The sequence below is a fragment of the Spea bombifrons genome, chromosome 1 (genome assembly GCF_027358695.1).
Source record: "Spea bombifrons isolate aSpeBom1 chromosome 1, aSpeBom1.2.pri, whole genome shotgun sequence".
Lineage (NCBI taxonomy): Eukaryota > Metazoa > Chordata > Amphibia > Anura > Pelobatidae > Spea > Spea bombifrons.
This window is the reverse complement of record NC_071087.1, coordinates 111,987,759-112,099,860: the sequence shown is the minus strand read 5'-3', so window position 1 is coordinate 112,099,860 and position 112,102 is coordinate 111,987,759. Positions and strand designations below refer to the sequence as shown.

Below are 112,102 nucleotides of genomic sequence, written 5' to 3'. Positions count from 1 at the left end.
TCCATCCTGAACTTGCTGCTATAGCATGCAGGCACTGGCAGGCAGTAACCAGTTCCATCCTGAATTTGCTTCTATAGCATGCAGGCACTGGCAGGTAGTAACAGGTTCCATCCTGAATTTGCTTCGATAGCATGCAGGCACTGGCAGGTAGTAAGAGGTTCTATCCTGAACTTGCTTCTATAGCATGCAGGTAGTTAAAGGTTATATCCTGAACTTGCTGCTATATCATGCAGGCACTGGCAGGTAGTAACAGGTTATATCCTGAACTTGCTGCTATAGCATGCAGGCACTAGCAGGTAGTAACAGGTTCCATCCTGAACCTGGTGCTAAGGATGTATGCCCTGATTCATACATAGCAGACCCGATGCTGCTTTCTGCCTGGAGATGGTTAGCAGCTGCTAGGAAGTGGCATTGCTATGTGAAATAATTGTTTACCTTAAAAGACCTAAGTGAAGGAAATATTATTTGTTTTACTTACACCCACTACCATTTTAAATAAGAAATTAACAAAAGTGGATGGCAGCTTTAGGGCTGGATTCAATTATGGCCTTATCTTGTACGAAGCTGTTCCCTTTAATGTTGTTTCTCTTAAACAGAGGTACAGCGACATGCAATGCATCTTTCATGTTAATAACTGGACCAATCTCAGGGTGAATTGATAGACCCCTGGGTAGCATTTTATTTCGAACCAGTTCCTTTGTTTTCTATTGACATTTAAATATAAGTCTCTGTCCATATTTTTCCGTTTTAATGCTAAATTAGCTTCTTGAACACAGGTGACTTATTTCAGGATATGTTTATCTTTTGACAAGTACTGGTTCCAGGAGGACCTACAATAACCATTTGGTTACCGCCATTAGAGAGTCTATATTTGTGATGGACTATAAAAAAAGCTAATATTTGAAGCATGTCAGGACTGGCATATGTATATAGTTACAAGGTATGTTGATATGGCATTGTCAGTTGCTTGGCAGTTGCTTTACTGCCAAACTAATGTCAGCAAGGACTGGGGACACAAATTCTTGGAAACAAATGAATAAAAGGATATAGGTAATTACTACAAATTGAAGTCGTTTTTACAAAAAGGGTAAGCAACAACCATTATAGGGTCCAAACATGTTTTTTTCATAAAGTACGGTATATATGGACGAAGGTAAACATGAGCTTTCTGATAAAAGGAGAATGGACCGATTAGGTGTGCTGCCTTATTCTTATTAGCTGACCAGACAGTTGGAGCTTTATGACAAAACCATACCAGGTACAACCAGGCAAGGTCTATGAGCTTTGAAGTAACTGATACTGCTTTCCAGGTATCTAGATGTCATATGTTGCTTACCACAGTCATATGCCTCATCGAAAGAATAGTGAGTGCCACTTTCATAACTGTTTAGGGATATTTTGACATATTAGACAAAGATATGCTGCTTGCTGATTTTCATATGGATTTATTCACAAACGCAAGAACATGCTGAGCAAGGATTTGGGGACAAGGGTGTAGGTTGCTCCATACATTCCATGGGTACCCTGTGATGACAACGTCATCTGCGTTGTAGTCCTAATTTGCAGATAAGGGATTAGCTTTTCCCATTAAAAGACAAAAAAATAACCAATCTCTGTTCTTTTGCAATCTGTGTGACCTCCTATTGCTCATTCATACAAGGTGCCCTACACTGCCGCTCTGAACCACCATGGACATGCATTTCCTTAAGAACCAGACAAGGCATAATTCTCCCTCGCTTCATTGATACCGGTAGAAAAAAATCTGATTTTGCAGCAAGGTCTATAGGACCTCTGTTTTCCAGTTGACCAGCAGCACATTTTTATCTGTTTGTTTGACAAGTTAATAGTTGGTATATATAGAATGTTGTGGGGGCTGTGGAACTTTTTCCAGAAATACACGTAAAGTATAATTATAACTACGATAAAAATCATAATTTGGTTGTAATGTCTATAGTATGTGCTGGTAGCAGCTGGGCATGTATACTGTTTCGGGGAGATCATAAGTCAAACTCAATGAGTCAATACAGTACATAGGACCGGTTGCTGTTAGGGTACTTGTACTCAGAATAGGAAGCCATAAGAGGTGCTGCTATAACTCAGTGGGACAGAGTGGGCATATAATTCCTTTGAAAAGAAGAGCTGTCTTGGGGTATAACGGGGTGCACAAAGTGTTAATGTGTTTAAAATCATGTGTGCACCATGTGTCTAAAAAGTGAGTGAAAGCCTGTGATGTATTTTACACTCCATCCTGTGTGCTGTGTCTGTCTGTGAGCTGTGTGTGTGTCTCGACACCAAGAGTTCATGGATGACTGCCTGTCCCTGAATGATTCTATCTGTTGTGAGCAATGTTGGTGTGTGTGGGTGTCCGTGGGTGAAGTGAATTCATGTGTGCATGTTGCCTGACTGTGAGTGCTTTAGGTTGTGTTCATGTCTATCCATGGGTTATGCATGTTTGAGAGCTATGAGTTGTGCCTGTCTCTGTTGAGTGCATGTCTGTGAGCTGTGAGTCTTAGAGTGATGCAATTTCTATACTTTTGTGAGAGTGTCTCTCTGTGAATTGTCTGTGCTGTTTGTCTCTGAGTAGTGTGTCTCTGTGATTGTGTTCTTGTGCAAGTGCCTGTAATCTGAATGTTGTGTTATTGTCTGAGTGCTATGGCTAGTGTGTCTGTGAGTTGTGTAAGGGCTGTGTGTTTTGTGAGTTCCTGTCAGCCTGAAAATGCTGTGTACTTATACATCATATAAATAAACATGGCTTTGGATGGATGGATTTATTTTACAGTGTACCAATTGCAATTACAAAAGTGTTGTATTCAATAGCTGTCCAGAAGGAAGGGGTTTGACTTCTCTGATATATAATGCTTCAGCACAGGCATAATATTTGACCAGGTATCGCTTGAGGGTCCGGGAATTCCCCAGAATGACTTCTCTGCACTAATAGTTAAGGGGATTTCTGGTAAATGTAACATTGTATGATGTCTATTGCCCAAGTCTTGGGTGGTACTCTAATGTATCAGTATTATTAAGAATCTCAGGGTCATGTCTTTTTCAGACTTCCCACGTAGAGGTGCAAGGCGAGTTTGGTTGAAAACATACTATTGTGTAACACTAGTGGTGGATAATTCTGAGCACAGAATACAGAATAGGGGTGAAAATATGTTTTTTGGGGGTGGTGGAAACATTTCATCCACACCAGTGAACATCTAACACTGGAGAGTTTCTCCTATAACAAGAACTTTGTTAGCCCTGCATAATGCATAGTTCAATCAGTCTGAGTTCTACGTTTTTGTTAAAAGTATGCATGCAGCAGAAGCACATCAGGGAATGGTCTTCATAATACTTAGATTATGTGGTGAGATGTTTCATCTTGCCTCAACTCATCTGTAAATTGAAGTTTACCTCAAAATGAGGTTCTGGTGCAAAGTTTCTATAGTAACCTTTGGAACAGTCCAGTTGTTTGCTATGCTGATAGAATGGATCATGGATGGTGTATGTCAGCCATTAGTTCATGTACAAGTAGAGTAGGATTCTGTTATAAAAGTAGCACATGCATTGTCTTCCATTGTTACAAGCCCAAGCCTTCTACACAGGACTGAGATAAACCTAAAGTTTTGGTTTACAATGATTAAGAAAACAATTGTATTAGGAGGGAGTTTTATAAGGTACAGAAGGAGGTTTGGTGAGGGTATTGTAATGATGTAAGGTATGTTATAGTAGTTAGGGGAGAAGATATCTGAGTAGATAGGGACCAGTAAGGGTGGAGTTGCAGAACAAGCTATAGAAGCGTTAAGGAGTGGCACTTATTATTATCCATTTAGTGTTTAAGTGATATGTTGAACAGCCACAGTGAGCGTTGTAGGAAAGCTAAAGCAAGACCTTATAAGTAGTAAAAGCATATAACATTTTTTATACAAAATTTCCAATGTGATCTTCCTTAGGTTTTTCATTTTCCTGCTTTGTTGCTCAGAACCCCCCCCCCCATGCATTCGCTGCAATGTGTGAAGGGTGGCTCACATAGCTAGAGCAGCAGTGCAGAGGATACACCTATATCGCCGACACTATTCTCAGAACACACAGATTCCATCACACACTTGGTCATGTAGAGGACATGGTGGAGTCGGATGACCTGTGTCCATGCTTTGAAATGGGTGGGAGAGAGAGGGAGCAGGGACTGGTGCAGTTTACTGGTGTAATGGGAACCAGCAGTGAGACTGCATTATGTCTCCTACCAGAAGTCAACATTCTGTTATCGAGTATGTCACAGCTTTCCCAAAATAAAGGTTATTTTCAGTTACATCCGTTACCTTATAAAATTTTGTTACAGTTCGCCTTCACGAACATGAATTGGGTAAATGCCACTAGTTGCATTCCATCTGTTTTGGGTGGCATAACGCTTTACAAATTTTCTGCAGTACACCCTGCCCCGTATCTTCCAACCTTTAGAGTAAAGCGTTCATGCTTCTTTGGGCCTCTTACACTGTCCTTCAACTACTTCTCTACTGTAACTTCAATCACATGTGTGCCCTTTAATTAACAGGCAATGCGACAGGCCCATCCTGTGTTTGAAAAAGTAAACCTCTATAAAAGCAGCCGGTAGCAAAAAGCCTTCACGGGGTGTAATGTTTCTTGTCTTTCCAGCATTGGAATAGTCTTTGATCAATAGGGCAGTGCCCGCTCTTCACTTACTCCCTGCAGGGTTAGCTCAGCGAGCACATTGTCTAGATAGTTGTGATCTGGGTAACCATGGCCAGTAAGGTTAGATCCAAATTCAGTCTTGTGGTGGATTTCATTCCACACCACTGTATTGGACTCTCCTGTTGTACTAGATGTGCCAATGGCAAATATCAAACGTCTGTCCCATGCTGCCACAAGTAATCGCAGGACCTGCAAGAAAGAAAAAAAAAAAAAACACTTGAGAAGACTCAGACCGAAAGATGTACAAAGAAAAGACGTATACATGTATTTTTCCAGTAGTGTTTCTATTTCAGAAGTATATTCTATAGTTCATCTACTTAGAACAGAAGAGTAATGAACAATATTTTCAAACCGGTAACCACGGTGACAGGGAACTTTGGTATAAAATGTTGCCAATTTTTCCAGTCATCGATTCCTACAAAACACTGTACTCAAGAGGCTCTGCGAACGCTATATATGAGGTCATCAGTTATGTCACAGCACAACATTCTGCCGTTCCATGTAGTGTACAACCAGATTCTAGGTGTTATACACCGGTGCATTTAACATTCTGACCACCTCCCTTTTGTCCACAGTGATAAAAATGTAGTTGGCCAAAATTATCATCAATGTCTATCTTAATTCAAGAATCTGTACAATACAGATTTATTATTTGTTGATCTGTAAAATAATCACAGAATAGCAATTTTCTTAAATATGATTTACGTGAGGTGTTGGTTTTCTGTTGCAGCTGCTGTCTCATTCTAAGATGCTCTATGTGGTTGAAATCTTCTCAGTTTGTGAACACTATATTAAATATATGAATGGTTTTCTCTTACCTTCCTCCCTTTTTCGTTATCTGGTAAGTAGCAGTGCCGTGGGAATCCTCTAGCTGTAAACTTCCTCCCAGGGTTGGGATGCTCGGGCCCCTGGTAAGAAAAATATATTTATTAACACACCAAAGTGAACTTGCCTGACATGCTACTCACAGAAATAAGACACATACACAGTGGTTCATACCTGCATGCCGCTGGGAATATCATATACAATGCGGATGGTCTTACACTCAGGATACCCAGGCAGGGAATGAGGGATCACATGGAATTCCATTTTCCCAGGGGGCTGTGTGCCTGTTTTTTCTCCATAAATTGCTTTACATGTAGGACACTGTAAGCTGCCATCCTGTCAAAGGAGAACATATGTACCGAACAGTTCTAGTGGTGTGAAACTAATCAAACAACGACGTGCTTATACTGTGAGATAACAGCCTTTAGCAATTTTATTGAATGAAAATTACCTAGAACATCTGCTTTTATGTCAATACGTGTGATGGTCTTTATATCTGCTTTATAAATAAGGGGCTATTTTACTTCAGCAAAGCTGAAGAAGAAAACCCTTGAGGTGGCTGGCAAATAGTGGCAACCCCTCTAAAGGGTTTTCTTCTTCTCATGCCACCCATCTACTGCTACTAAAAACCATAAACATACACAGTAGGAAATAACATAATTGATTAGCATAATCATGCAAAGCCAAGGATCACTGGCCCAGTGCTATATGTTTAAGGTGGTCTTGCTGACACTAATATAACGGTGTATTCGTTTTCTGAACTTTTGAACCTGGAAAAGGGGCAGATTTCATTAAGGGTCACGCTTTAAGGTAAAACCTTAATCATATTCACTTTTTGTGAATAATCATAGCGCATATTCTACAAGACTAATCGTGAGTTCATTTTTAGTTCAACCCATCCCTTTGTAAACAGTCCCCTTTGTGTGGCTGTGATCATTAAGACTGGAGTTTGAGTCGGTATAAACAATCCAAATAGTATTCAGTATACCATCCCAAGCTGCTAGACAACAGTGTGATAGTTATTGTACAACAATCAGACCTGAGCCATTGAGGATATGTTGTGTACGCAATACATTTAGTACATGGTTTTGTTCTTTCACGGTCAAATTTGAATATCTTCCACATATTGGGTTTATACAGACATATGGTGTCACCAAGTGGACCACCTCTCTTAAAAGATACTTTTAAGGTACAAGTATATACATTATATACTTTTCTTCCATGCAAATATTTATATCTTTAACTGCTTACCTTATTTCCATTATTGTACATGGCCACCAAACACAATACGTGGTACATATGGGTACACTTTCCCAGTTTCCCCACTAGGTCGGCACGGACTCCTCTGTGGCTTAGAACCCCTTCATAGCCCGATGCAGTGACCAGACGCTCCATGCAGATGGTACAGTCCTAACGACAGCAGATAATGACACATTTTAATGGCTACCAAGACATAAATCCTTTCTATCCCCTAAAGTCATACAATTTGGGTGCCAGAGCTAAAAAGTAACACGTAATGAATGTATGAATGGTTCCAGGTTTGGCTTAGAAGTGGAAATGTGGATGTATTTCTGACCTGTCTTTACCCAGATCTCTTTCCCATATGATGCTTGATATGAAAAGAGCTGTTAATGCCATGACCATTTGCTGTTTTTGGTCTGTTAAATGTGGTATGCAATTTTCATTAAAAACCTGAATGAACAGTGATTTTACAAAATAATGTATACATGATGTTCTATGTGAAGAGCTATGTGACTCCTGTGAAGCTACTGTGTGGAAAATATAGGAGTGTTGGCTGCGCAGCCATTGCTATATGTGATTTGTTGACAGGTCATGTACATGTAACAATGGCCTCCACCTTCATTCCCAACTGGTCCATTCCCAAGTTCATCGATTGACTCACCTCATCTGGAGGTGATTTAATTTTTTGTATGTACCGCCGTACAACCTCTTCTGGGTTCTTATCTGCGAAATAAAAAGGGACATAGTACTTCATTTGAGCGCTGGCAGACTCTTAACACGGATTCACAACTCTTTTAAATAGATCTCCATTTAATTGTCCCTGCATTGCACCACACTGATAATCCTTAGCATTATACTAGACAATGAGGAGTAGCACATGCAATTAGTTCTAACCCCCTCTATGTTTATCTAGATAAAGCTGCAGTGTATTCCACCTGTATTGCTCATCTCAACATTAACGTATTGACAAGTGTTCTTGTAACCCCACACAACAGCCAAGGGATAGCTCTACATACTCTTCTTCAAGTGCTTCTTCTTGGTCTTCCGACAGATACCACTAATGCCGCTGACAGGTTTGATGTCCTCTTTACTCACAGGAGGTGGGTGCAGGATGGGTTTGGGTGCTCTGGTAAGGCAGACAGGCAGCCCAGCAGCACACATCAAAATACCTGTCATTCCTGAGGAGAAAAAAAGGATGGGATCCACTATGTTTCCATAAGTCAATGGGATCACTGTACTCATTCAACTCATATTTAATAGTTTCGCTGCACCAACCCATTTCAGGGGCAATTGACCTTATTACAAACCCTGGCTAGCCATACTTCACTGAACTGCTGTCACGAACCTCTGAACAAATTTATAAGGGATAATTAGCATCCACATTGCTCATAATTCATCTATGTTTATTTTACAGTACATAGTAACATATATATATATATATATATATATATTATACCTTATGGAAGAAATGCAAAAATGCTTAGTTTACTATATCTACTGATGCTTCTTTAAAGGATGCTTATACATATTAATGCATATACATAAAAGCATATGTTTTAGCAGATGGGATTTGTTTGAAAAAAATGTTGCCAATTCTATTATTCCTAAAGTTTGCAAAAACCACACCTTTTGATTTAAAACTGCCTTTTTAGAGTACAATCCTATTTTTAGTGTGGAAAGACAGACTGTTAATATGGGCGGCAGATCCCTGCCAGGACACTTTACAGATCATTACTCATAACAAATGATTTTTGTTATAAGTGCTTGCGTACAAAATAATGTAAAATAAAGGCATATGTTGAAGAAGATGATGAACACATTGCAATTGAGTGGGACCAGCCTTAAGGTTTCCAGTACCCTAAGTGAAGTACATTTCTGGAGCCATACCTTCTTCATGCTTAGAATCTAGGACACCTTATCCCTTTATTTCTGTTAACATGGGGTGTACTTGAGTGGCGAGCTGTCCAGCTGTCCATGGACCTACCTCTAGAAAGGTCTCCTCTACCACAGAGAGGAGCAAGCCTGTGCTGGCAGACTCCAATAGTAAAAAATCTATCATTTAAAATGCCTGCTTGAGGAAGGTTTACATTGGAACTAGAACATGTTGCATTTAGTTGTTATTTATTTTGAGTGTTCTATGGTGTTCCCGGCTGGGACCATAATACCTTCTTAATTGTAAGTCAGTTTGTTTGCTTATTCCTTTTTTATGTCTATGCAATTTATTGCTATATGATTGTGCAGTTTCCCGCCATTAATTTCCCGCCTATATATTTGTTGTTTTTACTTTTTTTGGTATAATAAAAGATTCTTGCAGTAATCCCAAATTATGTCTTGTAATTTCTTATTTTTTTTTTTAAATCAGAGTGCTGTCCACTTTTTCATAGACTTCAATAGTTTAAATATCTCCAGTAGAAGGGAGATACCTGATCTCTCCGGCCAGTCAATTAAGCAGCGGTCCACCCCAACAGGGCAATCTGCCCCACTAATGTAGCATAGAACCTGCTGTACTTTGGCCTGGCCAGAATATGCCGATGTTTATAACCATGTAAGGTTTTTGTATTCAGAGCTGACTACTGACTTAATTTACTCTACTCTGCAGAAATAATACTACTGCATTTTTAAAGTGCTGCTACAAGGGAAAAAGAAGGGTGATATATTCCGATATTAATATCCTCCACACTAACAAGCTTACCAGTTTTCTTCTTAACATCTTATGTTAATAGTGAATTGTAGCTTGATTTTATTTGCACAAAACCTGGGAGGTTTGCAGAACCCCGACTAAAACTAAACCAATAGTTGTTAATAAGCAGTTATAAAACAATCTTTAATACAAAGGTGGCCTGTGATATAACAAAGAAATGGGTGCCGCTGACCTGCCAAGGCTGGATGTACTGGGCCTGTCCCATTGAGGTTCTTCACAGGAAGTGCTGGGACCCTGAAGGAAAAATATAGTGAGTAAACATCACATAATATCCATGCAGACATGAACTCATATAATTTAAAATAATGAGAAAACAAAAGTAGTCTATATTGTTTTTTTCCATAATTAGGCCATAAAGAAAGGGGTCTATGTCATAAACTATATGGACAAAAGTATTGGGACACCTGACTATTACACCAAGAGGGACTTTGATGACATTGCATTCTAAATACAAAGACATTAATATGTATTAGTTCCCCCCTGTTAAAGCTTCCATTCTTCTGGGAAAACAATACGATTTTGGAGTGTTTCTGTGGTGTTTGATGGGGATGAGGTCAGGCCTCTGTGCGGGTCAGTCAAGTTCTTCCACATCAAACTCACCCAACCATGTGTTTATGGACCTTGCTTTGAGGCACAGTCATGCTGGAATAGAAAAGGTCCTTCCCCAAACTGCTCCCACAAAGTTGGACGCATTGCATTGTCCAAAATGTCTTGGTATACTGAAGGGGACATACCAAGACATTTTGAACAATGCTATGCTTTCAACTTTGTGAGAACAGTTTGGGGTAGGCCCTTTTCCATTCCACCATGATTGTGCCTCACTGCACAAAGCAAGGTCCCTAACATCATCAGTGCCCAATCTCACGAATGCTCTACTAGATGAATGGGCAAAAATTCCTACAGAAACAATCTTATGAAAAGCCTTCGAAGGGTGGAAGCTGTTGTAGCTACAAAAGAAGGACCAACTTGATATTATTGTCTATGTATTTAAGATGCAATGTCATAAAAGTCACATTGGTATTTTTGTCCATATACTGTAACTTCAATTAACTTGTCTCAGTACATAATGTGGCCAGTGCTATAATGTAAGCTGTATCCAGAGCTGTCTTTAACATGGGGCAAAAGAACACTTGGTCTGGGCCCAGAGTTACCTAAGAGGCACATTGGCAGCTGTCCTCTGGGCCCCCAAACTGCAGCCATAGTCCTGATATGGAGGTCTATGCTGCTACCTAATGCTTCCTCCCTTGAGTGCTGCATACCACCTGCAGTTGGATATGATGTCATATTCCAGCACCAGTAGCAGGCAGACCAGTTACTGAAGATATCCCATCATGTACATGTGTCATAACTTCTGTACAACATGAGCAATATTATGATACCACAATTGTGTGCACTTAATATCAATCATTTCATTCAATTAATCAAAATCAAACTATTGTAATAAATAAAGGATCCTTGTCCAGACAACCAGTTCACCAGTAAAAACATCCTGTCTGTCAGATTAGCTCTTACCTCCCAGGCATAGTTATTGTCATCCTCCCTGATCTGCACGTATATATCTGTATACGGGTTATGTGTGTATGGCAGCAACCAGGTAGAGCTGCTTCTTAGGGATTTGCAAGTGATGAATTTATACCTATTTGTGAACCCCTCGCCCCCTCGTTGTGACATCACACACTGCGTAAAGGGAGCTTCCGAACAAAAACACCACCTGCTCGACCCATTGATAAACATGGATTATGGAAGATTAAAGGCTGAAGGCTGAATCCAAGACACGTAAGGAAACAAACAGCTATTTATATACTATTACATAAAGACAAATAAGGAAGCTGGCACTGCAGGTCAGAAGTCACTTGACCCCACAGTGTGTTCAGCACTGTTTAATGGTATCAATTAATTTATCTATCCATCATCAACTTTTTCCACACCACCTTTTAACCCACTGTGACTCTCCTGTGATTTCAGAAGAAATCCAAATTGCAACAAAAATGTATTAAATGTCGATACTAGTTAATTCTAACTTTTTAAAGGGGCCATTACACTCACACTTAAATTGAATATTATATGTTATATATATTATAGAGAAGTCCCTTTAATTTCTGTTGTGTCCCTTTTGCAAATACATGTGGGGATTCTCACAGAGTACTTTAACCTGTATTCTCTTTCAGTGGGTCTATCAGGGACAAGAATCATAAAAAAATTTCATTATACTTTTTTAACCAATAGTTTAGTATATCTTTATTTCATCACAATATATGGCCACAATATTGCAACATTAAAATGTATTTTACTTAAGCAAACTGTTGTAAGGGATTTTTTTACTGAAATAGTGGGGCTATGAAAGCAGATCTAAGTGGCAATAAATCGAAATGTAGTATTTTACTTTCACTAAAAATGCACACCCGCTGAGCTACATGCTCTGTATCGTCCCTGAGCATTACCGCGAAGGCTCTGTACATGGAGTTATCACCCCCAAGAACTTCAATAAAGCCAACAGGACGGCTAAAGTGTTAGAGGAATGATCAATGCTTCCTAATCCATAAGAAGGAAATGGATGGAAAAAAATAAATGCTTGGCAGAAATATATAAAATAAGAAACAGGAAGCACAGATCCTGTCAGTATCAATGCCAGGTCCATAGAGAGATACAGGGTCACTACTGAAGATAAAGGAGACCTAACCCAACTAGTATAGTATAATATAACACAACACCAATTTTGTGATGCTAAGGAATTGAGCATTTTAAATTTCCCACATGATTGGCTTGTATTATTTATAGTATCAGAATATCGCTAGCATAGTGTTGTTAGATTGGTCGTATTGTGCGCCATAGGGTTACAGTATGAATGTAGGGAATTGTGTGTACTACATAATCTGTGTAGAGAGTATGTGATTTATATATTGGGCTCCCAGACTGGCACACACATCCGCAAGATCTCGTCTCCCAATTCATCCCTGTGTTGTCCCCGTGGGCACACAATGTAGACATATAGCTCTGGGATCTGGCAGGCGTCTCACTTTACTGCCCTCGTTAACCATTTCAGCGCATGGCCCTGTGTGGCTAAGCCCCTGACGCTGAGTGGGTTAGATGTAATTGGACATTACAGAAACCTGTACAGATGGTGTCTTGTGTTATGTTTAGACAACAGGCTACACGGCATGTTTGTAGAACACTCTGCAACCTCCCAAGCAGATATAGTTTACGTTATACAGTTCTGTAGAATGACACTAAAGGGAGGGACCTTTGTGGCTGCGGCATGAGTGTAGGGTCTGTTGCTATGAGCAGCACCTGGGCTCTGTTACCATGGCAACAAGCAGCAACCCTTCAACACTGCAGCATCCACTTATGTACTTATTGTGCGTGTATACCTGGCAGATCACATCAACTGACTGACCACATCGCATACATTTAAATAAATACATATATAGAAATGTAACGATTGTTTGATACATAACAATAGCCATGCCGCTTCTTACACAAATGCAAAGAATATTCATTATGGCAGCCCTCCCTGCGACCGGAACGAGGAATTAAGATAAGAAGGTTTATAAACTAAGGATTGATACTCAGAATACCTTGAGTATCAATGAGCAAACTGTTATTATCAGTGGAAATGATGCAGGACTCATATGAGGCAATAAGCTGATTACATTTCAGAATCTACTCAGTGGGCATTTTTTTAGAGACAGATGGAGGTGTGAATACAGATGGCAAAAGACAATTCAATAAGAGTAATACCTAGTTGTTTATTTGCACATTGACGCTGGAGTTTTAATTAGTAAACTGCAAACTGGGTCAAATGACCTGGGTATTATTACTAAGATAATAAATGGCAGGTAATCTTACGGAGGTAACTTAAATCACAAAGATATCTGAACAGTTAAATTACATTTTAGTGCCTCATCTTCTTGAAAAATGGGATCAGTTTCAGAAATATGTTGAGAAAACCATCCAGTTTCTAGATGGAAAATGGGGCTACATGAGGGAATGCTCATGTCATGGCATGACATCATAACTCATGCAAGAGATGTGTAGGGAGAATGTGATTAGGTTTGTACCAATGGACAACTTAGCCACAGAATGCCTCTTAAATTATAGCTAAACCATAATTCAGCATTAAATCTATATTTAACACTATTTGAAATGACCATGTTAATGTTACTAAAACTATTTTAACTTTGACTTTGAAAGCCAAGGGCAGAAGCAAAACTCTCCAGCAACCCAAAGCCTCTGCAATTCAATTTTTTTAGGACTTAGACTAAAAGAAGATCCATTTTTTCTTGTATATACAAATTAGTGCATATTCCATGGAGGGTACTGGTTCTTAATAACCTTCAAAATTTTGTAAAGAATAAAGAAGAAGCCTGTCTCTGAAAATCAAGAGGAACATGTCAATTTCCTGTTGTTTTTCCACACCATCATTTCTTTATTACATATTCCCCAAGCTGTGTAGAAAATGTATCGTACTGGGCCAAATATAAGCCACTTTTTTACGTGTATTTGGAAATCAGAAAATCTCACAAAATTCTAGTTTCTCAGTCGTTTGGTGACTATAGGCATTTTGGAGGCACATATAGTACAGTGTACACTCACCCTGGTGGTATAGAGGCTCTGCTGCTGCTTCCACTAGTTCTTGGCACTCCTGGCCTGTTGAGATTATTCTGTCCTGGGTACGGAGCCGTGCCTGGAACACTCTGACTACGGGAAAATCCAGAGCCATTTCTGATACTTATGGTAGAACGCCCTCCTTCCCCAACCCTGCCCCACCCTGCTGCTCCACCACTAAATGTATTGCTCTGCCTTAACCCTGCTTGGTGTAATAGTGGAGGAGGTGGCAGGGCAGGTGGTGGACCAGGTGGAACCTTAACTTTCTGGGATGCCAAGATAGCATTTGAAGCTGCTCTAGTACTGTTGACCAGAAGGCACTGAGGGCAAGAGCATGGTAAACCTGAGCCTGATCCCACAGGCCAGGATTGGGATTTGGGTATAGAACCCATGGTAAGAGGGTATGCCAGGTCCATGCGTCTCCTCAGCCGACGTTTGCGGTGCGTTTGACGGTTGACCTGGCACATGCTTTGGAAATGCACCAGATAGCAAAAACCAAGAGTAGTAAGGTCCAGCCAAGGATGCTGTTTCTCATAAGCATTCTGGATAGCAATGCAGATCTCTGTATCATAAGGAGTCCAAGAACCTGCATCATTTTCCCACTCCCAAACAATGCCTTTCCCAGGGGCAGAGGATGGCTCGAAGAAACTGCGTCTTACTGGGCGGACAGTCCCTGACGGAGGAAGAGAAAAGTGAGAGACTACAGTCGATTAAATTTGTAATTCACTTACAGATAAGTCAATGATACACAAATATCAAGAATATATTTTGGCTATTCTGAAATGAGGAAAAATACCCATTACACCCTTGTGAATATCCAATACTATGGTGTGGTGGCAACTCTTCTGCACAGTGTGTCCTTGCATCTATGTTATCATGCAACGTGCATTCATATGAACAGATTCAGGATGCTGCAAGGAGATAACTACTCAGATACTGTTATAAGCAAATATATACTTGTAAGGAAATATGTGCTTTTATTTTGTTGCATTTATTGTATATTACTCCCTACTACTTACTACTGACCTATATCTGCCTCTTCTATAATTGCAGCATGATTTCATGGCGGTCATATATGAATACATACATATTCCTGAGGCTTTAGGATTCTCCTTCAGTATTAAAGGATCTTTAAATTGCCTTTGGCTGAATTATAAGATGAGGAGAATGGGAGAGAACGGTGCAGACTGCCGCCAGTCAAGCACCCCATTTGACGAACATGTCCTACCTCCACGGCCATCATCCTCTCTGCTGCAAACTATACCCTAGTGCTCCTGAGGAGCTGGGTAAGAATACATTTGAAGCTGTGTCGATTAGGTATAGACCTCCATGCTGTAAATGGGCCAGTTACAATGAAGTACGTACCAGGAAGCATGGTAGGCCAATAGAACATCCTGTCCCTGGTTTTGCGGAAGAGGATCCTGCTCCATTCAAACCTGACACTCTAGATGCAGGTCTAGACCAGTATACAGTGTATATACATTGCTTGTAAGCAAATACATGCTTTTATTTTGTTGCTTTCATGCTACGCCCTACTACTTGTCTGCCATTTAATGATGTGACCTATATCTGCCTCCCCTATAATAATTACAGCATGATCTTATTGGGGTCATATATGTAAGCCAAATCTGGTGCCGAGAGCTAAATATAGGAAATCAGGAACATTCCATTGGTTTACAGACCACAAAACAATTTGCAAAGAAACTGACATTCAATAAATTGATATCAAACCTGATATCTAGATTAACCTAAACAATATTGCAATATAAGTCATAATTGTGTCCCTTAGTCATTAAGAAATATTTTTTTTAAATATCATTTTGTAACTGGAAAACAATACCGTTATATGCTTTGATGTCGTTGTGTAACTGATGAAGCATTTAGAATAATTTAATTTAAAAACAGAGTGGTGTCTGTCAGTGGTGTCTAAATGAAGACATATGTTTTTTACCTCTACCTGTGAACAAACAAAGGGATTGGATAAATTATGGTTAATGGATGAAAGATAATCTGACAAGAATTTTTTTTCACTAATTTCTTCTCTATTGAGAGTAATATGTTGGATGTTTACCATGCCCAACTGACTATGTGCAACATAGTGATACTGATTAATGTTGATGTCAGTCTCTGCCAGTGCATGGAGAAGAATCTATAAAGAATCTATACAATAACAACCACTCAACCAGAAGTTTTCCTTGCCGTGGCACAGATCTTTCTTTCCCTGCTCCCTTGTGTGGCGATGAGAATTATTGAATATGTGTCCTAATTGACCACTGCAATATGTCAGAGAACACGGGAAAGAGCTGTTCCACTGGAAGTCTATATTCCTGCTGCAACCATTACGACGAGTACAGCGGGTGATTTCCATGAATTCTTCATGGAATGGTGACAGTGTTGCTTTGTCTGTTACTGTCCATTTATACATCAGAACACAAATTTAAGCTTGCACATTTCAGGACAAGGTTCGAAAACAGGGAAGCTAAGGAAGGTGCGTTATATGAGACAGGATCCGAGGGCACGATCACAAAACCAATGGAACGTAGTACGACATCGGAACTGAGTGGCCAGGCGCGGTGACAGTGCTGCTACAACTAGAGCTCCCTGTATGCAACTGTCACACCTACAACGTTTATTTTTGTCTCTGGTTAGCACGTTCAGATACTGATTTTGATGCAAACAAGTAGATATACCAACCCTAACCATTCCGAAGACTTAGCAACACAAAAACGTAACGCACATAATATTAACTTTTACCCCTAACTCAAATTTTGCTTTTTTACTGGTATAGAGTTGTATTATGTTACCCACAGAAAGAGAGAAAGCTAATTTGGTAAAGATGATACCTTTGTTGACAAATGATTATATTATTATCATACTTGGGAACTCTCCCTGTTTCGCCCCGAGACTACTAGAGAAGCGCAGCTCCAATCTTCGGGTGGATACCCAAATCCTCTGGGTCACGGGAGAGGGACCCTGACAAGCCTCACTCCCCATCCACTTTCCCCTTAAAATGGGGGTACTTCCCGCGACATCAGCAGGCCACGTCCTACAAGGGTAAGCTACAGGTAGCTGGAGCCCACAAGTTCCCAGGTATGATTATTATATTATACCATATAATATGCCTGAAGAAGATACCTAGATAGTTTTGAAAGCTTGCAATCCATTATAGTCAATAAAGGTATCAACGTTACTGAGTATTGAAAACAGAACATGGTACAAACTCAATTAAATCTCCTCAGATTTGTGTCTAAATTAATTATATGTATTACGCTCAGAATGTACCAGTGCATAGCATGACAAATTGCATTTCCAGCATTCACAAGCTCATATGATGCATCTCCATTACCTACTTTACGATTTATCAGTCGTCGAATCTACAGACATACAATCAAATGTAGCTATTAATGGACCATTATTGTACAACTGGTCGGGTGACAGCAATAAGCCCTGTTCCTCTCTTAGGCTAGGTTTCCACTTGGGTTTTTTTAGCTAAAAACGCCTATAAAAACGCCAATAGCGCCACCTGGCGTTTTTTTGTGAAAAACGCATGCAGCCAGATGTTAGCTGTAATTCAATAGGAAATCGCAAAATGCCATTTCCACTTGGCGTTTTTCTGTTTGGCGTTTTTTTAGTCCTCTTTGGCGTTTTTCTGCTTTTTTGGGCTCTGTGGCAGTTTTTCAAAACTGCAGCATGTTGACACTCTGGCGTTTTTTGCAAGAAATCTTGGCTTTTTTTCTCCAATAGAAGTCTATGGGAGAGAAAAAACGCCATGAAAAAGCCATGTGGGTTTATTGCCTTGGCGTTTTTTATGGCGTTTTTTCCACAGTTACAATGCAGAGGATGGACCCAGTATCTGTGTGTCCTACGAGAAATAGGCTGAAAACAAACAGTTTCACACAAAACAAAGTCCTGGACTGGTTCATATTGAATTTTACACCATTTGGAACAAACATGCCATTACAAACAAACATACGCGACCGGATCCTGCGTGCCAAAAGCAACAGCAAACAATTTGCACCATCATTTGGGGCCAATCTTCCCAGAGGAGCAGACATTCGAAATAAAGCATGCCTTACAAACCACAGAAAAGAGACAAAAGGGTCTACCAAGTAAATGACATCAGGAGAGGGCAGATACTTGCCATTTATCCTAATCCCTTTTAGCTGGGTGAAACTTCTAACTTGTAAAGGCTGGAAAAACTGCCTAAGGTCAAAAAAAGCAATTTCCACAGAAAGGCTAAAACGCCAGAAAAAACTGCAGAAAAAACGCCAAAACGCAGGTAAATGCAGCGGCAGTTTTCTTGGCAGTTTTCCTGGCGTTTTTCATCAAGAAAAAAACGCCGGACAAAAACCCAAGTGGAAACCTAGCCTTACCATGGTTTCTTACCATGTAATAATTGTCTAGTAAAGGCCTGATTTCTGGAGACACTTTCAGTAAATTACTCTTAATACCTTATGGAAATACCAACAAAACTCCGGAAGCTAATCGCATATAGGCATATATCCCTGCGAGAAATTATATATGTATATAGAGAAGCGCAAGGACCCTTAACCCACTATTTGCCAGAGGAACCAGTAACAAATGTCTCTATATTCTGTTATTCTCATATGCACGTTATTATGAAAGGAAGTCCTGGAAAACGCCAGCATCCATAACCCTGCCGCTCTTCCTCTCCCCACAGACTGCCTCCCTCTCCTCCGTGTCTGCAGGTCTGCGGCCACACAAACAATCACATAATTAATAATCCAGTTAGGAGCTATGTGTGCTGTGTACAAGATGGATCTATCCCCAAGGGCCAGCTGGGTTTAAACAGTCCCTGGGCAGGGAAGTCTTCATCAACAGGCTGTTGCAGCTGCATTGTATTACTGTGTACCGCTGCATCTTATATAGGCATTCCTGGGATGTCTTAATGCAGTAGATGCTGTTGCCTGCTGAATCCCTGATCATTGAGCGGTTTTATATGAAATATATATATATATATATATATATATATATATAGTGAAGAACTACATAAGCAGCATGGCTGTGCTTGCTTCTTTGATTAATGTAAAAAGCTGCAATAAAAAAAATAGTGGCATTAAGTTGTATCCCTGCTGAACGTGGATGATATGTGTGTATATATACATTTCTCAAACTGTGATTATAAGCCCCAAAACCATATTTAAATAGTCATGTAAAATGTTATTTCTCACATCTGTTCCTTTTAATTAAAAATTGAAGTCCCTGCAGCCTCAGTGTGTCCTGCCAATCTATCAGGCTAGTGTGCCAATGGCACGGAAGGATCATAGCTGGTTTCAATCGTGAACCCAGCCAGTAGGGGAGAACGCATTGGGAGGATGCGCACAGAGAGCCAACAGGGCTGCCTCCAGTTACAAAGCTGCTGCTGCTGCTAGGATAGTGAATGAGCAGCTTTACGGATCCTTGGAGACAATTTTGGGCAATGCTTCCCCTTTAAATAGAAATTTTTACAACATGTTGCTGCATTCAACTCATAGAAACAAAATGTTCTGAAGGGAAGGGGAATAAACAACAATAAACACTCTGTACTGAATATGTGGCCTAAAGTCACAGCCTCACTAAAGAAGAATAAAGATTATTAAAGTACTTTAATCTGCAGTCTTTAAACGGTTAAAATAAGTAAATAACAGCATGTACCTTAAGGAGACGCTGCAGCTCCGCTCCAGAGCTGCAGCTTACCTCCCCCTCCATGTTCTGGAGATTCTTGCCACTTCTTGGTTGCATCTACACTGAAGCTGAGTGAGGGTAACTAAACCAACTAAAGCACAACAAATAGCATGCGTAGGGAGTGGGGCATGAAAGGGACATATGCATATGAAGAGATTCTACAGAATCCCACCATGCATTTGCAATAAGGCCACCATGTAAATTTGAAGAGACCTCTCAACTATCATAGGCATTAAAGTTCACAGGAAGAGACAGAGGTACTTTGGATGCAGACACATGGGCTATGTATTAGGCTTCAAAACATAAAAAAATTCGACGACAATTTAAAACAGTCTATTCAACTAGAAAGTAAAGGACTGCAAGTAAAGGAAATCAAAAGACTGAATTAAAAGGTCAACTAAATTACCTTCCAATAAACTCACTTCACAAAGCTTACCTTCTCGCTGAGTGGACAGAGCCGGTTGCAGACAGTGTCCATAATGCGCTGAAGGATGCTCACTGGTGGAAATGAGTATCTGACACCCCATTATGTACACTGCTGGTACCTGTATTTTTTTATTAAACCTCTTTATATATATAGAAAATTTCACCATGTTTTAAGAATTACAGTGCTTGTATTTAAAAAAGTAGGCATTAGTCTATGCAATTTTCAACTGCTAAAATATATGAAGCATATACCCCCTGGTTTAAAACTGTTATATGACACTGGAGTAAGAGTTCCAAGGCAGGTGTGAGCAGAAATAGCTTCTGATGGTCACTGACAATTCTAAGTCACAAATTCATAGCTCTAAGTGTTTGGGTTCTTTGGGACCCAAATACCCCTGTCCCTCTTCCCTGAGGACACAGGCAGGCTGTTGGAGGGCAGAAATGGCACAGACAAGTTGCTTGGGGGAACAGACAGCACATACATGCTGTTTAGGGGCAAAGATGCACTGTGGGACATGTTGCTTGTGAAGTCAGGGGACCGGGAGTCTTTTCCCCAGGTACTAATTTGGGCCTTTTAACACTTTTGGTTCCAGGGATTTTGTTACCATAAAGGAGCAATGTAACATTATTTTAAAAACAATGATTTAAAGCTATTTAGATGGCAAATAGTGTGACTTAAATAGGTGCATATAAAGGGCCAAGTGATAAAATATATGGGACTGGTGTCCAAATATAAATAGGGCTGCTTTTCATTCCCATTCTGGCCCTGTTTCTATGACATGGGTGTTTATCAAGACTGATTGATGTGTGCTCAATCAAAGTACTAGCACCTTACGTTGGCATACATTCATGAGGCAGTTGATGCTTAGCATTGTTCTAGTTTATATTCCCCTTAGGCCACTTAACATGTTATGAGGCATGCCTAATGCTAAACGCTAATTTATGAAGACCAGCCAATGTCAATAAGCTGGGTGATACAGTGTTGGAAATGGGTGCGTGTCTGTGATTGTCTCAGTCCCGCTGGATCTGGTTCACTTGACTCGACTGATATATACACTTATGAATGACTGTTATTTAAAGAACTAATAGAGCAAATGCTCTAGGGACCCAAGGTGATGAACCTACATATCATAATCTCAATGAGGCTCCAAGGTGGACTGATTTTAAAGAACTGTACCAGGGCCTGGAAGTCCCTTAACAAAATCACGAGTAACATTGATTTGTGGTGCTGTAGGTAAGTACTTAGGATACGCATCTTTTATGGTTATTTAATGAAGTCTTGTGTGACACCCCTTCCTGTTCTTCTATTTTATACATAAGTTAGCTTCTTAAGTTAATGTTCTAAACTACATATAGCAGTACACATCGATTGAATTTAAGCAAGATGAATATTCCTTCCCTGGTTGCAAATATACCTGCCAGCCTGACTAACCCCATCACACAAATATACGCAAACCAAATAAAAATGGGATTTTTTTTTTTTTTACATTTCAAAATAAATTAAATTGCTGTTTTATGTAAAACCTGGAATCCCTTTCTGTAAATCGGTGACCTAAGCAAGAAAGATCTGTTCATTCTGGTTAGATTCCAGTTTGCCATGAATGGTCCTGGTAATCTGCCTGAATTCATACTAGTTGCTTCATTCTTACAACTCCTTTACATTGCTTTCTGAAACCATACAGGAAGCATTTATGAGAACTCTGTGCATACTGCATGAAATGTTAAGTGAATGTAAGTCATACATACGTACGCCCATATCCCCCCATTACCTGTGTCTTGGCGATACTGGTGCATGGTTTGCAGATCGATGACATAAGGTGTAAGCTGTGTGTCAATCTGGCCTAAAGCTACTCGTCCCCGGCCATCCTCTCTTAAGGCATTTTCAATATGATGACAGACAGTAGCTGTGTATGGTCTCCAGCGCCCATGCTCATTCAACCACTCCCAGACTACAACACGAAGTGGAGCCCCTTGACCTCCAAAATTCTGTCCGCTGACTGGTAATAGAGTGCCTGGGCGCGACATGGTAAGAGGAATGTAGTTAAGGTATTCACCCAAATCTTGAATGCTAATATCAGCCTGGCGTGGAAAACAGATGACACAAAGTTAATGGAGGGCAGTCCATGCAGAGCTTAGGGTGGGGAGTATGAATGGACAACTCCACAGAAGCATTAAATCTGATGAAAAAACGAGGAGGTCAAGGGGAAACTTCAACCTTTAATTGAAATATAGTATCAGAGCCGCTCCCGTCCTTTGAGTGATATCAAAACAGGATGCTAAATTGAGTTGTTCACAGTGGGGTATTCTCTTCTCTGGCAAGTATCAAGTCAAATTACATGCTGGTATACAAAGGGCCCAGCTAACGTCAATAGTTGGGCCCATCAGGGTGTACAAGAATGATTCATGGAGGTTGGCCTGCTTTATCTTCTGTGCAAGGAATATTAGTTGAAGCAGCACAAAGAATGAAAAGGGACAATGCTTCTGGCAATCAAAGACACTGGTCCTGAACTATCAGCTCTCAAGGCAAACCATCAGTCTTAGGACACTGGACCTGAAGATGTTCTCTCCTGTAACAGACATTAGATAAGCACATTCATTGGGATTCATCAAACCTGCTGTTCTGAAATTTGTTGCTACATTTATTTGTGTCGCTACCGTGTATTCTGTTAGTTCTTAACAAAATAAACACAATGGAAATTGTCCAGGTCTGCTAAGATTATGAAAACACAAAAAGAGCTGCAATTCTATAGTATACCATCTTCCTCTCCTTAAATCAACTAAAGGGTTAAAATCAGCTATGTGCCTACACCGAAATCTACAGAACCCCCAAATACGTAAATATAGCTTCACCCACACATGCAGAACTGGATTTAGCTTGTCGTCTACCAAAGGCCATGCATTCAGTCTTGTATACTCACAATTAGAGGATTTTGTGCAACAGTTATGGCAATGATCAGCCTATTATGACCACTACAGTTATATGGATACCATTTTATGCATGCAGATATGGGACTATATATGCAGATTACATATAAAACAGATGATACATAGATAGATAGATAGATAGATAGATAGATAGATAGATAGATAGATAGATAGATAGATAGATAGATACCGGTAGATAGATAGACAGATTAGATAGTGAATAGATAGATAGATACATAGATAATGGAGGATAGATGGATGGATAGATAGATAGATAGATAGATAGATAGATAGATAGATAGAAGATAGTGAATAGATAGGTAGATAGATAATGGATAGATAGATAGATAGATAGATAGATAGATAGTGGATAGATAGATAGATAGATAGATAGATAGATAGATAGATAGATAGATAGATAATGGATATATATATAGATAGATAGATAGATAGATAGATAGATAGATAGACAGATAGACAGATAGATAGATAGATAATGGATATATAGATAGATAGATAGATAATGGATAGATAGATAGATAGATAGATAGATAGATAGATAGATAGATAATGGATAGATAGAAAGATAGATAGATAGATAATGGATATATAGATAGATAGATAGATAGATAAATAGATAGGCAGACTCACAGTTCTTTGCCCCATGCATATTTGGCAGTTAGCAAACAATAGCACATTTCTGCATTTTGGGGTCTAATCACCCTGTGTGCTCTCCCAGTGGCTGAGCACAGCGCCTTCTGGTATTCCCCAATGGGTAATGGGGGTTTCTTGGTGTCTCCCTGTGGATGGAGGGGGTATCTTGTGTCTTCCAGTGGACGGAGGGGTATCTTGGTGTCTTCCAATGGATGGAGGGGTATCTTGGTGTCTTCTAGTGGATGGAGGGGGTATCTTGGTGTCTCACAGTGGATAATGGAGGTTTCTTGGCGTCTCCCTGTGGATGGAGGGGGTATCTTGGAGTCTCCCAGTGGATGGAGGGGTATCTTGGAGTCTTCCAGTGGATGGAGGGGGTATCTTGGAGTCTCCCAGTGGATGGAGGGGGTATCTTGGAGTCTCCCAGTGGATGGAGGGGGAATCTAGGAATCTGCCAGTAGATGGAGGGGGTATCTTGGAGTCTCCCAGTGGATGCTGGGCAAGTGTGTCCTAGTGGTCACTAGCCTGGTTTCTCCGGCAGGGTGGAAGTCCTGTACCTCCCAGCATACTGGAGGTTTGAGGCTCCTAGGGGAATGTTGCTTGCGGTTTCCAGGTGGATGGGTGATCAGTATGCTGATGGGGGAGGGGGCTTTATGTCCCCGGTGGTCGGTGCTCGGTATAATCCTGTACAAGGCTATTTCATGCAGATTTCGCTCATTCTGGGGCGCACACAGTTAATGGGGTGCAATTTTCGGATGAGCGCAGCGGCAGAGATTGCTTTGCTTAGGGGTACGAGAATCAGGAAATTACCGAGATCTCCTTGTCTCCCAGTTTTGGTGACTATAACTGTCATTTCCTCTCCGTCTCATGTCTTCCCCGGTGACAGCCTGTCTCATTCCTGCTCTCTCTCTCCCATCTCCAGCATCACGAATGCCTCTTCTCACTCTCTCTGCCCTCTCGCCAGTGGCAGTCTCTGCACTCCCGGTGCCCTGTCTCCCCCATCCAGCCCTCTGTCATTGCCCCTGCTTCTCGGTGTCTCCGAGCAGTGCAGCCTCTGCAGTCACTCCAGGGACATATTACCGGTGTGTGTGAGGGAGGGAGACTGAAATCTGCCCATATTATATATAGATATATACCGATATGTGCATTATCTATAAATATATACCCATATGTGAATTATATATAAATATATACCCATATGTTAATTATATATAAATAAATACCCATATGTGAATTATATATAAATATATACCTACATGTGCATTATATATAAATATATACCTATATATATATACCTATATGAGCATTACATATAAATATATACCCATATGTTAATTATATATAAATAAATACCCATATGTGAATTATATATATATATATTCCCATATGTGCATTACATATAAATATATACCTACATGAGCATTACATATAAATATATACCCATGTGTGCATTATATATAAATATATATCCCATATGTGCATTACATATAAATATATACCTAAATGTGCATTATATATAAATATATACCTAAATGTGCATTATATATATTTACCCATATGTGCATTATATATAAATATATGTGCATTACATATAAATATATACCTATATGTGCCTTATATATAAAAATATACCTATATGTGCAATCCATATAAATATATACCTATATGTACCTTACATATAAATATATTCCCATATGTGCACTATACAAAGCCTCTTAGTGCGGTTTCCATTTGTGTTAACCAATTGGGTTCCAGAGCAAAGCTGCCCTCTAATGCACTACTCATTCCAACAGCACTGAAAGGGTCTACACGTTCACCATGCACCACTTGAGTTCAACGAGACCCAGATCTAATAAGACAGACACAGAAATAGACTTGATAATCAGATAATACTCACATTCTTTGCGCCTTTGATATCTGCTGGTTAATAAGCTGTTCTTTGGCTCATAAGTGCAAACACACACACACGTGATATTAATGTATACCCCCACATACATTAACATGAAGACCCGCAGTGGTGTCTGCATTATCTCAATGGATGTAACGGCGATTAAAACATGGCTGCAGAGGAAAAATGCATAGAACATGACTGCGATTTGATCTCACACCTGTCTGGAACCCAAGGGGTTAAGTATGCACCTGTCCATCATACTGCTCACCCTTTTGTAAATGCATATTTTTATTTATCTTATTCCTGATACTATGTAATCCATACGTGCGTGTTCTGTTCTATGTAACAAGTGTTTTATGTTATTATATATTATATATTATTATATAGGTATAGAGCTGTGATTCAGAAATGCACTAATTGTGATGCAATCCTGCCCACAGCAAATGCTGGAAGTGATCTGCCTCTATTGTCCATGACCTGTGCTCTAGAATCAGGGGAGGGGCATGTATTTGTACTGTATATTGTACAGGAGGGAGAGGGCTAGTTGGGCTATTAGTGCTTAATAGAATGGAGAGGGGGGTGTAGAGTCCATTCGAATCGGAAAGCACAGCAACATCCCTGAACAGATGCATTTATAATGGTGCTATTTCAATATATATTTAATTATATATATATTACATATATATCATAATTTATATAGGAACAAAATTCCTTGTTTTTAGCGCTTTTGGTTTTTCATCTTATTTTTATGTGCTTTTTGACCTATTCGTATATATTGTTGTAAGGGAGTTGGGGGTTTACGGAGAGGTTTAGTTTATATATCTGATGTTTGGGTACACATGCTGCGCACTTTAAGGGATGTCGAACACCGTGAGACCCTGGTGCTTCGTAAAGCAACCTTATGAGTCTCCTGCTTTAGGGGAACAAAAAGTCTTGCCCTATTTCCCCAGAATGCCCCACTCGTCATTACATTTTGTAAATGCCCTAAAAGTGTTTATCCCATCACCACCACAGGCGTTAGGGCCTTGCTGATTCCCCTTCTTTTAGTTACCAATAGATTGTAAGCTCACGAGAGCAGGGCACTCTTCTCCTGTACCAATATGTCCTGATGTGTGTTAACATGAATATTAAATTCTCTTTGTTAAATATTTTCACTGCCCCCTATTGTAGCAGCGCTATGGAATCTGCTGGTGCTATATAGATAAAGGTAACGTACAGAACACACGTGACTGTATATGAGTGGCCAGGGCTGAGCTAGGATTTTGAATTCATAGGGAATTACAAAATGAGGCTTCCTATATCAGCAAGGTAGTCCATGTAGGAGAGGGGTCACCAGAGACAAAGGTTATGTATGGCCAGCCACACATATACATAGTATATAGGTACCCTGTACCCGGCATGGCGCCTGTTAAGACACCCTGGGAGCACTGAGTTGGTCAAGTAGAGGGGTTTAGCAGCCCTGCGGAGAGCTTCTCATAGAAGAACATTGTAGGGAACAAGGGATGTGCAGGCAGACTATAACTTTAATAAAATAATATCGTCATGTTCTTGTAGTCTGCAATATGCACTCACTGGGGTTATTCACCAATGTAGAAGGCGTGGTCTTAACTTCCCAAGTTGAATTTGGATTATAAAGGGCCAACCCTGCAAGAAGGGCTGAGCAGGCCCTTTATAATATATAGTTAAGTAAGACTTGCCACTGATTTAAACATACTTTTTACAGGGCTGTCCAAGCTATTTTTGGAGCAGAAACTCACTGGGGTTGCCCATTAATGATGTAAAGTGAAGCCAGAGTCATAAAAGCTGCAACTTTCCCCAAAGCCATTCTGAGAGAGCGGGACGGCAATCAGGACAATGTCCTAGGCACGCATTGCCATTAGATGGAGTCCCCTTTTAACCAAATTTAAGGCATAATGGGGGTTTCTATAATTGGCAAGAAAGCGCATTGGGATCTTTTCATGTTCTATATGTTGGATAATGTGATGTACATTGTGAGGCTGTGCTTAAAAATGGATTAAAAGGTTCAACGTTGAACGTTGATGGACAGAAATGGCCACCGACGCAGGTTGCATTGTCTATGCATCGAACTTGCCTGTGTTTTATTTCAGTTTTTCTGTATCTGCTTTGTATTCCTGCGTCGTTAAGTCAGTACAGGGATATTTTGAACTCAAACAGATGTGTGATTTGGACACCAAGCGCCATTGTAAATCGAGGTCATCCCATCAGTAAGTGTTATAGATGACCATCGGGTGGCAGCACTTAGTCATGGTCCTTGTTAATAGAGACACATACTGTACGTACAATATATATATATTTTATATATATATATATACATATATATATATATATATGTGTGTGTGTGTGTGTGTTTAACATTATAAGAAGCTGTTTTTAATTAGGATTAAGATTTCCGTATATTATTTATGATGCGGTATACCACACATACAGCCTTTAATTATGTTCTGCTTTCCTTCACATTTCGGTGAAGGCGTTCCTGGCTACAAAGAATGATGGATGGCTGGGTGAGTGGAGTTATGTCCCCCTGGATGCAGTTAGAAAAGACGAGTTTTAAACACTGACAGGCGAGTCTTATGTTAGCGACAAGATGTCCATGCGGCCGCTTACCAGAGATGTGCCGGTAAAATGAAGGTGTTTTATGTGTGCATTACATTATGGAGGGTATGGATTCTGCACCCCTTTTAACAGTATCTCACAAGTAGCTGGCACCCCATAAATATATATTAATGCTGTAACAAATAGTATGTTAGCTTGAAACGCCTTGGCTGTGAGAGCTGCTGTTGCATATGTAGTTGAGCCATCGTTCATGAATATGAAGACTGGACGTTTTTATTTGTCTTGTGTGGTTACTCTGTAATCGTGTACATCATATAGATCATACAGAGGCATATCCTTGTTTATAAGTCACAAAAACAATATGGCTTGCACAGCGTTCCAGAGGGGGACAATTGTCCTTGTGTACCCTCAAAATCCACCTCCCACCAATATATTGGCCATTTCCACTGGACAGATCTGCAGTCATCTTTATTCTGTGGCATGCCATAAAATTACTTCTTGTCTTATAACACCCCGCCATAAACACTTAACAATACATAACAATCTAGCCCTGTGCTGTGTGGGGTGTGTGACTGACACATGTGACATGTACCGAGTTGATTTCTGAACTGAATACCAGAGTATGTCCCCAAATGAAAAGAATGCGCCTAAAATAATTTTTGCTTTTTCTTCTGCATTTATTTGTGTCTTTCTAGTTACCAACCTTTCCTCCCTTCATTGGCTGTAGTCTCTTTCTCTTTTTCACCTTTAGTCTACAGTATCTCTGGACAGATTTTCAGCTTATCACCTCTTGTTTTCCATGCCAAGTGATATCCCACCATCAGACCTCTGACACCGAGCAGGACATGCAGCACACATACAAGCGGCATATCACTGTGGCAATAACACAACGGTCTGATCATACTCCAACAACTGCACTATGATTGGACTCCCAACATGACCACAGTGACATACGCTTTGTATGTATAGAGATGATGGCACCGCCAGACTATGAGATTTATTGAAAGGGAGCGGGAGCCTCTTCTTCCATAGTCTAAAACAGACAGATCAAGGGAGTCTGTGAGCCTCTTCTGCATGTGACAGTCAGACTAAAGCTAATCTGTGTGCATGCAACAGTCACAGTTTAATTGAAGCTATTCTGTGTGTGTGTGTGACGGTGATAGTCTTATTCTACACGAGTGTGACAATGATAGCCTTATTCCACATGTTATTCCACATGGGTGATGATAAAAAAAATGTCTAACGTTTTAATTCTGCATGCGAGTGACACTGGAGGAATAGTCGAGCCTTGTCTGCATGCGTGTTGCATTGACATGAGCAAAATCATCCCCTGTGTGTTCAGACTATGTCTGTTCTTTTGTGGCTTTTTGGGTATTTTTAACATTTTATTTTGAGACACAACTTTTGATTGAAACCACAGTCTCCTTGAAAGCAGATTTTTAGAGTTCTGTGAAAAAAAAATAATAATTACAGGTCCTGGAATTAAACATATGGAGAGGGAGGCCATGAAGAACACGAGAAAGGAGGGATAAAGAATGAGAGGTACTGAAGGAAACATTTAGTGTGGGGTGGGGGGAGACAGTCAAAAAGGGGGAAAAAAGAGACAGACCGATCCTGTGCATTTTAAAACAGCCCACAAAGGACATGAATTGTCTCACTGAGGAATAAAAAGGGACAAGGGTGGAGGGGTGAAAAAGGAAAAGAGAGAAAAGGGGAGGAGAACAGAAGAAAGCAAAGAAGAAGAAAAGAGTGAGGGAGCTAGGAAGTGAAAAGAGGAGGGGAAGGAAAGGAGGGTAGGTAAGAGAAGGAGGAGAGAGGGTAAGGAGGGGGATGTTATCCCAGAGTTTTAAAAACACTCAATTGTTTGGGGTTTCTAAGCTGATCCAAGAAGAGTAGGCAAAGTCTGTGCTGATTTCTTTCTTCGTTCTCTTTGCAGCGTGGGGGGCAGATCCTGAGAAAGGCAGGGGGTAGGGGGGTGAGACTCTTCACTTAGGAGGCTGGCTGGAGGCCGGATTTGTCCTCAGTGACTTTGAGAGACTTTATTGAAGATCATCAAGTGGTTTCCTCACGAAAGAGTTGGATGCACATCGCTTGTTACCTGTGCCTATGGAGGGGGGAAAGCTAGTGGACTTTTAACTCCTTCCCGTCCTAAGCAGCTTTAACACTGGCAGATCAGGATCACATAAGGGAAGAGTGGGATTAACCGTGTAACTGAACCATGAACGTGTGGGTGCCCGGCTCCTGGTGGCATGTCCTGCTGTGCCTCTGGGCGCTTCTGGACAAAGGGTATAGCACGTGGACATCAGGAGCTCAGTACCGATATGCACCAGCACTGCAGCTAAAGCCCAGAGAGTCACCCGCCAGCCCCAAAAGGTAACTAAAACAATGTTGGCTGTAGGCTGCTGTATGATGTGCCTGTACCTGCGCATGCGCTTTCATTGACTTGGGCAGGTATACTAAATAGTTTCTAATACCCTATTAATGCAGGGGCTGTTGCGTCGGATCCACAGGGGAAATGCCGAATCTCCGACCCCAGGACCCTGCTTTCTTAATTAGGCTCAAAGGGCTGTCTTAGTGATTGTACGGCTGGAGCAGCTATTTCTGTGATAGGAACGAGCTGTATGGTGGCTAATTGGCAACTATGTCGCTGCAGCGAACACAAGCAGTGGCTTAGAAAGCACTCTTTAGTGGGAATCAGCTGGAATCTTTTCAGCTCATAATTCAGATGTCTGCATGGCTATGAATGCAGCTGCGGTGACCCCCCCCCCCATACAGATATGATGTCTTCTGCTCCTGGAGGAACATAATAAGTTATGTCCAGGATGAGCTGACTGGCTGGATATTTGTGGCCTGAGGATGTTGAAGTGGGAACAATAACAATTTATATGGGAAGATCAACAAAGGAAGGAGAGAGATAAACAAGCTGTCCACAAAACCTGCCCTGTCACAGCAAAATTCAGGACTTAGACAGAACTTGGTCCCTCTTAGTGCGCCCTCTCCTCCAAAAACTCTGAGATCTTATTCTCTTGCTGGGGTCATCTTGTGGTGTCGCTTTTATTTGTGGTATTCGTTGCTCATTCATATAATTATGTTAAATGTCCTCACTGCATATTTTTATAGTGTCGTTTTAATTAATTTGGCAGATGTGTTGCCCCCAGGCAAGTACACAAGCTGGCCTGAGTATGGATGTGACTCTTGTGCTGTCTGCATAGCGTGTTACTGTTTACCCGCAGGTCAGCTACACCTTGCGCATGCACACTGTAAATAAAGGGGTCTCTGGCACACAGGTAGTGGGTGCAGCCTTCTGTTTACCCCTGGAGCAGTCTTAGAGTGTCTGGCACTCCCTCCACTTGTGAGAGCTATCCCGCTCCCCTAAGGCAAATTCAGCAGAAGATTCACATAGGCTTTCTCTATGGTGTAGTATTTTTGTATCACAATATATTTAAAGGCATACGTGTAATTATATGTTATCCATTGTGTCTCTTTCTGTATTGCAGGAACTGGTGCTCCGTGCCTGTCAGCCGGACGGTCTCTTGCCAGGTTCAGAATGGCACCTTCTTGCAGAGGGTCTACCAGAACTGTCATTGGGCAGCAGGCTGCTCCGGGGGGAGGTGAGCATTAAAGCACATGCCGTCTTCAGGTCTCTTCTTTGTGTCCTCTCTCTTTTCATGTCTGCTACTCTTTGAATATGATTTTATTTGCTCCTTTTGCCCACCACATTCCATTCATATCTCTATGTTACATGCTATATTTTTATCTTCCAATTCATATCTTGATGGTCTGTATACCTTTGACTCTAGCACTCGTTACATTGATGCTCAATGGCCAATCTCTTACTTTTCCACTCGCTCACTCATACTGTCTGTGTAAGAGCCTTGACTTTGCTCACTCATAGTGTCTGTGCCAGAGCCTTGACTTTGCTCACTGATAGTGTCTGTGCCAGAGCCTTGACTTTGCTCACTCATACTGTCTCTGCCAGAGCCTTGACTTCGCTCCCACTCATACTGCCTGTGCCAGAGCATTGACTTCGCTCACTCATACTGCCTGTGCCAGAGCCTTGACTTCGCTCTCACTCATACTGCCTGTGCCAGAGCCTTGACTTTGCTTGCTCACACTGCCTGTGTCTGAGCATCAGCCTCTCTATACATTACACTGCATGAATCTGAGCTCTAGCCTCTCCTTTACACATTGTTCTTCATGGCTTTCTTCAGTTACAGAACAGTTGTCAGACCAACCTACAGACTCAGTTATAAGACAGTAACATCTCTGGAATGGAGGTGCTGCCCAGGATACAGGGGTCTTAATTGTGAAGAGGGTAAGAAACTGTCATTTTTATCTGCCTTAATGCGAATATCCTTGGCATTTATATCAAGAAATGCATGACAAGAATGTTACAAATGGAGTAACATTGTCTGTAAGAATGGTGTTTATATGTGGGGAATTAATGAATCCAAAATGTCTGGGACAGACAGAGTGCTTTCCTGTGGTTGGGTAGTTGGCAGACTAGGTTGGCCAGACCAATGGGTCTCTAGAAGAAGGCTAGATTATACAAAGCCCTTCCTCCAAAACTCCTCAGCTCAGAGATGTAAACTGGCCACTGTTCCCCATTGATGTGCCTCTGTCAATGACTGGATGAGCTCTTGCTAAGCAGCTTGCACTAGGGCTCATCAATTTCTAATTACGCGCTTGCCTTCCTGATGTAATGAAAGAAATGTATAAAAGATACTGTTACTGGCACAGTCATTATGGGCAATGTTTTTGGACTGATTGCAGATAATGCCGTGGATATGCTGGTGTAACACTGTGTAGTGATCTAAATATGTTGCACTTTTGGTTTTTAAGTTCAGTTGCCCTATTTTGGTTGGAGTTGCAATCTGAGATATTATATAGCATATATATATATAATAGTCTGTTTTAGTAAGTATTGTGGAAAAACAATCCCCATATCTGGGTATTATGACACAGTACAATGATTTTGAATAGATGGAAAATGAGCCATAAAACTTGCACACATGGAGCCAAGAACCACTGATTTACATAAACTGGACCTTCACTCATGTTTTGTTACCTCAAATATCGTTTGTCTTTAACTCATCAACCATTTATTTGTGTACACGTTGCACAGTATCACAGATCACATATTTGTTTGTTTTGGAACCAGTCATATATCTGTTGGACAAAAAAAACAACTAATTATTTGGTTTGTGAGAAACCAGAATACTCCAGAGAAAGGGGCCTGTCCAGCGCATTGGGGCGTTGTACGCTTACCCAGAGCATCTGCATCTCTTCCTGTTCCTGACAGAAGGAAGATGTAAATCTGCAATGGTTATAGAACTAATATAGTCTTTGACCTGTGCCCTTTCCTTGGATCCCTTTGGTCATTTCCTAACAAACATAATACACAACAATAATATCTCCTGGAGAGGAACGAGGTGCTAGATAAATAAGTTAAGTAGTGGACCAATTTTCCATTTTTAGTGATAATATACATTTGAAGAATTATGATGAGAGGGGGGACAAAAGCTAATAAAGACTTATTGAAGGATCTTGTGAAAATGCAAATTCAGGTAACTGTATTTATACACACTATATAGACAACTAACCATTACACCAACAGAGACTTTTACGGCATCACATTCTAAATACATAGACATTAATATGCAGTTGGTCCCCCTTTCCAGCTATAACAGTTTCCACTCTTCTGGGAAGGCTTTCCACAAGATTTTGGAATGTTTCTATGGGAATTTTAGCCCGTTCATCCAGTAGAGCATTTGTGAGGTCAGGCACTGATGTTGGGCGAGAAGGCCCGGCTCACAATCTCCTTTCCAGTTAATCTCAAAAGGGGTTGAGGTCAGGGCTCTGTGGGGGCCAATCAAGTTCTTCCCCACCAAACTCATCCAACAATGTCTTTATGGACCTTGTTTTGTGCACTGGGGCACAGCCATGCTGTAATAGAAAATGGCCTTAGCATAGCATTGTCCAAAATGTCTTGATATGCTGACAAACCAAGACATTTTGGATGAAAGGGCAAAAGTTCCCACAGAAACACTCCAAAATCTTTTGGAAAGCCTTCCCAGAAGAGTGAAGTTGTTAAACCTGCAAAGGGGGAACCAACTTCATATTAATGTCTTTATGTCTAGGATGTAATATCATCAAAGTCCCCGTTGGTCTAATGGTCAGATGTCCCAATAATTTTAGTGTATGTATATTGATACAGTCATGTGAAAAAGAAAATACACCCTCTTTGAATTGTATGGTTTTACATATCAGGACATCAGGGTCTAAAAATTAGGTAAATACAACCTCAGATGAACAACACATGACATATTACTTTGTGTCATGATTTATTCAACAAAAATAGAGTCAGATGATTGTTATTATGTCCTGATATGTAAGACAATATAATTCAAAGAGGTTGTACTTTCTTTTTAACACAACCGTATGTACACTATATTGCCAGAAGTATTTGGACACCCCTCCTAAGTATTGAGCTTAGGGTGTTTCAGCCACACCTTTTGGTAACAGGTGTATAAAATCAAGCACATAGACAGCCATCTCCATCATCATACATGGGCCATTCTGAAAAGCTCAGTGACTTTATACGTGGCACTAACATAGGATGCCGCAAGTCAATTCGTCAAATTTGATCTTGATAAATGTGCCCAGGTCCACTGTGAGTGTGATTGTTGTGAGGAAGAAGCATCTTGGAGTAACAACTTCTCAGCTTCGAAGCAGTCGACTATGCTAACTCACACAGTCCTGCTGCTAAGTGCTGAGGTGCATATACCACAAAAAAAAACAAAAAAAACGTCATCTGTAGCATCACTGATTATAGGGTTCTAAACTGCCTCTAGAAGCAGCATCAGCACAAACGCTGTGGACTTGGAACGCCAAATGCAAGCGAGGCCTTCTCATCCAACTTTGACGCAACTCCATATAAATGCCCATGGTTTTGGAATGGGATGTCCAACAAGCTCATATAGGTGTGATGGTCACGTGTCCACATACTTTTGGTCATATAGTGTTTATATACATGCAAGGATTTCCATTTAAAGTCAGAGCTCTCTTGATTTTTTTAGCCTTTTCTCAAGGGACTTCAATTGGGAATCGGGGGGAACTCGTCAAAATTCAGGCAAGTCTTGGATTGAACTTTGTGGGTTTTGAGAGGGACCATAGCATATTGAAGCTGAGATCTAGGAGGCCCTGAATAGCCTTGTGTGAATACCTCAAGAAAACCCCCAGGCTTTCCGACTTATTCGCCTGTGCTAATTTAAGGGCCACAATTGCTTTGGATAAAAATCGTGGTATGATAGCAACACATCCCAAATTTTAAACTTTTTAATTCTTATTTGCAACTACATTCTTAAAGGTTTTCTACATAACTGTATTTTGATGACATTACAACTTAGAGTAAACATACTGTAAACCCCATTTTTGTCTAGTTGCAAGGGATCAAGTTGGCCCAAGAGAATGGAAATTCATCTTCGGATATTCATTGCTCCTTAAGTGATGGGTGTTTCACCCTGAGAGGCTTTCATACTGTAGCTTCCCAGAATTCCCCAAACTCTGGGAAAGTTCCCTCAAGCTGAGCACAGTGAGTTCAAATTAACAAATATACAAGTTGAAAAAACTCAAGAGTTGTTTGACAGATAGAAAGTAAGCTAATTTCCCCAATGAGCTCTTTGTTTCTCTCATTTGAAAAATAAGTTTTCAAAGTTTTCATTTCTAGAGAACAGGAGGAATGGAAAAGCTTTGAGTGTAACAAAAAGCAAACCCGCATAGAAAGATATACAGAATAAGATATATATGATAATGCACACGGAAAGACAACAAACAAGAAGCTTGGAAAGTCGTATAGAATAAGAAGCAGAAATATACAGGGACAGCTGAAAGAACTGTACAATGTACAACCAGGTATCACAGGACTGGGTTGGGAACAGCAATTTTATTACCTGAAAAAAAGCATCTTATGAAAAGCTGCAGCTTTGCTGCTGCACTTTTTGGCAGAACTTTCGAAATAAACTTGCTTTTAATTTGTTTTTCTTTTTGTACATTTATAATCATTATATACATTTGTGAAGGATTTAAGTTTGTCTTATGCCCTTCCCATATATTTGTGTTCATCTTCTACTTTAAATGATCCTTGTCTCATGCAACTAATGGGTTAATCGAAAGGCAGAAGGGGAAGCCTGCAATAAAATGTTGCTTGGGGTGCTGTTCTCTCAGATGGGTGAGGCAAGGGGTAGGTGTGGAATATGATATATGTAATATGTATTATGGGCTCCGCTAAGCTTGCTCAGGAGGCTTAGTTTCTATAGGAGAAGATTACAGAGTATTTTGAGCGATTTAATAAGATTAAAGATCTGTACCTTTCTCCCAGTAACACAGTGAGGCAGCCATTACCATATGCTGGGGTGGGGGGCTCCCTCGCAGGCTCCCTCCCATCTGATTTGACCTATAGGAAGGCTATTCCGAGCACTGGGAGACAGATACATAAACAGTGGCTCTTTTTGTACTTGGGTAGCCATGCTTGTATGGAAGTAATAAGTGTTTTATGAAAAGCGTGGGAAATAGCTGGAATAGCTTCCCACTATAAGATGAACATAGGGGATTTTAAAAGGCCAGCTATATGAATGACGGCATCCTAAAGAATAAATACACAGTTGGCAGTACCATTTAATCAGATTAAGCAGCTGATCCGTGGGGCCCCATTCCATGTTGGGTGGAGAGACATATGAATGACTGTGAAGACTAACAACATTACTCTAATGTATGGTTTTTAAACATATAGATGTGATGGTCAGGTGTCCATATACTTTTGGTCATATAGTGTATCTACGGTAGTTTGTGTTAGCAGGGCAGTGGATGAAATAGTGTATTTTGTTTATAGAGTATTACCCAAGGTGGAATGAAAGATGATCAATAAGGACTTCTCTGTCTAAAAGACAAAATAAATTCCATAAACAGGTTGATTTAGAACGATGGTACAGTTTGTGTCTAAAGGGTGTAGGTATATTTGATATGGGTTTAGCGTGACTAGTATGTGCAAAGCAGCAAAGTGACATGTAGTAGTGGAAGACAAAGAAACGCAAGATGTTCCAAAATGCTGTATATATTATGTATTGTTGTATTATTGTTGTATTGTTATGTATTGATTTATATAGCACCGTCATATTCTGCAGTGATGTACAATAGGTAAACAGGACATAAGCAGTAGTGCATAACATAACTTAACAATTCTGACGTACAGAAATAAACGTTAAGGAGGGTCTCGGTGAAATGAGTTGTGTGTCTTTCCTTTTGTTCCAGAGACTGGATCCTTGGCGGAAGTACAGGAAGCTCCCCGGGTCAGCGCCCCGCTCCGGAAATTGCCCGCTAAGGCAAGGGGCAGCTTCTCAGGTAACTTAGACAAGTTCAGGTGCCTAATTGCTTATCTAGGTCTCAATAGCAGAAAGTGCGTGTTTCATCGGGCTAGTGGACATGAAGAAGATCCTGTGCTTCCAAAGCTTTGCTTTTACAGATGAAAATAAGTAACTGCATTTTTTGGTGAACGGGGACTTATCATCACACAGAATATTTGGGTGATTACAGGTCCAGAATATATGAAGGCATGTACAGCGATACAGTTGGACTTGGCGGCTCACAATCTGTGTACTTTTTGTACTTGTGTGTTTGCACTTGTGGGTTATGGGACTGTGTCCTCCTTTCACCCTTCCATGCTTCAGTTTTTCTTAGATCAGGGGGTTAAACGCAGAGATCACAAACTGTGCCAAGCCAGCTGGGAAAAAGCGGGCAGCTGTGTGGGAATCAGCTGCTATACTGAATAACCCTTTCACTGCTGCAGGCAAATCCTAAAATAACCCTTTATGTGTCAGGCTGACCTTTTGTGTTAGTGGTAGGTTGAGCATTTATGTTAGACTCTGATTTCCATTTTTTAAGGAAACCAGCCAAAAAATAAAATAAAAGTGACTACAAAACATGCTTCACGACATCACTATATAAAATAGGTCTTGGGTTTTGGCTCTTACCCATAACGCTCTAGGGCCTGGCGTATGAAGACACCCTCCCCAGTGCTATTACTGCACAGAGTGATCCACTTGTTACCATGGCAATCACTGCAATGTGGCCTGCGAAAGAGATGAGGAAAATAGGAAAGGTTGAAAGATAATGGGAGTGAGTTATACAATAAGATATAATAATAAATGCAGCGGAGGAGAAGATAAAATACACAAAATGTGTTGTGCGATAATCAAAATAACAAGTCTAATAACTAGGGGCAGTATATTTAAAAGCATGTGGAAATATAAAATTACACTTAAAATACAGAGTTGTGTGCTAATTAAAATATAGAATAATGTAAAATGAAGAAAGGAAAGCAGATAAAAAGAATGCTGAGTGAAAAAGAGGTTAAAGGGAAGAGTCATTGCTGTGAGGGGGGAATAGAATGTGAAGAAATCCAAGTCCCGCACTCCAAGGTAAGTTGTTAAGTTATACATTTTATTATTTATATAAAGTGCCAGTGAAGCAGAAGGAAAGGTTTAATCGCTTAACGCGTTTCGCGCTTAACTAAGCGCTTACCCCTAAGAGTAGAATAAAACCAAAATAGAGGGATGGGATTAAAAACATATATGCTACTAATAAAAGAAAGCCTGGGCTGTGCACGGCTCTGTAACTGTCTGTGTACCCACAGTCAGTATTAACACCCTTGGTAGATACGGAGACATTTACACTTACTGTGCTGGTAGGATATTCACATGCTGGGACAGCTATATTAAGGTCAAATGTTAACAAGACACTGCAGAAATTAGTACTTGAGGTCAAAGGTCACCGCTCAGGGTTAACTGCTCTGAGTTTTCTTTGTAGGTGTAAAACAGAGATTCGCTGGAGTATATGATTTTAGAAACGGTGTAGTCTCACATTTGTTAAAATGCGTTGCTTTTAATGCAAATAATTGCTTGGCTGTTTGGCCATCCCTCAGTTGCATCATGAAATTTAAATACATTTTTATAAATTGCACTGCTTTGTTGAATTACTCTTTTTTGCCTATAGATAGATAGATAGATAGATAGATAGATAGATAGATAGATATGCCCATGTGATTAGAGGTGTAGTGCAGGGGTTCATTTTACTGCTCTGTTTTATATTGTGTGAGTGCTAATGTCAGGTTACATAGTGGATTACCTTATTATCTCTGATTCTCTGTTTTGATTAAGGATGTCTGAACTGCAGTCGCATCCCAGAGATGAATGTGCGCCTGAGCTCCCTGGAAGCCAAGGTGATATGTCACAGTGGAACATGTTTACCGTTCTAGAAACAGAGGTGTATGCGTTCTTTGGTCTAACTGTTCTCTTTTTTAGGTGGCAATGATCTTACAATCTGATTCGACTTTAGGGGAGAAGCTTGGGTCTTTTTCTGATACCTCACATCTATGGGGAAGCCAACAAGCCCGAGGTAGCCCTGGAGAGGTGGGAATAAAGGGTAAGGGGAGGATATGTGCTCTACCTGTCTGAATGTCTGTCTCCTACAGTTTTGCACAGCACCTTCGTCAGTCTACTGGTACTTTTTTAACTCTTCCCCCTGTACAGAATGCTATATCTGCTGTATTCATTATTTTGAATGCCCAATGCCATCTTGGTCTGCTTTTATATGCTCAGGTTTAACTTCATTGTCCACCCTCCCTTCTTCTCCTTACTGGAATCCTGCCCTGGGTCCTCTGACTTCCATTTTTGGAGGATATGTGTCACAGGACATTGCACATGTGTGAGAGAGGAAGGAACTGGGGACACGAGAGGCCTTTGCCCATCCTGTGACGCCACGCAGAAGTCATTGGACCTCACCCTTACCTCTTAACCCTTTCAGTGGCAGTGTTCTTCACCACATGGTTCTGTTTAAACTGTACTCATCTATTTGTGTATTCACTAAATAATCATTACCTCTGCATTCCATGACATAACATGTTCCTCATCTTTTCCTGTAGGGTCGTCCATGACACAGCATGCAAAGGGATCTCACCTTGCCCGAGATGGTATGTGATTTTCCTTTAGGTTGTTTGTTTTTATCTCGAGATACAGCCCTATTTATCATTATCTTAACTTTGAATCTTGTTCCAGGTATTCTTCCAAGGAATGTCCCTCATGGGCCAGTAGGGGATCCTGGAAGCCACGGATCACCAGGAATTAAAGGTCCATCTGGACCTCCAGGTGAGATAGTATTAGGTTTGCTTCTCTCTGTCTACTTTTTTCCATCATGGGTTTTTTAAAATTTTGTAGCACTTTATGTTCTGTAATTAGAGTCATAACAATTAAAAAAGGTTTCCCCCAGACCACAGATTACCATGTACAAGTTTAATCTTTAAAACTGTAACCTTTTGAATAACAGAAGAAGTTAATGGTGTATTACTCTCTAATTTCATCAAAACTCATTCCTTACACTGTATCATGTCACATGCAGAACATCATGTTGTTTATTCATCACACCCCTTCCTACTTGTTTCACATATCATTATCCAGCTATTTTTACTTAACTCTTTGAATGTCAGTGGTTAACAGGTTCTCATGGTAAATTGATGTGCATTTGCTTTTAGAGCTTTTACACTAAACAATCATGTGTGTGTTATCACTTTTATAATGTTTCAATATATCTCTAAGGTGTCACTGTTAAAGCCACAAGTTAAGGCTTATGTTTCCAGCTTTCTTATTAAAGTTTAACTGAGGCCGCTAACCCCACTCCTAACTTTTTTTTAAACAACTTTACAAATTAAATCATGTAAAGAGGAAGTATAAGGTATCCCTAAAAAATCAGATTTAGACTGGTAGATTACTGGTAAAGTCCCCAGTGTATCAAAAAATACTTTTTCCCCTACAAATTCACGCTTGCAATACCTACAAAGGCTAGGGAGACTCATATCTATCTACTATGCTTGGCACTCAGTGAGTGTGAATATACGGCAAGAAACCCATGTTTACTAGCCTCACTGAGTGTCCCACATGCAATATATGAGCTTTTCCCCTCCATATCGTTCTGTGCTATTTTCTCTCTCTTTCTCAACCTTGTGACAGCGATGGAACGATCTACTTAATGTTTCTTCACACAGGTCCACCTGGATCACCAGGTCCACCAGGACGAGATGGTGCAGTGGGACCCCCTGGTGAAAGAGGCCCTCCTGGTCCTTCAGGTCCTCCTGCTCCAGTAGTGCAGAGACTAATGGATCAAGGTGAGCTTGTCTTGTACATGTTGTTCTTATAGAAAAAGAAAAGTCTAAATCACATCAATATTTGTGTGAATACTCTTTGCCTTCAAAACAGCATCAATTCTGCTAGGTACACTTGCACACAGTTTTCCGAAGGAACTCGGTGGGGAGGTTATTCCAGACATCTGGGAACATCTTGCCTCTCTCCATGTAATACCAGTCAAACTCGATGATGTTGAGATCAAGGCTCTGTGGGGGCCAAACTATCTTTTCCAGGACTGATAAAGAATAAACTATTAACGTGTCTATTTTTTTTAAAGCATTCTTACCGTACAGCCTTTTTCCCACACCTACCTAAAACGTTTGCACAGTACTGTATATATGTTCAATATATTGGCAGGTGCTTAAAACAGCATCAGCGTATATTTTCTGGAAGTTATTCCCTTTGCACAGTGGCACCCCAGCTGATAAAATGTGACCAAAAAATACTTTCTGGGCAGGATATTGGTGAAACATGGGCAGAACACGGCCAAATATGGATTGGACATGCTTGGAAACTGGTGGAACATGGCCAACAGTGGGTGGAGCTTAAATAAAGCCACCTTCTTTTACGCCTCATAGGACATTCCTATAAAAAAGGTGCTCCAGTCGCATGCCAGGTCTACCTCCCGCAGAGCCTTGGCCTGTGCCCAGGAATTGAGAAACTATGACATTTTATTCAGTTAAAGATCAGTTATTGTAAACAACTAATTTTTCTATTTGAATAAAACAGTTAAAAGAAAAATTGTGCCAAGCAGTACAAATGCAAATAGAAAGCAAAAGCCCCAGGCAAAAATGCTTTCTTTGTTTCTTAAATGTATTTTTAAGTATCATTAATTAATAAAATACATATCATGTAAAAAAAAATTACTGCTGGAATAGAATGTGGATCTTCTTGACTGTACGCATGCGCGCTGCGCCCTCTTTTACTAACGTATCAGTTTGACTTAGTCTGCCAATTCTAGTTTTGTCATATACTCTGAATATATGTATTGCATGAAGCGCTGTGTATATTGTTGGTGCTATTTAAATAAAAGTTAATAATACTTTGACTGCTGGAAGAGATCTGTTCTGGAATGAATATCTGACAGTACTGTGTGCTTTGTGTAGTGGTGGTCTTGTGTGCAGACCACTTTTGGGGAGACACCAGTGGCAAACAGGACATCTGCAAAATAAATAGATTTTTTGTTTGCTATATAAAAATATATAATCAGTCTTGCATTCTTTTTACCCCTCTCAAGCAATAGTGTCAGAAAGTCAATTTTTGTCAATATCTGTATAATTTGCTAAATAAGATGTGTTTTTTTGTAGACATTTTTAATTCCAACCGTTTTACAGAAACTGGGAGCCCCCCAGTTCAAGGGCCAAGGGGACCTCCAGGACCTGTAGGCAAGTATTGTATGGTTTCTTTATCATTACATGATTGGTTTTTTTATGTTTTTAATTTTAATCTACCCCATTTCTATTTTATACTCTTTAGGGCCACCAGGACCCCAAGGGCTAATTGGACCCCCGGGGCAAGAGGTACTAGATTTGTAACCACATAGTCCTGTTATATAACATAGACAAATGTGATTCCAACCAGTGTTTTATAATTGTTGTTAATATTTTGTAGATTGTGTTGCTAAGTATTGTTGTGTTAGTATATGTTGATTGTTGATGTCTTTACCATTCTGTCGCCAGTAGCACCTAATGGCAAGTACAACAATTATGCAATAATGATATTGTTCAGGTTGTTGAAGACATAGAAATACTATCAAAACCTGAACCTATGAGCTACAACTATCTTATGGTAGCTCTGGGGGAGATCACCACTACTATTCGTTACTGCAGACTGACTGGCTATAATATGCTCTACATATTGTTATTTATTGCCATTCATTGTATTGCTGTTGTCATTTTATAGGGATTACCTGGCCCACCAGGTAAAGATGGACAAAGAGGAGAAAAGGGAGACATTGTAAGTGACATATCCAGTGAAAATGCTGCACTGCCTACTGTTTAATAAAATCCAAAGACACCAAGGTTGTATCTAAGACAGAGTTACTTAGTATGACCCAGTGACTGTATCTTGCACCGTATAACATTACTCAGTATAGCTCACATGCTGGATCTTGCACTGTATAACATTACTCAGTATAGCTCACATGCTGTATCTTGCACTGTATAACATTACTCAGTATAGTTCACATGCTGTATCTTGCACTGTATAACATTACTTAGTATAGTTCACATGCTGTATCTTGCACTGTATAACATTACTCAGTATAGCTCACATGCTGCATCTTGCACTGTATAACATTACTCAGTATAGTTCACATGCTGCATCTTGCACTGTATAACATTACTCAGTATAGCTCACATGCTGGATCTTGCACTGTATAACATTACTCAGTATAGTTCACATGCTGGATCTTGCACTGTATAACATTACTCAGTATAGCTCACATGCTGTATCTTGCACTGTATAATATTACTTAGTATAGTTCACATGCTGTATCTTGCACTGTATAACATTACTCAGTATAGCTCACATGCTGTATCTTGCACCGTATAACATTACTCAGTATAGCTCACATGCTGTATCTTGCACTGTATAATATTACTTAGTATAGTTCACATGCTGTATCTTGCACTGTATAACATTACTCAGTATAGTTCACATGCTGTATCTTGCACTGTGTAACATTACTCAGTATAGTTCACATGCTGGATCTTGCACTGTATAACATTACTCAATATAGCTCACATGCTGGATCTTGCACTGTATAACATTACTCAGTATAGCTCACATGCTGTATCTTGCACTGTATAACATTACTCAGTATAGCGCACATGCTGGATCTTGCACTGTGTAACATTACTCAGTATAGTTCACATGCTGGATCTTGCACTGTATAACATTACTCAATATAGCTCACATGCTGGATCTTGCACTGTATAACATTACTCAGTATAGCTCACATGCTGTATCTTGCACTGTATAACATTACTCAGTATAGCTCACATGCTGTATCTTGCACTGTATAACATAACTCAGTATAGTTCACATGCTGTATCTTGCACTGTGTAACATTACTCAGTATAGCTCACATGCTGGATCTTGCACCGTATAACATTACTCAGTATAGCTCACATGCTGTATCTTACACTGTGTAACATTACTCAGTATAGTTCACATGCTGTATCTTGCACTGTATAACATTACTCAGTATAGTTCACATGCTGTCTCTTGCACTGTATAACATTACTCAGTATAGCTCACATGCTGGATCTTGCACCGTATAACATTACTCAGTATAGCTCACATGCTGTATCTTACACTGTGTAACATTACTCAGTATAGTTCACATGCTGTATCTTGCACCGTATAACGTTACTCAGTATAGCTCACATACTGTATCTTGCACTGTATAACATTACTCAGTATAGCTCACATGCTGTATCTTGCACTGTATAACATTACTCAGTATAGCTCACATGCTGGATCTTGCACTGTGTAACATTACTCAGTATAGCTCACATGCTGTATCTTGCACCGTATAACATTACTCAGTATAGTTCACATGCTGTATCTTGCACCGTATAACGTTACTCAGTATAGCTCACATACTGTATCTTGCACTGTATAACATTACTCAGTATAGTTCACATGCTGGATCTTGCACTGTATAACATTACTCAGTATAGTTCACATGCTGTATCTTGCACTGTATAACATTACTCAGTATAGTTCACATGCTGTATCTTGCACTGTATAACATTACTCAGTATAGTTCACATGCTGGATCTTGCACTGTATAACATTACTCAGTATAGCTCACATGCTGGATCTTGCACTGTATAACATTACTCAGTATAGCTCACATGCTGGATCTTGCACTGTATAACATTACTCAGTATAGCTCACATGCTGGATCCTGCACTGTATAACATTACTCAGTATAGCTCACATGCTAGATCCTGCACTGTGTAACATTACTCAGTATAGCTCACATGCTGTATCTTGCACTGTGTAACATTACTCAGTATAGCTCACATACTGTATCTTGCACTGTATAACATTACTCAGTATAGCTCACATGCTGTATCTTGCACTGTGTAACATTACTCAGTATAGCTCACATGCTGGATCTTGCACTGTGTAACATTACTCAGTATAGCTCACATGCTGTATCTTGCACTGTGTAACATTACTCAGTATAGCTCACATGCTGGATCTTGCACTGTATAACATTACTCAGTATAGTTCACATGCTGTATCTTGCACTGTATAACATTACTCAGTATAGCTCACATGCTGTATCTTGCACTGTATAACATTACTCACTATAGCTCACATGCTGTATCTTGCACTGTATAACATTACTCAGTATAGTTCACATGCTGTATCTTGCACTGTATAACATTACTCAGTATAGCTCACATGCTGTATCTTGCACTGTATAACATTACTCACTATAGCTCACATGCTGTATCTTGCACTGTATAACATTACTTAGTATAGTTCACATGCTGTATCTTGCACTGTATAACATTACTCAGTATAGCTCACATGCTGGATCTTGCACTGTATAACATTACTCAGTATAGCTCACATGCTGGATCTTGCACTGTGTAACATTACTCAGTATAGCTCACATGCTGTATCTTGCACTGTGTAACATTACTCAGTATAGCTCACATGCTGTATCTTGCACTGTATAACATTACTCAGTATAGCTCACATGCTGGATCTTGCACTGTATAACATTACTCAGTATAGCTCACATGCTGTATCTTGCACTGTGTAACATTACTCAGTGTAGCTCACATGCTGGATGCACTGTATAACATTACTTAGTATAGCTCACATGCTGCATCTTGCACTGTATAACAATTCTATGATAAACTCACACACATTATATCATACCGTAGGGCCCAGCTGGCCAGCCAGGAGACCCTGGGACCAAAGGTGAAATGGTAGGTTAGACTTATTTATCACATATTTCTCTCTCTCTCTTTTGTCTTTCTCTCTCCATCCTCCCCCTCTCTTTCCCCTCTCTCTCTCTGCTCTTTTCCTTTCCTCATCTTATTCTAATAACTTTTTTATATATTTTTTTCTTATCTTTCCCTCCACAACTTAATTTTCTTTTGTAACTGTTCTTGTATGCCAGGGTCCTCCCGGACAGAAAGGTGAACCAGGAGAAAGAGGGGAACCTGTAAGTATGGAAACAAGCAAAACTTTATCCTCTGATATCACCACTTCCAATTCACTAACCCCTCTGGGGATCCTCAACCTATGTGAAGTATCTATAAACTCAGTTACTCCAGTGTATTTTGTCATGTCATGCAATATTATGTGAAAGTATTATATCTGTCTATACTATATTTGTCTTTTTACATGTTATATCTACCCATACCTCAAGCTACCCATCAACTCAGAACATTACTTTTTACTTCTTACTAGTGTTGTTACTTCTTAATAGTGTTTCTTTAATATCTGCTCTTCATTCTAGTTCTATGATGTCATCATTATTGCCAATGTGTCTTTAACTTCCGGTCCCTGCTTACCTATCTTATTCTTCCAACTCATATCAGTTTCCCATCTTGTTGGCAAACACTTTTTCCTATAAAGACGCCCAATAAAGTCTTAGTAAGCAACAGTACCTATTGATCTTATTGTTTATTATTTAAGGGACTCCTAGAACTCTAATTTAGGAATTAGATGTTACAATGAGTTTGGTGGGTCTTTGCAGTACAGAGTGATACAGCTGTGGGGATTCCCTCTGTCTCACCCTCTTCTTTCTCCCCACGGCCTCTTTTTTTAACACTTTCTATGTTCTTCAGAACCTGCCACGTAACCCTTCCCCTGATGCATTGTGTCTTTTTAAGCAACATAATGGTTAATCATATTAACTCATAGAAACCCAGCATGTAACAGCCAATCTTAACATTAAACGTTCTTCTGGACAATCCATTATTTGTAGGTTTTCATTCATATAAGACAGTGTAGTGCTAAATTAGATTTCAGTCCTATTCCATAAGGCCTATGTAATGGAATGGGTTAGCACAATAATGCCTTAAAGATCATATGAAACTATATTTTTAAAAGTGCAATCCTACAGCAATGTTCTGTTATAGCTTGGTCAAGGGGACTATAACCTGTAAGAAATAGACTTCCAACGTAATCTTGTTACACCTCAAAATTTCGATCACCTACTTTCAATAAGTCGATATCTGGGGAGAATTGCCACTATATGAGAAAACATGACCCTATAGTTATTTAACCGAAACCTCATCAAGTACTTTTATTATTGAAAATATGTTTAGGATAAGTGGCGGTATTCAAATGTTTTTTTTGTAATAAAACTATGAAGGCTGACATGCTAGAAGGACTAACATTTTATTTGTAATCTGAATACTGCAATAAATTGTGATTGCGCTCTTTTCCTACCAGGCTTATGCATGAGTCTTGTTAACTGTTAGTGTGCCAGCATTGTAGTTGCAGCTTAAAGATGTCTTAACCTTTGAATGGTGCAATATGGGTGGGAGGGGGTTAATCCCTCACAGCTGTGTCTGTCTCTTGCTTGCACAGGGAGAGAGAATGCTGCAGATCAGAGAAGCACTGAAGATTTTAGCAGAGAGAGTATTAATATTGGAGACAATGATTGGAATACATGGTGAGTATTTGGGTAATGTTTGAGAAGAAGCGAGAGGCAGTCATACAGTACTTCAAAATGGAGAGATCAAAGATCTGATGGTAGGAGGCAAATGTGGCAGACAACAGGAGCACGGGGTTTTGTGGAACAGGGCGAGTGGGTAGGAATTCAACAAACATTTTAGATAAAGGAGAAATAATGAAAAAAACGGGTCCTGTAGGTGTGCATTTTGTTTATTTTCCACTTTAAAAAATGGTATGTCTGCACAATGGCGTGATCTCCTGGCCACATAGTATCTGTGCAGATACATACAGGCTTCAGCTTCTAGTTAACATAGTAGGTAGTCTCTGGACAGCCAATCCCTCCAGCCTTACATTAAGGTAATAGGTGGTCTTTAATGACATATTATGTGAATGCGGATATATTGAAATAGGCAAGATGATTGATTGAGCTAGAGAAGGACATGATATTGAAAGAAATTCCATTTTGATCTGGGCTTTTAACGCTTGTAGAAGCGTCCGTATTCTCAGCCAGTTACACCAGCATACTGTTTGTTACTAAAAAAACATATCTATACATTTGGCTAACTGGTAAAGCTACAAGGTATACTTGTATTGGTTGCAGTTTATGTAACAGGATATGTTTACTGCTGCCATTATTAGAAGCAGTAGATTCCTTCGTACTTCATACTGTGATGTAAAGGTTGTATGTGAAATCACAAATTACACTCATGTTGTTAAGAGTCCCAAATTCTTTAGAGTGCCTAGATGTCTGAAAGTGAAATCTGTCACATAATTATCTCAATCATTGGATTAATGGTGTTATTTTTATGATATTTTCAAAGTGTGTTTTGAAAACTGCATACATCTGGAATAACTGAGTGCGCCTGTGATGCCCTCTGGCTGGAAGTGACATCAGACTCCAGCCACTGTTTAACTATGCTGGAATGTACGCTTCATACTTCTGAATCTGTAAAATCTCTGTGTTCCCGCATGGAGGAAGCGCAGGCTGAGCAAAGTACTACTTCCCATCTGTCAGGGTCGAACGGACAAGGGTTTTTTTCAGTTTAGTGACCACGTCTGCCATTTTTCCCATAAAACTAAACATTTTACATGTCGCTAACCAACACGTGTGTTGCCCTGACTACTGTCCTGCATTATGTGGGATGCTCCAACACGCAGAAGGGATTTCGGTCTTAAATTTTATATCCAACATACTGCACGGTAGTCATCACCCTGGGTAAAATAATTACAGCATGCAAAGGATACAAAACGTATGTGTGTGTATATATATATATACGTGAATTATCAGAGAAGGTGGTTAAACTTGGTAGCAGAAGCATTATTAAACACTCATCTACAGACACCAGACACCCTCAGAAATCTCATGGTGCTGCCACAACCACAAGGGATTCTGGGTAGCCGCATGCAAATAAGGTCAACAATGATCACCTTTTGCCTATATATCCACTTCATACATGGATCCCTTGAAAGTAATTGCCCGCTGTACAAGACAGCCTTTAGACAAAACTTGGGAAGAGGTGCAGTAGCCAGATCACCACTCATGGACAGCTGTTTTGTCCTTAATGGGACTCGTCAGCATGAGGTTGTGATACTGGCTTAATACTTGAGGCTTGGGGTAGCACGAGAAATACCATTACATGAGTTATGGTGGGTAAAGGTGATGGAAAACCCTTCCACTTAAAATTAAGGGGAGTAGAAGCATTATTAAACACTCCTCTACAGACACAGATGATGTGGTGGTTAAACTTGTCAGAGAAGTCAGCAAAATGTATGATAAGCAATGGAATCTATGTGCTCATTAGGCTCCGTTTTTCTGGAAATGCCACCAAGTTAAGAAAGACTTTGACATTTGGTCTGAGCTACAATGAAAGCTGTTGATAAATAGGATGTAGAATTTAAGGGCTTTGTAGTTGTATTGCGATACACTAAGCTCTTTTTCTTTGTTGCAGTGCCCTCTGGTGGAATAAGTGCACAATTCTGTGGGTCATAATTAAAGCAAACCGGAGATAATTATGGAGTAGAGTGCTATTTAAGATGAAACATTACATGTTTCTCTGGTGTTTTTACATATTTAGTACTTTACCTAAGAATTAATTTATCGTAATTCTTGATGATGGGGATGTTCTCCCCTTGGTCTGACATTGTAACAGAATTTTAGCTTTTTTTTAGATCACTTCTTATCCTCTTCTGTTCTTCATTGATCCAGTTGTCTATTCATGTGTTCTTTGTTTTTGTACACTTGTCACTCCAGAACTTCCCATCACACACCTTTCCTGCCATTTAAATATCATGTTCATTCCTCTTCATTTCACTGCCTTCACCCATCCTTCACACCAGTCCATGTGCTTCAGTGTCCCATTGTGCTATTTTCGGTCTGACAGGTGGTCAGCTTAGCCTCCTTTCTCCAGCTTCAAGAACAGCTGGAACTGCTGGTTAGAAGGGTCACTCTGCTTGAGTACATTATGTGGCCAGGTAACAATAGCCTTGCACTGCTTGTACCGTCAGTAAGCTTCCCACCCCTGCATTTCTCCAATGGTCCCGCAACCGCTCTCAGTACTCACAGGGCTGTGAAGGTACCATGTTCCCAACTGCTGAAAGTAACCTCATATACCAATTTTTATGTTGCTGTGCAAACTATATTTTATGAGAATTTAGTAGCTACTGGTCATCATATGAGTAATTACAATTCCTAGGATACATTTAATCTTATTTTAATATGCATTGTAAATGAAGAATGTGCTATCATTACAGCCCTTGTGATTGTCCAACTAGAAGTTAGGTCAAAGTGCGCATGTTACCTCTGCATTCCTGGTGCATGAAGCTGCAAATGTGCACGAGGCATGTTGTAGAAAGAAATGCACGTTTGTGTCTGTATCTGTGTTTAAAGAAGCTACATTGAGTGGTTCATTTGTTCCCCCTTACCTGTTACATGCTATGTGGCCTCTCCATACTTCAAATTATTATTACAAATCCAGCTAAGGCAGTCTGATGCTAGTGAACATGGGCAGCAATACCATCATGCATGTTTAGACTAGAATGTTATGATGTGATGCTTCAGTATTGAAACTTTAAGCTGTCCCCTTAAGTACGTTGGGTTAAAAGACAATTGTTCTATAGAGGCATCATGGCGATGAGACCTTTGATAAATTATGGTCTGGAAAAAGAAAAACAGACAATAGTTTCATTTTTAACACTGAGAATAGCCTTTGCCTGTTCTTTATATGGTTACATAGTATTCTAGAGGCTCTGGTGTGTACACTGTTGCTGTCTAAGTGGAAGCTTCATATAATGTCTTACAGTGGAGTTGTAGAGAGTCATGATATAGTGTTTTGCATCTGGTTAACTTCACTACGTCTCAGACTCAGACAAGTTCACTTAAAGCAGCTCAGGAACTGTGGTGGTGTTTAAAAGAATAGGAAAAAAAGAGACTTGCTGGAATGCCATAATGTCCATTGGGAGAATAATGATAGCCAGGCTTTAGGTTTTGTAGCATTATTACTAGAAATTAAATTAAAGAGGGAAGAATTGAGCCAACCATGAAATGAGATGGGAAGATATATTGGGTAGTACCGGTATGCATTATTTGTGATTATTGTCAGTAAGGAAGAGGTTCGTGTGCTTCATGTAGGATATCTGGGAGTGAAGTCAGTGTTAGCACTGTGGCTTCTTTTTTTTGCCAATGTCTGGACTTGATTAAAGCGGTCCATTTAACTTTTATCTTTTAATTTGTTGTATACAGATATTACTAGGTTCTTAAATCACTATGATTAGTACTGTGGATAGTCTGTTTAGGTGTAAAACTCTAGATTGTTGACTGAGGGTAATTTGTCATTGTGGAGGTGTTTGGGGTAGTGGTTGAGGTGCTCCAATTAAGTAGTGCAGTAACAGAGAAGTTATTTAGGGTCCGTGTCATTTCTTTTAATATTTTTACCCCCATTTTTCTTTCAGAAACAGATGCTGGCTCAGGGAGAGAACCTTCCCCAACAGGCACTACTGGCTTCTATAGGGGCAGGCGCAACGGGCCCTCGCCATACAGGATTTTATCAATTCAACATAATGAGGATGAGGAGGATGAGACTTACTGATGGTTCCAGACATACTGCTTTTATCCAAACAACCTTGGATATATCCCTAACCCACCTTCACATCTTAGTGCCTTTTTACCCTAACATCAAAGATGCAACAATTGGAAGATGGTTTCTTGGAATAGATTAATACTTATGCAGCAACATTTCCATGGAACATATTACAAGATTGCTCTTGCAGAAAAGTGGGTTATACATTTTGTTGTATTATTAATGTAGCCTGTTTCCTTTTAGCACTGAGATAAAACACAATTTGCATATTCCATTCCTACATTCATTGAAGGCAATGCTAATACGTATTATAGTACAGTGCTGCAATATTACATTCAACTCAACAAAACCATATTTATTTTTAGTGGGCATCCATACAGTACTTGTTGGCCCCATACTTTTAATGGTTCCTTTCTCTAAGAAGACACATTGGCCTTTATGTTAGCACTTAAAATGGCAGCAAGAGTTGCCAGCACAAGGGGGTGCTGCTATGTGAATGCCACAACATGATAATGATAGATCGGTTGTCATGGTTATTATAAGAAGATACGTACTTTGTTATATGTTCTTTACACGTTTTATTATTTTAATCCTCCATGGAAGGGGAGCACATTGTATAAATAAAATGATTTTTTAAATTGAAATCCAGGTTGTTTTGTTATGTTTCACAGGTGGAAACTGTGTATATCAAGCCAGCCCTGAAAGTGATTTTGGTGGATTGGAGACACTAAAGTTTATCAAATACAAAGTTTAGTAAACACCCGAAGAGGCAAAATGCTATTCCACCAACATCGTGATAGCAAAGATATCTATTGACTCTTTTGGCATATTTTCTTGGATATGAAGATATGATAGCACAGTGAGGCTATGTGAAGCGTTTGCACATATTTTCCTTGGTTATAGTACTCCTTATCTTTCACTGGTCACATTAATGTCTTCGCCAACCTGTCCCTCCACAAGCAGGGACACCGCTCTGTCCACCTTCCCAGTAGCTGCTAATGCTACCACCGCAGGTCCTGTAGGGAATCCCATCTGTTCAAGCTGCTGGAGCCTGGAATCATAAGAAAGGAAATGAGGGTAGGTGTTGTTCAATGTGATTAGAAATGAAGCTGGTACGAGTGAGAGATACAGATTTGCCTCCAACAAGATAGCTGCTGCCCTTTCCTCTTCTTGTCACACAATGCTTGCCGTCCCTTGAATGGAGGGGTATTTCTGCTGCCCTCTCCCACTGCACAGGCAGACTCAGAGTAAGTCATAGGTTGATCGTGTGCATGTACTGTGAGTGGAAGGGTGCTCCTGGGAAAAAGTACTGGCAAGGGACAGCAATGCTTCTTCCCTCTACAGTCTACCCACCTATAACCCACTCTGTATGAGAAGGTTGTGCAAGGCTGTTCAGATTTTTTTACATCTGGTTAATGTAATTTGTGGAACCTAACAACTTTATCTAGGTGTGCAAATAAAGGGGTGTACTATTATTTTGATAAATGATCTCCTATGTGGCCCTCTCCAAATACAGTTTTCTGGAGATGCCATCGAAACAGAAGATACACATAAATAGAACTTGTAACTCAGGTCTCCAACAGGGAACCCTCAAGCTACTAGTGGCTGGAGAATGGAGACGGCAACTGTATATATTCTAGCACCTCTAAATGAAAGAATAAATATCAGCATCTCAGTTATAACAGTGTTCTCTATTTCAAAGGCCAATGAAAGTTAGGAATGTAAAATGTCAGGCCGTCTTGGTGTAAAACATTTACTGAACCGTGGCTAAATAGACAGTACCACTCCATATGGCAGTTCTTCCCACGCCGACAAATGAAATGTCATGTATTTCTATCAAAGTGTAATTGCCTATACCTAGGCATTTGTTTCGTATACCTAGATGTTAAAACACAGCCCAAACAGATTATGACAAAGTACGGAAAGAAAAAGAGGATCTGAAAATAAAAAATGGATAAACAGCAGTGGATAAAACATTAGTGTCCCAAATGTTATGAAAGAGGAGAGTTCTTTCACGGATAATCCATAACTCGGAACTGTCCCGGTTTGACCCAGACTCAAAGCCCTGCTTGTCTGGGTCAATTTTTTTTCTCCCAACAGGAGAGGGGCATGCTGCCTTATTTTGCCTACCACTTGTCCAATTCAATCCCATTAAAGCAATACTTCTTAATACAACATATATTTGATATATACTGATATGACTTCACAAAAGAAGAGATGATGTAGAGCATCAATAGTACTAAACAATGTTTCAGCTCCACCACTGGAGATCTTGATAAAAGTCCCCAAGAGGTAATGAAAGATCAAGTTTCATTACAATTGTCACTATGAAGATATTTCTGGCGTGCCCACTTTATTCCTTCAAATGTTTCATTTGGCTAGGGGAAGCACCCAGGTTATGTCTATATTAATTTATTTGACCAAAATCATTTGGCACCTGACCAACACATCTATAAGATCTTGTTGGAGATCCCATTCCAAAACCATGGGCATTAATATGGAGCTTACATCACAAAAGCTCGGATTGATGAGACACAGACAGAGATTTCTACGCCTAAGAAGATGGATATTAATGCTGCAGAGAATAAGGAAAATTCACGGGATAGGGAACATCAACCTGTAACCTTATATGAAGTTATGTTAACTGGAGCAAATAACCCAGAGCTTGCTACTCAAAGAGATGCCTACAAAGTGGAAAAAAAGTAAATTAGAGGAATTAGAGCTGAAGATTATTGAAACTGAAGATAGATCAAGATGCAATAATGTGAGGATTAGATTTTTATTCCAGAGGAAATATAACAAATGAATTTGGGGGCTGGGGGTCCTCAGAGATTACCTTAAAGAACTAGGTGTTGTTACTGATTTTATAACTATTTTTTTTTTAGAAAACTCACAGGGCTACAAAATCCAAAACTCTGCCTGAAAAAGTCATTCATAAATTCTGAGATATTCTTCAAGCATTTAGAGAATCAAGTATTAAGGATGGAACCTATGCTGACAGAAAACTATTTACAGACTTGTCTTTCCGCACTAGGACGAAGAGAAAGTCCCTTTTCCGGTCACTAACTTCCTGAGGAAACATCACATACAAATGGGGACCTCATACGAGGCTCATAGTCATGAAGATAAAATAGAGCCTTTTGGTTCAATGATTGACTCAAATGACTGGCTTAATTTAATAAGGTTTAGAATAAAGGCCTAATTGAAAGGGAAAAGTCATTTTCGCATAGCGCTTTTTAGGCCTTTGTAATGACACAATGCGGATGACTGATGATTTTGATTAATGCTAGAGAATTTCGATTTAAAGCACTGTACCTTGATTATTCATTTATAGGTATTTATATAATACCGTATGTTCACATGGAAGATATTTTTTCCCTTTTTTTCCTCCTGCACATAATCTTAGGACTCTATGATAATACAAGCGAATGATCCAAATGATTTTGGTGTAAACTTAGTCAATTTGGAACAAAGTATTATATTCTGGCCTAGTAATTTATAGATATTGATTTATAGACTATGTTCACAGAAAAGACACTTTTTAAAACAAGCATGCAATTTATGTGTATTTGTATTCCTTTACGCTCTGTATTGTGTGTAACAATCTATGGGGATTGGTGTATGAAAAATAGGTACATAGAGTTCACTCGGAAGCTGTGGCATTTTTTTATTATTATTATACCCTCAGGGAAGATAATTTTTTTTCTAAAGAACCATATTTTTGTGTATCTGTAATCTTTATGGCACTCTTATGCCTATAATAATTTATGGGATTGTGTTATTATTTTTCTCTTTCTTGAAGTATAGCACTTTTTTAGGTCTTTGCAATAAAATAAGTAAATGACCCACGTGATCTTACACACACATTTCTAGTTACTGATTTATAGAACGTTTGAGGCACTGTATGGCACATTTTCTTCTAACGCATTATACCTTTGCCTATCTGTATCGTTTAAGGCACTGTTTCACAGAGCCGTAGCTGCTTCTTTTGCTCCCAAAGCAAAAACAAAATTACCCTCCCCCACTATATTTTCACAGAGTTTTTTTAGGAAACTAGTACTGTATAATGATACACTACATGGACAAACGTATTGGGACACCTGATCATTACACAATGAGGGACTTTTATTATGACATTGCACTCTAAATAGATAGACATTAATATGTAGTTGGTCCCCACTTTGCAGCTATAACAGCTTCCACTCTTCTGGGAAGGTTTTCCAGAATATTTTGGGCCATTTCTATGGGAATTTTTGTCCATTCACCCAGTAGAGCATTTTGGTATGTCTCCTCCAGCAAACTGAGACATTTTGGACAATGCTATGCTTCCAACAGCATGACTTTGCCCTAGTACACAAAGCAAGGTCCATAAACACATGGTTGGATTAGTTTGGTGTGGAAGAACTTGACTGACCCACACAGAGGCCTGACCTCAACCCCATCCAACACCTTTGAGATGAAATAGAGCGGAGATTGTGGGCAGGCTTTCACGTCCAACATCAGTGCCTGACCTCACAAATGCTCTACTGGATGAATGGGCAACAAAAACAGACACACTCCCAAAATCTTGTGGAAAGCCTTCCCAGAATAGTGGAAGCTGTGAAAAGGGGGACCAACTACATATTAATGTCTTTGTATTAAAAATGTGATGTTATAAAAGTCCCCATTGGTTTAATGGTCAGGTGTCCCAATACTTTTGTCCATATAGTGTATTAAAACTGCAGAGAATTATAAAAAAATAATAGTAAAGCAAATGTATTCACATTTTGTGGTTTTCAGGGCCTGAGCAAGTGCTTCTCATGAGCTTTATGGGACATAAGGGACAAAGGGGCAGTAAAGTAACCACTCTAGAGGTTGTGTACTATAATCCCCATTATGCACATGCAGGTGTCACAGCATAACCCTCATCATCGTATAGTTAGCCAGACATGGATATGATACAGTGCAGCTCATAGTCAGCATAAGCACATAGTGAACCTGATATATGTTACACAGGATAAATCCCATTAGTATATATTGAGCCAGACACTGATGGTTGTACTGTATAACTCCCATCATGATATATTAAGCCAGATACTGATGATGGTACAGCATAACTCCCATAATGATATACTAAGTCTGACAGTTGCACAGTATAACTCCCATCAAATATACTGACCCTGACAGTGGTGCAGCATAACTCCCATCACTATATTCCGAGTCAGACACAGATGGTGGTACAGCATAACTTCCATTACTATATACTGAGCCTCATATTGACGGTGGTACACCATAACTTCAATTACTATATACTTAGCCAGACATTGATGGAGGAACTAAAAAATGAGCCAGTCAAATAGTTGTGCAGCATAGCTTTCATTGTATACTCTTGCTGAGAACTACCTATGATGCTCAGCAGGTATCATAAAAGACATTTGGCTGGTTGGGACGCTCTCTCATATTCAGTCATATTCAGTGTCTCCCTACGTTCTCTGCTGACCGATTTCACCTCCCTGTCTTCTTTTTCCGCAGCACTAAATGCTTTCTTCTTCTGGTGAGCAGAAAGCAAGTCCTCAAATTGGCAGAGCCTCCACGCAACCCTCTTCCCTGTTTCTCCAATTGGGGAAGAGAGAGATGTGCAGAGGCTCTGCCTTGTTGAGGACTTGCTTCCTGCGCCACATCACAACTATGCCCGAGGCTCTTCCTACAGCTTTCCTGTTTTCCACGTAATAATTTATTGTGGTATAGAAAAATTCACATACGCTATGTTGTAACTTACCCTTTTTTTGTAAACACATATATATGTGGTGTAAGATTCCACAATAATACAAAGATAAGAACTACAGTACTTTTTACAATACAATCAATACAATCTTATGTTTCTTACCAATTCCAATTTAGTCACATTTTCTCTATATATTTTTTGCAATACGCCCTCCTTTATTGTTAGCACTTGTTTACCTGAGTGCTGAAACACTAGACTTGTGTAGAGTTGGTTCCTTTATTCTTTCTTGTTGCTTATATTCCCTCAGAGATGCTTGGATCCCAGCCTTTAGCATTTCATTTTCGAGTGCCTCTGGATCTCCAAATGGAATGGAAACAGGAGACTCCGTGAATCTGGCAAGGAGGGCATCTGGGATAAACACTTCTGCCAGCTGCTCATCCGTAAGGAGGACAGATTGGTGCACATCTCTAAAAGACAAGAGTCTGAGAGAAACACATATTTAACAAGCATTTTCTTTTACTATCTTCCACAGACTTTGAATAAACAGTTGTTTGCTTTAGAATTCCCCTTAACCAGCAATGTCACAAGTTTTGAAACACAAAGTTACATTAAACTGTCACAGACAGGACCTTCAGTTCAAGAGTGGTTCTGAAGCACCCAACCTACACAATAATTACTGTGCACCAGAGCCCGAGTCTAATTTGTAAGCGTCATGAAGCTTGCAGCAATGTATGAACATTTTTAAGGATGTGAATACTTTCGTGAATTATTGAATTAGATTGGAAATGCTATTTACATGATGTTCTCGAAGGTGAGTTTAATAATACGCACCTCTCTTCTGCCCTCTCTTCTTCTCTATCAGGGTTCACCGACCCTTTATTCCTTGAAGGTATGAAACGTGCAAGGGGCAATAATGCAAGACTTTGAAATATTTGGATTCTGTCCAGTGTCACTCTCCATGACTCTGACTTCTGAAGACATGAGAGCGATGCTGAGCGGACTGTAAGAAAATGTAAGGAAAACGCTGTCCGTGCAAAAAAAGAGTAATCCACTCCCCAAATACACACTGTACATTAGAGCCTTGCGCGGGACTGTTTTTTTTAAATCCTGCCTGCTCCTGCTGAATTTCTGACCATTACCACCCGCTCCCGCGTGTGTGCTTGCTGGACTAAATAATAAAATGTCACTCGGGAATATTGCAGAAAATTGTAGTTATGTATAAAAATATTAAAAGCATGATGGTTACAGTACGTAAAATTTTGCCTGTGGCCTTAATGTAGAATCACTGGCCTTTATACATAAGGACGCAATTCTGCCACTTAGGACACGGCAGTTAATTATGTCTAAAAGCAGCACTTTACCTCTTATGTAACTATATTATAACACAATTCTTACGTTTTGCAATACTTGTTATGTCTTGTTTACCCAGCACCGTAGAATATAATGGCACTACATAAATCAATTAATAAAAATAATGATTTATTTATTATATTTTGGCACACAAAACCTCAATCAATATTTATACATAGGATACACTACATTTCATAGCATGATTTTGTACTTCTTCATTCACGTTCACACTTCACTTCTTTTTGAAATAGAAGGATACACACTAGACCAGCAATGACTCCACACACATGGAGAAGCAGGGAAGATTGTGGGCACAGGATAAATATAGTAACCAAGACGCACCAGGGTAGTAACATCATCATCCTTCTGCCCAGTCGTCGTTGCAGTGTTGGGCGTTCTGCCGTCAGTATAGCCAACTGGGAGCCCACGTAGCCCGAGGCAGGGGCAATAGAAGAAGGCAAGAGCCAGGAAAATAGGAGATAGAGGGCAGCACAGCCCACAGTGTACAGGCAAGAAAGTTGTAAGTAATACAGGGTGCCCAGATGTTCCTCCAGCTCTCCACAAATAATGAGGAGGAGAAGCAGGGAGATGAGCAAGAGAATGATATCAGGTGCACACAACACATGTGTGAGCAGACGATGGCCTAATATAAAAAAAAATAAACACTTTAATAGCAGTATACAGTGTAGCATTAGAGTAAATACATTCCTAGTATGGAAAATGTTTTGTATGTAAAAATAAAACTTTTAGTAATATGCTTTGTGATGTGTTAACAAACAAAATAAATACAATTTATTATTTTCTTTCATAAGCTTAGTCTAATGACCAGTAACACGGTAGGAGATTCTGCTCTCTCTAGCAAAATGTGATCATATGGAGTAGACACATGGCATAGCTCAAACTGAATTTTAAAAAAAAAAGTTGTACACTTTGGTCATTAAAATTAAAGACATGATAATCTTCTGGGAATAGTTTATATAATAAAGGCTCTCCTTTTAATGCATATAGCTCATAGCATTTGAATTTGGCCCTTTCGAAAATGCATAGGGGGGGGTGCGGAGAAGTTAAATGCCATGCAGGAGATCAGCTGAACGTCTGACCGTGAAGGAGGTCACATGACGTGACATCAGGTGACCCTAAAGTAGTATTACGGAGTTCCTGCGTTTTGTTGGCTGGCTGCTACAGATGCAAGAAATTTCACGATTCCTGGTATTAACCATGTCACCTGTACAGTAAATTGCCCTTAAATGAATTAAAGATAAGGATGTTATGCGGCTGTATGCAACTCACCATCCCAAACCTCTCTTAGGGTTTCTAGGTGTAATCCCAGTTGTTTGCAGTTTGACAGCAGTCCTCCACATGTCATCACAGTCAACAAAAAGCAGCAGCCTAAAGGAGGCACTCGTGCCAGCAGCAATCCTTTCAGCATCTCCATAGATGGGACATGAGACCAATGTGAAGAAGACAGAATAGACCTTTATAGAGAAATGATCTTTTCGTCACTACAAAATCTGAATACAGCAGCGTCATATCCATTTAACAAGTTTGCATACATTGTGGAGGGCCAGCCTCAGTGAACATTTCCTGCAAGAAGGGCTTGCCAATCGAAGCAACGTCCAATAAATCTCTCCACATTAACTATGCGTTATTCTTGCAGAAGACACTCAGGCCGGCCGTTAATTCATAAGTAAAATCGGTACGTTGAAATGTTTAACGCACCTGGCATCTCCAGGTTTATTGGATACACCTTACAATCTTTGTTTAACAATAAAATTATAGTAACTGTAACAACATACAACAATAACAGCATATGAACCGTATACGAAACGCCTCTAGAGGGCACTTAGTGCTTATTTTTCAGGCACCGGTATAACAAACTGTTTGCTTTAAGCAATCCAATTTCTCAGGCATGAACTACATCTCTCCCAAATTGCTAATCATTTGATGTGGTTATTTCGGAAGATTTTTTTCAGGTGATTTATGTCAGTATACTCAGTTTAATTTGTGAACAGTCTGCATCTTATAAATTATCCAAACATGCTGGTCGTGGGTTGTGTACTTCTTGGAATATGTGGGTTTTAAATGAGCAAGAGGGAGAAAGTATACAAAATGGGGTAGAAAATTCCAGAGACGTGGTGCAGCATGTGTGAAAACCTGAATAAACAAGTGGAAAGCGGTAATAACGGTAGAAGAGAGGCGCAGGTCACAGGAGGATCGAAGAGGGCGAATAGTAGTATTTTAATTGGATATTAGAGATATAGGGGTTACAGAGCTTTTAAAGGCGCTTTAGTTCAGGGTAAGTTTAAATTTAATTTTGGAGAGTATGAAGAGCCAATAGAGCAACTGGCATAGAAGGGGAGCAGATAAAGAGGTGGGAAAGGAAACTTGGTCTGGCAGCAGTGCTCATATTGGCTTGGGGGGGGGCCGGTTAGTAGGGAGTTGCAATAGTCCAGATGGTATATCACTGCAGGAACATAACTGCACTGAGGAGTAACTTTATATTCTGGATTTTTCTGTTTGATTTTCACTTTGTATTGTAAGGGCATCTGGATGTTTGGTATCTGTTAGAGCCCTTCATGGCACTGAAATGTCAGGTGGATCTCAAGCTGGTCATTGCTCTATCTCCTATATCCCTTGTTTAGAAGTCTTTACACATATCTAAAGAAATTCCATGGACTGCGGGAAACAATTTAGTTAAAATACAGTATAGCAGGGACAATTTAACCATTTCAATATCAAATGGTGCTGAATCTCTACACATAAAAAGGCTTGTCACTGTGGGAATTGTTGGGGGTGCTGGGCAGGTATTAAATTGATGGTCCAGGGTGGAGGGGGTGGATTAGATGTTTGCTTTATGCCCGCCTAGCGTGATTGGCAAATGTCACAATGATCTCCCCTAAAAAAGAGAAAGAGAGTTTGGGGTGATGCAATATCGTTAGAGAGAATAAGAAAGGGTTTGTACCGAAAGTTATGGTGTGTGTACTGCAGTAAAGTTTAGGATGTAAGTGTGGTTCAGCAATCGTGTGAGATGTAATAAGAAAAAGGAAGAGAAGATGAAAAAGAAAAAGGGTTCACATAAACCTTTTTATGGCTATAATGCGTACATTTGTAGAGACTATTGTAAATGAAAGGCTTATATATAAATAATGATGGGCAATATTTAGGTAGCGCATAGGAAGGGTTAACCCCTTTGCATGTACAGGTAAGTTCATAAAAGATGAGGCAAGATTTCCCTTAGCATGTCCCTCGTCACAGGTATAACGGTGTTATAATATGAATGCCCAGACATTCCCTTCTGGTAGGCGTCATTGCTGACTACCGCCAGAACCACTCTAGACCCTGCAGGGTCCGTATTAATCCTGCTGGGATCTCAGATTGCTCCCCCTGCTGGCTCAGCGCACACATTGAGAGCAAGAAACAACATTTCTCGAACTTGCAAGAAATGGGGGGAAAAGTATATATTTTTTTATGACAAATTTACTGAGGGTTATTTGCTTAACATAAAGTACTAGAGAATACAAATAAAATTTGACGGAGACAATTAATAAACATGTGGTTCATATGCTTCCATTTGCAAATCCACACAAAGTATTATCTTAGATGTATGCGGTTTTCCCATATTGCTGACAATATTCCTTGATAAGTGAATAAACCCACCTTTAGTAAATATGTGCTTTTGGGCAGTAACAGATAACAAGGGTGTGTAGCTACAAATGGTATATGGCTAGTTTGCAAGTTGCAGTTGCATGTTTGGCCAGAATATGCTGCTTTTAATTATAACTTTCAATTTTTTCTTTCTTTTCTTCAGAAAGAAGCTATATCACAGAATCATATCCAACTAAGTAGTAGTAGCTGCACGTTGTACCTTTCAAAAGCTTAGTATTAAAATAAAAAATGAAGGGAGGTAAACACAATTATTACCTACCTGATCTTCGGTAACAAAATAAAATAGACAGTTATGCCAATAAGCTTTCAATTAGTTTATGACAGCGACTCCCTTGAAGGTGCATACGTTGAGAATATTGACTAATTGAAACAATATTTTAATGAGAGGAACATACTATTATAAAGTAAACATATATATGTGTAAGCAAGACTATTAGGAACAGGGATAGAGAGAGAATTGCATAATTAAACAAACTGGTGTTTTCATCCATCCCTTGAAGTGTTTTGCCTTGAACCCCATGTTGCAGAACCTGACAGGCACAATCCATCAGGTAAACCAGTATTGGAGGCCGCAATGCTGCAAACAGTATCTACTGCTTAGAAAAATTCATGGGAATTAAGTGGAATTTTAGTGCTATGTCTAGAGTGTGGTTATACGTAGAGGCATTAGTTGCAGAAAGAGGGAGGTGGTTATGCCATTTACAGATCTCTGCTCAGACCTCATCTAGAATAAGAGAGGAGAAACGTGATACAAACATTTAAATACTTGAAGGGGATTTAACAAAGTATGGGATGGAAGTTTATTTCAAAGGAGGAAAATGTTAGAACAAGAGATCATAGTCTAAAACTAGAGGGTCAGAGGCTTACATGTAACGTATAGAAGTTGACTTACACAACATGCCTACCACTTTGAAGATGTAAAATATTTTTATTGTGAAACAAACAAGAAATAAGAAAGAAAAAAAAAAGAAAGAAAGAAAACTCGAGCGTGCATAACTATTCACCCCCCAAAGTCAATACTTGGTAGAGCCACCTTTTGCAGCAAATTACAGCCGCAAGTCTCTTGGGGTACATCTCTATAAGCTTGGCACTTCTAGCTACTGGGATTTTTTGTCCATTCTTCAAGGCAAAACTGCTCCAGCTCCTTCAAGTTGAATGGGTTTCCACTGACTCTTCAAGTCATGCCACAGATTTTTAATTTGTTTGTTCGGGGTTTGACGAGGCCATTCCAAGATATTTAAATGTTTCCCATTAACCCACCTGAGTGTTGCTTTAGCAGTAAGCTTAGGGTCATTGTCCTACTTGAAGGTGAACCTCCATCCTAGTCTCAAATCTCTGAAAGACTGAAACAGGTTTCCCTCAAGAATCTCCCTGTATTTAGTGCCATCTATCATTTCTTCAAGCCTGACCAGTTTCCCAGTCCCTGCTGATGAAGAACATCCCCACAGCATGATGCTACCACCACCATGCTTCACTGTAGGGACGATGTTCTCAGGGTGATGAGAAATTTTATTTCTTTAAGCAATGGCTTTTTGGGCCACTCTTCCATAAAGCCCAGCTCTGTGGAGTGTATGGTTTAAAGTGGTCCTATGGACAGATCCTCCAATCTCTGCTGTGGAGCTCTGCAGCACCTTCAGAGTTATCTTTGGTCTCTTTGTTGCCTCTCTGATTAATGCCCACCTTGCCTGCTCTGTGAGCTTTGGCAGGTTTGTTGTGGCTCCGCATTAAATCCATTTCGTAATAATGGATTTAATGGTGTGGGATGTTCAAAGTTGTCATATATTTTTTTTTTTTTATAACCCAATCGCTATTTGTACTTTGTCCCTGACCTGTTTGGAGAGCTCCTTAATCTTCAGGGTGCCAGTTGGTTGGTGGTGAACCTTTGCTCAGTGATGTTGCAGACTCTGGGGCATTTCAGAACAGATATAGATATATATATACCGTATTGGCTCGGATATAGGCCGCCCCCGTATATAGGCCGCACCCTAAAAGTTTGGTGCTTTTTTAAAGAAAAAGTTTTTTTCTTTAAAAAAGCACCAAAAAACATGCTGCCACTCTGCCCCCCCCCCCGAGATATGCTGCCACTGTCCTCCCTCCCCGAGATATGCTGCCACTGTCCTCCCTCCCCGAGATACGCTACCACTGTCCTCCCCCCCGAGATACGCTACCACTGCCCTCCCTCCCCGAGATATGCTGCCACTGTCCTCCCTCCCCGAGATATGCTACGACTGTCCTTCTCTGCCCCCCCCGACTTACCGGAGCAGACTCCCGGGTGTCTTGCGGGGCCGGCGGGGGACATCTACGCAATACTACTTCCGGTGCCGGATGTGCCGGCACCGGAAGTTGTATACGCGTATATTTCCCCCGCCGGCCCCGCAAGACACCCGGGAGTCTGCTCCGGTAAGTCCGGGGGGGGGCAGAGGTAAAACGCATCGTGCGGACGGTCCGCACGATGCGCTTAGACAACCTCCCGTGCCGGCACCCCCCCGTGGGAAGTGCTGCCAGGGGAGGCTGTCTGAGCGTATCGGGGAGTAGGATGCAGGTCCCCTGCACCGCTGCGGGGGATCTGTATCCTAACCCCGCTGCCTGCCCGGCGCCCGGGACTGCATGTCCCGGGCGTCGGGCACTAGACCCCGAATATAGGCTGCACCCCCACTTTAAAGACTTAAAGTGGGGGAAAAAAGTGCGGCCTATATTTGAGCCAATACGGTATATATACTGAACTCATGTGACCCTTAGATTGCACACAGGTGGACTTTATTTATCTAATTCTGTGCCTTCTGAAGGAAATTGGTTGCACCAGATCTTATTTAGGGGTTAAGGGGGTGAATACATACACATGCATTACTTTTCTGGTTTTTTTTGTTTTGTTTTGTTAAATTCCTTCTTTTCAGTTCACCAATTTGGACTATTTTGCGTATGTCTGTTACATGAATCCAAATAAAAATCTATTTTAATTCCAGGTTGTTATGCAACAAAACGCCAAGCGGGGTGAATACTTTTGCAAGGCGCTGTAAGTAAAACAGTTTAACATAGGAAGTGGTAGAGGTTAACACAGTAAGGGAATATCAACAAGCATGGGATACGCTATATGAATAACTGTAATGTAATGATAGGTATACGACCCCGGAGACCAGGACCTGTTTAAAGTTTGAGTCTTTAAAGCAGGAACAAAAGATGAGCAGACTAGATGGGCCGAATGGTTCTTATCTGCTGTCAAATGCTATGTCCCATCACAATACTACAATATGATTCACTAACCTTTTCTAGATCAGTGATTTCATTTTTTCCAGCCAAACATCACTCATTACAACAAATATCATAGGTTCCTCAAGTACCCCAACTACATCCTACGTGAAGTACCTCTTTCCCCATGATGAATAATCTATCACAAAACAAGAAACTTTCCTTTACATGAGACATAAGCATTCACGCAAGGACACTGGGTAAGGAACTCGTCACAAACGGTCAGCTGGAACGGCCACACAACCATCTTTTAAGCTGGAGAACACATTTTCTGGGTAAAATGTTTGTAGAAGAGGAATCATAGACCCAAACAAGGCCTTAGCCAAACCCTGCCACATATTTAGTAATGCAACAGGAACCTTTTTTTCTCTCATTGAGACCAGGATCTCCAAAAACCAAATGCACAGCAACTTCTACTGTGCTGTACTAGCCTATTGTAGTTTACATTTCAATAGGACAGCGCGTTTCACATGCATAATTCTGCTTCAGCAATTCATGTGGCCTCAAAAAGGGAGTGTGGGGGGATTAGGTGTTATGTATTGTTTTATATAGCACCATCATATTCTGCAGCGCTGTACAATGGGTAAACAGAGGAGATGACAAGTAGTAAAAGACAGACTTAAAGAAACAACAGGTGAAGCGGGCCCTGCTCAAAAGAGGTGTTTTCCAAAACAAAAGTCCTTTGTAACAGGGATGTACACTAATCAGCAGCACACATTATTGTTTGGGTTATAGCATCTCTCTTGGCAGTTACAGCAAAACAATGACATCTACGGCAAAAAGTGCTTATGTAAGCATTCCTTTATTTAAAGGCCATCGCAAAAACCGGTGTGTAAAATGTAATCCAATTACACGTACGCCACTCCATGGCATAACACAAAGGGGGTCTATCCACCAAAGGAAGATCGGAGATATCTATATTTTACTTTATATTATCAAAGGACAACCTCTTCTAGGTTCCAGCCCAGGAACGGTATGGTTGATTCTGTATAATGCATAATCAAGTCTGTGAAGGTTCTTCAAATTCTGTTTACACAATGAATTATGCGTTATACAGGGCCAGCTCAGACCTTCTTGTTAAACATACGTGCTAGCGATGGCCCTTCACAGTTAAGACCACAACTCTCCCTCTAAAGAATAGGCGCCCACAGCTCCGTTGGCGATGGTTACGTTGCTGCATAACGGCGCTCCTTTCAACAACACGGTCTTAAAATAGTCCTAAAGCGATTGCTTCCCATACACAACCGAACCTTTCCCCCTAAGCGGCCATTTTAACCCAACGCCCACCTTAGCTTATATTCGGTGTCGTACCCCTAACGTTAATGGATCACACCATATTCTCACTTTCTGGGGGGAACTACAGATGGATTGAGCCCAGTATTCATTCACTTCTCTAACATTTGAAGCTACACTTAATAAACCTGAGTCTAACCATTTCAATGTCGCTTTTCTAAATCATTACGTTCCCTTTAGGCTTGGCGATGTCAGCTCTAGGAGGGTTTTTTTCTTACCCTAATCCGGCTGCGAAGTGGTATGGCCCTTTGGTGTAATGTTTGCGCATGCGCAGCGCGCTTTCCCTACATACAGGCGCTGAAGCAGTCGAGGGTGTGCAAAATGGCGTCTACCGGTGAGTAACGGATGTTGCTAATAATTATGAAAAATAATTAAATGGGCTTTCGCGGATTAGCAGCGATGCCTTTTGTCAACGTTTACCTCGATGTGGGATCGTTTGTCTCTTGTTTGTTGCCTGCCTTACCCCCAGGTTCCTTAGCTCGCACGGCTTTTTCCTGTCTGCTAGGCCCAAACGTCTCATTCAGTACCCAGGTTCAGGCCGTTTTGGTTAGTATCTAAGGCGATGGGCAATATGTTTAGGCTCTAACATTATTGTGATATCCGCTTGTTTCTATATCACGCGCGGTTTCATCTTGGTGGACGGAGTGAATGCAAAAGCAGCCTGTTGCTCGACCAGAGCGAGTGTTTGCTGGGAATGCTTCACTTCGTGCAGGCTTAGTCTAGATGTGGGAAGGAGCCTCGAACTGCGCTTAAGTATGTATAATGAGCGTGAATTTCATATGATGGTGATATGGGGTGCGTGTTTTTGCACATGCGTCTGTATACACGTGTTAATAGTGCCCTGAATCATGTTAGTATTTTGTGAGGAGTATGTCTCATACACTGCTTTAGCTCAGTAATGGTGGCCCCATTGGCAATTTTGTGTGTAGGCACAGTTTTAAGGAGTCCGGCTGTCATATGCCCTCTAAATCACACGGTAGCTGTGTGGATCCGTTACATTTTGTGGCATCCTCCTTGCAGGTATATCCCGTATGTTTGCAGTTTTGCACCTCACTCCCAAGCATTCTCTATGCAGGGGATCTATTGGGCTAAACACACGTCAATGCACGTGATGTACTTCCCATGTGTGGGAAGAGCCTCACTGATTTTAGTTGGGGTGTTTTGCTGCCAATGATCTGCTGCTGCTTCAATTTTTTTTTTATTAGCAATGCATGTTAGTCTAGTACTTTAATAACCCTTCTTCTGTAGTGCTGCTTTCAGGCAGGTAAACTGTCTCTAACTACTACTAGAGGTAAGGTAAATGTTGTCTTCTAGTGCTCACCATTGTGGAGCAGATATCTTGGGTAGAGGGTCAATGTATCCTCACACAAAATACAATTTCTCTCTGGCTTCAGTAACTTGCCAGTTCTGATGAGCAGAAATGGAAACTGGCATAACCTAGCACTGAATTGTGACTGTGACCCATCGGTCTATCCACATAGAGTTGTCCTTGGGCAAACACGAAAAGGCCCCCCTTTTATATAAGCCGGCCTTGTGTCAGAGGAAGTGTCCTGAGCAGCGAACGCATGTGAGTCTTTGTGCGTTCATTTAACCTTCCCCCTATCAGTCGCGATATTACCGCCGGCTCATTTAACGATGTGTTACGTGACTCAACTGTCCTCCCGTCTCTGCACCTGTTTGAACAATCTTGGACTGACCCGTCATGTAGAGGCTTCATTGCATTTACTGAGCGTTTTATATCAGTCTTTTAAGATTCATCAATCAAAACACTCTAATGCCCTACTGGGGTAGCTTTATTACCGGTTAGTGTACGTCCTGTTCTGCACGGGCAGCCTGTGGGGGGTATGAAAATGGGAAGAGGAAGCTCCTGCAACCTTGACTCCAATATACGTTTTAACAGCGAAACTGCCCTCTGTAATGCAGGTTTTGTGTACTGCGAAAATATTTTGCAGAAGTTGTGGCAACTGATGTGCATTTAAGAAGATAGTCATCTTATGCTTAACTATGCATTGGTCTGTGTATTCATTGGTGTATTGCTGTCCGTTAAAGTCCTGTTTGTTCTTGTTGCAGATTATAGCACCTATAGCCAGACTGGAGCCCAGCAGAGGTAAGTTCTACTAGTTGTCATGGATTTTCTAGTACTTTTGTTATATTGGCTTTTGGTTACTGATGGTGTTTTAGAGCTGAAGTAACTTTGTATTAAAGTGGAGGCTTTTTTCTTATTGCCAGTGTCAGACCCTTTGGCACCTGTGATTTGAAGTTTCACTTGTTTTTGTTCCTTTTTCCCCCCTAATGCAGTTACGGAGCTTACACTGCCCAGCCTGCTCAAGGATACACACAGACTGCCCAGGTAATATGTCAGTCCTATTACTGGTATACCTAACTTTGTTGCACTTATGCTGTATTGTCCATTGAATTTTGACCATGTTCAGATATTTTACGGGACTGGTTAGATGTTTTAACAAACACTAATCTAAATATTAGGGGGGTCTCTCTATCACTAAAAATAAGGGGAACATGTGAGTATTGTGATGGTATCCACTCTTCACTTCAGCAGGCAAGCTATGGACAGCAAAGCTACGGCTCTTATGGCCAACCAAGTGATTCCAGCTATACACAGACACAAGCAACAGCAAATGCATATGGCCAGTCCGCATATGCTGCTTCCTATGGACAACCACCAACCGGTAAGGTGCTAATGGTTAAAAGTACTTATGTATGTAAATTATGCATATAGACAGGACCACTCCTTTGCGCCAGCTGCCATACTCTCCATTTAACATTGCATGCAAATCACTTCTAAATTAGTGTTCTGCCACTGTCCTAATGATTACTATAGTACCATGTAAGAAATGGTGGGAATGTTCCAAATAACACCCCTCTGGTGAGTACAAATGTTGTGCCAGTAAGACCATACACACAAGGAAAAGTGGCTAGGACAGAATAAAAGAGAATGCTCTTCTGGTATTTTTTTTTTGTATAAGTAAAATGTTGCTCTGACTTCCCTTTCTACTTTCTGGATTGTGCTTGCAGTAGAAGGGACAAGCACAGGTTGGCTTCACGCATGAATCACTTTTAAGCCTGGGGGGAGTTGATGTTGCACATTCACATACAGTACATTGAATGCTAGCTGTTGTATCACACTTTTACAAAGCAATTTTGCAACATCAGTCTAATTTTCATTTGTAAATTTGTTTTGGTGAGCCTGGGGATCTAAAACTGTGCTCAGGCAGTTGTACACGTTGCTGGTGGGTTTCCATACATTTTGTTAACTCCTTTTGGATAGTTTGATTCAGTCCTGAATAAATGCCAGGGGCCACATAGTAGACTTCTAACATTTTGCTGAACATATACCCTTCCTTGTCAAGCAGGCTACAAAAAAGCTTAGATGTGCCTATCCTTCGGTTTCATTCTTAAAACCTCAGAAAGCAAACCATTAGGGTATGCATAAATCTTCAGCCATCACAGTGCAAGAAAATAGTGTCCCTGTTAAAGGATGACTGCCTAGTCCCATATTACAGCCAAGTGGATTAACTGCTTTGTACTTGGTTTGTACTGGGTTTTTAAAATTACATATTTACTCTTTCATGTGTTCTTTGCATCTGTGCAGTCACTTTTGCTCAGTGACAATTCAACCAGTTCAACGTGCATGTGCTTAAATGTTGGTTGTCTATAAATACATGTCCCATAAAGTAATCTACATGCTTAAAATAACATTTGAATTTGTGCCCTGTAGTATGAAAAATGAGTCATTTTGTGGAGGGAGCGGTTGTTGAAATGGATATTGATTCTAATTTCATTGGGGGGGGTGGAACAGAGTGTGGGCACTGAGGGAATATTAACATGAATGGGAATTGTATGACTACCCTATGAATGGAATACTTTGACCCAGTTCTTACCTGCTGCTTAATTCTGTTTCTATGTAGTGTAAACATGTCCTGCTTTTTATAACACAATTTTAACTTAAATAAATATTTGGGGGTTTTTGTTTATGCTTGAAGGTTACACCACCCCAGCTGCTCCTCAAGCTTACAGCCAACCGGTCCAAGCATATGGATCATCAGGTTATGACACCACCACCGCAGCCGCCACCACCACCCAGACTTCTTATGCAGCGCCATCCGCCTATGGATCTCAGCCTGCATATGCTTCCTATGGACAGCAGCCTGCCAGTGCTGCTCCAACAAGGTAATTGGGTTTATTAAAAGAATTGTTGGCATCTGAAAGCACGAATGCTTTTTTCATAAAAACAAATTGTACATTTTTCTAAATTCTACACCACAAAGGTTCTAGATATATTCTTTAATAGCTAGCTGTCTGTTTTGGGTCATGCAATATATTGCCTTCAATGCTTTATTTCAAAAGCAGTCCTTTTTATACATGCTCTTATACATGGAGATATGGGGAGCATTTAGTCTTGAATCAGTACTACCAGCCCTTGCTTTGCCTTGTTAGACCTCAAGATGGAAGCAAGCCAGCTGATACAAGCCAACCACCACCAAGCACGGCCACGTATCCTCAGGCCAGCATGGGCTACAGTCAAAGCAGCTATAATTATCCTCAAGCCCCAGCCAGCTACACAATACAGCAAGTGAGCGCTCCTCCATCCTACCCACCCACCAGGTAAGACTTCACAATGGTATGCAAAGTTGTTTGGTTGAGTGACAGAAAACGGAAGTCTTTAATCAGTGGTGTATATTGAAGGGAAGGGCTTGTTACTAGTGGGGTACCTTAGGGGTCAGTATTGACATTTTAATTTTGGTAATGGTAATCTTACCATTATGATATTATGTAGTATGTATTTTTGGCCTGCAACAGAGTAGTCCTTCCAGGTGGAACAAGTCAAATGACAAATGATTTAAGTAAACTAGAATGGTGTGGCAGATGCATTAAATGCAAAATGTAAAAATCCCAAGGCAGAAGTATAGCATGGGGGTGCTGTTCTGTCAGTGACAATGAAAGAGGGATTTAGGAGTCATTATTTCTGATCTATATACCTATGTGTATACAAAGCAGTTTAATTACACCTTTTGGGAAGCAAGTCCACAGGAAACTATATAGAGGAAGAAATCTTTCAAGATATTTCTTAGGAAATGGCTTCAGTTGTCAGTCATATTTTTATTGAATTGAGTGCTAAAAATGTTGCTTCCGAGTAAGCTAAAATGTGTATGGTGGAGCTATAGATTAGCGGTGCTATTTAAGTTCTGCACTCTTGTCGGACAAAACTATTCATCAGTGAGGATTGTTCCACACACACCATGGAGTGGAAGATTTCTTCCAAAATACACTTTCCTGTAGGGCTGAAACAACTAATCGATAAAATCGATAATAATCGATTATGAAAATCGTTGTCAACGAATTTCATCATCGATTAATCGGATCGATTTTTATCGATTATAAAAAGAGGTTTTTTTCAGAGCAAATGCTCTGAAAAAACCCTCTCCTTATATAATCCGACCTCAAACAGAGATCGGATTATAACACCGGAATCCAGATCCCCCGCAACGCTGCAGGGGACCTGGATTCCCCTCACTGTCGGCCGGTCTCTCACTTCCGTCTCTCTCCCCCCTCCCATAGACCCCTCTGACTCCTCCCCCTCCCATACGTCACTCTGCCTCTCTACCCGGCACCGTTACTGAAGGCACTTTCCCTGCAGCTTCATAGAAGCCTCAGTGTAAGTGAAGGTGAGTGACGGAGTCTGTCTGTGCGATGCAGACCCCCACCGGCTAACAGAGAATCATCCTCTCTGATGGCCGGTGAGGGTCTGCATCGCACAGACAGACTCCGTTACTGCACTTCACTTACACTGTGGCTTCTATGAAGCTGCAATGAAAGTGCCTTCAGTAACGGAGCCGGGTAGAGAGGCAGAGCGGTGTATGGGAGGGGGGAGGAGTCAGAGGGGTGTATGGGAGCCACCCTCCAATACACCACTCTGGCTCCTCCCCCTCTCATACGCCACTCTGCCTCTCTACCCGGCACCCTTACTGACAAGCACTTTCCCTGCAGCTTCATAGAAGCCTCAGTGTAAGTGAAGGTGAGTAACGGAGTCTGTCTGTGCGATGCAGACCCCCACCGGCTGACAGAGAATCATCCTCTCTGATGGCCGGTGAGGGTCTGCATCGCACAGACAGACTCCGTTACTGCCCTTCACTTACACTGTGGCTTCTATGAAGCTGCAATGAAAGTGCCTTCAGTAACGGAGCCGGGTAGAGAGGCAGAGCGGTGTATGGGAGGGGGGAGGAGTCAGAGGGGTGTATGGGAGCCACCCTCCAATACACCACTCTGGCTCCTCCCCCTCTCATACGCCACTCTGCCTCTCTACCCGGCTCCCTGGTGTCTTGTCAGAAACGGAGGTTCACAGGAGGCAGAGTGGAGTATGGGAGGGGGGAGGAGGCAAAGCGATGTATGGGAGGGGGAGGAGCCAACGTGATGTATGGGAGGAGGCAGAGTGGAGTATGGGAGGAGCCAGAGTGATGTATGGGGGGGAGGAGGCAGAGTGGTATATGGGAGGGGGAGGAGGCAAAGTGATGTATGGGAGGGGAGGAGCCAGAGTGGTGTATGGGCGGGGGAGGAGCCAGAGTGGCGTATGGGAGGGGGGGGAGCCAGAGTGGTGTATGGGAGGGGAGGAGCCAGAGTGGTGTATGGGAGGGGGAGGAGCCAGAGTGGTGTATGGGTGAGTTATAGTGGTGTATGGGGGGTATTATGAATTTTTAGGGCATATAGGGGGTATAAGGCATATGGATATTAGGCATATCAGGGGGCATAAACATATCTGGGGGTAAAAGGTATATCAGGGGGCTCAGTGGCATATAGGGGGTATAAGACATCGATATTAGGCATATCAGGGGGGCATAAAACAAATCTGGGGGTAAAAGGTATATCAGGGGGCTCAGTTGCATATCACTGGCATATAAGGAGTATACGGCATATCAGGGGGCACAGTGGAATCTGGCATATAAGAGGTATAAGGCATATATGGGGGCAGAGTGGCAAGCTGGGGGTCAGATGTGCATAACTGGGGGCAGTTTGGTAAATAAAAAAATTTAAACAAGGCTTTTTTCTCAGTTTTTATTAAATATGAAAAATAGTTAACATATGAATTAATATTTACTAATAACTTTGTATTAAAACCTAGTTTGAGAAGCACTGTGTTTGGGTTCTTGTAGCTTTTATTATTATGTCAGTAAAATAAGAAGGTGAATAGAGAGAGAGAGGCCATTGCAATAAAGAGATGAAAGTGTAAATTGTACGTTTTTTATTGCAATTTTTCTTCAATTTAAAATAATGTATTTTTTTATCCGATTAATCGATTAATCGAAAAAATAATCGGCCAACTAATCGATTATTAAAATAATCGTTAGTTGCAGCCCTACTTTCCTGTGGCTTTGCTTATCAGCCCCCCCCTCGGGGTCAGCTGTTCTGTACTGAATTGCAAGTTTAGGAGACTACCCTTCCTTAAAACTGCAGATGGTCCAATATGAAGCTGTGATAACTCTACCAAGGAGTTTCACGTACTATGTGCCCTCTTTTTGGTGAAGGTTTCTACCTCTTGGTACATCATAAGATCCTGAACATTTTACAGCATTTTTTTTAAAATAGATGGTAAATACTGTATCAGAATGAATACATGGTAGTGTTTCAATTCATAGACATGGTTAATGACTTCTGTTTTTTTATATATTTTAGTGCATGCTTTTGTGCACTATATTATGTGATTTGAGCCCTTATTCACATTTTTGGGGCCAGACCAAGGACTAATAGGGATTTGAATATCCCACCTCAGAAAAATGGACATACTATAGGCCGAATGGTTCTTATCTGCCATCAAATCCTGTTTGTAAATATTTGGTAACTAAAAATGTAGGCAAACATCTTTTAACCCCTTAAGGACTGGGGACATGTCACCTTTAAGTAGAGGATATATTACATAACTACTTTCACCAAACGCAGCAAATTCCTGCCACCATTGAATCTGGGTCTGCTGTCTTGCTAGTCTGCCCTGACTGCAGGGCAATTGGAGCCCTTGTTGAATGTGCCAGATAGAGTTGGTGTAAGGGACAAAGATGTGTATGTATTGTGGTTGGCGCTTGTGTGCGTGGATTTCAGTTATTATGGGATGGGGCTGAAACACTGGATCCAGGGGCCACTAGCTTTACCCCTGTGCTCAATCATTGGTATAGCTCAAATATACCACATGAATACCACATGAGTTTAATGGAACACACTTTACTGAGCGTGTGATTTTGTTTCACATGGACAGGGATGCCTCTGAGCATCATTTTCGATAATTACAGCTTCAAAGTGCATTTTTTTTTATTCCATAGCTATTCGAGCTCCCAACCAACTAGCTACGAGCAAAGCTCATATTCTCAGCCCAGCTCTTACTCACAACAAAGCAGCTATGGGCAACAGAGCCCATATTCCCAGCAGACTTCTTATGGGCAGCCAAGTGGCTATGGACAGCAAAGTGGATATGGACAGCAGAACAGTTACCAGCAGCAGCAACAACAACAGCAGCAGCAGCAGCAACAACCCCCTCCAACTAGCTACCCACCTCCGGCTACATCCTACAGCAGCCAGCAGTCGGGCCAGTATGGCCAACCGAGCAGCAGCTACAGTCAGCAGAGTAAGTCACTTCACGGTTTATGGTGCATAAAGCAGTAGTTGCGTTAACTTTTCAAAAAGACACATTGCAAAAAAAGTTTAACCTTTGGCTTTCTTTATCCAGGCAGTTATCGTCAGGACCATCCTGGTAGCAAAGGATCATATGGCCAGGAACCTCATCAAGGTTATGGAGGCTCTGGTGACAGCCGCATTTCAGGAGGCCTTGACTCTCGTGGCAGAAGCAGGGGCATGTTTGACAGAGGCGGCATGAGTCGTGGTGGGCGGGGAGGCCGTGGAGGCATGGGGTAAGAAAACCTTTTTATCTCTGAACTAACCGGATTTCTCCCAGTTTTTTTAGCTTATGAGGCAACAAGGTAGACATGTACTAAACCCGAAAAGACCCTTTGGAGTGTTTTACCTAAAGGAGTGCCATTTTTGTGTAGTGGAAGGGGATCTTGAAAAGTTGCTTTGGTATAAACTGTTATCTGAAGTCTTAGATGTGGATGAAGCCTAATTACTAGCTTGTCTTGCGCTACAGCAAACTAAGTGTTGACTTTATTTCCAACACCCACCCACGTTATGCATTCCTTCACTTGACATGTCAAAGTAAAAACGGACACGTATTTTCACGTTACCTTAAAGGAGAACTGTCACATGCTCTTTTTAACAAAGTAAATTTAATTAAAACTAACTTTTTTGGTGGTCAGTGTAACTCGGACTCGGTTTTAAGGTTAATATAATGGAAACAGGTCTGCTACAGTCTGTGGTAGGGTCAGCATTATCCAATCCATTTTCCTTATACACCCTTACAAAGGATGCCTGAACAAATCAATACTTTAACTAAAACATGGCGTTTCATGGAGATCATGAGAAGAGGAATTATATCAATATGTCAAAGGTCGTGTCTATTGTACAGAACTATACAATGATAGGTTTTGGGTAAAGTGACAGAGCTCCTTTAAGATTTATAGGTGGTGTCATGGTGCTTTATTATGCTTAAGACTTTTTAATTTGGTTAGCAGAACAAGCATAACCAATCTAACACCTTGCAGAGTTGAACCGCCATTATATTTACCAATATATATGTACTATTTTCTTGTTGGCACATTGTTGTCGGATATAAACTTGTATATGTTGAGTAAAAGTTCTGGAAAACCTGCTTGGTCACCTAAGTTCACATTCTTTACTGCGTCAACATATTGCAAGTGTAATACTTCCGCTGTTGCTGTACTAGATCTGGTGCAGTGTCCAAGCAATAACTTTTCCATATACCATGTACTTGAAACATGAATGGAAATGTAATTTCTTAAAATAAAAGTCAAGTAGCTAGCTGAAAATTTTGATGGCTAGTTGGTGACTCGCATCTCTTCTGACCAACCTTGAGTAATATGTTGAAGTAGTAATATTTCCCCCAGATGCTGCCTCTTCTATAACCAGAACAAAATTAAATTAAAGCTCCCATTGGCTGGTGTGGCCTGGTTCTCCAATCTATACGATTGAGGGGACCTTTATTTTTGGGCAATGTAGGCTCGTTACAGCATAGTGTTAATACGCATACCAAATTAACTGAGACCCTTTATTTTAATCTAATGCAATTGTCAAAATCTAAAGACCTCCCTTAATATTTGCGGCAAGGGATCAGTTTATATCTTCATGCACCAAGCAGGTTTTTTGATCTCCAAGGTAAGTGGTTTTTTGATTCCCGTTTTTAAGTTGAATATTTTTTGTATAGTAACAATCAACTCCATTTTTTTTGTTTTTGGAAGATTTATGCATTTTTGTAAATATCTGGTTATGTGATTCTCTTATTGGATGTACCTGAAAATCCCATATTTTAACATGCTTTGTCAAATTTATATGCCACAGGTAACAAAGTGAGAGCGTTGTATAGAACACTTCAGTTCTAAAAAGTGCCCACTCAGCCGGCAGCATAATGAAAAGTGGGACTCGGTGTCTAAATGGAGAGGAAAAAATTATATCGGGCCATAAATAAAACTAGAACAGACATTGTTAATCATTGTAACTTAAAGTAGCAAAATTATATGGTGTAAAAACAAGCGTAATATTTCATTGTGTAAACATTTTGTTCTGTAAACCTGTATATTCTTCTGGTGTTTAAGGTTGATAGCTGCTAATGACAGCTAATATGAGTTGCAAGATAAAATGTGTATTAAAGGTGCAATGCTTGCATAGCTGTCGCTGTCCTCGCCTTACAAACAGGTTTGAGGGGCCACAACCACGTTAACTTTTTCCGTGGTAGGGGACGACTTTCCGTAGCGGATATTAAGACATTCTTCAATGTGACTCTACAGCAGCTAAAGCTTTTTCAGGGGTCTCTTACACAATTCGGCTCTTGGAGCTTACTTGCTGTAAAGTTGCCATTTTTATCGGAATTCTGCAATGCAAAGACAGTCTGGTGTAACGTGTTAAAAATGGGTTATTACATATTAAGCCTTTTTTTTTTGTCCTAGTAGCATTGCACGCTTAATACTACTTTTGGGACTATACCCACTGAATCAGATAAAGGTTTCTGCAGATCTCTGTATAAATTTAGAACAATATATACATACACAAAAAACACCCTTGAAGATTAGTGCCACGCTGAGACAGATGCTTTGTATGGAGATGTTAAGCCACTGCCGGCTCTGTACCCTTGAACCCCATTCGAGGCCCAGAATGCTAAATGGCTCTTTAAAGGGAAAAAGGCCTTCATTTCTTCACCTTTATTCTCCCAGCAGCGGTGGAGAGCGAGCTGGCTTCAGTAAGCCTGGTGGTAAGTTTTTGAGTATTACAATGGGTAGTATAACAAAATGCCCCCTTTTCTCCCTCTTAATTTTGTGTAACTTTAGCCATTACCTGTATTCGCTCACCCTCATACTATGGTTTATAATTCCGTGTGCAGAATTTTAAGGGCCTGGCCGGCTTTTTGTAGGGGTATAAATGGTTGCACAGTGGAAAAAGACAAACAAACTGTTAGAAGTGTGTGTAATGCGGGGAAGAGTTGTGTTTACGATATGAAATTGGTTTCTGTATGAGCTAGAGGTTGAAAGCATGACTATGGGCACGTGATACAGTTTGTCAAATGAGAAACTGTAAAAATGTAAATATTGGCCCAGCCCTGTCCCTTAATTGGTGCAGTCCTTCATTGCTACCATGCTGCTTTAAGTGGGTTACAATGAAGGTGCCATACACCCCACCCCACCTTTAGAGGGGGGATTCACAAGCCCTGTGGCAATTAAAGGTATAAGGAAATTGCAAATCTGCCCACCAGCTGTGCCCTTGAGGCCCCTTCATTTCACTGCGGTGTTAAGTAATTTTGATGTTTGTGTACACAGGGACACATGACACTGTAAACTAACTACTCTCTTTGCTTTCATCTACCAGGACTCTTGGATGATGGCCCAGATCTTGATTTAGGTGGGTACCTTTCTTAAGGACATTGTCCGGTGTGATCTTATTGGTCTACTATTCTGAACTCCTGCTATTAACTGTGCAAAATGTTATCCACCCCTTTGCAATATAATAGTGGATAGATTTATTTAAAAGTGCCGCTTTGCTTCCTATGCATTGTAACATGTAGCACACCTGTCATTTATATCAATAGACTGACCATTTCTATTGTCAAATGTTGCCATTGATGTCATTACAAGCTGCACTTCGCGTTTGCGTTCTGTTTTCAGTATCCTAATGTAGTCAATGTTCATTTTAAAAAGGCTTATTCAATGTAGGACCCCCTATGGAGCCAGAAGAAGAACCGGAAAACAACACGATATATGTGCAAGGTTTCAATGAAAATGTCACTGTCGAAGACATAATAGAATTCTTCAAGACATGCGGCGAAGTCAAGGTTTGTGACCTATGTTACTGTCTTGATTGCATAGCTATTATGATGCAACATCACTCTGCGCTCTACAAATACCCCACGAAAAATGGACGCAAGTGTTTGTATTGCCTATAGTATGAAAACAACTGAAGCTTAAAGTAGTAAAGTACTTTTTCATATACTTCTGTTGTCGTAAAATGTAACGATTTGGAAACCTGGAAATATAGAAATAAAGAACGCTTATCAAATGTGTTGGACACCACAATAGAAAGGCGTTGGGTCAAATATTTTATATCAATGAAAATCTTAAAAAGCCTATTGATAAAAACTAAGCCCACAATTTTCCCATAAGTTTTTACTTTCCTGCACCATCCTGCCTACTGCTAGTGTTATAACCACTTACATGTAGGAGAAAGCTATCATTGCATTCAAAGCCTAAAAGGCATAAACACTGATTTCCAGATTGCTGTTAGAATGCCCAATAAGTACACAAAGCAAGCATTCAGCGCATGCCCAGCGAATACCATTCAAGAAAACACCTATTCCGTCACACTATATGGCCATATATTGCTTAGCCTTTCACTATGCCAAAGTACCCCAAGTTTGGCGAGTTTGATCTACACTAAAATCGGCAACCTGTACTCAGTCTCTTATCTCATTAAACTAAAATATAGCCAGCTCGGACCACCTTGCTGGAGACACTCAACAATATTTTCTACTCTCACCACCGTGCAAAGTCAGCTTGGACCAGTGAAGAGCAGTGATATGGAGACTTGTCCTCTTTAATTAAGATTCCCCCCAGCCTTAGGTCTTGCTTGGGATAGGTTTGCCTGAACAATACTCCCAGCTCTCCGGGACACTAGGCTGCCTTTAACAAAAAAGGCAGCAATAACTTAACGGCGACAAAATCCTCCAAGGACTACAGAAGGTAGCTGCTTCCCATGGTGTATATATACTGGTTTTAAAGTGTGGTATGAGTACAGCAATACTCTTACATGGATAGTGTGTGTGTACACATTCTCTTGGTTGGGTACTGTTTAATTGGTAGTCTTTCCAAAGCCGTAGGCTCTAATTTTTCTCTTTGTGAGCTGTAGGTCATTAATGTATAATGTTCATTATTTACACAGATGAATAAGAGGACTGGCCAGCCATTTGTCAACATCTTTACAGACAAAGAGACTGGAAAGCCAAAGGGAGATGGGACGGTTTCCTTTGAGGACCCACCTTCAGCAAAGACAGCTGTTGAGCTATGTGATGGTTAGTGTTACTTTGGGTTCAGATGCTTTGTGTGTACATTGTGTAGCTTCATTTCTTTGTAAATATGAATCAGTAGTTTTTCATTTGTGCTTTTGGCGGGTACAAATGTTGTGCTTGCTAGTTAGTAAGTTGATTACGGTTCATGACCAAAGTGCAATTTTAAGCATGTAAGATGCATACGGTTCTTGCATACATCATGGAAAATGTCACAATTTAAGATTGACAGTTGGCTACCAAATCCTTGCCCTACTAAAAGGAAGCCTGCTTTTTGATGTGATCCCCTTGAGCCTTTGGACCTTCAGTCTGAAGAGTTTAACCATTTTGCTTTGTGCATTTAAAAACAGAAACAACTTTTGATACCTTTCTCTGTCCTTGAAGTATATCTAGCCCGTATTCCAATCTAGTCCTACTAGTCTGCAAGGTCTGCCACTGGTCCCAGGCGCCTTGCAAGTGGTTTATTTTTCATGTTCCCAATACTTTCAAATTCTCCTAATCAGTGATATTTGAGGACAGTCAGGGGTCAGGAAGATATCCACCCTGCATAATGTTTGCATGCATATCTATAATGCACTGCCGCTAAGTCTCAAAAGCAAGTGCAGGCGTTTGTGGACTTGCTATTCTGCTGACCGTTCATGTGTTGGTTGCTATGAATGTATATTGGTTTGGAAAGTGTAATTTGTGCTGTTTGTAAATGTTTTACTCTTCCATTTAGGGAAAGAATTTCAGGGCACTGCCTTGAAAGTGTCATTAGCCCGCAAAAAGTCGTCTCTGCTCGGTAACAGAGGTGGCTTTGCCCCACGTGACGGCCGAGGACAGCCACCACTTTTACGTGGCGGTAAGATTTTCTATCCTGAATTTGCATAGGAAGATGATTATGTATAATGCATTTTATGAATTGGTTGTGTGGCAGCCATACTTCATGGTGGAAGCATTTGTGACTGCATTAAATAGGGTAAAGCTTTTCTGTGCAGCTGAAAATACATGGAAGCCGGAAGTGCCTCATTCCAGTTTCCGTAGAAAGCAAAAGGCGTTTCTGAGATACTGGCACCTAATGCAGTGACCACAGTAGACTTAGACTAAGTAGTCCCCCTCCCCAACTCAGGCCAAAAAGGCATGTCTTTAACTGCCCTCATAGCAGTTGTTGACAAGCACAAGGCATTTGCACCCCTACCTGGCCAGAAGGCTTTGGATCTTCCAGGTGCCCATTGCCATAGAAAAGCTAATCTTTACATGTATAGCCCTGATACTGGCACTTTCCTGTGTCCAAACAACTGGTGTAATATACACTTGGTAAAATAAATTGATCAAAAGAGTAATGACAAAATGTTCTTACAGGACCTATGGGACGAATGGGTGGCAGAGGTGGTGAGCGCGGAGGATTTGTGCCAAGAGGACCTAGAGGACCACGTGGAGCTCCAGTTGGCGCCAATGTACAGCACAGAGCCGGGGACTGGCAGTGCCCGAACCCGTAAGCATACAAAATCACTTTTTGCATGTGAACCCTGCCATAAGTGTTTCCAAGTTTTTTTGCACACTTTTTTTTTTAATTTTTAAGGAGCTGTGGAAACCAAAATTTTGCTTGGAGAACAGAGTGTAACCAGTGCAAGGCTCCTAAACCGGAGGGTTTCGTTCCTCCCCCTTTCCCGCCTCCAGGTATGTTCATTTGGCATTGCCACTCTAGGGCTGAATGTTTTATCATGCAAGGAGGAGAGTTTGGATCCTGTTTCTATGGAAAGCTCTTAGCACCCATTGTGGATAAATGAGCCATTTCCTTTTCCCTTTGTTCTTGGTTTGAGTAGATAAGACTTTAACTATAATTAAGTGGTCATGGGATGTAACCCTGATTGTGTTGAAGATAAGATAATCAGTGTTTGCACAAATGTTTGCTTTAAGCTTGCTGTCTAATGTAATTACGTAACTAAAGTATTTGCTGAGCTGCACATTTAAGGCTCCAATGCCACTCATTTGTCACATAGAGTGAAAAAAGTTTCACTTTATGGCTAGACATTTATATTTCTTTTACAGACTGTGTAGCTCTCATGGCTTTTTGTTTTAGAGAAAATGAAAGCAATAGTGGCTGGGGGTACAAAAAGTATCCTGTATCCTAGTGAAGCTTTTTAAATTGAAGTGTTTCCTACATTAGTACCATTTTGTACAACCTTCACATATGTCCTAAATTCATAAAGAACCAGATTTTTCCCCTTGAGAAACTTAAATGGTACTGTATACTTAAGTTTGACTTTTTTTTCCTTGTTCTTGAATGTATTTAACCAGGCGCTGAAAGAGGAAGAGGAGGACCTGGTATGAGAGGTGGCAGAGGTGGTTTAATGGACCGTGGTGGGCCTGGTATGTTCCGGGGTGGACGTGGAGGAGATAGAGGAGGCTTCAGAGGACGTGGAATGGACAGAGGATTTGGTGGAGGAAGGCGTGGTGGACCTCCTGGTCCCCCAGGACCTCTCATGGAGCCAATGGGAGGTGGAAGAGGTGGTGGAGCAAGGCGAGGTGGACCTGGAAAGATGGATAAGTGTGTATCTGGCCTTTTGCAATGTGTGCTTTTAGTAAAAGATGCGTGATATGCTTAATCCTAAATCCTTTTTCCTCTTCTGTAGGAGCGAGCATCGCCAGGAGCGCAGAGAAAGACCCTACTAGGCCGAGCCTTGTTTATGATCAGATTTATTTTTAAACCAGAAATGTTTTAAATTTATAATTCCATATTTATAATGTCTACAGAGTTCATTCTGTCACATTATGGTTATTCTTTGTCTGTAACTTTAGTATTCACAATTTGTGGAGATATTAAATAGTTTGACTGTAGTACCAATGTATTTTTATTTTTAACTTTTATTTTTTCTGCCCCTCCCCCTTAATTTTCTTGAAGAACCACTATAAAGTTCTAGGTATGCTCCTTGAAGGTCCACCCCATGTTTTGCAGAAGTGACTTTGTAGGAGTGTGGCGTATGTTGTGGGTTTAAAATGTGGCTAGAATGGGAGTGTTGGTGAACCGCTAGTGACTTTGTATCTTGTGTTGAGCTTTTTTGGGTCACTAGTGCCATCTCCTTTACAGCATGTATATATTTGCTTTAGAAGGAAAGACAGGAAAGTGGGGCATACCTTTTTTTTCTGGAAAAATAGGATGTCGTAGAGGGAATATATGGATTATTTTATACTCTGGCTTGTACAAACATGTTGAATCCCACAATGCCGTAATAAAATACTGTTTAAAACCTATTTAAAGGATGACTGTTTGTTTTTGCGGTTCAGTAAAATAAATTTTTATGCCTGCACCTCACATTAACACCTTGCACTGTAAGTTTATATAGAAGTAGTTACATACTGCGTTGATATTAACATGACACCAGGCTACGGGTCCATTTTGAGTTTTTAACATATGCGTTTGAGTTGGTACTTGGGCTCTGTAAACGTGTGTGGCCTTCTAATTTGCACAGGCACTGACTTGCAGTCTCCAGGATCAATAGACAGGAGCTTACCGCTTCGTATATTCTCTCGGCACCCTGCTGTAATGGAAAAGATCCCGTGTCCAAAACCCGATGTCTGCACTTAGCACACTTCCTTCCAGCCGTTGCCCTGCCCTAGTCTGGCTGCTGAGCAAAGTGACCTCACTATATTTCCGAATGCACAACCACGCTGTCACTGGGAAAATTACACTATTGCTATTTGTCTCTCATGTACACAGCTTTCAGTGGTAATCTTGGGGGACCCCTCTTGTGCTAAATAAATTCACTATACCCTGCATAATGCAGTAATAGTAGATGGTGCAGTTTACTGATCTGAGGGATCTTTAAAGTTGGAGGTTACAAGTTGCAAGTCTTAAAACTAGTGTATTGAAATTCATGTTTTTTTTTATTTTTTAAAAATGTAGATGGCTACTTGATCATATTCTAACCTGGTAGTGTTAAGGCAGTATGCATGGCCTTTTGCGCAATCTCAGATCAAATCCTAGAAATAAAAGCATGCCTGTTCTCATAACTACGGGTGAAGTATTCCTGCAGCAGTTGTGGTAATCTGGTGTGGGGGATGCTGGTCCAAAAGTAGCTGCTATATACCTAATTTCCCCGCATCTGTCTAAAAAATAAAAAAAAAAATCCTTGCAGAGCACTTTCAGCTTTGTTGGGACTAAGCAAGCAAAAGGAAAAATGATCACACATGCACACGTTTATCCCTAAATGGCAGACTACAACACTTTCCACAGTAAGTTTTTGGGCCTTGGCCCTTATATCAAAGGGTTGCCATATGGTTCTATTTACTCTTTGCTCGATCACAATATATTCCACAATTAAAAGGTTTTGGTAAAGTTGTTTCAATCGTGTTGCTAAAATCACATATTTCACCATAGGGATACATGAAACATATAGATTAAAAAAAACTAATCATTTTTGCAGTCCTACATTTTCTTCTATACTGTAAGCACCAATTTATGTTGAGCAACATGAAATTAGTCACTACATACATTTTAATGCAAATTAGAACTCCTCTGTCAACCCAAACCTTATCAAGGATCGGGTGAGATCTATAAAGCGTGCATTAAGCACAGTTGTGTTCTCTAATTTGGGAGCTTGTTGCAGAGTTGCTGTTTGTGACTTCACAGATTATGAATAGCAAAGCCAAGTGAGCTTTAAATACAGCTCTAAAAGTATGGCTGTTCCTGTAAAAAAAATGTGTAAACAAGTGAGGTTTTATGAGTGTTGTGCAGCGCCAGGGATGGCCCTTTATAATGCATACTAAATAACTGGGCTCCAAACCACAGTTCTGCACACTTTCCTACCAACATCTGTTTTAACCCCCCTTTTGCAGTCTGGAACATAGGGGCTATGTCACAAAAGATGGGTCCTAGAAGACAGGGAAAATCCCCTACATCATGGACGTTAAGTCCCTGCTGGTGAATGGGAGATCAGGCTGTCAAATATGTAGCGCCACATTAAATGTGGATTTAGATGGAAGATTGGACATTTCTTTCTGGCAGCATCATTGCTGTTGTGGCAGGCATTTACGATATCTGTAGATACCCCAATCGGGTCTCCTGCCACAGTAACTCACTGACTGATGGCGCAGTGTATGACCAGCCTGTGTGTATGCTGTAGCCTTATGACGGATCTGTCAGGTTATCCCTGTGCTGAGGAGTGGAAGAGGGTGGCCACACAAAATATTGACACTTTGGGCCCAATTTGGACATTTCCACTTAGGGGTGTACTCGCTTTTGTTGCCAAGGTTTATACATTAATGGCTGTGTGTTGAGTTATTTTGAGGGGACAGCAAATTTACACTGTTATACAGGCTGTACACTAACTACTTTACATTGTAGCAGAGTGTCATTTCTTCAGTGTTATCACATGAAAAGATATAAAATATTTACAAAAATGTGAGGGGTGTACTCACTTTTCTGAGATACTGTATGTGTGTGTGTATAAATATAAATATCACACCAATCAGCCATAACATTGACCAAAACATCCCTGACCCGCCGGGGCATGGGCTCCACTAGACCTCTGAAGGTGTGCTGTGGTATCTGCACCAACACGATAGCAGCAGTTCCTTTAAGTCCTGTAAGTTGCGAGGTGGGGCCTCCATGGATGCATCCCGGTGCCGTGTGCTCTGCAGGTACACATAACTTGCCAACGCTGCCACTCCAGCAGCACATCAGGTCCTGCACCGTTAGATGTATGTGCCAGGGCTGCTTAGTCATGGCCAGTCTGGCCTGGTACGTGCTATTCATTAACTCTTTATCTGTATTTGCACTGGGGGTTATTAATAAAGTGGAACGTCATCTAAGCAGCCATTGTGGCGATGGCACCGGTTTTATCACTTTGCACCCAAATGTATTGTGTATCTAATTGACGCGAAGCACCGTTGGATCGTTTGCCCTCATGGCACATCAAAGCTCTGTTAGTGGAAAATGTCTAACTTGCACCTTCCCTGCATGAAAACAGGTATGGCTGCGGAGTTCCGTCAGCCAGAGGTTAAAAGCAGAGTCATTGTCTCTTTTTTCCGCATTGGCTAAGACGTTAAAATATTTAAACTCGGGCCAGAAGCCAAATAGTCTGGAGTTCTGATACAAGCCAGCCTCACCCTCCCTGCCGGCAGTGAGCTCATCCTTAAAGTGACAGTACTCATTTCCAGAGGAGGCCTTGGCTGTGAGGGCACCGGCACCCAGGACTTCATCTTGTTTAAAAAGGGCGCGCAGCTCTCCTATAGCATTACTTAGGATTTGAATTTGGTTTAGAATGATAGCTAGGAAATGTCTATATGAAATTTTCACTCAATGGCCACTCATTCCTTTTGTAACGTCAATCACAGAGCCACAAGCCTTTCGTTTGAAGGCCAGCGCAACCATCTGCCCCAAAGCAAAGTCCCTGCACCGATGCACTCCCTCAATTCTAACAGATGTGACTTGATACCATAAAATAAGCTGTGCACTTCTGGCACTGAAAGTGTGTACTAATGACATCATGTTTTTTTTTTTTACTTCATCGGTGTTGTTCTGGGACAGCCAGTCTCTATATAATAAATATAACGGACCTATTCGTTAAAGTCTCTGTCTATTCGTTGTCTCTGGGTTACAACCGGACCTATTCGTTAAAGTCTCTTTACAAGAGTGAATAGAACACAATGCATAATTTCTACAGCTAGCAATGTCACAGCAGTTAGTGCATGACACATGTATGTGAGCCTCCAGGATAGTCATGTATTACACATGTAAGCGCGCAGCCGCCCACACGGGCTTCATTAGTCACCGACTCGGCTCCCTTCCTCCTTTATCCACGTTGGTCCGAATCCCCCCTTCTCCCCTCCCTTTCTTTCTTCCAAATGAATGGAGTGAAGTCCCCGGGCCGGCAGGAAGTTGTAATGAAGCGGTCTCTTCTAGATGCTGCTGTCCCTCCCAGGGAATAAGGGAAGGGCGGGGGAGACAGGCAGCTTCTCGTGCCAGGGAGTGCTGGGATGGGGCTTCCTGTCCTGTGGTCCAGGAGACAGCTGAAGTGACAGGGATGCTGAGAGTGACAGAATGACACTCAGGAGACGGCGGAAGCCGGCAGAGAGTGCTGAGTAATTACTGCTAAGCCAGTGAGGGACAGCGGAGGCCTGGAGGGTGCTGCAGCCGACAGACAGGCTGTAGTGAGGATTAGACTGCCTCATTAACCTTGTGCAGAGGGCGAGGCTCTCTGCTTCTTACACTCTCTCGCCTCCCCCTCTCTGTCTCTCTCCGTCTCTCCCCACCTCCAGCCTTGTCCTGCCCGGACTGCGGGGATCCGGAACACATTCTGCCTCCCGCCTCCAATCTCAACTTTTACCGACTGCGGCATAGAGCAAGGAAGGAGGGCGAAGGATTCCCGGGGCGATTCCTAAACCATTCCATTGAAGTCAAGCGAGAACATGATCCACGGAGACAGTCACTTTTGGGGTGTGACATATGGCGCGACCCCCCACTCCCTGCACTGTGTCTGAGGGGGGTGGGGGAGTAAATCGACCAGAGCCCCCCAAAGAGATGAAAAGGGCCAGTTTGAGGTGAGTGAAAGTACCGGGTCCGGTGTTCCGGTCTCCTTCCTGTGAGGGCTGATCAATCTCTGCTCTCAGGGGGTAGGAATGACTCTCCATGGCTCCATATAACTGCTGCTGTATATGACTGACCGAGTGAAGTATACGCTGCTCACCCTGAGCATATACTACACTCGCCCAAAGTAGCCACTTGACGACGTATTGTTTATTGTTATTTATTTTATATAGTGCCGTCATATTCCGTTGTGCTGATGTTTATAGTCTTATCACGCAGCAGTTTAGTAAATATACGCACTTCATATTTTGTACGTTAAGCCGATTGAGCTGATCATAAGAGCATTGTCGCTATAGACCTGCATACGTCACCAACAAGCTGAACAAAATAATGCAGAGCCACAAGTAAACAAAATAACTGTGGTCAAGCAGGCATTCTCTTTTTGTTTGAAAGCTACCAACTGAGAGCAACATCATATAATGAACCCCGAAAATAGCTAAACTCTCCACAAGATTCAGAGTACAGTAAAAAAGCACATCTTTGTCACCTATGTACATACTGCCATTAATTACAGTATGGATGTGTACACTACGTGGATAGTGAGGGGAATTGTAGAAGCCGGAGAGAACCCAGAGGTAATAATGACTTTTTGTGACATAAGTTAAACCTGATGCAAGTTTGAAATGATTCTGAAGGAGCTTCTGAGTCTTTATTATCATTTATTGCGCTGCATGTTGTTTTCCATCTACTGGATTTGGCATACACTTTAGATTGTAAGCTCTTGGGGACAGGTCACTCTGCACCTTCTGCCTCTGTTCTTTGAAATAATTCATTATGTGTAACTGTTTAGAATTCGATGATGTTATATAAATAAAAGATCATAATAATACTCCATTTGTCTTTGTTCTGCTATAGTAAGGACACTAGAACTCCTAAGGTTGCTCATCTCCTTCACGGGGACATTTGTTTCTATTTCACTCTCCATATGATTTACTTGCCGCTCGGTGCACTGTGATCCCATAAGCGCAGGATGATGAGAATGTCCTCTTAACCTATCTTCTATGTTATATATTGCACAGATCAAGGTGATTGACGCGTGGAATGAAGAGAGATGGCAGATCAAAGCCAAATTCAATCGTCCGCTTCCAAAAGCATCAGGCCGTTCCGCTCCAGTGAGGAGTACCTGGAGGCGATGAAAGAAGATCTGACCGACTGGCTCAATATGTTATATGACCTGGACATGGAGGCCGTCAACTTTATGGAGTCTCTTGAGACAGGCTACACGCTTTGCCAACATGCCAACAATCTGAACCGCTTAGCACGAGACTTCCGGGAGCAGTTCCCTGAAGTTTCCGCAAGCAGGAGGCTGCCCCAGAAAGACGTGATATTCCAGGTGAAGGGGGCTGTTCCAGGCTCATTCCTGGCCCGAGATAATGTGTCCAACTTTATTGGTTGGTGTCGGCAAGAACTTGGGATACCAGAGGTTTTGATGTTTGAGACCAATGACTTGGTGCTAAGAAAAGGAGAGAAGAGCTTCATTCTATGTTTACTCGAGGTGGCCCGAAGGGGTGCCAGATTGGGCATGCCTGCGCCAGTTCTTATCCAAATGGAAGAGGAGATTGAGGAAGAATTGAGCCGCGGGAGGAGAAGCACTGAGCAGACATCGTACCCACGTGTTAAATTACCTCACCGGCCCGCTCGTACCCTGTGTGATCTCAAGAACTTGGATGAGTTGGTGAGACCCTAAACACACTGTCCCTTTCCTTGTAAAACGTCTCTTCGTTACGCCACACAAGACCCAGTTCAATTCATTATTCTCCCATCCATTCACGGAAAGAGTGTATTTATTGCTACATCTTGATTACATAGTAAACCTACAGAGCATTAATGGGTTTAGACTTTTGGCCTTTATAATAATCATACGTAAACAATATATATATATATATAATATATAATATTTTTTTTTTTTAAATGGAAATTGCAATAAGTCTTACCCCTTTATGGATTCCTCCCATTTGGCAGGGAGCAGCTAATAGTCATGTGAATCACACAGTATATTAGAATGAAAGCATCCTTTGTGGCTTTCGATTCTCTTCCGCACGCTGATAAGCAGCAGTTATGTTTTCAGCCAACCAGACTAGTTTATTGTTTTTCAAATTTGTGCATAAAGGGTTGATTAACTATGACATTCACCCCTTTCATTGGGCTGCTTTTAGCTTAACAATCCTTAGAATAAAGTGACTAACTTCTTAAATGTCAGAACTGTGTAATAAACCAGAAGCTATTAATCTTTATTGAGGAGATTCATTCACATATCAGAAATAGACTATTTTTGCATTATTTCTTTCAGCGGGTGTGGGGACAGCAGCCACCATGTTTTTTATTACTGTAGCATGCAGTTCTGATTTGGTCCTCTGCAGCTTCCGGTCATTTATATCCTTTCTCATTTTGACAACCTGTATGATGAGCTCTCTCATTGCTTACTTGCCAACCCCTCATAGATAATTCTGTTTGCTAACTTAATTTAAATTATCCGTCATAATGACCAGATTTAAAAAATATCTACAAGTTAAGAAAATAGGCAGAGCCTCCCATCCCCCCACATTTTCATATAAATTGGTAGCTTTGTTCTATATATAATTATATATATTATAAAATGAAGGGATTATATGTTGTTATGGGCAGCTGTTCACACATACAGGGGACTTCCACTTGCACCGCAAAGCCTGTATGTCTATGGCATTCAGAGGGTTCAAGGAAGTGAGTATTTTCCTGTCTATTTTCTCAGAAGTACATTAAAGGTGCTGTTCCATGTAGGCTGCATCATTAAATATCCCCATCATACAAAGAGAAGTCAAAGAAACCTCCCTGCCACTTAAAACCTCATTAAAGGGTTTATTGAGATACTAGAGTTGCTTAGAAACAGAATCCTGTTATTCTTCCAAAGCCCCCTGCAACCATTTCCAGTCCCCGTTTAAAAGAGAAGCCCTCCAAGCAAACATCCCTTCGGTGATGTCAGAAATTGGCAGGCAGCCCGAGCAGAGCAGCGCAGAGGGAACACATTAGGAGGCCCCATTGAAAGTTTTTCAACAAGTAACTAAAGAAAAATGGTGCATAATTTTAAAACCGGAATTAGTTTAGTTACCGCGTATGGAAGGCCAGTACATAGTAAATTAAGTACTTAGGAAAGTTGGAGGGGGGGTCTAGGTGGAACAGCACTTTTAATCTGTGAATGGCCCACAAATGTATACGTATCAGTGGTTATACACCGACAAATATATAATCTACCCCTTTATTCAAGTTTTTACACCCCGTTTGCACCACCTTGTATAATATATTCTGTAATCATTAACTGTTTATTACAAAGGCCAAGCCCGGTGAGTTTTTACTCGTCAGCAGACCTGGAGTCATCCATTGTTGTCGGCCGTGTGACATTTTGGATGACTTTCCCTGCTCAAACACTACACGGAGCTGATTGTTTATGGCATCGCTAATGAAATCTGTTACTGTTTAGACTTTCATTAGTCAGAGTATGTGATGGTGTCATTAAGACCGAGACATTCTATCGTGTACTACAGGCAGTATAGGAATTGAGGATGTTTCTATAGGAGATTAGGATTAGGTAACAGAGCCAGAACACATACTAACAGTTGATATGCAGCAGTTGAATACATTATAGTATGCAAAAAACCATGACTGCTTTATAAAAGAATACAGCATAATATTTTTGAAAACGTTTTTTAATCAGAATCTGGCAATAAAAAAATGGCAAGCGTTCTGTTTTAAGCGCTGCTCTTGTGTGCATAACAATGGATCACTAAAATTGTACACAATTTGTAACATACCTTTATCTTGATAAAGCCGCTAGTTGCTTAATGTACAATCCTTTTTTTTTTTCCTCCCCTCAGGTTCGTGAGATACTGGGATGCTGCAGATGCCCATCTCAGTTCCCAATGATAAAAATATCCGAGGGAAAATATCAGGTCGGGGACAGTAACACGCTGATCTTTGTGCGGGTAAGAGACCATGACCTCTGACCTCAGGTGCCCAAAATACCACGTCTCATATTAAATCATTACGATAATCACTTATGTCTTAAGTCTTGTATATTGTGCATTTTCGGTGCTATGTTGTGTGGCTATTTGCACAAGAATTGTAACCAAAAACCAAAATGGTAATTATGTTGCATGCATGTAATGCGTGCGGTGGTTTAGTCGTGTGTTATGCTTGTTGATGCTACTGGGTGATAACACACTTAAAGGAATATGAACATGTACTTAATGCTACAGTCACATGCCACAACTAGCAACCAGGATAAATATTGAAATAAGGAAATTATCTTTAGAAAAGGCTCTATTCTAGAATTCTGTGAGAGGCACATTGTAATCCCATCAGCTCGAGTCATCAGAAAGCTAAGCAGAATTCTAAAAAGTACACGCTATTTTCTAACTTTTTTATGAATTCTTAGAGATATTAATAGAGCAGTTATTTAAATTTTAGCCATAACTATTCAATTAATAGAGCTCTTTCTCCTCGGATCAGCAGAGGTTATCTTGATAAGATCATGTGCTTAATAAAGGGCCAGTGCGTGCTAATCTGGGTGCAGGCAGTGCTCATTACTTATTACTCAGAGAAAACAGGTTAATGGTTTGGGGTTTTTTTTTTGTTTGTTTTTTTTTTTTGGAACTACTAAGTGAAATTTAAAAAAAATGAGCTTCTTCAAAATAAATCAAATGTCAAATATATTCTATCTATATATTTTTTTAAGATAAATGCATGCTCTGCATCCAGTTCAAATGTGAGGCTACCATGTATGAATCCAATACTGCCTGTTTCAAAAGAAGTTACCTTTCATAAAATATGCGTCCAATATTACATTGTGATGTGTTTATATATACCAGGGGGGGGCAACACTTTGTTCTTGAGGGTTTTAGCGGCACACACTAGACATGTCAGCCCCAAATGGCATACACAGGATCCTGCAGTGAAACAGTAATCTCCCTAGTGGGGTTCTTGGAGCGGAAACAGAAGCTGTGTAACACAAGACAAGGCGGTTGTACATTATTAAGCAGTAATGACAGAAGCTACCATCTCTTTATCCTGTCTTGCCTCTCGAATTTCTGTCTTTATCTCAGTAACCTGGACTTTACTGAGCTTTGCTAGTTTTTTCAGGGCAATAAGCAGTAACATAAACTTTGGATCACTTATTTTTCCAGTCAAAATTGAAGATTGTTTAGTTTCCTAGATTTCTAAGGTCTGATCAATGATAAACTGTAGTGCACACACCTGCCCGCCCTCTGCAGACGCATGTACAAGCTCTCCCAAAACATAGATTTAGGGCCAAATTTGGGTAGTTACTTCATAGAAAGGGATGTGCATCTATGCTTATCAGTCTCATCTTTGACCTAGAAGTAGCCAATATTTCCCCTGCTGACTGTGATACCTCGTCTGACATAGTTCTGTGTTTTCCTATCTTCGCTGTAATATGTCTGACTACCGTAATTTGTTTTTTTTTAACATGTAGGTACTTCGGAGCCATGTCATGGTGCGAGTTGGTGGTGGTTGGGACACTCTAGAGCATTACCTGGACAAGCATGATCCTTGCAGATGTCATTCTGTTGGTAAGTTCCCTACACAACACTTGTCTAACCTTGTCTACCCAGTGTGTCATTGCGCTGATTATCTCTGCAATACACGTGGTTCCTTTCTGTCTGCAGCTCATCGTGTTCAGACATCACGACCCTCAACATTCTCACCCCAACGGGCGCCCAGTCTTGCCCCTTCACCTGTCTCCAACTCTTCTCAAGGACGCAAATCTGAGGGATCTGCCAGAAAACTACAGCCAGACTCTAACCCTCCACGAGGAACCCCCACCCGCATGACTCCAGCACCCATTCCTCCACGGCACAGCACTCCCAGGGCCTCAGTTCCTCGCAGTGAACGTCCAGGAACGCAAACTATCAACTCATTCAGGTGTGTTAATGTGCTCCCATAAGTCGGCCTCTATGATTTATGCGCAAGCTAAGCTCTTGTTAATACCATGGTCATTTATATAGATCCTTTTCTAAGTATGTATGATTTTCTTACTTTCCTTCTTTTACACTGTCTCTTTGAGTTTGCTTTGAATTTTCTTGTTTTTACACTTTTCACAGAGCTTTCCAACTCGGAATGAGTGTGAAATTAACATATTTGCCCACAGGGTAAAGGACTGTTTGTATAGAAGCTATATAAACTTGTGGAAACTGACTTCAGGTGTTGTATCATCTGTGAACTGCAAGCTCAAGAAATGATAAAATAATGGAACTGCAGTTCTGGAGTTTTTTCCATTATTAAGTATTTTTCCTTGTAACATAATAGTAAATATGGTGTCGATTAAAAAAGGTCTAACCCTGACATCTGTGATCTGGTTTCTAGCACTTGACACAAGGTATTGTGGATGTCTGCATAAGGCTATCCTGAAGATGGGACCAAGGTCTGAGTCTGTACATCGGGAAAAATAGGCAGACTAGAATAAACTGTTCTTTTTCACCATCAAATTCTATGTTTCTGTGTTGTGAGGGCCTTTATGGTCTTCCTAAGTCATACTGCAAATATGTATTATATTATTATTGTAAAGTTGTGAGAGTTATACTGCTTTTAAGTTAAACTTAGTTTTCTTGAAATTGTATCAGACTGTTGTTCTCCGTATTGTACTAGCAAAAAACACAAAAAAAGAAACCGCGTAGCTTTATTAACATTTTATAAAATAAGTCAATCCTAATCATTGTTCATTGACATACTAAGATTCTTTAACATTTTCCTTATATATTTTAGTATCTACTGTCAAACATTCTGCTCTCACCTTCCAAATTCGGGGACTTTTTTTCCTTAATTAATTAATTGACACTATTCTCTTCTTAAACCTTTTTTACTATTCCTTTTCTTAGGCCTCCTCGTTCTCGCCGTTATTCTGGTGATAGTGATTCTTCTGCCTCCTCAGTTCAGAGTGCCCCCGCCGGCAGGAAATCTGTGGATGGGGTGAGAATGACAAATCGTGCTTCTGTAACACGCAGCCAGTCCCAGGATCGGGGACCTCTTCCCTGTCGCACTCAAGCATCACAGTCTCCCCTTGTGGATCGTGGAAGAACACAAACCACATCCCAAGTTGGCCTTCAGAATCGACGAGCCCGGAGCCAGGGTCCCCCCAGTAACAAGAAAACAGTTCTGATTATTTCAAGAGACAAAGATGGACAGCACTCTTGGGCATCCACATCCAAGCCCCCTAATCCTCGTACCCAGACGGAGCCCCTGAAGACTCCTTCACGGAGACAGTTGAAGTACACACCTGAGCCACTAAATGCAAACCAGGAGCAGCAAATTTATCATAGCTTAGAAAAGGAATTTCTGGAAAATTCACGGCTGTTGGGGACAGCGGAGTCTTTTGAGCCAGCACAGGCATGTGGGATTCTGGTGAGTCCGCCATCATGTGAACCAGCTCCAGTAGACTCTGCCTACTGTTCCTCCAGCTCTTCTTCCTCCTCACTCAACTTCTACATCACAGGGGGTGGAGGAGGCAGGGAACAAGGTACAGAAGGGAATTCAGTTATTCTACCTGCATCATCATGGAGGAGGCTTCCAGCTCTGTCCAGTTCTTCTGACGAAAGTTCTTGTCCTCCAGCTCCTGAGGACCAGCAAGAGGTTGCTGAGAATGAAGAGTCACATGATTCCCATAATCTTAGTACAGAGACAGAAGGTGTTATTCTAAGAGCCAAGAAGTCCTCCAAACGCCCAGATAGAGTTCCTTCCATTTACAAACTAAAACTTCGCCCTAAAATCCGTCCTCGGGCTGATATACAGCCAGACAAGTTGCCCTCTCGCATCCCCACCCCACTCTCCTATAGAACTGCTGGGTCACCTCCTAAGATGAATCCCAATCGTCTATCATGGACAGCCCTGCAAGCAGCTTTCTTCTCTGATTCGGGAGTCCAGACAGAGCATCCATATGGGTGAAACAGCACTTTGGCCCTTGTTTACTGGATAGATAATTGCTTTAGAACTCTGCATTCCGGCTAATTGACAGAGTTTCTAGCGTTTTTTCTGTGCTTCTGATAAGAGTAAAGGCTGTACGCTTCTTCCTACAAATACAATTCTAGAACTACACTTAGCATGAGCACTTAGGACACAGAGTTTCAGCTGCTTAAGAGCATGGATATAGAAACATGATTCCATTTCCCGTGGTCGTCATTGGTCAGCAACACATGATCATAGAGTGTGGCATGTAGTTCTTGTAACTACTATATAATGTATTATAGTAATTATCCAGGCAATAAAAGGATATTCAAGGCTTACTATATCCACCTCCTGCTGAGGCCCCATCAGAAAGTGTATACACTCATATGTATATATAGTATATATATATATATATATATATATATATATTTTTTTTTTTTTTTTTTTTTTTAAATCCAAGAAATTAAATACACAGAACTCCCAAGTAAGGAAAATAAGCAAGGAAGTCTTTATCAAAATAAAGTGTGCGTGTGTATGTATATATATATATATATATATATTTTTTTTTTTTTATTTTTTTTTTTAATTACTCATTTAAATAATAGTCATTTAGTCCTTTTTTGATGTTCCCTTTAACCTCAAAAAAGTTTCACATTAGTTTTATTGATCTCTTTCTATGGTAATAGAGAGAAAAAAACATTTTGACAAAGGAGTGGGAACAAAAAAAAAAAACCCTTATAAGACCCTTATACCAACTAATCTACCTGCTGTAAAAACAATCCAATATATATTTATACTCAGGATAGTATCGTCTAAGGCAAAGCGTGCTGTTTTATTACTGTTAGAGACACAATCACCTGTACTTGAACAAAATCCCTGGAAAAAGCAGCCATCTTAATTTGTATTGTACCAAAGAGCCTTTTTTTTTCTCTTGTGTCTGCAATAGAAAATATGTCTGTTAGCTATACCTCACTACTGGCATATAGGACTAGGATCTCTGTTGGAAGGGGCTGTGGACCAAGGATCGATCTGCTTTGGGTTTAAGTCAACCTTATTATAAGAGATTTCTTTGGCGTGTCACTCACTTGTGTAAGTATGTAACGTTTGTGCGTCTATGAGAGGCTGTTCTGGTTATATCCATGGTTTTGTTAAATCAGTCCTGTTGGAAGTCAACAATCGCTTTTCTTTAATATTGCTTTATTTTTAAGGGCAGTACAGATATCCCAAAACACACACACACACACACACACACACACACAAAAAGTTCATTAAAAATGCAGAAAATGAGGAGTTATGGAGACAAATATAAGGTTTACATTGAAGTCATTTGGAAGGCCATAGATAGTAACAGTGCTGCTTTAGTTATTTCTATGCAGAGAAACCATTTTTAGTTTGATGACATAACTATATAAATGGGAAAATCCAGGCGCTCCGTGAGGCAGTACAGTGATGCAGTTATATGCAATAATATGAGAATGTATTTGTAAAAATATGTGAATGAGTTTAAGCAATAAGACCACTTATAGGAGCAGGAAGCAGTATAGGGAGATGTTATATGGTGTAGTAGTAATGGGGAGGGTGGCTTATGTGGCAATAGAGTTAGGCTTTATAGAACTATAGATAGGATATAGGGGTATGTTATGTAGAGTAATATCTGGTCAAGAAGTATATGTTCATTTTGGACAAAACTGCATTAAATAGGCAGAGGCTCTATAGAGCCTTGGTGATACAAGGCAACCTGACGGTCTTAATACTCCCAGCAATCACATGTAACAGAGCTGAATTTGACGACACAGATGACATCGGGGTAAAGGATATCAGGTAACTGACAAGTAGGAATGTTGATTGACAATAACAGGACAAAATCCCAACCCAGATCTTGTATGAGAGTAGTTTTTTATGTGTAAGGGGAAAGTAACGTTCAAGCCTACCACTTTTGTATAAAGTACAGTGAATCTGATTTTTAATGTTTCCTTATGTTGCCGGTAGGTGTGTAAACACCGCTGATTTTTGCTTGTGAAATCCAAATCATTGTTATTTCACCCCTACAAATCAAACTGTTGTTACCCCTTGTAGCGTTTCCCTGAGGGGGCACGGCCAGGCTTTGCTGACGGGAGTTTTTCCAGCAGTCACTGTGTAGCCAACAAGGATTTGTGACTGTTTACAGAATGCTCATAGTTTCTGTGTACACTGAATGTGGTTTTTGCACAAGCACATGCTCACCTTTGTATATGTGTATACACAAGCTTGTTTGTGGGCTGGAGTTAGTGCACATGTATTTAACATAAGAATATATGCTAACAGATGACACGTATGTCTAAGATTTTGCTGCTGATTAAACTGTATGGAGAATTCCAATGCCATTTTGTGTCTTGTGTATGGAATGGCAACAGTGGTGACAGCAGAAAGCATGACTGTGGGGCAGTAACATAGACCTGGGGAAACCTTTTCATATATGTGCCACTGCTGGGCTGAGTGAGATAACCATTGTAAATACGCATTATGCAAGGCTAGCCCAACCATTCTCACTGGACTGATTTACCAGAGTTGGTCTTTCAGAATGCATAGTTATAGAATAAACCCCTCAAACCCCTCTGTCCGGCATTTACCAGAAGGCCCACTATGTACAGCTGGGTCACAGAACCGACCTAAGAGATGTCTTTTTTTTAAATATGCATGATAGCAATGGGACTGCCGGAGCTCTTCTTGCTTGGAAACTCTTTGCCTTCTTTGTATTACTCGGTTAATGGGGTCATTTAATTATGTGTGTGACGGAATGGAGAAGCCCTTTTGTTTCGTGTGGATGTATGCATGTAACATTTAGCCGTATGGCTGAATGGGGGCATTTTCAGGAACCTTCCAGCCTTACATGATGCTGCATCGCTCCCGGTGTAGCGCCCCCTGCAGGCAGATACTGCTCGTGGCACTCCTGCCTCTGGCTGACATGCTGATTAGCAGCTCCTTGAAGAGAAGGAGAATGTGCCAGTTGTTGCGAGCTGAGCACTCTAGATAGCCACATTTCCAATTCTTCTTTACCAGCACGGACAGAACATGTCGTGGGGCAAAACGCTGCTTCTGCTGATCTCTTTTGTTGCCAACGACCACTATCAACGGAGGCACACTGGAACTGGGGAGACAGAAGAGGAGCAGTCACAAAATTTACTGGTGGTGAAGTGTATTTTATCACCAGCAAAACAAGTTACGAGCTTGTTTCAGCAACGACGAGCATGACTGTGAAGTTTATTCCCTGCCGGCGGTCATTAACTGCCGATGAACGATCAAGCTGTCATCGTATATACTCTGTCCTGTTTCCTGTTTGCTCTCAAGCAACGGAGATGGATATTTACAAATACTGTACCAGAGAGACTACAAACAAGCAATTTTAAAGGGCTGTCCCTAACGATATAGGAAGTAATTCATGGCAAATGATACGGCACAGGCTAGCCTTTTAATTTCACTGAATGCTAATTGGCGCAGGCATTCTTTTCTTACTGGGGTTAGATAACATATAGAAATGGAGATTTACATTTAAGAGTTAACTGGGGACAGAATGTAGAGACGACACGTTGGCAATTGTAATTCTAGACGGAAAGAGAATGGTGAAAAGAGAACCATCTGTAAATAATGAGACAGTGTGCCCTATCTGTATAGAAAATAACAAAAGCACAAACATGGACCAAATGTTAGAACCTGCGAGAGTAAAAATATAGCAAGCCCTGATAAGGGGACGCGCCATCCATCATATGAACTTTAATGCATATGATAGCCGAGAGGTCCCTTTACACTTTTATTTGGTCCCCCTTGCAAATGAATTTAGGCTTAGCCAAGTTGCTAATTTTCAGGATGCCAGCAAAGTCAAAACACTTTTAAATTTCCTTCATGTTATTTTTTATTAGAATTTGTACGCCTCAACACTGCTGGTTAACAGAATGTTGCATGTTAAGGAGCACTTACTATGCCTCGGCTATCTGGAACACTTGAAGCCTCAAACTACAGTTTCAGAGGCTGTTGGCTCAATGCTAGAAAATGGCAGGATGGCTTTTCTCTCACTTTAAATCAAAGTAGACAAATTACATGGGACTGGTATCCAAGTCTTAAAATAACTTACATTTGTTTGTTACAGCACAGTTAGCCAACATTTTCTAACCAGTCATTACTAACAGTCAATCTTCAAAATGACTGGGTAATTCCAGTTGTTGTGCCGCTTCATAATAGCCGGCTTTCTTGGGCTCTCAGAGAAGAAAGATTAGTCACAAGTGAAGCACTGACCTCCCTCGCAGAGAACAATAGTCTTCTTGATGGCATACCTGGGAAGTAACAAGGAATGGTTCCCAAAACTAACTGGACAGTTCAGGATTTTAATATCTCCTTACGTCGGCACAGGTGGCTCAGTCAGACACTCTAGTGTCTTTCTAGTGGATCCACCTTTGTTACATATGCCAAGATCTTTAGGAAGAAGACTAAAAAGCAACGAGACTGATGTATGGTCAAGAAAGTGCCTGAAATGTAATTTCGAGAAATGTTCATCTAGGGTACGGAAATCCAACAAGTCACTTTGAATACCACATCATGTGCAACGTGTTTTAAAATGAGCGTGCGATTATAGGATATTGTGGATACGGTTGAGCTCAACTTCATACACTTTAATAATTATTGTATTTTATGCATTTTTCACTAGTTAGTGGGTAAAAAAAATCCTGCTAACCTCTCAATGATCTGCTGCTTTAGTTGTTTGACATGATGGAAGCTCTCAGGGCTGCAGATATCAAAGACCAAAATGAAGACCTTAGTGTTTCTGAGGCCTCGGTATCGCGGGTCTAACCAGTCCTGGAAGAGTAGAAAAGGATGGATCCAAGTCAACATACAACACAAGGCTTTGTTTACTGTGACCTAAAATATAGGTATTAATAGACTCTGCATTAAACAAATGTATCTGAACATTTAAGTCAACTAGCCACATTTTACCAAAAGCTACATATTATTTGGTTTATCTAATAAAACAACGGTATAAACTTTACTTATTAAAATAACTATAAAATAAATATATCCTAGTGAACCTAAACACCAGGTTGAAAAGCGCAGGGGTACATGTATCCTCCAAGCCAGTGCTTGTTCACATCAGGGTCGCCATACTGGACATTTTATCCAGGGCCTGTCTAAATACCAATGATGTAACAGGGTTATTCGCCAAAATTTCAGTATCTTGCAGCCTGGTAAATCATTTTTCACATTGAATAAAACGTATGACTGCCCTTTGAAGCATTTCCCCTTTGGTTTAAACTGGTTCAGCCATAAGAGAAGGGAATGGGAAGATGGGTGGTGAGTTGAATACAGGATCTACTTACCCCTGAAGTTTTACTCTGCATGCCTCTTCCACCCATGCTACATAAACTAATCTTTACACAAAATCACATTGACCTAAATAATAAGTCTAAGTAATTGTTATTGATAAACATCGATACCAATCATGCTAATACTAGCGATGTAGACAACCAATCACATTAAGGAAATTGTGTTGAGTTTGATAGCTACTGTTAATTTGCATTATTACAGATTCATCTATTACTATCCTGTTTTGATAGATCCAACTCAGATGTAACATCTGGAAGTATAACTGTAAGAATTAGGACTGATCTGAACATTTTGACACCATATGTCCTGTTCATCAGCAGGTGCTGGGTGGCCATGCAATGTAAAAATATACTTAGGCTCAAAGAATACTACTCAATGTTTACCCGATGTTGGTGGAGGTAAGTCTAGTGGGATCCCACAGCATAACTATGTCATTGGTCCCTGGATGTTGCAGTCCAGCCCTGATTGTGGGGTGCCTGGAGTGAAAATCTAGTGTTGATTGCTATGATTACATCTCTACCACCCCTACCCAAACACTAATTATTCTTATTATTTCTAGGGTGGTGCCATTAGTCCGCTTCCACAGTTGATTTGTGATATAGACAGGCTATGCTTTTTCTCCAAGATAAAGGCAGGTATCAATAAAATACATATAATAATCCCCACAAGCAGTATTCATCGCGATTTTTGATTCTTTCATCACCTGCATTTGCTGATACCACCCATCATTTCGTCTTGTTTTTTTCCCACTAAGCTTCTACAGTTTGATTCTGAAAATGGTAATTTCTTATATATATATATATATATATATATATATATATAGACTATTTATATAATATTTATAGAACTCCTTCCATTGCCGTACTGCCCATATAAACACAACATTGTGGCAATGGTTTTGAACACAAGTTTTATACCAGAAAAGCATACATTCAAATAAATAAACAAAAGTATATACCCAGTAAAACCAAATGGCTACCCCAAAAATGTTAGTGAACCCAGTTTTGTATTCCATGAAAAGCTTACCACCTTTCTTACCTTTTTTCAGTATTCTTCTTATACTGTTCGTGTCAATAATGCCAAATCCCACCCATTGTTGATAATAAATAAAAAATCAGCGCCTCGGCGCCCCTATGTCTCACCTGTCCTGCAGGTCCCGGGTATCTGGGCATGTTGGGAAGATCCAGAATGTGAAGCTCATACATCCTGCCGCTTAGGACAGCCGTGGCCCGGTGCAGCTCCCTTTGCTCCGTCGGTGTGTATCCCTCCTGGAATTCATGTGCCACAAACTGTCGGATGATGGAGGTTTTGCCAACTCCTGGTGCCCCCAGTACTGCCACCTGCACTGTCTGCACCATGATTACCAGAGGTCATCCAACACTGGCCTCCCAGTTACATGATTAGCAGGAACACTGATCCATTGTCTTTGAACCGCTCTTACCCCCACCAGATCAGGATCTCAAGAGGCAACCCACACTATGGCATCTAGAAGGGTAAAACACTGCCTTCAACACAAAATCATTGACAAAAATAGCAAACACAGAGCATGTATTTTACAAGCACTAACAAGTTGCAGTGCGGAGGCTTCAAGGGACTGGACAATGAGGTGTCTGCAGGGATTGTGAGCTCGCATGATAGCATTCCACAAAATCTTAAACTACTCATTTTAATGCTATTCACTATAGAACATCAGCACCGAAAAACTGACATAGGGAAAAAAAACACCACTATCAACTTTGTACCCCTTAAATGCCACCAGAATATGAATTAAACAATTTAACCCTGTCGGTGCCTTCTGGCACTGAAAGGGATACAAAAAAAGAGTGTAAGAACAGGAAGGTTAAGAGATCAGTGTTTTTCTATGTCAATGAAATACTCATTTTTAAACCCATGAAATAAAAAAAATCAGACAAAACAAAAGATGACACAATTTTTGACAAATTGACACTTAATGAAACCTCGTTCTACAGACGCCAGTTAAGAAAGGTCATTATCCAAGGTCATGTGATTTAATAATAACAAGGTCACTGGATGTTTATGAATGACATCACATCACTGTAGTGGACGCCACACAGGGACTGTGTATGGTGGTGGCACGGAACAGGGTGACACATGACCTTCTGTGTCAACATATAGAGAATCTCATGCCTGCACTACACGTTGCTTTGTTTCCGACATAAGCAGATCTGGTTTCAATAAGAGTCTTTCATTCACCTTCACCCTCAGCGCCTGCTATGGGATTTGATCTGAATACCCAATTTACAGAGAAATGTTATAGGCATGCTGTATTTACCACTTCTGCCTCCTTGTCCCCAAGCCCTCAGCACCACGGACAGCAGCAGCAGCACCCCCAGCCTCCAGCCATCTATCTCCAGCTTGTCCTCTCCATCATCTCTCCTCACACACTCCTGTTACATTAGTGCTGAGCACAGCAGGATTCCGGGCCTCACAGCTGCAGAATACAAATGAGCATCAGCCCCCATCATCCATCCCTCAATTCACTGCTCGCTGCCTCTCATGTGACTCCAAGCAGCGCTCTGTCCCAGTGGCACTTATAGGTCAGCATCCAAATCCCAGGGATTTACACGCGGGAAATGTGATCATAGCTGCGTACAGTTCTACAGAAACTTTAAACGATTTCGCTCTCTGAGTGATTTATTTTAAGCCTTTATTTTTTTAGTCATGAACCATTGTGTCTGACAATAACATGCTGAGATTAGAGTTAGCATATCCTGGTGACCAGAAAAGAGGACACCACACAGTGCCTTACAAAAGAATTCACCCCTTTGGTATTTTTATTCTCATTACAATCTGGAAATAAAATGGATTTGTATTTGGATTTGATGTCATGGACATACACAAAATAGTCCAAATTGGTGAAGTGAAATTAAGAATATAAATAAAAAAATGTGGTGCATGGATATGTATTCACCCCCTTTGGTATGAAGATTCTAAATAAGATCTGGTGCAACCAATTACCTTCAGAAGTCACATAATTAGTTAAATAAAGTCCACCTGTGTGCAATCTAAGTGTCACATCATCTGTCACATGAGCTCAGTATATATACACCTGTTCTGAAATGCCCCAGAGTCTGCAACACCACTGAGCAAGGTTCATCACTAAGCAAACAGCACCATGAAGACCAAGGAGCTCTCCAAACAGGTCAAAGTTTTGGAGAAGTATAGATCAGGGTTGGGATATAAAAAAAATATCCAAAAACTTTGAACATCCCATGGAGCACCATTAAATATATTATAAGGAAATGCAAAGAATATCGCACGAAAACAAACCTGCCAAGAGAGAGCAGCCCGCCAAAACTCGTACCCCAAGAGACTTGCAGCTGTAATTGCTGCAAAAGGTGGCTTTAGAGGGGGGTGAATAGTTATGCACACTCAAGTTTTGAAAAACAGTGACTTGAAGGGCCAGGCCCAGTGACCTTCTCCTGCCCTTAAAACCATTTTGCTGATTCCACACAGAGACACTTACAGAAGTTCAGAGATCCGGGTCCTTCTTCATGCATATTGTAGCGGGTGAACTGAAATATTCAACTTGCTTACAGATACCAAAGATGCTTTTACGGGGCAGCTGTGGTAGCATCGAAATATTCACCTTCTGTTCACCCTCAATAAACAGTAACCAGCACATGGTGAATGGGTTGACTTGATATACACAGTTCTTGCATGAGCATTGGATATAAATAGGATTGTATAGCATTTTCACTGCAGTAAATAGCTGAAATTGTTTACTACCTAGTCACTCATCTTGCATTGCTGAAAGGAATGGTTTATTCCATATTTAATATTTCACCTCAAAACCAAATAGCTCATTTGGGCAACAGAGAATGTGCCGCAACAGGAAAGCGTATGATGTGCCAAGTGAGCTTTGTGTGTGCCGTAAGCAAGCCAACATCAGCAGTGTGCAAACTTGCCATATACCTAAGGGATAAAGGGCTTCTGTTGGTACATGTCTAAAGAAACGGAGTAGTTGCTTTGAGGCAAGGCGGCTCCTCACATCTCAATAGACATTCATCTTGTACATAGTCTGCTACCACTGAACCCAAAGGGTATTATAGCAAATGTATCTGGGTTCTAAACATACAAGCTCCATTACGTTATACTCAAAACAATACTAATGTTACCAATTTTAATGGGACAATAAATACAGGATTTGCTCTATTGTTGTTTATGATCACCAGGGGAAGGTATATGGAGCTAATGTACACATGCAGAAGCTTGGTTGTCCAAACCCATGACGACAGTAATGTGGTGTGTGTGTGTGCTATGGTAGGGATTCCACAGAATTTATAAAAAAGCACATAGAGGGATCCAACACCCAATATATCCCCGAATAGCTGACTGACCTCATTAGGGCCCTCTCAATTCCCTGTTCAGTCAAGCTAACATTATGATGTCTTGTTTCCATAACAACTGCTGCCACTCATATTCTACAGCACAAGAGGATGAGCTGTAGGGGACATTTAAGTGTTTCCAGATGTTCCTGTGAATTTCAGCCTGATCTTCAGGGATTTCACTTTCAGTGAAACAACTACTTTTTGAACGTTATGTTGTCCAGACCAAGATCCAGTTTTTCAACTTGAAATATACATTGTCCGATGCTATAAAGTTCTGAAGCGTGCACTGATTTTTTTTACGTTTTGCTTTCAAAAATGCATGCCTAATTCTGTCCTTAAAAAAAATAAAATGGTGATCAGGAAGATAATATAATTAGGAAAAAAAGCCCTAGGGTTGTATGGATCAAACTGAAGATTAGTTGAAAGCCTATGCCACTCTAATCATTTTCTATTATATATAGATTAGGTGAAGCCTTTTATTGGGCTAACATATAAAGACTGCATAATATAAATATGGGTGTAACAGCAAGTCGGGGGAGATTAATGTGGCGTAATGCAAAGCATGAAACTGAACACACTAGTTCATCCAAACTTCGTTTATAAACTCTTGATAAAAAGGGGATGACACACAAAGGGAGATATAGCTGTCTATCAGACTGACTAATAAGTCTTATTGTATAGCAGACAAGCCCATACAAAATCAAAAAAAATATTAATTAATTGAAATCATTTCCATGACACGTAAGAACTAGTGCATGGGCTCAGAAACCCAATCACAAAGTTCCAAGTGAATTGTAGCCAGATTAAATAATTACAACCCAAGAGTATCACTATATATTAAGGTCCAACCTCAATTGGTTTAGTATACAATCCCCACAGGTGGTAATTACTGAAATTTCCATGATGGAATATTACGCAAATTTTGTTAAATCCCCTCATAGCATCAGAAAGCTTTAGGACGACAGTACAGCTACAAAACGTGAGCTTCAACTTTGAGACACCCCATAACAAAATTTCAGTTTCAGCACTTAAACTACAAAGTCACATTTATTCAATGTCATCAATGTACAGAACAGGAGACAATAATATTTCTTTATATATTCTATATTATTCATGGCTCAGAGAGATAATAGGATGAAAAGAAAGTTGTCCTGATTTCTAATTTTTCACAATGTGTACCCAAAATGACTTAATTTCACTCAGTGTACCTAGAAATGACTTTAACGTGATGCATATTTATTCATTTGCTGGAATTGGATATGCTGACCAACGGCAATTATTGTGTCGGGGGTTAAGATATTTAACCGGGTTAAGGAACTAAACGCGTTGGTTTCTCCTGTGGATGTGAAGAAATTTTTTATGTAACAATGTATACCATTACACTCACCTGCCATACTTTTCTTTTTTTACATTAAGCACCTTGTGAAAAACCCTTACTGTTTTTACCGACATCCAACAATAAGTTGAACAGCGTAAAGAACAAAAAATCTCATTGTAAAGGGGGTTGTGAAAACACTACTTAATGATATTACGAAATCATTTTAAAATGCTATAAAGCCCTATTTCCTTGCAAACGCCTTTTTTTGCCACTGTTGGATCACAATAAAATGTGTGTGTTTTAATATATTAAAAGGAGTGCTGCAATTTGCTTGTTCTACAAATCTACAGCCTTTCAATCAAACAGAACCCCTTACGTAACAATATCTTCATTTACAAAATTACGGTCAAACAAGCCAATATAAAAGAGGTTTTCTTGTTTTGGTTTTATATATTTACACGTTTTTAATCCAAGGTCCACATGTTTTGCAGTACACAGAACCTAACCCTTATGAGACAATTAAGCATCTAGCAGACAAATCCAGAGTAGTAAATCATGTAACCACTTTGCTATCAAGAGTGCCAGTAAAGGTGTTACATATGGTAGGTTTTGGAATATGAGCATAAAATCAACACTTTTCAATATTTGGTCCATGTTTGGTTTTCCTAATCAGAAAAGGAGCACAGACATGCACAAAACGGCCTTCTTCCTCCACGTCCAACCTCTGCATCAGAAGGATGGTGCCTCTGCCGAACCACAGGAGGTCGGGTGGAGCAAAGGAAGACTTACATCTTCAGTACCATCTCATAGGCTTGGAAGATGAACTGGGAGACTTCAGGTGCTCGGCATCGTAAAGAGAGCTGTTGGAAAGAAAAAGAACCACAAAAGAGATTTATGCTACATATGTATATTATGACACCATTATTTGGATAGGTTATCATAGTGTTTAGCTGCTCCATGCATCTAGCAACCAATGCACATTAGGCAGACTAAAGAAAAAGATTGCTCCTATAACTACTAGACTTGAGTATTCATTTTTGTTCCAAACATTACCGTTTTGTCCATTTGTCCGCATAAAGGAAGCAACATTAGACGAAGAAACGAAAATCTTTGTTCTTTCATTCCGTCTATGTCATTTTAACTACACTAAGAGCAGGAGAATCTCGCCATTTTCTCTGCACTAAGAGGAGGGACATTGAGTGAGCTGATCTTAGTTTGTCCAATCAGCTCACTCCTGTCACATCTCTGTGAGCCTATATAAGAGCAGAGCAGGCAGGGGATCCGTTCATTTCACGGACACTGCTGTGCTGCATCTGAGCATTTACAGAGAGAGAGTCTCTAAAGTTTTGATTTATATTAAGATCCTTAATTAAGTTAATTAAGATCGTTTAACCAGTCCACTACTATCATTAACTCTATAACTTTAAGCTAATTTCGTCCCTCTTTCTTCCATCGGTCTCAAATTTCTTATTCAACTTCTTCTATGCGTTTATTTCTTGTTTCCATGGCAACTGGACGAACAAATGAGATTTGCAGAAACGAAAATGGACAAATTTTGATGAATATGAATAGTCTAATAACTACTATATATATATATATATATATATATATATATATATATATATATATATATATATATATATATATATATATATTGGTTGGTGCTGATGTGGCATTGCATTAAAATAAATATATTCTTACAGTGCAGCTAGGACTTCCAGGTTGCATCCTCAGCTCTGCCAACACCCAGATGCCATTGGTGAGCTTTAGAGACTGGTACAGCATGTCCTGTCCTTCCACTGTGCGCCGGGCCACTGTGAAGATGTTACTGGCTTGAAGCTTGTTACTGACAGCATCTGCAGACAGAAAGAAAAACATGGTGATCACAAACACACTATCCCTTCTGGCCGTGTAAATCATTTAAGGTGTTGTTCTTTCTCCTTGACATCATCAAGCTTGTTAGTCACAAAGGATTGCCTCGTTACACCAAATTCGAGATGACGTTCAGCAATACAATAAATTTATTTATTTTAACGATTATGGGGATTTGGTGGAGTCCTGCTCCGCAATAAGGAGCCTTCATTATTTTTGCGGTCTGCCCTCTTTGCCTGCTGCCTTGTTTCATCAAGACCTTTACATTTTATTTCACTAATAATTCTAAAATAAATATCTACAGAAATAAAGAAAATGTTAAAATACTGAGGGTCACCAAATATAGTAGCTAGCTGCAAAAAAAAAAAAAAAAAAGACCCAAAAAATGATGTGTCACTGGCCAACACTGTATTTTGACCACTACTAAAATAAATATCAGAAGTTCAAAGAAATGGATGCTAATGTAGATAATAAAAGTTCATTTGGATCAATATATGTGCCAACTGATTACTTTGGAAAAAGAAAGTAAAAAAGTCTTGTAAGAATTTATTTTTGCTCTGTGTGCTTAAACTCGTTAAAAAAAATAATAAAAAAAAAAAAAGTTTGCCTTTTTTCTAAAGCAATACACAGGAAAACTGCTGACTTAAGCTTTTCTTCATCTGACTATATAGCTGTATTCAGCAGGTGATGTGATTAGTCTCTCACCTTTAATTTACTTTACAATTAGCTGAAAGACACACTCATCACTTGTTTCTGAATTAAATAAGCAATTAACAAAGGACCACAAAAGCTCACCAGCACTTGGGGGGCAGTCCCTAATCTGGAACTGTGCTTCATTTTCATTAGGAATATCCTTCCAGGTGGCCAAAAACATCTGTCGCTCTGAAAATAGAGACAATCATAAAAAGTTTGGATAAAAGGGTCACGAGTAAAACAAACCACTGCTGTTAAAATGACATACAACAAGCTTGAGAGTTAAGTAAGTCAGCCTCTGTAATGCAACTAATACACGAAGTCTTGAAACGCATCACTCCCTGTGCAGCCTTTCCAGCACGTCAAGCACCAACACAAGACCTGTACATCATGGCCTAGCTCTAACGAACACTTACCCATCTTTCCATCCTCAACAAACAGGATGTGCAGTGGATACACAACACTGAAGTAAAAAACATCAATATTGTTTTTCACAGCAACCTGTCAAGGGATGCAAAAAACACAGGTTTTACACATCAACCAAGCAGAACATATCACATGCATATCACTCATTGTGTAATTATTGTAAATAAGGGTCATATGAACCGATAACACTACAGTCATGAAAGATGGCATGAATCTATACCTGCAAGTTATTGAGAGGCTCCATTTTCATGACGGATCCAATAGTGTTTAGCGGGAGGGAGACTTCTGTGGACTGGTTGGGGGCCAATGGTGTGGGTATCTGGAGTGGAGCAGCAGGTGCAAGCCCAAAACTGTCAAAGTGAAGCGAACACAAGAAGGGTGTAAAACAAATATAGGCATGTTATTAGTCTCAAAAGCTTCTGGAAACATTCTTTTTCTGTACCTGTTTCGATTGAACTGGATGGCAAAGTCACTCATGACTTGAAGGGCCCGATTAGTGAAATGCAGGTCCATGAATGTAGCTCCAGATCTCCGAGCGAACGTGCCGCTTATTTCCAGGCCTTTCCCTTTCATGGCATGCAGCCATACCTTGCACACAACAAGAAAATGAACAAAAGCTATTAAAGCTTGCCTATGAAGAAGTTTAACGCAAAACGCGTTAGGTATGCAAGACCCTGTTTCCCCTGTGGGCGATATCACCCTGATGTGTGCTATGCGGTGCATTACAAACCTGCAATAAATACATTCTTTTGCACATTGGATCTCTATTTGCTGGCTCCTGTGGAAGTCTCTTCCTTTTTGTGCTGCAAAGCTATTAAAGCTTGCCTGATTTTTAAAACGGGTGGGAGTTACTATTATAATATATTAGACTACTGCTTCTATAACTGGACCGGAACATGAGAACAGCGAGAAACAAAACACTTTCAAGATAAAGTGCAGAAGCACGTATGCCAATTTATGTAGCTGTGCGAACAACAATTTCTTCCTAACAGGCTTCTTTGTCTTGGAACAGGGAGGGGGAGTGTTTCAGACATAAAGAAGCAGAAGGACTCACAGTTTTTGGAGCCACATAAGATCCAGTGACTATACCAGTTCCACTGCCCAAATCAAAGAGATCGCCAAGGCCTCCAGCGAGTGAGGAGCCAAGGGTATTGGGAGCCACCGGAGGAGCCGCGAAACCAGATGGATTCTAGACAAAGAAGAATCAGGCACAATGACATTAGCGTTGCTTAAGGTCTTAATGATGTTCAAGATAACGTAGTCCCAAAGAATGGCCTATATTGGTGAAAAATTACTGTATGCAGAAATCTGGTGCAGAGTATGATGTTCTTGGCATTAGTTAACCTTTTTAATTTATTTTTTTCTTAAAAAAAAACCAAAAACAAAATTCTATGCCCTTAACCATATAGTGTGCTTTTGAACCTGCTTTCTATATGTTTTCTGTAACATCTGGTGTACCATATCCAAA

The 112,102-nt window shown here is 40.5% G+C and overlaps 7 protein-coding genes and 1 long non-coding RNA gene across 19 annotated transcripts in view; 4 read left to right on the top strand and 4 right to left on the bottom strand.

Moving 5' to 3' along the window:
- Window positions 1-4,598: 4,598 nt before the first annotated feature.
- Window positions 4,599-23,865, bottom strand: DTX1 (deltex E3 ubiquitin ligase 1). Its single transcript, XM_053468759.1, has 10 exons — window positions 23,753-23,865; window positions 21,946-22,743; window positions 14,054-14,738; window positions 9,633-9,694; window positions 7,776-7,937; window positions 7,421-7,482; window positions 6,769-6,927; window positions 5,692-5,853; window positions 5,511-5,600; window positions 4,599-4,881 (listed from the first exon to the last, which is right to left on the bottom strand). The coding sequence occupies exons 2-10, from the start codon at window positions 22,199-22,201 to the stop codon at window positions 4,654-4,656; spliced, it is 1,866 nt and encodes a 621-aa protein (XP_053324734.1). The 5' UTR covers window positions 22,202-22,743; window positions 23,753-23,865; the 3' UTR covers window positions 4,599-4,653.
- A 1,864-nt stretch (window positions 23,866-25,729) lies between these two features.
- On the top strand, window positions 25,730-29,733 carry LOC128474660 (uncharacterized). 2 transcript variants are annotated; one of them, XR_008346384.1, is made up of 3 exons: window positions 25,730-25,878; window positions 28,132-28,281; window positions 29,613-29,733. It is a non-coding gene; the product is annotated as an uncharacterized LOC128474660 (long non-coding RNA). The 2 variants fall into 2 exon arrangements; XR_008346383.1 differs by having other exon boundaries at window positions 25,730-25,883.
- A 430-nt stretch (window positions 29,734-30,163) lies between these two features.
- On the top strand, window positions 30,164-52,829 carry EMID1 (EMI domain containing 1). 5 transcript variants are annotated; one of them, XM_053468733.1, is made up of 17 exons: window positions 30,164-30,590; window positions 31,715-31,828; window positions 32,429-32,532; window positions 37,527-37,616; window positions 39,431-39,492; window positions 39,575-39,695; window positions 40,195-40,242; window positions 40,328-40,417; window positions 41,311-41,430; window positions 42,757-42,834; window positions 42,926-42,969; window positions 43,352-43,405; window positions 46,363-46,407; window positions 46,602-46,646; window positions 48,023-48,107; window positions 50,491-50,581; window positions 52,058-52,179. In XM_053468733.1, exons 1-16 carry the CDS (start codon window positions 30,436-30,438, stop codon window positions 50,544-50,546), a joined length of 1,311 nt encoding a protein of 436 aa, XP_053324708.1. In that variant the 5' UTR covers window positions 30,164-30,435; the 3' UTR covers window positions 50,547-50,581; window positions 52,058-52,179. The 5 variants fall into 5 exon arrangements, with proteins under 5 accessions (XP_053324708.1, XP_053324692.1, XP_053324700.1 ...); XM_053468717.1 differs by lacking the exon at window positions 48,023-48,107 and having other exon boundaries at window positions 52,058-52,829; XM_053468725.1 differs by lacking the exon at window positions 50,491-50,581 and having other exon boundaries at window positions 30,167-30,590; window positions 52,058-52,829.
- Window positions 52,740-67,702, bottom strand: RHBDD3 (rhomboid domain containing 3). The gene is made up of 6 exons (XM_053468747.1): window positions 67,663-67,702; window positions 60,530-60,714; window positions 59,499-59,882; window positions 58,721-58,889; window positions 58,126-58,356; window positions 52,740-53,236 (listed from the first exon to the last, which is right to left on the bottom strand). The coding sequence occupies exons 2-6, from the start codon at window positions 60,672-60,674 to the stop codon at window positions 53,095-53,097; spliced, it is 1,071 nt and encodes a 356-aa protein (XP_053324722.1). The 5' UTR covers window positions 60,675-60,714; window positions 67,663-67,702; the 3' UTR covers window positions 52,740-53,094.
- Window positions 67,703-67,713: 11 nt separating this feature from the next.
- Window positions 67,714-84,354, top strand: EWSR1 (EWS RNA binding protein 1). Of its 6 annotated transcripts, none has more exons than XM_053468684.1 (17): window positions 67,714-67,778; window positions 69,515-69,551; window positions 69,743-69,794; window positions 69,999-70,131; window positions 71,446-71,632; window positions 71,900-72,067; window positions 75,769-76,070; window positions 76,173-76,353; window positions 78,787-78,821; window positions 79,433-79,465; window positions 79,777-79,895; window positions 80,999-81,128; window positions 81,841-81,963; window positions 82,464-82,596; window positions 82,684-82,781; window positions 83,403-83,652; window positions 83,738-84,354. In XM_053468684.1, exons 1-17 carry the CDS (start codon window positions 67,766-67,768, stop codon window positions 83,775-83,777), a joined length of 2,034 nt encoding a protein of 677 aa, XP_053324659.1. In that variant the 5' UTR covers window positions 67,714-67,765; the 3' UTR covers window positions 83,778-84,354. The 6 variants fall into 6 exon arrangements, with proteins under 6 accessions (XP_053324659.1, XP_053324642.1, XP_053324634.1 ...); XM_053468667.1 differs by having other exon boundaries at window positions 79,762-79,895; XM_053468659.1 differs by having other exon boundaries at window positions 78,784-78,821; window positions 79,762-79,895.
- Window positions 84,355-88,177: 3,823 nt separating this feature from the next.
- Window positions 88,178-96,960, top strand: GAS2L1 (growth arrest specific 2 like 1). Its single transcript, XM_053457040.1, has 6 exons — window positions 88,178-88,646; window positions 89,712-90,367; window positions 92,541-92,648; window positions 94,157-94,253; window positions 94,350-94,605; window positions 95,559-96,960. Exons 2-6 carry the CDS (start codon window positions 89,744-89,746, stop codon window positions 96,619-96,621), a joined length of 2,148 nt encoding a protein of 715 aa, XP_053313015.1. The 5' UTR covers window positions 88,178-88,646; window positions 89,712-89,743; the 3' UTR covers window positions 96,622-96,960.
- Window positions 96,961-99,290: 2,330 nt separating this feature from the next.
- Window positions 99,291-104,407, bottom strand: RASL10A (RAS like family 10 member A). Of its 2 annotated transcripts, none has more exons than XM_053457019.1 (4): window positions 104,267-104,407; window positions 103,116-103,458; window positions 101,327-101,511; window positions 99,291-99,748 (listed from the first exon to the last, which is right to left on the bottom strand). In XM_053457019.1, exons 2-4 carry the CDS (start codon window positions 103,329-103,331, stop codon window positions 99,487-99,489), a joined length of 663 nt encoding a protein of 220 aa, XP_053312994.1. In that variant the 5' UTR covers window positions 103,332-103,458; window positions 104,267-104,407; the 3' UTR covers window positions 99,291-99,486. The 2 variants fall into 2 exon arrangements, with proteins under 2 accessions (XP_053312994.1, XP_053313002.1); XM_053457027.1 differs by having other exon boundaries at window positions 101,327-101,448; window positions 104,267-104,404.
- Window positions 104,408-106,787: 2,380 nt separating this feature from the next.
- The window catches only part of AP1B1 (adaptor related protein complex 1 subunit beta 1), a 15,566-nt gene continuing 10,251 nt past the window's right edge, over window positions 106,788-112,102 (bottom strand). Inside the window, exons 16-22 of the mRNA XM_053468641.1 lie at window positions 111,689-111,823; window positions 111,077-111,222; window positions 110,855-110,984; window positions 110,625-110,709; window positions 110,311-110,397; window positions 109,345-109,499; window positions 106,788-108,503 (exon numbers count right to left, since the gene is read on the bottom strand). Of these exons, the coding sequence (XP_053324616.1) occupies window positions 108,429-108,503; window positions 109,345-109,499; window positions 110,311-110,397; window positions 110,625-110,709; window positions 110,855-110,984; window positions 111,077-111,222; window positions 111,689-111,823 (813 nt within the window). The 3' untranslated portion in view covers window positions 106,788-108,428. The remainder of the gene's footprint in view (window positions 108,504-109,344; window positions 109,500-110,310; window positions 110,398-110,624; window positions 110,710-110,854; window positions 110,985-111,076; window positions 111,223-111,688; window positions 111,824-112,102) is intronic.

What these genes read in the sequence shown, in the direction of transcription:
- DTX1 (XM_053468759.1), bottom strand. Translation starts at nt 22,201, where the DNA reads ATGTCGCGCCCAGGCACTCTATTACCAGTCAGCGGACAGAATTTTGGA. An exon ending in CCAGTATCGCCAAGACACAG is followed by an intron (nt 14,739 to 21,945) that starts GTAATGGGGGGA and finishes TTCCTCCGTCAG; the next exon opens with GGACTGTCCGCCCAGTAAGA. An exon ending in ATATTCCCAGCGGCATGCAG is followed by an intron (nt 5,601 to 5,691) that starts GTATGAACCACT and finishes TTTTCTTACCAG; the next exon opens with GGGCCCGAGCATCCCAACCC.
- EMID1 (XM_053468704.1), top strand. Translation starts at nt 30,436, where the DNA reads ATGAACGTGTGGGTGCCCGGCTCCTGGTGGCATGTCCTGCTGTGCCTC. An exon ending in GGGACCTCCAGGACCTGTAG is followed by an intron (nt 42,835 to 42,925) that starts GCAAGTATTGTA and finishes TATACTCTTTAG; the next exon opens with GGCCACCAGGACCCCAAGGG. An exon ending in GAGGAGAAAAGGGAGACATT is followed by an intron (nt 43,406 to 46,362) that starts GTAAGTGACATA and finishes ATCATACCGTAG; the next exon opens with GGCCCAGCTGGCCAGCCAGG.
- RHBDD3 (XM_053468747.1), bottom strand. Translation starts at nt 60,674, where the DNA reads ATGGAGATGCTGAAAGGATTGCTGCTGGCACGAGTGCCTCCTTTAGGC. An exon ending in AGTCATTGCTGGTCTAGTGT is followed by an intron (nt 58,890 to 59,498) that starts GTATCCTTCTAT and finishes ATTTTCTTACAG; the next exon opens with TCCGCTCAGCATCGCTCTCA. An exon ending in GAAGAGAGGGCAGAAGAGAG is followed by an intron (nt 58,357 to 58,720) that starts GTGCGTATTATT and finishes CTTGTCTTTTAG; the next exon opens with AGATGTGCACCAATCTGTCC.
- EWSR1 (XM_053468659.1), top strand. An exon ending in CTATGGACAACCACCAACCG is followed by an intron (nt 70,132 to 71,445) that starts GTAAGGTGCTAA and finishes TTATGCTTGAAG; the next exon opens with GTTACACCACCCCAGCTGCT. An exon ending in TCCCCCTTTCCCGCCTCCAG is followed by an intron (nt 82,782 to 83,402) that starts GTATGTTCATTT and finishes GTATTTAACCAG; the next exon opens with GCGCTGAAAGAGGAAGAGGA.
- GAS2L1 (XM_053457040.1), top strand. Translation starts at nt 89,744, where the DNA reads ATGGCAGATCAAAGCCAAATTCAATCGTCCGCTTCCAAAAGCATCAGG. An exon ending in ACACGCTGATCTTTGTGCGG is followed by an intron (nt 92,649 to 94,156) that starts GTAAGAGACCAT and finishes TTTAACATGTAG; the next exon opens with GTACTTCGGAGCCATGTCAT. An exon ending in CAAACTATCAACTCATTCAG is followed by an intron (nt 94,606 to 95,558) that starts GTGTGTTAATGT and finishes TCCTTTTCTTAG; the next exon opens with GCCTCCTCGTTCTCGCCGTT.
- RASL10A (XM_053457019.1), bottom strand. Translation starts at nt 103,331, where the DNA reads ATGGTGCAGACAGTGCAGGTGGCAGTACTGGGGGCACCAGGAGTTGGC. An exon ending in ACCCGGGACCTGCAGGACAG is followed by an intron (nt 101,512 to 103,115) that starts GTGAGACATAGG and finishes CCTATATTTTAG; the next exon opens with GTCACAGTAAACAAAGCCTT. An exon ending in AAGCAGCAGATCATTGAGAG is followed by an intron (nt 99,749 to 101,326) that starts GTTAGCAGGATT and finishes CTGTCTCCCCAG; the next exon opens with TTCCAGTGTGCCTCCGTTGA.